Source organism: Clarias gariepinus, chromosome 6 (assembly GCF_024256425.1).
Source record: "Clarias gariepinus isolate MV-2021 ecotype Netherlands chromosome 6, CGAR_prim_01v2, whole genome shotgun sequence".
Classification (NCBI taxonomy): domain Eukaryota; kingdom Metazoa; phylum Chordata; class Actinopteri; order Siluriformes; family Clariidae; genus Clarias; species Clarias gariepinus.
In genome coordinates, this window is record NC_071105.1 from 17,974,187 (window position 1) to 18,096,082 (window position 121,896).

Genomic DNA, 121,896 nt, shown 5'->3' on the forward strand with positions numbered 1-121,896 from the left:
GCCAGCTCTATATTTATAGCTGCATCATGCTGGTCAATTTCTCAATGAGTGTGCTGATCTTTATTTAAATGACAAGTAATCCGAACTCATTGTATGTTCTAGTGCAGCTAATTACAACTCACAACCAATAATTTTCTTTTGATGAAGGACTTTCAGTCAGTAGTGTAAAGCTGGTTTACACCAACCGCCAAACTTACAAATAATATCCACAACACTGGAGTTATTGAATATTGACCATTCAAAACTGCGCTCATGCTCAGTCGCACATTTTTTTGTGTCAGGAGGCTAACATAAAAATATGTTTAAGAAGTTAGATATTGGACTTTTTTACACTTCTGTGTTATATGGAAGTGTAAGTAGTACGACTTCTGGACTTGGCAGCAAAAGCAGCATGCTTGTCCCCAAATGCACAAATAATCCAAGGCAACATCCAAATTTAATTAATTTCCCACCAAATTATTTGTGATGATACAATCTTGCGCTGTTTGTCAAAGTGAAGGAGAGCTCCTTTTGTTTTATGTGAATTGTCTTTGTTTTTTTGTTTATTGTTTATATTTTATATCCTATATAGCACATATATCTGTGGTCAGAATTTTAAATGATACGACTACTACTTAAACCTCACTAGTCACAACTTGCTAAGCAAGCAATCTAGTTTGTTCCAAACCTCCCATTCCTGCAATTACCCATTCCATTTTATTAATATATAGTGCTATAGAGTGCGATAGAGAGTTAATTCTGCAATATGATTGATTACAAAAATTCAGTCTCGTCTATGATTGGTTAGATGCTTTACTACAGATAAAATGGGGAGTTGATCAGTGTTTCTTCCTCAGCCCGAGACCCAGTGGATGAAAAATAAAGACAGGTTGGATGAGATTCACAGAGTTTTACAATCAGGAACAAAAGCAAAATTTCCCTCCCAGAAACTTGTCATATCACATAATGTTACACCATGTGGGTAACATTTATTTAAAAAAAAAAATAGAACATCAGATCAAATGCTTACATGGATAATATTTGCCTACTGAACAAATTATCAAAGATTTACACCACACCTCTCATACTGATAAAAAATTAATTCTGATCGATCCGAATAAGGTCAGACTATTCCAACTGAGCTGTTTCAATCATTTATTTTTATTCTGTTTGGTCTATTATTCCAATTATTAATGGAATATTAGAGTCTATATCAACTCACTTAATGATTATGAATGACTGAGAATAAATATATTAGGGAAAGGGTGGATTTTAGTATTTGATTAGAACAGCTTAATTCAGCATCACATGCAATGTTTAACTTTACTTAGCATTACATTCATTAATAAAGAATTGCATTTGTTGTTTACTTTAAATTAACAAGCAAATATTGCTGTTTTGGTTTGATTCTGCTAAAATATGCATGAAACATTGCGTTAATAATTACCAAATTTTCTATGATCTATTTCTACATTGCACTGTTGAGCTAGGTCTGGTATTCACTGGCAATGAAAAACACGAGTGCAATCTCTAATCAGTGGAATAGACGAGTCATGGTGTAATTATAAACTTCCCCAGTGCGAAAGGAAGCAGCTCTTGAATGCAGCACAACACTCCTGGTGTGCGAGAGCTAGGAGGAGGAGCTACAGCATGCACACAAGGTCATCCAAGACACCTGAAGGGTGGAAATGTCTGAGGACTCTTAAGTGATGAAAATCACAATTCGAAGTGCAGTAATTCTTTAAAGCCAGGGTTGTGAAGTATGGTCGCAAATCATCGGTGTGACAGGATCATTTGTAACGGGTACAAAAAAGGGGAAAAATGCCTTATTGACATGTATTGTGGCTGGTCAAGTGTCCCGGAGGCATCTCATCAAACTGTCCAACAGTAGGATATGCTCTGTTTCATTCTTTCCAAAAAAAAAAAAAAAATGCTAATTCCGCATTAAAGTGTACGCATCTAATTCATTTTATGCTTGTGGTAATTGTCCTTAGAATTACTTTTTAAATAAGATTACATTAGATTAAATTAGATCAGATTAGATTAGACTAGATTCAATTTATTGTCATTGTGCAAAGAACATACTGTATACAAAGCCAGTGAAATGCAGTTAGCATCCAACCAGAAGTGCATAAGTTACCTATTTACAACAAATAACAAAAGTGGTAAATGATGGTATGCATCCTTATGTACAAAAGGTGCAGTACTATATTCCCAAAAGTATTCACTCCCCTGGAACGGGTCAGCCCCAAACTGTTCCCACAAAGCTGGGAGGCTGAAATTGTCCAAAATGTCTTGGTATGCTGAAGCATTTAGAGTTCCTTTCACTGGAAGCGAAGAGGCTGAGCCCAATGACTGAAAAACAACCTCACACCAGTTTCAACATGACTGTGCACCAGTGCACAAAGCAAGGTCCATAAAGACATTGATGAGTGAGTTTGGTGTGGGAGAATTTGACTGGCCTGCACAGAACATCTTTGGGTTGAATTAGAGCAGAGACTGTGAGCCAGGCCTACATCAGTGTCTGACCTCACAAATGCACTTCTGGAAGGGTCAAAAATTCCCGTAAACACACTCCTAAACCCTGTGGGTGAGCCAAGATCATATTAAACACTATTTATTAGGAATTGGAGGTTACTCAAGTTTATATGCATTTAAAGTCTGGTGAGCGAATACTTTTGGCAATATAGTATATATACTGTAAAGTATAGCTGCAAACAATGTGCAGTGGACTATAGACATATCAAGAAGATAACATGCTCAAATAACAAATTGCATATGCACATATATAAATTACAGTATATACAGAATAAATATGGGTGGAATATCCATTAATGCAATGATAAACATAAGTTATAGAGGTGCAAAGATATATATTGAATGAAGCAGTGCAATATAAACCGAAAGTGACAGTGCAGTAATGTATTGGCTAACCTTCATAATTAGCTGTTCAGTGCGGTGACATCCACAAAGAAAATCTATTCAAAAGAACAGATGTCATTTCTTCTGTAAAATTTTGTTTCTTAAGTTGTTTTCTATCACCCAAGACAAATATGTCACCCCCTGTTTGAATTCATCCATTCATATTGAATGAAAATTTGCTCCTGGTCCCTAATCCTTAAGCTGGGCACAGGTAGGACTGAAGGACTAAAGATTAAATTGGGACATCTTCAGTAACAATTAAATCCGTAATATTAAAAACAAAGACATCTTTAGAACTAATTTACTAATAGTAGCATGCATAGTATAGTACTAATAGTCTAACTACGACTTCTTAAAGAGTCTCGAGTTTGTTTCTTCAGGGTACCTAAGGGCTAGTCCATGTACCCCCAGGGTCATGGTTAAGCAGGAATACAACCTGGATGGGACACACTTCTAACTTCGTGTTTTTTGAAATGAAACACAAAATCGGTGAACCTGTGAACCCTGAGTGTCAGTTTCGAGAGCTCAGGACCATGAGAACTGGGGACCATGAAATTGTGAGATGTTCCTTCACTATAGGGTGCGCAGGACCCTTTTGTTGGTATTGTTATTAAGGCTATATCACCTATGTCCCTGTTTTGGCGCTAACATTCCTAAGAGTGAAAAGTGATTAGGTTCAGATTTCTTCTTTCTTGCTATTTTAATATTAAATTGCTTGGATTTGCTCTTAGACCTCTGGGTCATGCTGGATAATGACCTATTATGGCATTTGATAATATATCTATATTGGGAGAATAAGTGTTATTAAATGACATGTTCTATTAAGGCTACCTGAAATTCTATTTATGAAAATGCAGAGAAACACGTTTGGACTGGATGAAATTGGATGGCAATCTGTCTGCCACATTTCATTTACGCTAGTTCGCCTCTCTGCAGCACTGCAAACTGAATTCCTCACTCAGCCTTACACAGACCATTGAGAGCATAGTCAAGGTTCATACATAGATACATAGTCTGACAAGATGAGTGTATGTTTGCATATGGTAAACCTCTTGTCAAAAGTATGTGAACACTTTTCAAAAAGTTCTTAAAAAATGAGCAGTGCATGTACATGCCCTCTAGGATTTTCTTCATAAAAATAGGGGCAAAATGTTGTAACAAAGAAAAAACAAATGATACATGTATATTTCTTCTGAAAAGAAATATCATATTGATTACAACAATTTAAAAACGTATTAACAATAAGTATTGCATTTAACCATGCTCTGTTTCTCTGAGCTTTAAAAATGGAGTTGCACATGTAAAATTCCTTTTTCATTTGTTATAATGTAAATTATTATTTTTTTTTTGTAAACTATGTAATGAGAAAATGGGTGGAAATAGCCTATATAAGCATTTTAAGATATTAAACCTAAAGATAGGGTCATATCGAAACATCTCTATATTTACACTTTTATTAAACCAAGCTATTTGTGTGTTGCAAGAAAGTATTCCCGAGAACACCTCACAAAATGGCACTCCTGAGCTTCATTAAGTGTAATTAGCGCAAAAAATGGCTTCTTATATTGTAGTCAAATAATAAAAAACATTTAGTAATGCACATCATCATCAGGGTTAATGGAAATACTAGGCTGATTTGGGGCTGTTTTATTTGTGGCTAGTGGTTCTGGGGATCTTGTGAAAATTTATGCCACCATGGATTTTGCTAATTGCAAGGATATTTGAGTACAAAACCTGGGTGCTCTAAGCTGGAAGGTCTTGGTACACATGCACATATGTTCAAAGACCTTCCAGCATAAAGCACCTAGGTTTTTCAGACTTCCCATGGTTAATTATTTGATGTTCACAGTTACGAATTTTTTGGTAATGCTTACATAATGAACAGAATATTTGGTTTATTCATTGTTATAAACTAATCAATATAAACCTTGGAAAATATAGGCTACAAAAAGAATGAAGTAGTCCTAATATAAAAAGATGACTGTGTCTATGTGGACGCATTCAGCAGCACTTATGGGCAATGACATTTATACACAACGTTAACAGAACAAAAATACAAGCCTCACTCTAGGGCCCAACAGGGACAATATAGTGGTCGTGGGATTTGAACCCGAGACATAACGAACTGTAATCCAATGCCTTAACCACTGAGCTCTATGATCCATTACAATTTTGTTGCTCTTTAATGCAACATTTCTGCCTTGTGAATTTTTAAATAACAACTGAAACATTATGGGTATGTGAAAAAAAAATACTTGAGTAATTGGAACTACGTTACAAGTACAAAACATATACAGAGATGGTATTTTGTGCCCATTCATTTTGCCCAGGGAAACAAATCAGCTATCCTGCAAATGCAGGACTGTCAAAAATATAATTAGGTTCCATGTCTACATGTCTAAAAACGTGGACACACCACTGACATGTGCAAGGTTAAAATTATCTGGTTTAAAAAAATCTTTATATCCTGCAATAGCGCACACCAGGCTTGAAAATTTCAGTGATTTTAGACCTTGATTACCTGGCTCATGTGCTACAGGCTGTTCGGGACCTGGGCACCTTTAGAAATGTAGAGCAGCTGCCTGAACTAGAGAGAAATCTTACATTAGTTAAGTTGAGACTTGGGATAAGACAAGCATTAACTTATTGTAATCTGCTATTAATACTTTAGCTCCAGAATACAGAAACAATAGTTCAATTTTGATGTGCCTCACAGTCTTTCGATCCCACTCGTCTAGTCATCTGTTCGACCAGTTCGCTTCTAACAAACTGACCAATTGGTGGCGAGGCTGTGGTTGGAGTGTTGTGCGAGTGAATGGGCATGATTTGGAAAGGACACTGAGTGGTATGGAGTGGTGGGTGCAGGATCCAAATGCGTCATCCAGTCTCTTCTGTGTGAAAGGGATCATTTCCGTCCACTTTACTCCCTCCAGCTGTGCCTTTCTACACTCTCTCTCATTCGCGCCTTCCTTCTTTCTATCTCTCTATATTTCTTCTCTCCTCGTTTATCTCTGTTCCTCATGCCCTCCCTCTTCCCCTCCTCCTTCTCCTCCTTCCTAAATCTGGTAATACTCTCATGCTCTCTCTCTCTCTCTCTCTCTCGCTCTCTCTCTCTGTCTCACACACACATTCTGTTTCTGTCTCTATCCCACCAGGCCATTTTTTGCACATTTCCCTCAGAAGCAATTACAGGCTGATGTGGGATTAGGGAAAGCACCCATTCGTTGGCCAATTACAGCCCAGGCCAGTTAGACAAGCATGTCATCCCCTTCCCTTCTCATTCTGCACATACACACATACAAGTACACACACACACACACACACACACACACACACACACACACACACACACACACACACATTTTGAGGCTATCTATGCATAACTATACTCAGATCAAAAGACTGTGTGAAAATCTTAGGAGCTTTAAATTCAATATTTAATTCAAGTTCATGGAAAGAATACAGTAGGCATAACAATCAGTATCAATACAAATGTAAGTAATTCTTGGCAGTTAAAAATATGAATAAATATGAATATCTGCATCGTTAAACAGACACATCTATGTATCTAAAACTAATATTTGCAAATAGCAACATATAACAAGTACAGTAAATTCCAGTTACTCTCATAGCAAAACCCTTTGCTCTGAAAGAAAGTATGGCATGTACGGTTTGGTGATTATAGTCCAGTAACATAGGTAACGTGACACCACAGTGGTTTCTAAGCCATTTGCTCTGGCAAAGGCAAGCCTCTTAAACTCCCAAGGTTCTAGTTTCAGTGGTCAGCTGCTGTTTTCTTCCATTGGATGGCCTGTAATGGCTTGTTTATGTTTCTGGAGGCAGTCAGTTGTGCCTCAGCTTTCTCATCCTCATCAATAAGATGTTGCATGTAGTATGAAGTTCCCAGTAAAACATGACCAGTGGTCTGCATGCTGAACAAAGTCCATCTTAGAGCCTCCCTGTGGGCACAGAGACAAGAAAATGCACCATCGTTGATTAGTTGTTGAGTGGAATGACTGTCTGTCCGTGTGTCTACCTACAAGTCTTTCTGTCTGTCTGCTTGTCTCTGTGTTGGTTGACTAAAATACTTTGCTGAATAAAATTCTCCTAGCAGCTGAAATCTATATCATTATTAACTCCTGTTCAGTAAACTGAAATGCTGTCTGTAAGATATTAGTTTGCTCATATTCATTGATACTTAAACTGTGCTGAAATGCTTTGTAGCAGAGCGTTTAAGCATTGTGATATCTTCCTAACATGACTACCAACTATATCATTGAATATGGTACTCCTGTGCAGCTGTGACCAAGAATAAATTTGCTCACCTGAACATTCTCTTGGCATGATAGCACTGCAGGTCATACGACAAAGAGTACATCCCATAGAGTGTCATCTGTACGTTCAGGCAGCCGATGAATTCCTTCGGGTGGTTTTTGTAAAAATCAAGAGTCAGTTTGGCGAGATCCTTCCTATGCTTCATCTTCCGTTCTGCAGCTTGACCCCCTAAGTGACCACTCTGTAAAAACATCACGGATTTTATAGAGGCATTTTGCATTAATATTTCAGAGGAGTGCTGTTTATCCTACAATCAAAAACAGTAAAGGATTTTGAGCTTGAAGGACCTTCAAAACCATCATAGGTTTCAACATAGTGACTGATGTGCAACGCATCAAAAAAAAAGCCCAAGGCAAGGTATGGAGTGAAAATACAGCACTGGATATGTGTTTGTGTTTAACTTTTGTAAGTATCTGTCAAAATGTGATGGATAATGCAAGAGCAGGGTCAAATCGTCCCCATGGCCCTCCTCTCCTCTTTCCCTCTAATCTTTTGGTCCGGTGCTCTGATAATTAATCTAATGTGCATTCAAATTATTACATTTAAAATAATGGGTGAGGGTAAATGCTGGACAACAGAGAGAGGAGGTAAAAGCATAAACTAATGTGCCAGGCTCAGCATGACAAGAACCAAGTAAACACAAAGGTTAATGGTATTTGGGAAACAGCAAATTATTACAGATATAATTAAGCGTGCATGTAAATTACCTGTTTGACAAACATTGTTTAAATTAGAGAGAGTAGTGGGCTGCCTAAATGGTGTTTATATTGAGACAGGCTAGCCAGTCTAGAGTTAAGGAAACGGAATTACTAGTTTATACCTGTGTTGCAGTGCCATAGTGAATGAAATAATTACACTGTGTTCATAGAATCAATCATCACCTAACAGATCATGTATTGACATAAACCCAATAGGATATTAAGATATTACTTGTGTGCTTCTTTATTAAAATAATGCTGTACATGTTCGTGTGTCAGCAACTAGAAATGCAAGAATAGTACCTACCTGAGGTGTCCATTTCTGTTCTTTCTCCAAGACCATTAGCACAGTGCTATCCTTAAGGGTCTGGAAAAAGTCCTCTGTGTCGACTCCTGTCCCATCCTCGTCCAGCACCAGGCCTGCCACGCAGGATACACAAAATGCATCCATCGTCTGAGGGGCAAAGTGCAAAAGAGACAAAGAATGTGACTCATTTCCTTGGCAAAGTTTAAAAAGATTTAAATATTATTTAATATTATAATTTTATATATATATTTTGGTACAGATTAAAATGTCAACATACTGTCATTAAGAAAGAAAAAGAGACACATACATACATACATACATACATACATATATATATATAATATATATATATATATATATATATATATATATATATATATATATATATATATACACTCACATACATTAGGAACACCTGTTCAATTTCTCATTAATGCAATTATCTAATCAATCAATCACTTGGCAATCACTTAGGGGTGTGGTCCTGGTCAAGACAATCTCCTGAACTCCAAACTGAATGTCAGAATGGGAAAGAAAGGTGATTTAAGCAATTTTGAGCGTGGCATGGTTGTTGGTGCCAGACGGGCCGGTCTGAGTATTTCACAATCTGCTTAGTTACTGGGATTTTTATGCACAACCATTTCTAGGGTTTACAAAGAATGGTGTGAAAAGGGAAAAACATCCAGTATGCGGCAGTCCTGTGGGCGAAAATGCCTTATTGATGCTAGAGGTCAGAGGAGAATGGGCCGACTGATTCAAGCTGATAGAAGAGCAACTTTGACTGAAATAACCACTCGTTACAACCTACTATATATGATAGCCACTTGCTGCAAGATAATGCACCATGTCACAAAGCTCGAATCATTTCAAATTGGTTTGTTGAACATGACAATGAGTTCACTGTACTAAAATGGCCCCTACAGTCACCAGATCTCAACCCAATAGAGCATCTTTGGGAAGTGGTGGAATGGGAGCTTCGTGCCCTGGATGTGCATCCCACAAATCTCCATCAACTGCAAGATGCTATCCTATCAATATGGGCCAACATTTATAAAGAATGCTTTCAGCACCTTGTTAAATCAATGCCACATAGAATTAAGACAGTTCTGTAGGTGAAAGGGGGTCAAACACTGTATTAGTATGGTGTTCCTAATAATCCTTTAGGTGAGTGTATGGACATTGGTTGATTAACCCCCCCCCCCCCAATCCTTCAGTCTTCCCCTCTTTCTCCTTTCCTCACCTTGTTCAGTAAGTCTGTCAGTCCATCTGCCATAATGCCTTTTTTGACAGAGCGGTCTGAGTTGGTGACCCGAAACGGTCTGGGGCGCGGGTTAAAACTAGGCAGAACAGATGCACTGGCTGCTACACATCTGGTAGATATACTGTGAACACATATACATGGAGCATACAGAAGTGTTTGCTTTTTAAAAAATGATAAGGCAGTACACATCTTTTATTAACTATAATAATGAACAGTGGAAATACTGTAATGATATTGGCAAGACACTCACTTGGAGAGAGAAGGTGAGAACAGATTGAGAGACTTTTTGGCGTAATCCATTCTATTCAACCAGCAGTGTCTGAGATTGGAAAAACGACAAAACCAAAATAACTAAGACAATAGAAAAAGGAGTGATGAACAAATAAAGAGAAAGATAGAAATAGATGTACAAATTTAACCAAAAAGAACATTTTAATCCTACTCTAGCTAGCAAAATTAACAGCTTACTATCCTCAAACAGCATTTCACATATCACTACAATCAGTACAACCAGTACTATAAGTAGTTTAAGGGTGATGGCTTAGAAATATAAGCTTTACTATTTTTTATCATCTGATTATTTTTAAACAACAGAAAAAAGTTAAACAATAAAATATGTTTTTTTTTTTAAATACAGGACACAATACCATTGTACTCATTTTAAGATATGTTCTAAAGTTCACCTTTGCTTTAACTTTTAATCATAAATACACATCACCAACTAAAATATGTACAATTGACTGAAAACTGTACGGTAATATAAGAAATATGTGCTTTTTCTTTATTGCCTCATGCCCAGCTCCCTGGATCCACTGAGATCCTAACAGGATAAATCAGTTACTTAAATATAAGTAAATTCAAATGTACAGACCACGTTTTACCTTAATGTACTTAGATCTAGGATCTTTTTCCTTCAGTATCACTCTTCTGAAATTTCTCTCTTGTGTTGGTCAGTCAGATCACTGCGTTCTCGAAATGTCAGTGCATTCTGTGTGCTTGCTCTCTTTCTAGTCCTGTGGTGTCGTTGCGTCATTCATTCTTTAACCTTTGCTCCAGTCTGACAGCAGGGAGGATATGGGTTACAGTTGTGTTAAGCAAGGCTTTGTCAAAACCTCCCACACTAAACATTTTATTATGAGGCATGACACAAGCGTCAGACTCACCTGTTACTTATTTCCTATGACATAAAGACAATTTGCTTCAAAGGCACTAAATTAACCCATTTGTTTCCCACTAGGGTAGATATTGCTGTGTCTTTAAAAATCAATATAAAGAATCAAGGTATAGATACATACACCAATCAGTCATAACATTAACACCATATAATATAAACACATTAACAGTGATAATCAATTATTTACCATTACTGTTCACAGGATCATGGGTATCCAAGGCTCAACCATGCCTCAGGCAGACTGGATCAATCCTACAAAAAGCCAATGTAGTACATATTGCTAAAAAACTTAATTGCTAGCAATGATTAAATAGCACCAGACACACAGGACCAGAACACATAGCCTGTCACACATGAGGCACAGCAGGCAAAGAGCTTAAGGCCTTTAAACTCCCTACAGTCCCTTTCTGGATTTTTTCAAAACTGTGAAATAACACATTTGTCTTAACAATATCAACCATTCAAAGAAGTTTTACAATGTAGAAAGGTATGTTCAAACATTTGATTGGAAGTTATATTATATTATATTATATTATATTATATTATATTATATTATATTATATTATATTATATTATATTATTGAATTTCACAAATTAAATGTTACAGAATGTAATAAACTTTCATAAAACTTAGATCAGTGCTCGTGGCATGTAGCACATAGCGTGAAAACAGAATGTAAGACTGTGCAAATGAATTTATAATTAAAAGTAGAACTAAATTTAGTTACCAGTCTACATCCAATGTTGATATAAATAGGTGAAAAAAGTAGACCGTAAACATAAACTTGAACTTTTTTTTATGTGTGTAAGATCAAAGTCCAGTTATGATGTCATTAGACAAAGAACATTAACACCATATCTCCTAATCCCTTATAAGGAGTCTCTTATCTGGCATGTTCTGTAAAGATAAATCCTGATTTGATCGCACTGTCATGTGACCACTCTCCCTTGCATTGACACAGACATATGATAATGTGGTCACATATTTCAGCTTCGTTTTAACACAACCCAATGTTGCATTATCTCAGAATAGAAACAGAAAAGACAAATTATAATTTTTTTGCCAAAACTCAGGTTCTTATGAAACTTATTCTTCAGTATTAGTGTCATACATGAAGCTAAGGTCTAAATGGCAGATCATATTACGGATAGACAGAGAAAGATCACTTTGGTTTTGACACAGGGTACCTTGTTATACCAGGGTATATACCCACATTAATGTTTCTTCATCTTCTTGCAGATGACATCGTAAGTCAGGGCCACTCTTGCTGATAGTTCAGTGCCTAAAGCAACACTTTGGCCTAGTAGAGTGTTTCTTTCTCAACATGCTCGCTACTGCCAGAACTTTTAGCACAGTCTGTAACCATGGAAAAAGAATCAATGTTATACTGTATGCATATTCACAGACACTGTTTTTGTAAAGTGTTTTTCTTTTTAAATAAATATGGCCTGTATATGCCCAGAATAGTTTAAATCTAAACTTGACCTACAGCAAAACCGATATAACTGCATGCAAAGACTTTTTAAAACAGGTTGTTTACTAATGGCTACATTTTATTGTAATACCAGCCATATTGGTCTTTAAATAAGATTTATCACCCTCAGTCTAACTGTAACTATTAAAATATATGAATCATTTTTAGGACTAAATAATAATAAAAACAATTACCTACATATTTCAGCCATTTTGGCCTTTAGGGTGTGGTGTGTCTGTGGTCAAACATCCCAAATAAAAATTTAAACCAGCTGAAATCAAATACACAGATAAAGTCATGTGATCAGAATGAGGTGATCGGGATTTAATAGCCAAACATCTATTGCAATAAAATGCACAATAAAAATATAATAAAGAAAAAACAAAGCTATTATGAAAATCATAAAGAAAATTTAGTTATTTAAAATATATGCAGCTGAAATTTGGAAAAAATATGAAAGTTTGAGTATGAAAGGGTATCTGGCGTAAAGGCTATGCCAAGTTGTATGTGGTTTGGATGGGCTCCTGTGGCAACCTCTTGGTGAGGGCAGCTGAAAGAACTGTAACAATAGAGAATTTATTCACGTAAACATCATCTATACTACTTTATTCTGTAGCCATGGAGCCTATGCAAGGAGACTTAGGGCACGAGGCGGGGTATACACAGGTATATCCACTGCAGGGTACACACACATACTGTAGTCAATTTGGGAACGCCAATTAGCCTAATGTCTTTGGACTGTGAGAGATAACTGGAGTACCCGAAGGAAATCCACCAAACACGGGGAGAACATGCAAACTCCATATACACAACTTGAAGCGGGAATCAAACCCAGAACCTGAAGGTGTAAAACAAAAGTAACTCACTATGCCGCCTAAAGGATTTATTTATATTAAATTACAGATATGGTATAAAAATCTACTTCTCAATTAAGTCCTGGTCTTTGAGTAGCTGTAAAAGGATAAATACAGTTAGGTTTCCCTCTGCAATTTTTAGCCTAACTAAAATATTTGTCTTTCTATTATTATTATTATTTTAATAACGGTTTTAGCCATCACTCTGAGTACAGTGGATGTATTAAATAAATAAGTATAGTATTTTAAGTTTCTAAGGAAAGAGAACATTTCTGAAAGAAGTGTTTCAATAACTGTGCAGAAAAAATGCTTCTGATGGTGTAAAACTTAAATCGAGTAGATGTCTAAGAATGGTTGAGGAAAAGTATACAGTATACTTTGTTTATTAATATAATGAGGGAAAAAAGCAAGCATTTGTTTTTTTTATATACAGGACTAAAAACATCTCTATAAGATGATTGTCACATGTGACCTTGTAAATTATGTAAAGCACAATAAAAATTAAGAGCATCAACAGGGACTTGATGAAAAGATAAATTAAAATAAGACAGAGTCACTTATTATTACTGTTGCATGACTCTCTATCTCTCTCCTTCACACTCACACACACAATACATTATGTTACAAATATCACTGTCATCAAAGAATAACCGCTGTATTATTGTATAACAATTCAGTTGTTTAACTGATATATTTATTCACCAAATAAATAACTTCCAGATAAACTCATGCAGAGAAACAGATCAAAAAAGGGAGCATTAGAAACATGTCAGCCCATGATAAAATTAAAAAATCAAATTACATGGAGCATGTTAAGCATTAGCAATCTTAAACATCTGGTGGCGTTTATGAGCATCACCAGAGATGGTGATTATGATGAGCTGCAGGTCAGACGATCCTCAATAACGTCTGGCATTGACCACGGACTCTGCGGCAAGATAACAACCACCTGCTTCAGCTCAAGTGGAACTAATGACACCGTGTGGAGAGTAAAAAGCACTTCAGCTCTGTCTATCCAAGAAATTTCAGCAGAGGCTGTGTGACCATTAAAAAATAAATTGTGCTTGCAGTTTAGCTTAAAATAAAAATAGTAAAAGAGGCAAGAAATGCACTCTGTTCATAGATTTTTTTTTGTGGTTTTGTGGGTAATCCTGACTGAGCAGGATATAATGAAATAAAAATAAAAGGATGAAATAAAAATAAAAAACAACAAGAAAATACAGTGACTGAAATCTGACACTTCATTTGCCATCTAATTCTAAAAAAAAAAAACAATTAATATATAACAGATATGTTTATAACATGTGGAAGTAATTCTGATATAAACCGAACAGTTTCCTCAAAATCCCAGTTAATGTGCCAAAAGTGAAGACTAAGATAGAACAGTGGAGGAGGTGACAGAAAACATTTAAGACATGAGAAACCACCTGCTCGGTAACTTGTTAACTGCCTTGATGGATTTAGTGTGCCTGATTTATTATACAGTATTTCTATCCTAGGGAACATTTTGCTTGGAGTGATATTTTTGGTTTATATATTTATATATTTATTTATTTATTTATTTGTTGTTGTTTTTTTTTTCTTGAGAGAAATAAATTTTAGGGCCAGAAAATTAATGCTAAACCTTGGCTTTATATCAGTTACAGTCTCCATGTGTTCAGGCTACAAAGTGGGAAATACTATATGGATGCATCCATGTTTATCTCTAGTTAGCAACAATCTAGCTAGCTAACATTAGTGATAATGATGAATTTACCATCTCAAAGCAGACATATAGACAGTGTTATAGATGTAACGTGAAAATGTCTGTATTTTAATTGGTCTAATATAAATTCCAATATATACACCTGTATTTATATATATATATATATATATATATATATATATATATATATATATATATATATATATATATAGCTGTAACATTATGACCACCCGCCTTATATTGTGTAGGTCCCCAACTCTTGGCACCAAAACAGCAATGACCTGTGTGTTCTGACAACTTTTGATTAGGACCAGCATTAACATTTTCATCAGTTTGAGTTACAATAGCTTGAAAACTGTATTAGACCACAAGGGCCAGCCTTCACTCCCCAAGTGCATCAGTGACCCATGTCTGCCCAAGTTCTGTTCACCAGTTTTCCTTATTTGGACCACTTTTGGTAGTTTCTGACCAGTGCAAACTGAAAACATCACACAAGGACTGCTGTTTTGGAATTGCTCTGACCCAGTCATCTAGCCCTTAGAATTTTAATCCATATCACAGTACCTACAGTTACAACATTTCATTATAATGGCACCTTAAAGTGGGTGCAGCAAGTGAACCTAAAATTTTAAAAAGTACTTGGAAATTGTGAAACTATTAGGCACTAAGTGAACCTGAAATTGATGTGTTGGTGGTAGATAAAAAGAGCAAGTACAACGATTTGAATAACTTTGAGAGCCAAATTGTGATGGATAGATGACTGGGTCAGGATAACCAAAATCAAAATCTCTTGTTAGATATTTCTAGTCTGCAGTAACCAAGACCTACCAAAAGTGTTCCGAAGAAGGAAAATAGGTGAACTGGCAACAGGGTCATGGGCAGTAGAGGCATAATGATGCACATGATGAAGTGAAGGCTGGCCTGTGTAGTCTAACGATGGGTCATTCATGAACGATTTCATCCTTTAACGTGACTCAGAAGAACAAGTGGTCTCAGAGTGATTTGTTCATTTTCTAGTAGGCGCGCGTGTGCAAATCATTACAAAACCTCCGTAGATTATTGTACAGGACAGTAAAATTGGTAGTTACCTTTAAATCTTTTGGTCTAAATTCTTCTTTCTTTCGTCACGTGACTCCCATAGACGCTATGCAGTGCATGACACAGGAAACAGAATTGAGAGGTTCTTCTAATGAGTCTTCTAGTCCGAGTCGTTCATTCTTTTGTCACGTGATTCCCATAGACGCTATGCAGTGTAATAGATTTAAAAGATCTTATATTAAAAAATATAAATCACCTATCACAGTTAGCTGGTCTTGCTTGTTGATAACAAAAGATGAAGATGTTTTCAGCAAATCTGATCTCTGACTTCCTATTCTGCCTTCAGTTAAAGCCATATTTCATTTACAAAAAGTAATTTTAAATTAAAGATGTGCTTTTTTTGTTTATAGTTGATGCAGTAAGCAGCCATGCTAATAACATTATATGTTGAACATCGGGAAGGGCATCTGAAGTTTAAGAAATTCTGAGGATTAATGGATCACAGGAAAAAATTTATCGAGAGCCACTGTTTGGCAATTTTGCAATTTAGGCTTTCTAACATATTCTTAGCTTGATTATAATGACATAATGTGGTTATAAGCCCCTCATTATAAAACCCCAACTTTTCAGGGAACTCTGAATTTAATCTACATTAGATTAAACCCCGACTGGTTAAGCAATTAGAATGTTTGGATCAGTTAACTTTCTAGGGTTCACATACTGAGTAAACTGTTAAATTACAAAAATACACTGCAATTACAAAATGCATCGAGTAATGCTGAACGAGGTGGTGCACACTCCGGACGGAGTGCCAATGAATCGCAGGGTACCAAGATACAAGCATACACTCACATGCTCATTCACACACTACGGGCAATTTGGGAACGCCTATTAACCTAACCATGTCTTTGTAAACTCACTCATCTCTCACATCGTGACAGATGATTAATATTATTATTGGTAGAATGTACTTGTTTTAAGCTGCAGCGTTTCTGAATATTTGATACAATACCCCAAAACATATTCATTAATGCTGAATCACACTTAACTCCATGCAATTTTTGTGGACACTCATATTTATGAGTTTAATTATTGAAATGTGGTCTTTCACAATACTACAACATATCATAGCACAGAGACAATATCCGTCCCTTCATTGTTGGCTTATCTGTCACACATCACGACCGAACCATTCTCAACCATTCAGTCTTTTCCATGCAGCATCTTTGTAATTAATACCATAAATTTGTCATGGGCAGACACAAGCACAGCCAAATTAACACAATTTATTATACAAGTATACACATAACAAACAAAGAGCTCTAAGTAACATGATTTTGTACTCTGCTGGTGTCCTCTCTTTGGCTGTTATACTACTCAGACAAACACAATGTTCAAACTTGGCTGATTAGACAAATACAATTCTAGAGATTTTTTTTTTTTTTTTTTTTTAAGGTTCCACAGACTTGCCAGGTGCAGGTGGTTTTTTATATATATATATATATATATATATATATATATATATATATATATATATATATATATATGATATCACCTGATTAGTCTACAATTCAAGTCCACAAAGACAACACTTATTTCCTTTTACCAATGCGTGCCATGAGTTCAGCATTGGCTGCAGCCTTGGCCCGCATGTCATGCTCTTTGGCCATGTCTATCAAGACACTTAAAATTGTTGTAGGCACATCAAGGGAAAGGGCAAAGCGCGAACCCTGCATCGCTCGTTTAGGACTTGATGAAATTGGACGCATGGTGCGCACTCCCCGTGGCTCAAGGCGCTGTTTTGGTGAGAGTTGAGCGCTCTCAATTCCGAAGCGACTCAGGACATCGACAAACATCTTATCGTGCTCCTCCACATTCTCATCTGTTACTGCATTGTAGTTCTGTCTCTGACTGTGAGAAGTGTAGGGCAGAAGAAGCAGGAGCAGCAGATAGAAACCCATCAATGTTGTACGCATTGTCACCTCTCAGCAGAACCAATCTAGACACACACCTTTAATGGTGGGATAAAATGAACATGGTGAGTCAGAGAGGATGAGCAAAAACACAGAAAGAGAAAAAAGAATTAAACATAGACAGAATGAAAAGGACATGATTTTTTTTTCAACTAATACTGTATATAACAGATTTGAAGATCTAAATTTTATGTAGAATAACTTATTTATATGACCTACTGTGAAAGACCTGTGCAATATAATACTCACTAAACCACAGGGTTCTTGTACCTTATACATCACTATACAATAACTGGCTTATTTATTACTGTACACACTGTATTTCTTTACTTATTTCTTTATTTATAGTCACAAGAAGCTTGAGAATGCTGCACAGATGAAGATCAGCATTTATATATTTTTATGTTAAAGAACTTTCTGGCACTTACTGCAACGAAAACCTTTATCTAGGAAATATAATAATGATGTAGTAGGTTGATACTACAACTATGTTATATTTCCTAACTATTGTTCTTTAAAGTAATATGTCATAAGTCATATGACTTTACCTGGTTTGGGGCATTTTAAAAATAATCAAATTTACTGGCTCTGAGCTTGGATCATAGATTTTATCATAATACTCTCACATGCAATAACAGCAGTTATTAATCTAAATATAAAGTCAATCATGATTAATATTTGTAAATAACATTTGCATAACAAAATCTCGCCTTAGCATTTAAGATGATAATTAACTACACAGATCATTGCTCCAGTAGCTCCATTATCTACTTACCCAGGATCTTACCTGACTTGTTGCAGCGCAGTGTAAACTTTCACCTTTCTAGTTTTGTATGAAGTTCTATAAGGCCGGTTTCCCCTCACTTTTACCACCTCTGCATCACTCTTCTCTTCGTTTAGGTTTCTTTTAGTCGGCTTCTTCTGCTTCTCTAAACCGCTTGCAAAAGCCAGACCTCTACTACAAAATGACAAATCTTCATGTTCTTCACCCTTTACCAGTCAACCCGCTCCCACCCTTATTCTCTCTCCTGCTGCCTACGTCTTTCCGCCCACCCCTGCATCACCCTATTCTTTACCCCCCCACACACACTTTGTTTATCAGTTCTATCTTTCCTCTTCATGCTTCTTACCCTCTTTTCATTTCCCTCTCCCTCATGCCCATCTCATCATTTGACTAAAAATACATATCAGAGTTATTAGAGGTATTCAGCATTGTTTCTTTGGTGCATTTAATAAAAGGCGCACGCTGCACTCCTCTCTTCTTGCTTAAACAGCACCCTGTAGTGTGCAGTTACCCAAACCTGCTGCATCCACTTAATACATAAACATCTCCTGACGTGTCCTTCTCTCAGCAGGATTATTCATAGGCTGCTTTTGAAATGTTGAAAGAATACGACTGGTATCACCTGAATCTTGCTAAATGGTTCTGGATAATTAGTATTATATTCACCTTATAAGCTTCGAACCTTTTTTATGACGCTGTCTGTCGATTCTTGGCTCTGAGTAAATGCAGTGTGTGACTATTATTTGTAAAAGAAGTACTGACGTCAGTTGGCCAGGATAAAAATATAGGCTTTGCCTCTCAGTAACAGTTCTTTGTTGTTCTTCCACTCTAATATCAAGTTAGGTATCAGACTAAAACAAAGTACAGACACTTTCTCTACCCTTTTCCCCTCAATCCTTGGACCTGTTGTTAAGGGGCTTCCCAATTACACACTGCTGCCATCACTGTTGTTCTGCGGAGATGGTTTCACTGTTACACCACAAGCACTAATGATGCTCTAAATTTTGTGAGCTGACTCTAAAAGCTTTTTCCAACTTATATGAGATCACACTGAAATCCCTGGTGAACCACAAAGCGGGATTTGAGGCTTATTTTTAAAAATATGGACATTCTTCTTTGTCTGAACAAACAAGGCACTGTAAGGATTGGTCATGTTCAAAGTCCTTAGCAGCAGTGCTGTCTTCATGACTACAGATGCTAAAGATACAAACACTAGTTAGAGTATTATTGTTTTTGTTTTCTTTGTTCTTTTTATTTTATTATTTAATTATTAGATTAATTATTAAAATTATTAGAATATTTGCATATAATGGGACTGTGACCCAAAAAGACAAAAAAAAGGTGCTTTTAGTTTTTTACTATAAAGTTAAGCTTTTAATGTCTGCCAAGGTAACAAATGTGAATATTTTGATTCTTAATGCATACAGATACAAATTTACACCTTTCTGTATCAGCAAAGACCCACGGTAAAAAAAAAAAAAAAAACTTTTTTTTTAAAGAAAACCTAGGTGTAGTTTTGCAGAAACTAAAAATTGGACTGTCGATGTATCAAGATTCTCAAAGAGGCATTTCCCTTAACAGCATTTCATAGACACAATTATATAGAGTGACTTAAAGAAATCCCTTCTAGGATCCATCAAAAACACATCATCATGCTAGTTAATTAGGTCAGGGTCTAAAAATACCACTGACCTAAAACCCTACAGGAGGAGGTTAGTACAACATGAAATTCATGTATGTGCTTGTGTGGCCTGCAATGGATTGACACCCCCTGAGGCGTGTACCGTACCTGTGAATGAGGAGTGAATGAGTGAATGAGTTATAATTCATAATCTTATATTAAATTTTTGGCACCATATGACAACAAGATAAAATCTCCATTTGTCTATATTAAAGGTATTTCCACATGCTAACTTTTTTATATATTAAATTTTTTAAAAATGACACACTTAATATTATACTATATTATAAAATATTATTATAAGAATAATATTTTGCTGGAGCGGCTTTTGATTTGATTACATTTGTGGCATCATTTCGATTTGTTTATGTGATGTCACAACATTTCTTTTAGTCCAGAGTCACATTCTTTCCTCCTGCAGATCTTGTATTGATGAGGGGAGATTCGCACCTCTGCATAAAGTCTTCTCAATCACAAATATTCTCAGTGAGGCTAAGGTCTGCATTGGTGGCCAATCCATTTGTTAAATAATCCTGACATTGGTTTTTTTTTTAATATGTCTGTGTCATGATGGACAAAACAATCCGTTTTTGGGGTCTTTCAAAACATTCAGGTTATGGGCACATAAGGTTGCTGAACCTAAATCTGATTGACTGAAGCAACCCCAGATACAGTAGGCATTAGTGGGCATCTTCACTTCATCCGCATCTTTTTGTACCCTGATGCACCCCTCACTCTGAAACAGAGTAAATCTGGACTCATCAGACCACATGACTTTTTTCCAATGCTCCACAGTCCATTCTTCATGCTCCCTAACAAATTTAAGCCTTTTTTCCGAATAGCCTCTCAGATAAGTGGTTTTCTTAAGGTTACACACCTATGTCCCAATCTCTTCTTTTTGCATTGTGCATGTGGAAATGCACTTTCACTACTAAACAAAGCCATCAGTTCTACTGTTTTTTATGATTTGAAGTGTGTAAGTGCATCTCCCTTTAAGCTCATTCAAAACTGTTTTCTAACCAACTTTCTTAGGGTTTTAACACTATCCCTCCTGGGTTAGTGGTAACACTTTTTTAGGCCAGTGTATTTTTACTTGGTATGATATTCACTTGTCCATTTTTGGCTTTGTACTCAAGCATCAGTGTTTTAAATCTGATTTGTGCTACAAGAAACCAAAGGAGAACCTTAGCAAAGTTTAATTTAGTAGTAAGTTTAATCTTCCTTATCCTGTAACTGGACACCAATATTTCCAAAACTGCAGATCATTTTGAACCAATCAATCTGGGCAAAAATGCCTTGTTGATGCCAGAGGTCAGAGAAGAATAGCCAGACTGGTTCAAGCTGATAGAAAAGCACAGTAACTTAAATAACATCTCATTACACACCAGGTATGCTAAAGAGATTATCTAAGTGCGCAACACGTTCACCTTGAAACAGATGGGCTACAGCAGCAGAAGACCACACCGGGTGCCACTCCTGTCAACTAACAACAGGAAACTGAGGCCACAATTTTCGTAGGCTGACCAAAATTGAACAATACAAGAAAAACATTGCCTGCTCTAATAAGTCTCGATTTCTGCTGTGATATTTGGATGGTAGGGTCAGAATTTGTTGTAAACAACATGAAAGCATGGATCCATCCTACCTGGTATAAGTGCTTCAGGTTGTGGTGTTGGTGGTGTAATGACGTGGGGGATATTTTCTTGGCACACTTTGGGCCCATTAGTGCCAATTGAGCATAATTTAAATGCCACAGCCTACTGTATATAAGTATTGTTGCTAACCATGTCCATCCCTTTATGATTATAGGATAACACTCCATGTTGGTTTCTTGAACTTCACGGTCGGTGTGCAGAGCAGGAAGCATTTTTCATATTTTTATTTGTGAAAAAAAATTAAAAAACATTTATCATTTTCTTTCTAAATCACAATTATGTGCCACCATGTTTTAGTCTATCACATAAAATCCTAATAAAATACATTTATGTGTTTGGTTGTTATGTGAGAAAATGTGGAAAGGTTTAAGGGGTATGAATACTTCTGCAAAGCGCTGTATCTTTTGGACCCACATGAGTGATAGTCAAGTGTCCACATACTTTTTGACATAGTGTATCACAGATGAGCTTGTGTATATTCGCTTCATTTAGAATGCACTCTAGATCCTGGAAAAGACACTTCCTAATGGCTTCAACTCTATCTTCAACTCGATAAAAAAAAAAAAAAAAAAAATTATCATACGTTGATGACAGTGTGCAGCCATGCGTGGTGTCTTAAGAGACATTCATGCTCAATGCTGATGATAAACTGAACTGATGGCAAACATGGTCACAAACAAAAACACAGTGTTTTGATGTGACTCAATGCTATTCATTGATATTTAATCAGCATAATGACATCAGCTCTATAAAAGTGACTGCGTGGGGTGGACACTGAGGAAATGCAATCCAGTATTGAATATAAATTCTGTTATTAAAAGATGTAATCAGTAATGTAAACATTTGGATTGCTTAAAAAGTGTGACCTCGTCTCATTGCTGTGTATTTATTTATTGCAAGTATCAATAGTGTGGGCAGGAGTGTGCAGATGTTTGTCAACAGACATGGATGGGCATCCGGCTACTTAATGGGTAAATACTTGTGCAACCTTTCTTGAACTTCATTATACATTCATAGACATGTCATGACAAAACACTGTCTTCAGACCGCACACAGCGTCTTTGATAAATAATGGCACCAGGTACACCTTAAGACCACCAAAAAACAATCCCTGCATTCTGCTCTTATTTTGTGCAGATCACAAATGGGACATCCACTGCACACATCGCAGTTACAAATGAAATGATGCCACAGGTTTACACCTGCACAGTAGTGACTGGGGAAACAAAGCACTAATAAGACAGCTAACATTTGTTTTAATATAACCAGTGTGGATAATCTTTGACTCACCCTCATATATCATCTCACACCCAAGTTAACCCTGTAATGCTTTTGATACACAACCAATTTTAATTATTATTAAATCATCTAATCAAATATAGTTTATGGGAGTATGGAACTGGAAACTAGATAAAACTGTGCCTGAGTAACGGTCAGGGAGGAGAGAATTGTCTGGATGCCGCTCTCCAATTAAAAATGTTCTTATAACTTTGTTAAACTTTATTTAAAACGGCACACAAAAATAACCCAACTTTTACATTGAAGTGTGTAGTTTAAAATATTTACAAAAGACACATTTGCTATAGCCAAAAACACTAGACTTCAGGCCAATTTTACCTTTGCTTTACCAAGGCTCATGTAATAATGGAGAGCAAGTTGGTAGGTTGGAGTTGAGCATTACTGCACTAAGCCATACTGTATTTGAGACTGCTATGGTGAAAAACAGATTGCATGACTACACATTGCTGCTATAAAGCTTTCCGTCGCACTACATTGCTCTCCCACACAATTCTGACCCAGTTACATTTTAAAGAATGAAGAAAATCCTGGTTGTATGAATATAATGTGTAAAAAGAAAATAAAGAGACATCTTTAAATCAGCCATACCTTGGTGTTTACAGTATTTTATTGGAATTCAGAATGGGAGCTTCTGTTATGTACAATAGAAGACAGAAACAAAACATCACGTTATTTCATAAATACCTCCGCTGTTTATGACGTTGGATTTAATTTTCCTGCACCTATCGTCCAAATGTATTCTGCTCCCTCCTGCCAACCTTCTCTGCCTCTATTTTACATTATTTTCTGAAGGAAAATGCATCACCAAACCCAAATCAGTTTCAGTGTAGTTGGTTCTTAAACAGACACTAATAGGTTGGAACAGTACTGAGTTGGGGAACAAGTCACACACTGTGGAACAAAAGGGATGAATTTTCATTGTACATACATGGGAGGAACGTAAGTAATGAAAGGTGTGGGTGGGGGCTGTTAGCAAAGTGGGGAGCAGAATATAAAACAAGGAAAGATAACAGGAATTCAGATGAAATTCAATAAGCATTTAAAGCCGAAGCCAGTACATAGCACTGCGCATTCTGTTGTAGTCAGGAAGCTGCTCAATTGGACCTGAAGGACAGAAAGAATCACACTGAGTCTTAAACAGTTCCCAAAAAAACAACAACAACGAGTGTTATATATCTAAGGGAAAAAAACAACAACAAAAAAAACAAACTCACCAACAGCAGCCACAGCAGGACACTTGTCATAGAGGTACTTGGTGCAAACATCACGCAACATCTTGGGTGTCACAGCCTAAAAACAACATTTATTCTATTATAATAATAATAATTACGGTAACAATTTTATTCCCTGTCAGGAGGGTAGGCTTACATCAATCTTGGCATCCCATTCAGCTAATGGGATGCGACGGCCATAGTTAAGGATGTGCCTGCCAATGTCATCACAGGTTGGTGTGGTACCTGTAATGTTAAGTAAAATATACACAATATTTCATCATTTTACAATTAATAAATATATAACCTTACAGAAGATTATATGTGCATGGCTGTAAAGAAAGCAACATTCTTCAGGGTGCTCCGTAATTTTTGTTTTTTAAAAACAAGGTTTTCACATTAAATCTTGGCTGTGTTTATTTTATTACTATTCATTGCTTTTTATACAAGTTTCTTTTACATAGATAAGTTTAATTAAATTATTTTCAGAGGCATCAAACTGGCCTTTAATGTTGTATTTACAATTTAACTTAAGTTGTGTGTGTGCATGCAACTATAACTGTGTGTCTTACCATTCAGCTGCCCTACTAAACTGGCCTTTAGAGCATTCTTTGCTCTGGCCACATCACTCTCAGTCGCTGTGGTGCACAAGTTCATCCTGTGGTTTAAAAAAAAAGAAGAAAAAAAAAGATAAGAGTAAAAGGGCAAAAATTTGCAAACTTGCCAAACCTACAAAGGTTCCTACAGACAAGAAAAATCTTATAGATTAAACAATATTTTTATTTGAAAGCTCCAATGTCTAATGGACTCAAAATGCAACAAACAGCTCAAATGTACCCCAAAAGATTCCACTGTGTTTGTTGTGCCTGCCAATGGCATTTTTTTAGCATTATATACAATAGCATTGCCACTAGGGAAAGTAGAGACATATGCGGATGTAATGACATGACTCTCCTTGAACATGGCACAAGCATTAACTTACCATGCATTCTGAGCCCAGTGCATCATGTCCTCGATCTTGTGTTTGTCTGTGACAAAATAGATCCCCATCAGTCCAGTGTCACTGTAGCTGGAGTGAAAAGTCTGGAAACTATGGCAAAGGTTGCCCTCTACAGCCAGGCTTGCCAAGCGGCTGCTCAGGTGCTACAAACACACAAATTTTACAGTTTAGTGCAAATATCATTAATATTCATCGACACCGGATTTAAAAGCCCCATAAGCACTAAGGTATATTAAAAGTATATTTAATGATAGTGATCTGGACAAATAGAATTAATTCAAATTGTAACCAAACATTCGTTACAAGCAACTTTACAAGATTGATACACTGCAACTAACCTTGCCTCCACCGAATGTGACATCATAGTTGCCGATGATGGAATTAGCAATCATGAGTGGCACAATGTCAGGACTGGCAGCCCCAGCTCCTTCTACTGCAATGGCAACGTGTGCCAGGGGGATGGCATCGTCACGCATTCGGACCTAAAGGGCACAAAAACAATGTACTAGCAAAGAATCAAATAATATAAATATATAAACTTTTTATACATTAAACTGAATTTCAATATCATGTTTTAAATGATTAAATACAGGAAGGATTCCAATTGACCACACACAACAATTTTTCCCCCACATGTATACAATTCTCACCTCACTGCCAGTGAAGCGGCAAGGGGACAGCAGAGGAACAGCATCGTCCGGATACTCAAAGGAAACACCACTTAAATGCTGCTTGGCCAGACTCACCAACTCCTCATGGTTTATACCTACAACAGAAAGCAAATCACTGATCATATACAGTATCACTATAGTTACATAACTATATTTCCATCCAGCTTTTGGCAGGTTTTAACTGATACTTTACTTCTACCCTATGTGAACCATTTTACTCAGCTTTTAACAAAGTTTTTTGGTGCTTTAATTACATATTTACTGTGTTTTTTTTTTGTCTTAAATATGAAAACATTGGATACTTGCATGCCAAGATGGTAGCAAAAATATGAATGTAGCCACATGTAATGCTCAACATACCAGCTGTATTACTCATGTATTGCTCAAGTTAATGAAGCTAGCAATACTGGTAGTCAAAATTTAGATTTGAATGACAGCTTGGTAAATCTTTTTGTCAGATGGGCCTCAAATAATTTAAAGCAGACAGGAGCCTGTGCTTATGACGGAATCACATTTTTTGAAAACCAAATTTCCAGTACTTTATGACTTCTGTTTCACCTATCCACGGAGAAGTGAAGTACTGTGTTCTGTGATCCTCACTGCAAAGCATCGTTATGAACAAAGTGTTAAGGAACCAGCTGTAATCTTGCAATCATCCTTTGGATATGGATGTGCCATTCAGTGCAAAGTTTACAGAATTGTTTTTTTTTTTTTTATTGGTTTTGAAGCCTGTTGGTTATCTAAGGTGGTGTAGTTGGATGTAACACCATCGTACCTTTACACATGCTTATACCCGCACACAGGCATGCACAGACATTACACACAACCCGTTGATTAAAAAAATAATTTCCAAAAATCCCATGACTTTTCCAAAACTTTGATTCGTTCATGATTTTTAAATTGCAGGATGTTCATAACTGTACAAACCCTTTTTGCCAAGATAGCCATCAAGAGTATAGACTCCATTAGAAGGATCAAATTTTAAAAAATTTATGGCATCATTTATGTTGGAAAATGTTAACATTTTTATTCAGTGATTTTACTGCAGTTGATAACCAGCTAAAGAACATAATAAACCCATGTTATTGTCTAGCCCTACTGCTGGATGTAATATCATCACTACACACAGAAATGTCTCTTTTATTATTGCCTAAGTTATTCTTATTTACAAAGAATAATGAGCTTTGGTAAAATATAGCTCTTAAAATGACCCAAATAACAAGCAGAGATTTGTACACTACCTCCTGCAGCTGCCAGCACCATGCGAGGAGCCTTGTAGTGACTGTTGACGTACTCCACCAGATCCTGACGTGTCAAAGTCCTTACAGATCAAGAGATTTAGTTAACTACACAACAAACACAATACTCTTGACTTTTGCCTGTGTGTTTGCATATACCTGGCATTCTGAGAGGGTCCCAGTATACTCCGGCTAAGGGGTGTGCCCTGAAATGCAGTGGCGTGGAGCAGATCCAGGCAGACATCCTGCAGACTGGTCTCCAGTTCCTCCAGCTCCTTGAGCACCACTCCTCTCTGCTGCTCTATCTCAGCCTCACTCAGAGATGCATTCTGCACCACCTCAGACAAGAGCTCCACAGCTACACACAACATTGGCAGTCAATGTGATAACAGAAAACATTACTCCAACATAATGCAAGGCTACTATCTAAATTAGTGCCAAAAACAAACATTCCTAGCCTGAATGCTAATATTCGGGAAACTTAATCAGGAGCATGATTTATGATCTTTCCTACCTTTTTGCAAGCTACACTGTTCTCTGTGGGCATATAAATAAATACAGCACTGCATGCATACACAGTTTAATCAGGCTACTTTTACATGATTTACATGTTTGTAAACTCTCATGTAGTCGTCTTTCAAACTCATAAAGTCATGTAAATGTCATGAAAAGGACATCTTTGAAATCTTTGAATGGTGAAACCGTTTTAAAGAAGGCCATACGTCCAATAATTATAATCTCCAGAGGTGGTTAGAATCCCACTGCATTTGCGCTCATGAACAATCGTAGTTGGGAAGTATAACATGTTCAGGAAAAAAAAAAATGGCCTGGTTTAATCACCAAAGGTACACAACCTCATACTGCCCATTGCACCACTTGCACATTACAGGAATTCAGCTGGGTGTTAATTCCACATCTCCTGTACAGTCCTAACCTTCGATTTTTACATGTTTGGACAATAACAGTTCCTAGGAGGCCCAAGTTTTAGCAGTGACAATGACGCAAAGCAGGCAATCATTGATCCAGCATACTAAAAAAAAACTTTCCACCTTAATAGTTTTCATGCACTAATAAAACGCTGGGATATATACAGAGTTTTATTAGTGCATGGCAACTACAAAGGTAACATAACTATCAAAGTAAATTCTTTATACGTAGTTTATTTATACAAGTTTAAGTAAGCTACATATAAAGAATTCTGGAATTCCGACATGTTGATAAGAAATTTTCTCCCAGTAGGGAAAATTCAAGGACACCCTGTAAATTAAAATCTGCATTCTCATTCCACCTTTTGGTAGGTCCTTAGAAAGAGTCTTCATGTAATAGGCAGTGTGTTCGCGAGAAGTGTATCCACTAAGATGAGCTCCCATTGACTCTACTGCTTGCTCAAGGGCAGCCTGGGGATGCTTCTTTGTGCCCTAAAATTGACAGAAACAATTATTGTGATAAAAAAAGCACGGTCAAGTTACTACATATAAAATTAAAAATATAACCTATTTGTACCTTGAAAGCTAAGTGTTCCAGGAAAAATCCAGCACCGTTATTCTTCTCAGACTCATATCGGCTACCGACATTGATCCACAAGCCAACCTAGGATATAAGCAAAGGTGTAAACACCAGTGTAGAATACGAACAGGATTTGACCATATTTTACAATTAAATGACTTTTACTGCACATTTTTGTATTTTTGCATTGTTTTTTTTGACTTATGTTCCTTAAAAGTAATCATTTCTGTATAGCAGCTAAAAAATAAAACATTTCTCACAGTGCAGGTGCCATGACCGGTCGTCTCAGATGCCACTCTCAGTCCATTCTCCAGCGTTGTCACCCGCGTCTCTGGAGCACTCAACAGGCTTTGGGCATAAGACACAGTTGCTTGTCCTCGTCTCAAAGAAAGCAGAACTGGCTATAGAGACAGAGAAAAACAAACACTTAAACATGATCGACATAATATCAGTACTGTCCTGAGACTGGTTAAACAGATAAGGAAAATTCTTACTATTCTGCTGGCCAGATTGAAATTGTATCAGTTGCAGTCTATAAGAAAACAATTCCCAGGGTATGTACACGTACTTTATACTTTGCCCTGGATAGAGTATTTAACATGTACAAACGCATGCACTGTTAATTTAAATGTTTAAAAACTCTGTATCTAAAGGGATATTCAGTTTTAATGCATAATATCATGGCTACAGATTAGGCTTCGCTGAAATTAGGCTTCGCTTGTGCGCTAGCGCTCCATGTCAGCTAGCCCGGTCGTGCGGTATGACCTTGTGAGCGGTCTGTATTGCACACACCTGACACTAGTCTTTAACCCAAACGCAAAAACACGGCTATTCATTTTGCAGACCCATAGCAGACTCACAATGGCGACACCGAAACCAGTATGAAACCAGCCGGCGGATTTGTTGACCTTCTAACGTTGCTAGCTAGCATTAGCTACACCGAGCCGCTAGCCACTGTGCTAACCAGTCCGGTGTTCTTCAGCTATCCGAATAATGTGTACACACACACACACACACACACACACACAATCGTACTCAAGAATATTTCGAAACAGTTAAAGCCCGCAGTTGGTGTTTGGTTGTTTTATTCTTTTTAATGTACTCTACAACTAAACTTGTTAGTATGGTTTTCAAAATAGTCGAGGACCAACGGATGTCATGTGAATGACAAACGTCTTGTTCACACGCCGTTAACCCGCTTTTAGCCTCCAACAGTTTATTGACAGCTCCTAAAATGTTTTCGAAAAACTGGACACATAATTTACTTACACTACGAGCTTTAGCCAGAGCTTGACCCACGGCTCCACCGAACCTGCACACGGACGCTGCCATCTTTTCCCTGTCGACGGACTGAGAAGACTGAAACGCGCGTGCTCGCGATACACGTCAAGGCCCTGACCTGACGTAAGCTGCAGTGTCACTCGGTACAAACATTCAAAACATTTTTACAATACATTTAAATAAACCTTTTGAACATGTTTTAGTTAATTATATTATTTTATTAATAATGTAAATGGCCCCACTTCTTAAATCTCTAAGTAGACATAATAAAAAGAACAACAGACGTCAACATTTCTGTAACATGATTGTTAATTTCAGAAGATGTGTCTCTTGGTAACTTCTCACATTTTTTTATATCTCATAACTATGCTCTTGTGTCCTTACACCTTGTTTAATACTTTATGGTATGTTGTCTTTCCTTTATGGTAATTCATGTGTATCCTTGTCCTTATCCTTCTCTTTTTTATTGTTTATTGCAGTAAAGAAAATTACAAAACAATTTTACCTATAATATAATAAAATAACTTCATAGATATCATGATTTGCAGCATCTGCAACACTACAATGTTGGCTGAGAAAAAAAAACATCTGCAGTATTGGTCTGCAAAAGCACAGATGACTGGCCAAGCTGGTAAACCACTTTTGCCAGCTGGAATGTTATTTATTAGCTTCAAGTTCCTTATCTTATTTAGAGCCCTTTAGATGCATGGGATCAGCTGGCACAAATTCTTTTAACTTTACCTGATGCAGCGTCTCATTTCTTCAACAGCAATGGTGGAAGACACCCTGTAGTCCTGGAAAAGATAGAGATTAAAGAGAGTTAATTACTTGAATTGGACACAAAAACTAGGAAAAATAGTGGTGAACCGTGACTGTCATTTTCATGGAAAAATATGGTCAGAAAAAATTATAATTTACAGTGATAGAACATTACTTGGACACACAAGACAACTTGCATATTAAAATACTGACAAAAGAAATTACTGCTAGGCAGCGTGTTGGCTTAGTGGTAAACACCGTCACCTTGCATCTCCAGGGTCCGAGTTTGATTCCCACCTCCGGTCTTTTTGCATGTTCTCCCTGCGCTTTGTAGGTTTCCTCCCACCGTCCATAAACATGCGGATCAAGCCAAATTGCCCATGGTGTGTGAATGTGTATGTAAATGTGTGTGTGCCCTGCAATGGATTGGCACATTTTCCAGGTTGCCCTAAATCTCCTGGGCTCCAGTTACTTACAGGGTCTGGTTGCCAGCTCAACACCTGATTGTATCTGACCACTTGGGGTGACAGACCTTGATCAAGGGTCCAACAGTGGCAGTCCAGTGCTGTGGGGTCTTGAACCTGGTACCTTCTGATTAGCAGTTCAACACCTTAACCATGGAACACCTACCCCCATAAATTTCTACTACTACTTAAATTAGAGAACACCTAATACATGAACAGAAATGATGTTTAGTGAGCAGAAGTTTCTGGAAATGGTAGCATCGACAAAGCTAGCATGAGGCTACAAGTAGAACGGTTTCTATTTAATAAATTTACATTTACAATTTATTTATATTTTATTGGTAATTTATATATATATATATATATAATTTATATGCATATATAATTTATATACATATATTATTTATATCTGGTTTTGTCTGTTTTGTCTTGTAAAGGTTTTGTCTGTACATTGTTCAGAACTCGCTCTTTCAATGATTTATTGATGTTTCATACACTGGAAGACCCGAAACCAGTCTAAGAATTTTTTTCCGCTGTATCCGTCTGACAGAATTTTACGAACATTTTTAAAATTTTAAAAATTTTAACTTAATGCCTAAAGCTAAATGCCTTTTTGCCTAAAGCTAAACCTGCGCCACAGTGACAAAACTTTTGAGTAGAAGTGAAGTTATGAGCAGTTACTGTATGTGCCAGATGGACGAAGCGCCTAAAATGTATTTCAGTCGGCTTGATGTGGTCTAGAGCGCCATCTCGCGGGGAGGCACTATGTCTATATAAATAAAAGAAAGGTTTTGTCTTTATAATACTTTGGTAAGAACTCGCTCTTTTTTAATGCTATCTTTGCATCTTTTTAGTGTTATACATTGGAGAGTTTAATAAGATACAATGACAGTATTTTTAAAAACTAGCCACCAATTCAGTGAAAACCAATACCATATAATGAATTTTAAGAAATAACTGTTAAAAATATGAGGTGTTCATCTTTGTTGCAGGCAGACACGTGGGCTTCAATCTGAAATAATAATATCACTGGTTACATTAAAGCTGATCATCTTGTTTTAAGCTTAAACCTTTTAACTATTTCTACCAACTCTTTTCCCATCAACGCTGGGTACTTCAGCTAGTGCACTGTACCGCACGTCTATAGTTTTGTAGACAACTGACCTCACACTCATATATAGGTCTTTCTAAAACTGTTGTCTTAAAGTTGGAAAAACAAAATTCCACAGATTGTGTTTGTGTGCTGACCCAGGCCAGTCATGATCTAGCATGAAAATTCCAGTAAGCACAACACAGGGTCCATAAAGACATGGTTTGCCAGGGTTGATGTAAAAGACCTTGAGTGGCCTGACCTCAACCAGGTCTCAGTGCATGACCTGCATGACTAATGCTCTTGTGGCAGAATGAACAAATCCCCAAATCCAAACCTAATCAAGACTTCCCAGAAAAGAAATGGTTATTATAACAGTTAAGAAAAACTACATCTAGAATGAGAAGTTTATTGAGCACATATGAATGTGATTGGTCAGGCAATAAGTGTAAGACAATAAATGTAACAGGTCTACAGTTCATGAAGTCTTCATGGGAAATATCTCATTAAAATTAACAAACCATTATCATAGCTTCTGTATGTCTATTTCTTGAATAGAAACAGTTCTTGCTTCCAAATGCAATATGAGGATTTCCTTTAGATGGCGCCATTTGCCAATTATTTTGACAACCCTACGCTCTGGAGTAGGTCTAGTAGGACAATTGACATGCTAACAAATTCTATTGTTGTTATATATTACAGTACTTTAAATATTTTAATACTGTGCATTCTAATTATCAATGTAATTCCCAATAGTACTAAAGTCAGAACTAAATCCATAGCCTAAATCTAGTAATTAAAAAAATAATAATGTTACTACTAGGTACTTTCCAAGAGACAAGAGAACCCCACTCTCACAGATACATGAGTAAGAGATAGTACATAAATAAAGTCAAGTCTCATATTCCATATTAGGATTTATGTTTGGGTTTATTCCTCAGAGACATGGATTTGCCAGATACATTCAGAATATGGACAACGAGTAAACAAAGCAAACTCCATGGGCTATTAAGGATCGTGTAAGGTAGCAAGTGATATTTATGCCAGAGGTCAGACGGTGAAGAAGTAGCAGAGTTTCACATGGAGGCGAACACAGGGACTGGACAGAACCTAGAGCCTGAAATGCCAGGGAAAGGTGGCTTAGACTGAATGTTGATCAGTAGACGAGAATGAAAGAATGTGAGGGGACGGCTACCTACAAAGTATGTTTTTTCTGTAAATTTTACATAAAAAAGGCTATATTCACCTTTTGTTTAAAATGGGCAGAAAAGATGAATAGCTTGTTAGGAGCCTCAGGCCCAGTCATTAGTGCTTTGCCTGTGTATTGTTTGCTTGTCTTTAAAATGTAAAATAACAGACAGCCAAATTTCCTATTGAGTCTGAGCTTCTCCTTTTTGAGTGATAGAATCATAATAAGGGGTTTGTTGACTTTATTTCTTACTACTCTACTCACCTGCTTTTGTAGCACAGGTGTTTCAACAGACAGACAGAGAGAGAGAGAGAGAGAGAGAGAGAGAGAGAGAGATTTTTGCATCATAGCCACCTTAAGACTTCAATCTCCTGCTAACTAAAAGCTAGTGTATTTGTTTTATGTATATGTGTGAAGTGTCATATGTCATATGTGGTTATAGCTAGTACATATTTAAGGCAGGTTCATGGCCTATTCATATGAGGAAGCTTGAAGAACTGATGATAAATCAGAAAAAAAAATGTTTAATAATAGTACTGAGTTGTCTGTTTTTCTGCTTAATGGTTACTGCTAATTATCAGTAGATGACTACGAGGAAATGTATGGCTTTGTGGATCTTAAGTCTGTGTGTGGATGTATATAGTTTTTACACCACAACATAATGTATGCACACTATGTAGCTATGGCTCTGTATGTACATGTTAGAGTGGATGTATGATGATAAGACTGTGTATTGGACCTTTGTATGAGAGCTTGAGAGAAACATCTCCAGTTTTCCTCCTACTCCACCTCCATCCTTGCATTCCAGGGAGCGAGAGAGAAACATAGAAAGTAAGACAGAGAGAAAGGGAGAGAGAGAGCCCTCTGTGTAAGGAAGGTCACTCCCCATGTCTTGTAATCACAGAGCCCTATTGTCTGAAATTGAATGTTTCAACAATCGTGATGTCATAGTTTGTCATTGCCAGAGCTGGGTTGTACTGGGGAATAAACTGGAGCTCTCTCTGTGTGTGTGTGTGTGTGTGTGTGTGTGTGTGTTCCTGCATGACCATTTAAATAGACAGAAACCACAAAAACATCAAAAACAGTTTGGCAACCTTATTTTCTGATTTCCACATTTGCCTTTCCTACATATTTTCCCTTTTTTTTTATTCAAGGAAGCACACCCACCCTCCTCTCTCTCTCTCAACATGATCTCTACCCCTTTTTCTATCCCTTTCTTTGTTTTCTATTGCATGAATAATGAGTAATCCAACCAGAGGTGGTTTGTAGGCCACACCTTTTAACCCTCTCCTCATTGGCCCTCATTTGAATATGATTTGCATTCAAATTTGAATGGCAGTTGAAGGGTTTGTGTGCTTCCCAGTTAATTTGACAAGGCATGCAAATAACAATTTTGCTTTTTTTTTAATAGGGCAGGTTTCTTTAGGCCCTGCAGTTTTTGGAGACCATGGGACTGCACTTGTTTCCAGACAAATAATATATGTGTGAGCGACAGCATGAATGGGTGTTTGTGCAAGCCTTATTTTCATAAAGTCACTGCCAAACTATGAGGTATGAGGGGCTGATGATAAAAGGCAGTAAAAGAGTAACGTGTGGATGTTGCCGAGGCAGAGAAAAACACTGTGAGCTGGGGCTTGTGTGACAGTAAATAACCACAGTCAGAATATCTCATTAGTACAAATCTCTAAATCTCTCCTTTATCATATGGATAGACATGGATATGGCTATATTATACATATATATATATTAAGTTACTCCTTTACTGCCTTTTATCAGTAAAAGAGAGAGAGAGAGAATTACATACATATATATATATATATATATATATATATATATATACAGTCATGTGAAAAAATTAGGACACCCTTTGAAAGCATGTGGTTTTTTGTAACATTTTTAATAAATGGTTATTTCATCTCCGTTTCAACAATACAGAGAGATTAAAGTAATCCAACTAAACAAAGAAAACTGAAGAAAAGTCTTTTCAAGATCTTCTGTAAATGTCATTCTACAAAAATGCCTATTCTAACTGAGGAAAAAGATAGGACACCCTCACATGTATTCCCTCTTAAATTGGCTCAGATCTCACACAGGTATATCACACCAGGTGCACATAATTAGTAGATCGTTACTCTGCATGTTGAATGAGGCTTGCCCTATTTAAACCTCAGACATTTAGTTTGGTGTGCTCCTGACTGTTGAAGTGAGAGTGAGCACCATGGTGAGAACAAAAGAGCTGTCAGAGGACTTCAGAAAAAAGATTGTAGCAGCCTATGAGTCTGGGAAGGGATTTAAAAAGATCTCAAAAGATTTTGAAATCAGCCATTCCACTGTCCGGAAGATAGTCTACAAGTGGAGGGCTTTCAAAACAACTGCCAACATGCCCAGGACTGGTCGCCCCAGCAAGTTCACCCCAAGAGCAGACCGCAAGATGCTAAAAGAGGTCTCCAAAAACCCTAAAGTGTCATCTCGAGAACTACAGCAGGCTCTGACTACTGTTGATGTAGAAGTACATGCCTCTACAATCAGAAAGAGACTGTACAAGTTTAACTTGCATGGGAGGTGTGCAAGGAGGAAACCTTTGCTTTCCAAGAGAAACATCGAGGCCAGACTGACATTTGCCAGAGATAAAGTTGACAAAGACCAGGACTTCTGGAATAATGTTCTTTGGACAGATGAGTCCAAAATTGAATTATTTGGACACAACAGCAGAGGACATGTTTGGCGTAAACCAAACACAGCATTCCAAGAAAAGAACCTCATACCAACTGTGAAGCATGGAGGTGGAAGTGTCATGGTTTGGGGCTGCTTTGCTGCAGCAGGACCTGGTCAGCTCACCATCATAGAATCCACGATGAATTCTACTGTGTATCAGAAGGTGCTTGAAGAACATGTGAGACCATCAGTTAGAAAATTAAAGCTGAAGCGGAACTGGACCATGCAACATGACAATGACCCAAAACATACTAGTAAATCAACCAAAGATTGGCTGAAAAAGAAGAAATGGAGAGTCCTGGAATGGCCAAGTCAAAGTCCAGATTTGAATCCCATTGAGATGCTGTGGGGTGACTTGAAAAGGGCTGTACGCGCAAGAAACCCCTCAAACATCTCACAGCTGAAAAAGTTCTGCATTGAGGAGTGGGGTAAAATTTCCTCAGACCGATGTCGAAGACTGGTAGATGGCTACAAGAACCGTCTCACTGCAGTTATTTCAGCCAAAGGAGGTAACACTCGCTATTAGGGGCAAGGGTGTCCTATCTTTTTCCTCAGTTAGAATAGGCATTTTTGTAGAATGACATTTACAGAAGATCTTGAAAAGACTTTTCTTCAGTTTTCTTTGTTTAGTTGGATTACTTTAATCTATCTGTATTGTTGAAACGGAGATGAAATAACCATTTATTAAAAATGTTACAAAAAACCACATGCTTTCAAAGGGTGTCCTAATTTTTTCACATGACTGTATATATATATATATATATATATATATATATATATATATATATACATACAAATACATATACAAATATATATATATGGGAAAAAATATGCACTGGTTGATTGATCATGGAGTGAATTCATGTGCATAGGAGGTGACTGTGTTTTATTTAAACACATAGTGCGAAAACACTGGTTTCAAAATTACATTTGAAAAAGATCAAGAAAACCCATGTTTTGCCAACCCAATTTACAGTAAGGTTTCCATGACAACTGAGTCAAACCTCAAAATCCAGCTAATTTAGACAACTAGAATCCAGTAAGTGCTTGATTTGTACACCCTCAGTTTAATGTCATTGTCTTCCTTTGTGTTCCCTTTAAAAGAAAATGATTCCATAGTAATCGCTCCTTGAGGAAATGCATATCTCTGCCACATACTTGTCTCTTATTTCTTGATAACACAATTGTCTTAAAATCTCCTAGCTTCTTAAAAACCCCTTACATGGTGTACTCCATAATATTAGTGTGTGCATGTGTATGTGTGTGAGTGTGCATGTGCATGTGAACTGAAAACAGAACTGGCAGCAGTTGACCAGCTACCGTTTCCAACCAACACACAACTGTGGTTTGTTAGTGTCACCAGGGTAATGAGACACAGATAAAGGAAACTTGAAGGTTTGTTCCAGCTGATTTTTTGCCACTTCTTTAAATCATTTGTTTGCTTTGCAGTATATTTGGCTTACATGGCTCATGTCACCTTGACAGACAGATAATCATCGTAAGATAGGAAAAGTGAGACTGTTAGATTAGGGTCTGCAAGATGCTGAAAGTGTTGCTCTCTTTATTCCCGTCATTCATGTCCACACTAATACAAGTCTTCAAGCAATATGTTGGAGATATTGTCAATGTGCATCCATAAAACCCTGACAGATACAGCACAAGAAGTGATCAGTAATGTAGTAGTGATCGTATGTCTTACATCTAGGTTAAGTCCAAACACAAGCTTCAGATTCCAGGTTTTTGTGTGGAGATAATGCCGATGCTCCCATGCTGTGTAGACCATGGAATGCTGAGATGCCTTCTACTAGCCTGGCTATTATCTTGTAGACTATTATTATTATCATCATCACCATCAGTTATGTGCTCTTTTCTTTGCCACCCACTGAGAGAAAGTGAGGAAGAGAGGGAGGAGAAAAAGGAATGGAAGGAAAGAGAGAGAGGGGAAACAGAGGCACAACAGAAGTGTTCTAAATTTAGTGCTGGCTGGGCTTTTTTCTCTCTGTCCTTATAAAGCACTGTGGAGGAATTGCTCTGTGTGTGTGTGTGTGTGTGTGTGTGTGTGTGTGTGTGTGTGTGTGTGTGTGTGTGTTTAAGTACTGTAAGTGGAGTATCCCCAGCCTCACTGGTCCTTGTCAAAGACGAAACGCAGCAACGGTCTGTTTGAACAAGCTTTACCTTTTGCTTCGGTTTGTTGCAGAGTAAAGCGAGGGTAGGGGTTTTTGTTTGAATATATAGAGCCAAAAAAGCAATATAAGGAGAGACAGACTAAAATAGGGAATGACCAAGAGTGGGGTTGGTGGGAACAAAAAAAAAGAAGAGAAAGTGCACAGGAGGAAGATAGAGAGAAAATGAAAGAGTGAACTGGATAAAAAGTGAGATATGTAGTTTTGGCATTGCAACAAGGAAGAGATGCTTTTGGCTCTTGTGAGCAGTTATGGTGTAACACAGCAACATGATTTTCCTTCAGGGGATTCTTTTGTTGTCTTTGTTTAGAAAAAGAAAACCTGCCAGGTTTACTCCTTAAACTGTTCTTTAACTTAGCCCACTTGGGTTGTCCTTGAACCTTGAAGGAAACAAAGCCAAGTTTAATCATGTGAACTGAAATTAGCTCTCAACAATTAGGTGTTTTTGTCAACAATTAGGCTAATATTGTTCAATGTACATGTTTTAAATGAATCCAGTAAAGACAGGAAGATGGAGACAATCTCATCACTGTTAATCAGGAATGCCACTATAATGTTTGGTTGTATGTATATTCTGCGGTGCTCACACAAATTGTGTCAGGATTGTACTGCGTGTTGTGTTTACTATGTTAGTTATATTGTGTTTTAGTGCTATTTTAATGCTGTTTTTGGAACTCTTTGTGTGTCCTATCTGGGTTTTTGTACTATTTTTGGTAGTATTGTTTTTGAACATCAATCCGCCGAGGGACAGAAAAAAATTTATCAGTTTGTCTAAATCTGACACCTTTACCTTCTAAACACAAATTAATGCTGTCTGTAAGCATAGATGTAAGAGAATGACACTATGCAAAGGATTTAAAAAAAACAATGGACTATACTGTCATGGGACAATCTTCCACAACATTGTGGCACAATTATCATGGAAAAGTTGATTGTTGTTTTGATTTTATTCCACAAGTACAGTTCTGATTTTGTTAATTAATAAGATGTCATACTTACATATTTGTTCATCCTGTTAATTCTACATTATGAAATTTAATGTTTTCGAAAAATCTGTGAAACAAGTTAGTTCCTGTTAGCATTTATCATTTTTAATTTAAGGTCACGCAGTTCCCTTAAGCATTTCCCTGCATATCGTACTGTGTATGACTGTGTATGTGACAAATAAATTTGAATTTGAAGTTTACATTATAACCGCTACAAATGTATCCTCACAGGCCGAACCTTTTAACTTTCTTGAGACGTTAATTAAACTGACAAAAATTTTAATAAGTTTAAAACTTTCTGTAAGTGAAAATATTCACACTGTTATGAATCATGCACACTGCAGTCAGGAATCTATCAATAAATCACACAGTTAAATGGAAATCTCCTTTCATATGGCATCACCATATCATCAGTTATACATATATATATTTTCTTAAATAATAGCAGATTTTAAAATATATTCATGATCAGTATTAGCATGATCAAGTAATTGCACCATGAAGATAGTGGTTTGACTGGTAGCATCAGGTGTTTTTGGTACTGTAGTAATTAGTGCATCCAGTTGGTGTTGTCTGTGTGCATACATACAAATGGTCAAGACAAACCAGCACATGTGATGAACTTTTCTGTGAATGCAGGCGTACAACTAACTGGCATTTAGAGATGACTTCAAACACATTGTGATGAGGTTCTTATCCGCAATAAAACATTTCTATGGTGCAACTATTTCAACTAAGGCCATATGGTGAATGATGATCCCACCAGGGTCGCTTGGAGCTCTCTGCAATTGTTCCCATAGCCATTCAATAGAAATTGACAGATTGACTTCTTGCCAACTTACAGAAGATGCATCTGTCTATGGGAACTGCGCACACAATCATTTACAAACACGTCACTTGCACATTACAGGAACTCGACAGGGAGTTATTGCCACATCTGCCATACAGTCCTGACCTGATGTTGGGGTCATTAAAGGACTTTCTGGGAGGCCAATGGTTCAGACATGAAGCAGGCAGTCCGATAAAGGCTCTGCTGTACTGAGAAAATTTTATACCTTGATCATACCCGAGCATTCGTTAAGCGCTATGATGAGTGCATGAGTATAGCAGGGGATTATAACCTTTAGATATAAAAGTTTTTTTACTTTCATAACTGTGTTCTGTTATTGTGCACAATCAAAAGTCCTGGTTTAACATGTATGTCCCTCATATTTAACATGCAGAAACATATTCTTGATTGCAAGTTACATGGACATTACAGCAGTTGTATGTTTATATTTGTGCGTTTGATAAGATGAGTAGGAAATCCTAACTCTGTGATGACTTTCAGTTTTCTTTCACAGTAAACTTGTTGTAACAATGACAGAAATAAACACCCACTTTCAGTATGTATGCAAGTGATGGAATGTTACCCTGAGTGATTCATAAGCACTAATTTTAAGTGAATTCCAAATGATGCCAAAGATAATTATTTAAAATTTAAACAATTTTCATCTACCCCAGTCTGTTGCACATTCACATTTTATCACATGCATGAATTTTAGATTTATAAAGGAACAAAAAAGCCTGTTAAACATAGCAGCTCATACGAAAGTGGTTCATAAGTAAAAATCGAAATTTTATTTCATAATTTCAAATCTAACTTTGCCCAAAAATTTATTCTGTTTATCCATGTGTGTTATGTTATCAGAATGTACACTAAATGTATACTTACCTGAAAGTACACTAAAACTACATGATTCTTTTTCCGTCAAAAGCAATAGTATGTATTGCAAGCACGACACCATTTCATTTTATCAGACACACACAGCTGCTTACCCCCAAAGCCACACATTCTTCCCATAGGACATGGTCATCTGAAACAAATTCGATGGAATTTTATCTTTTAATTTGCCAATATTTTTGAATTAACAGTAAATAAAATAAAAATATGTTTAATGTGTTTTGCTGACATTTAGACTTATTAAGTAAGTAAGCTGTCAGGATAACTTTTTAATACTGTTTAATACTATGTGATTATGCTTTTTAATACTTGATAGATAGATAGATAGATAGATAGATAGATAGATAGATAGATAGATAGATAGATAGATATTAACTTGACAAATGCTGGTGTGCAGCATTGTATTCTGCGTGAGTCCTGTGTAAACGTGGGAGTAAAGGCACCTGTCTGGCCTCATCTCATGGGCTCTGGAGGAAGTTTAATCGGGGGAGTGTGGATGAGGCCCTGCCTGCTCTGAGCACATGCTAACCACAGATAAGGTTCATGGGGTAGAGCAAAAAAAAAAAAAAAAAGAAGAAGAAGAAGAAGAAAATAAACCTGTGCTGAGCCCCAGCATGTGTGTGAAAAGTTTCTCTGACAACTCCAAAGTGTCTTTATCTAACTTGAGCTCTGAGCTGGAGTGAATATTGTGCATGTGCACTGTCTCGTAGGCTAAATCAGGGGGTCATTTACTTGAAATAAGAATTTTTCCTATCTACGTAACCGTAGACAGGAAAGATTTGAACATGGCATCTGTGACCTCTTTTTTTTCTAGCACAGTAAACTCTTTTAGTGTTGAATATCCACCAACTTTTGGTGGACTTATTGATGTGACCAATTTCTTTTCCACTCAGTCTCAGTTTCTGGTTACCTGAATGTACAATAAAACTGCTTGATTCTTTTTCTGTCAAAAGTAATAGTATGTAATCCAAGATCACAAGCACAACACCATTTCGTTTAACAATCAACTTTGAGTTTACGGAACCTTCATATTATGGTTATAAATCGTAATTTGATCCTTTCCTACAGTAAGTGTGTTTCTTCAGTGATCATACATAATGTGACTGAAAGCACATAATTGTCTATCTTATTTATTTATTTTAGCTGGACAGTTACAGAGAGGTGTGGAGGCTCAACTAATTTGCTTCATAATTCATTTATAATTAATGACTACAAGCTGTTTAACAAAGATGTTAAAAGAATTTTACGTGCAAGTCAATAATTGACAAATGTTATATCATATTTCCTTCCACAGTCCAAATTTGAATAGTTTGCGTTCCCAAATTTCCAGTAGCGTGTGTGTGTGCGTGTTCATGCTTGTGTGCCCTGCTATAGACATTCTGCTTAGTGTCCCAAGTCCTCTCGAATAGGTTTCCTTTAACCCTTTACAGGATAATTGGTATAGAGAATAAGTGAATAAGTATGTTATAGGATATTAAAATTTGCCAAAATTGAGTTAGTTATTCACATTTTCTTATACTGTGGCAAGATAATGTAAGGTGTTTTTTCAAAATTAAATGCAGTTTTTCAAAACCCTTTTTTATAAAAAAAATTAAGAGGCATAGTACAATTCTGCTTTATTGAGTACAAAAACTTTAAAGCTTGATATCTGAAAATACTCCAAGAGAATGACAACACTCCCCACAGTAAGAAACAGAAGTCCGGATCCACTAACAAACCTGATAGACACAAGCAAATGTCACAGCGGTGTTATCCCCAGTGCAGCAAAGCCACAAACTATTTCTGTTTGTTTTTGCAAAATTATGTCACTGACCACTATGTTATTCATGCAAGGAAACTGAACTGAGTCATTTGGGTTTTTGCATTTATTCATGTCTCATTATCGCTTCATCTATCTTTTCCCCCTTGTGTCACACACTCATATACGATTTTTGTTTTACTTAGAGTAATAAACTTAGCTGAGATTTGTGATCCATTCTGAATTGGATGAAAAGTAATTTTCGTTTAGATAAAACTAACTATGGTGCGGGTTTCCTTTTGCCTCTGGTTCCTGTTAAAGTTCTGTCTCATGTCGTCTCAGGGAGTTTTTTTTTTTTGCAACTGTCACCTCTGGCTTGCTCATTAGGGATCTAAATCTACATCAAGATTTCTGATGTACAACAAGATTTTCTGCTTCTGTTCACTGTCTGTTTTTAGATTAGACAGATATAGACAGAGATATAGATTGAAGTTTATATAAGCTGACATATCGTGACCAACAATACACACACAAACACATCTAAATTTCTTTTAAAGTGACACAGCATGTTGTTAATATTATCTACTTTCAAAATGCTTTTGCTATTACTCATTTTATCTTTTCAGATATAGTTATTACATCTCATTTGAGCCAGTCAGGAAGGAAGGGCAATAAAAAAATATAAAGCATAAAAGGAAAGAATATGTGGAGTATTACATACAGTATAAGGGGAATGTATACTGTATGTCTGTAAAAATGTTGTTAGAGTGGATGTCTCTGAGACTCTTCTCATGACCCAATCTAAACTTTATCTCACTAAGACAGCCAGTGACAACAGGCAGAGACAATAAAACGAGCTGGGTCAGTGGTGTAGTGTCGCCATCTTTGAGTGTTTCACTAAATATAGTGTCTATATTATCTTACAACACCATGCTGAGTGTCTCCAGACATTAGCCAGATTGGACCAAATCTAATCTGAAGGTCCTAGGACCTTGGATCAAATCAGCAAGATTTGATCTGCAATGACCAGGGATAAATTATAATAAAATACAGGGTTACTACAGGGTCAATATATAGCACTGACAAAATGCTTAGCAAAACCATGCATTAGGGATCATTCGGAAGTTACTAAAAAGAAAAAAATATCCTATTAAGTGGGATTAAATGAGGCTATTAGCTTCTAGACACTGAAATGGCTTTCTGCTAATAATAATCAGATATTAGGCACTGTGGCATTATGAAGTGAAAACGTGACTGTTTTTAGATAGCTTGCAAATATCAAGGCTAATATAGCAGATGAGCATGTGAATGTCAATGATTCAGCATAAAACTCTACTTGTGGTTTATCAACCTGGCACACATTTCAAGTCTGACTCCGCTTCTACTGTAAATGTGACAAGGAGAGCAGGAAAAGAGGCAAAATTGATTTGAGAGAAAACAGGAAGTAACATAACAGTCAGATTGTAGAAATAACAAAAGGAGAGTGCAATAAAATTAAATCATATCAATAAATATAGAGAAGTGGAAAGACCATAAGGCTGTGGGTTGTTAGGAGCTGGGAAGAAGAAATAACATAAGTAAGCTCTATTAAGAGGAAGAGACTTTAAATGCTACAGAGCACGCAGTAATATTGCTAAAAGTTCATTTGATTCTAACATAAGATCCTTAACATCTCAGCATTAGATCTAAACCCTGCAATTAGATTTAACCGTGACAAAAAACAAAAACAAAAAAAAGAGAGATCACCATGTTCCTTCCAAAGCTGCACGAACAGCCATAATTTCTTTTTGAGAACGCACAATAAATTGGCTGTTTATTTAAGCTAAGACTGTGGCTCCATTACACCACAGCAGCTTTACAAACACTTTCAATCTTATTTATCTTTGCTCGGCAGGTCATGCAGCTACCTCCAGCTCGCCTAGAAAAACCTGAACGACACATTTCCAGCGGAATAAAAGAGGCTCACATTCCTTACGGTCGTGATTCATAATGCTTAAAATATGAATTCACTAGACAAAGCTTTAATTGTTTGTAAAGAGCTGAGAGATTCAGAGTGATTAAAAACAGAAATGTGGGAAGTTGCCAGATTGGTTGTATATAAATGTGTTTTGCTATTTTCACAGTGCCTGGCAACCAAAAATGACAATGAAAATATTAATCTGCTGTTTATGTAAACCATGCTCATAAAAAGCCTCCGACTGAAAAGCTGGCAAAGGTAACAGAGTATGTTTCCTGGTAGAGAACAGCGCGTGCCTGGGGCGGCCGCTCATGTTAAAGCCTGATAACCAGCAGGGCCCCTTCCCCATGTCCTAACCAAATAACACACACACCCCACACACACATTCGGGGCATGCTGATACGATGCAAGACGAGGCTGCCTTTACTGCACATGGTGCAAGCCAAACCCCAGGCATTTTAGGTCATTTGTAATGTTCAACAACAAATTTGTGAAATAGTCACTCCTAATCAGATCTTTAAAAAAAAAAAACTCATTTTGTGCATTTTTATTTGTACTTGATACATATATAATCATTAGCACCTGATAACAAGGGTAACTAAAAATAGCATTGATCAGGAAATAGTAGGAAAAAATCTGTCTTAATTTATGCATTTAATGTACAATTGGTACTAAATAATACACTAACTGAAGTTTCATCGAGCAGCTTTGCACATTCCTAATTGCAGACTAAAGTATTCACAACAGACAGAAATGTATTTTTCCCCAAAACAAGCAGATGGGTGTAAAAACAAGAGAATGTAAGAACAATCAACTTCATTCCTAATTTTAGTATAAAGTCTTTATTTTTGCCCAAGGCTGTTCTTGGTATGGCTTCTTTGCAAATAGTGAAATGATGTGACAAAAAAATGGTTCATAGAGCAATTATGTGCCAGGTGCAAGCTGAGGCTCAAAAATCAACTTAAAATGTTTAGGTGCACATGTGAATTATTAGTATATGAAGAATGCCTAATTAACTATATACACATTTCTATTATTTGGCAACCAGACGCCTGAAACATTGTGTGTTTTTGCATGTCTGGTGTACTGAGAGACCAATTTATACAAAAAAAAAACAACAACTAAAAGTACCACAGATCACTTAAATATCTTAACATAAATACTGCAAAATCCTTTCAATTGTGACAATGCTGTACATAAAGAACACCCCTGTCAGAGAGATATTCAAAAAGACATTACAATTAGTTTTAACAGTTTTACAAAACTGATGTACTGTAGGTATCAGTGTCAGCTACCATACATGTTATAATCCAATGCTTATTGCATCATATAATGATTATCTCCATTCATCCACGATCCAAAAAAGGGGCACATTCAATGCTTCTCCTGAACTGGACACCTGTCTCCTGTCTCTCAGTTTTGCATTGTGGCATAAAGTCACATTCATCACCATGGACAAAAACCTGATCAAATTCTTCAATTAGCACCCTTCCGCTGAAATACCATATCACAAGTCTTTGGACTTAAACAAGTCTGAGGTCTGTAGACTGGGGTTTTTTTTGTTTGGAAGCAGGTGGTGGCTATATCACAGTTCACCCTGTATACAAATGCTAAAATGGTCATTTTCATCTAAAGAAAAATTCTGGTTTAAGGCCTCTTCAATATAAAAAAGGTAGTCCTAGGGGGTTGTCTTTTAGCTGGAGCAGTTTGTTGAAGGTCTCCATGTTGTTGTTAACTCCAGGTGTTCAGTTGCATATCCATTTTCCACCCCTCTGATATTTTGTTCTGCTGTTTATAACCTTAAAATTTGACTTTCCATTCTCTCAAATGCTTTTTTCTGGTGCCCTTAAGCAGCAATACCCCATTAACCCTTTTAAAGCCTCATTATATTCAGTGTATGACTGTACAGTCTTCCCTAACTTTGTTTTCCACTCTATACAATGAGGCACCTTACTTTGATTGATCTTAACAATAAACTGTAAGCACAAAAAGAAACATTAATACAATTAAGCTTATGCTATGAATATAATGAATAATAGTAATGACAGTAATAATAGTTAAGGATTTTTTTTAAAGCATCAGTGCTTCTGGAAGCTCTTTTAAAGTCACTGCACAGTTTCACTGTCTCCGGACTCGGCTGCCCGGAAGCAAATCCTGATGTGACGGTGCAATAGTTTTTATCCTCTTGTTTTATTTATTTTTTCCAGAGCTGACTTGACTCGTCTGGCCCTCACTGCATTCGCTCGGGTTGCAGATGCTGCTGTGGTGGGTACTGGATGAAGGCAGGGGTTGCAGCAGTGGGTGCATTGGTGAGGCTCTGGTGCAGTGAAGTGGTGCTGGAGGCTGGGCCAGTGATGTGACTGTTGGTGTAACCATAGCCCACAAAACCCGGGGAAGAGGCATAAGGGTAGTGCTCAAATGCTGCCGAGTTATACTGGGCATAGGCGGCTGTGTAGTCCACATATGGTGACGTGAGTGAGAAGGCCACTTGAGAAGGCAGAACGAGGCCGGGCTGCATAAAGGCTTGCGGGTATACATGCTGCTGCGCCAGCCTGCACACACACATACACACACACAAACACAGAGAAAGATAAGAACACAAAAAACAGACCACATGACATCATTCTTCTGACTCAGATCAAATTAGACGTAATAGCCATTTCCAATCTTTTTAGCTGTCTCTCCCATATTAATGATAAAACCATATGCTTATTGTACTTTTATAAATGAGATGGGGAAAGCATCAGTATTACCATTTAAGGTAATACATTAAACTTAATTAAGAAATAGAGCTTAATTAAGCTTGTTCTGCATCCCATCCTGATACTGCATAAATTCAACAGTCTTGGTAGCTTTAATAGGTTCTTAGCAAGAGAGGTGGGAGACAGATGCTTCTGGCAGCTTCTCTCAACCAACACCCACAAGTGTTTTAACAGCTGCTACTTTTTCATTCAGTCTCTATCTAGACACTTGCACTATACACTCTAACAATGGATCGATGCAATGTGTCAATGGCAGACAATGGTATTAAATGGGGAATTATTAACGTATTAAATAAGGAAAGTTTAGTATTAATCACAGGTCAGCTTTTGGCAGCACAACAGTAATTAACACTAGAGAAAGGACAGATGCAGCTCTTTCCCCTCACTCTTCTGTGCTTTTATTAACACATTAAGTCTGAAGATACCCGTGAGACCCGTGCACTGGAGAAAGTGTGCCTGTGTAAGGGTGGATTTATTATCACACACACACACACACACCTCTCTCAAAATATAGGGAGTTGTGGGAAGGTGTGGTGTGTGAGGGTCTCAAGGTGCCGCACCTGGAAACAAACAGAACAACCTCACAGGGGAAATGACAAGAAATGTCATCAGGGGACCCCTAAAGCAGGAACTAAAAAACATCTTGGTTCACAATGAAGACTCTTCTCCTGATAATTGGTGTTTGTATATGGTGATCATATATTTCCTAAAATATATTACTTGTCAATCTACGAGCATTTAATTAGCAAGCTAGAGGGATGGGTTTATTATCTAGTAACTACCTAAAAATGATAATGCATAATAAGTGTGCTTTTATATTATAGAACTGATGGAGAGTGGGATCATTAAAACTCAGTTCCTTCCAGAGTACAGAATGTTAGAGTTTTTTTTTTATAAAGTAAGATTAGGAATTGAATATATATCTGAAATATATGTTAAACAACGTAAAAAGTAACAAATGTATGCATAGGTAATGTACACTTTTAGACTGGCTTCTGTGGGTATACTGTAAATGAAATAGAGACTGTACACACCATAGTTCAACACAGGAAAGGGTGCGTGGGTGGAGAACATGTGCAAAACATCCAATAACCCCCCAACACACGCACACACACACACACACAATAGTAAATCACTTCAGTCAGCACTGCAAACCAAAAACCATGCGAAGTTCACAAAGAAAGAAAGACGTATCAGCAAAAGCTTTACTTTCAAACATGCGCACAGCACTTCAAACCATCACAGCACACTACACTGCACCCTCAAGCCATGACTGGCACCTTAAGGGTGTGGTCAGGGCAAGCAGCAGCCAATCTTGACCTCCACACTAGGCCCAGAGTAGCCAGGAGCTTGTGTCTCTTCTTCCCTCAGTAATGCACTTCATCAACTGGCCAGATAACAGAGTGTGAATGGAAGAATGCATGTTAGAGGAACATTTGATTATATAAGGAATTAGGTCAGAGGATACAAGAAAATGCAGCCTTTCACCCCCTTTGTCTCGCACACTTCACTAAATGAAATAAAAGAAAACTAACTATACTCAATAAAAGAGAAATGGTGGCATCATGATCTTCAACTACTGCCTACTTCACCAGCCGAACAAAATCAAACTATGCTCAGCTCACAAAGTCATGGACTGAGTAAAGTCACTAGCAGCTTTGTTTAAAGTCCAAAGACCAGGCTTAACTGATACAGCGGTCAAGGACACACATGCACCCATGCGCACATACATACACACACACCTCTTCAGTCAGTTGGCAGTTTCCAGGTTACATTTACACATTGGTCTCTTGCACAGTGCATTAATTGACTGGTGGAGGTCACTTTACTATTGAACTCCACATCATGAGGAAACGGTCAAGCATGACTTTTTTACTAAATAGCAGCCACGTGCAACTAAACTCAAACAATCCTGGGAACTAGCTCATTTTTTATTCTGCTTACACAATGAGTATTGATAGAAAACAACCCATACCAAAGATTTAACCTTAAGTTCGTAAGCGTACTTAAAATGCATTCATACATACCCGGTGCTGAAGCCGATATATTACCATTAGCAGACAAACTCATAACCTCCATGCTGAATGTGCACTGACAGCTTGAAGTGTTGTACTTTATCATCATGAGTATATATTCTCATTATAGAGAAAAAAAAAAGTGTGAACTTGTAGAGAGATGGTGACATTTCATAGAGCTACAAAGCAACAGCTCACACATCCTGCAACTGAAGCACCGGCAACTGGACTGAACCCATCTCCCTCACTTTCTGCTCATATCACCTAAAAATTTCCATTCTTCTCTTTACTCAACACACAACCCACTGACCCTCAACCCCTCCCTTTACTCCACATCCCCCTCACACACTCTCACTTCGGTGTCACTTTTCAGGGCCTCAGTCTAATCACTAAGCTGACAACATGACCGATTTCACCTGCTTAGAAAACGTCACACAATGCTGTCAAGACTGTCAGTGACTCTAGGACAATTTGAGATCTAAAAAATATGCACAAAACTAAATGACTTAGGTTGTGTGGCTGTTTGTTTGTTTTTAATGTTTACAATTTGTAACCAAGAACATGGTATGGAACATTAAGAGCAAAAAGTGTTTAAATAGAGAGGAAATGAGACTGATGAACCATAGGGCCATAGGGAAACAGCAGCCTCTAACAGTTATCCTAGCAATCCATTTCTAAGCAAAAGGAGACAAAGAGCTCCATGGGGGAAAGCGACAGGTGTGCAAGTGTGTATGAAAGGGTGGGTAGATGTGTATGAAGGGTGTAATTGAGGAAATATGAGATAGCACCTGTCATACAGGCAGAAATGCGGGTTCCCCCCTCCTTAACACTGCTCCACCTTGTTACCACAGCAACTAACTCCCTGGCAGATGGAACGTTTTAGGTCCTTCTCACATGAACATGTTAATAAGCGGGTAAAAATTTGTTCAAAACCAGTCTGTCACCATGGCAAACCAAACGGACTATTTGAAAACTATACCATTACCATTAGCGAGGCAATAAAGGTTTGTAGCAGTTGAAAGGTTGCTAAGAAACAAAGTTGGTGTTTCTTCTTATTACAGCTATAACTAGACAAATAAAACAGTGATAAAGCCAAGTTAAGGGCTTTGGCCAGAACAATGGTTTGAAAGTATGGAATAAACTCACGTGGCAGGTTTATTTAAATATGTAGGTCTTAAAGATTAAAACTAATTTATGCATCAAGGGAACGTGTACCCTGGCAGAAATAAAATCTCATAATAGACTTGGAGCATGCATGTTTTGTAACCCAAAGAATGCATGTGTGCCATCAACCAAAAGACTAAAATAAATACAGTCAGCAAACAGAAAATTTTAACACCATGTTTAGAAATGACTCACTAATATAAACTGTGCAGTCTCACTGACTATCTTTAATTAACTACTGCCAAAGACACAGAAACTGAAGTAACAATATTCAGGAACTTGCTATGACAAAAATTCTTACTGCCAGGAAAAAGACAGACTAGTGATGACAAAGAGCACAAGGAACTTGCTTGGTTTCCTTTGGATGTGCAGTTATTGTTAAGATCCATTGACAGTTGAAAGACAATAAATACATATTTGCTACAATATCACACTAGAACAGAACAGAAAGGCACATACATATCTGACTTACCCATACTGCCTTTGGATAAGTGCTGGATGAATTGGCTGCACACCAAGAGATATGCCTATAAAGCACAAGAAACAGTACATAATGTCCTTTTAAAGTAGTCTAAGGTTATTTTTTTATGAAAGTGTTCATCTAAGTTAAAAAAGAAAAATATGAAATAAAGGAAGAAAGTAATAAGTTCAGGGTTCTGTGTATCTGCCCAACCCACCTGACTGAAGACTGCGTGGTTTGGCTCCGAGGTAGGCCAGGTTGACATTGGCCTTCCGACCATCAATGATGGGATTTGGGTCTTTACAGGCCCGTTCTGCTGCTAATCTGTCAGTCATCGTCACCTATAGGACAGAGAGGTGTAATATAATAAAAAAAAAATAAGAAGAAAGATCTTAAAAACAGACACCTAAATCCAAAAATCTAAAATCCTGTGATGCATTATTAGCAAACATAATTTCTATTAACAAGCAGCGATGCCTTCAGTAAAGAGCCAAAAGAGAATATGCGATATTTGTATAGACACCTGAACAATACCTTGGATTTCAACACAACTGTGGCTTAAACATAAAAAAAGCACAGTACCAGTTTACATAATTAGTTATTACAGGTTAAAAAAAAGTATGCAAAGTTTGGCAGCATACAATCCTTTTTTCATCGTTTCGAAACAAAACAGGATCAACAAGTCGATCCAGTCAACAGGAAAAAATATGCTTTCAGGGAAAACAGGTTTTTTGTAAAGGGATCATCACCCAGACCACCATTAAAGGCACTATTATATGCTAAAGGCAGAAGCCCTCATCTCCCTGAGCCTGCCAAACCTGCACTGCCATACACTCAGCCACGAAGAGCCGTTGAAGCACTACAACACTACCCTTTTTGACCTCTATCCACCATGTGCTGTATTAAGAACACCAAGACTCTAACAGAAACAAAAGAGTGCCACATAAGCACAATGCCCCATGCTATTTTTTAATTAAGATATAGATGATTAGTCTAGTTTGGGATACATATGTCCATATTTGTCTGTGTGTGTTATTCAAGCACATGGCTTCTGTATGACCTTAAAATGCTTAAATGAGGTCCTCTCTAGCTACCTCACTACCTATCTGTAAGTCACTGTGGAACTGAATTTTAAATTATTTACTCTAATTATATATATATATATATATATATATATATATATATATATATATATATATATATATATAATATCTGGGTGTTTTAAAAGAGTTCCTCTTTGTCAGGTTCCCAGGGGAAGTTCTCTTTGTGCATCTGTTTGGGGGGAGGGGGGCAGATGTTAACCTCTGTATTGTACTAAACTCAGAACAGTACTTTTTTACTTTTTATATAAAAAGTCTTACATGGTGTATGTATTGTATGAGTTTTATAATGGATGTGTAGTGAACCTTTTAATATTATTTATGGTGCATGTATGTACTGTCATCAGTTTTTAGATAAAAGCTTAAATATGCATAATTGTTGATAAACACATAGGACATAATATATATAAAAGTTTCAACATTAAAATCTTTAGTACTGTTTTTCTGAGATTCAATATTTCAGTTTAATTCATGAAGCAAAAACAAGGTGGAATACAAAAGCCTAGTGAAGCGACATGAACTTCAAGGGAAGGACCTCCGAGGACTAGGAACCATAAAGAATAAGAACTATGCTTTTGAAAGCTCTCAGCTCCATCTTAGGCCAAAATAAACGGCCACTCTCTGACGGTCGTTAAGATCATGTAAACATTGCTAGGCGGCTGGGTGCTGCCGAGCTTCATTAATGTAGCATGAATAACTAGTAGGAGGAGAAGGAGGAGGCTTGGAAACCATCATTTAGAAACTTCACCATATAAAGCCCTTAGAGCTGCTGGCGCTCGCGCTGCCCAACTGAGGACAACAGCACTTCTGCTTTAAGCTTGACTAACCACTTGGGAAATTGTGGACTTCGAAAGAATTCAGCAAAACACACGTTTGGGGAATCTTTAAGTTGTATGCTTTTACTTTCTATTGGTAAAACGGAAAGGAGACGCGTATCTTCCCAAAACAAAACTCAATTCATGCGCGTTTACGCACACGTCAATTTGTCACGCTCACGTACCCAAAGTCCAGAAGAGTCTAACTGAAGTGCATTATGGATGCTGAGTTACAAACCACACAGATGCAAAACAACCAGGGAGAAGTCAAGGAATTTACACGGAGTTACTTACGAAGCCGTAGCCTCTCGACTTGCCCGTCTGTCTGTCCGTTATGACCACAGCCTCGTCTATCTCTCCGTACGCTTCGAAGTATTTTCTCAAAGACGCGTCGTTCGTGTGGTAGGGTAAACCCCCTACGAAAATCTTCGTGAAGGTGGTATCTTTCTGAATTGCCGTCGGATGCATAGCGTCTAGTGTGCTGCTCATAAACGGGTGCAGAAGCATTGGATACTCAGACTGTAACGGAAGCGTAAAAGCAGCGGGTTTCCCCCTCCAGTCGGAAATATAATCCTAGCAAGGTAAATAATAGAGTCTACATACAAGAAGGCTCGATTGTCCAGGCTTTCGATATTCGTTAGTCCTTAAACTTCATATGTCATACAAAGCATCGCAGTCGGTACTGAACGCGCTCCTGGTACACGACCGCCACGAGCACTCAACTGCGAGAAGCGCCCTCCCCTTCGCTTTCTTCCGGGCGTCGTTTATTTATACAGTCTTATCCAAACCACGCCCAGCGCTCATGTTAGCCAATGGCGTGAAGTGTCTTTTGTGAAAAAAACATATCAGAAAACTTTGTTCTGTCGCTCAGTCTCCTCCCCTGCGTCCGCCCTCGCTTAAACTTGCACCTGCTTTTGTCCTTGCGCCAAACAAAGAAAAACGGCCACTGTAGGCTAGACAACGTGCCCTCACTCAAAAGTGCTTTATTTCCCTAGTCGAATAAACTTTTTGGGGAAATTCGTTAGCATTTTATGAACTTGCCTAAAATGTGACTTGGTCATGTCACTGGTGCTGAGGTAAAAGTGAATGTTGTAAAACTGTAATTCTGAATTCTGTTACCCAATACTATACTGTGACTGTTGACTACATAAAACTAAAATTTAATCACCTTTTATTATAATGTTTTTTAAAAACCAAATCCCTATAAAAAGTAACCATGGCTGTAATTCCGATTGTGTGTGTTGGAACACGATCATACTGCCTGCGTCGGAAACCAACGATCCGCCAGTGACCTCCCCCCAGTCGGTTTCAGTGAAAGTACAGACCTCACTAGAGATTTAAAGATGATAGATATTCAGAATTTTTAAAGGTAATCATAAAGATTTATCCACGTTGACCCTAATAATGTGCACGGCACTGCGCCAGGATTATGATTTTCAGCTCGGTTAACCCAAATGCGTGGTCACAAAGGCCTTTCAGAACAGCATCAATCAGCCAAAGCTCTAGACAACAGAGAGAACAGGCCAGGGCTTGTATCACCATTGACACCCATTCACTTCTCCTCGTGTAACTGTGCCAGCTGTTTAACTATGTTGTGCAAATAGGTTCAAGGCATTATGAGGAGCATTCCTTTCTTACTTTACTAATAAAGTGCTGTTAGGAGTCACTTAAAAGGGGTCTGAAAACTCTTTGCAGGAAGAGATCCATCCAACTGTAAAATAAATGCAACAGCCACCCATCCCCTTCATAAAGTCAACCCAACCATTGATGTTAATTGTTTAAATCAGTACAGCAAGCTCCTGGCTATTTATTGGAGCATTTTCTTCCCTGGACCATCTACTGATAGAACCCATTAGCTGACATTACATAAAGGGGGGCCCAAAAAAAGATAAGTATACACACTTCAACAGTTGTGATCTATGTCCTACTTAAAATCTGGAATTGAATTATGGGAGCAATGTATAGTATTAGTGTTCCTCTAAAAATGTTACTAGATGTACCATCATTAATGATCTTCAGAGGAAAGGCATATATTTGTCATATTAAATTGTGTATACATTTCTTGGCCGCCTCTGTATAGGATTATGTGTTTTTTATTGGTGATGTCTGGACTGTGCATGTTAAATTAAAGAAACCAAGCAATTAATTGTAACAACTCAATTATAGTTATAGCAGCTTTGATACTGGTGGATCACCACCACTGCAACATAAATCTGTCTGCGACCAAGTGTACGCCCAGGGTCTCACTTTGAAACCTTACTTAAAAGTACTGAAATTCTAATTCTGAAACAATCACACACTGAATGCCTGGTCTCGGTAGTTTCCCCTCCCATAGCCTATTGAAGTCTCACTGCTAAGTGCCAAGACTCCAGCTGACAGTAAGGTGATTTTTCTAATTGCCACAGCAAGGTGGGAGTTCTCACACGTTCACACTCAAGTCATGCAGATCTTCTCACTCCAACCTTTTGTAGCCCCCACAACCAGCTCTTCATATCCTACTGATAAATTCCCAGTGTTTCTCTCCTGTTTTTTTCACCAACTCACCTGATGCACTCATTCACTTTGATCTGCGTGCTTTGATTCTACAACGCTGAAACACAAAAGCAGAGTAGTGAAGTGGTGCCTCCTAGTGGACATTAACCTTAAAGGCAGAGTTGATGTGCTTAAATTTTTTTTTTTTTTTTTTTTTTAAAGCAATACAAATCTGTATATTTCAGGCCATCATGATGGCTTATTTAAGCTGGAGCAACTTAGTAAGACATGGTTCAGTTTTAGTCGTCAATAATTGCAGTTCTGAGGTTGGAGGTTTTTAGGTAAACAGTAAAAACTTTTGCTTCAAACACAGTGGGATCAACATGCATTTTTTTTCAGGGCTGACTAGAAATAATTTTCTCAGTTAAAAATCCTCCCTAACAATGAAGATAGTGTAGAATTAAAAGTATAATGCTTTAGAAGCATGCACCCATCATGATACTGTCTCATCTCTTCACTTCCTACAGACCATGAGAACAAATGTCAAAATGTGGAGTCCTTGAGACATTTATTGATTTCACAGAATAATGAATCTACACCAATAAAGATCTACACCATGTTGTGACAGCAAAGAAGTGTTGGAAAAGTGTGGGGGTTTTGCTCTTTAAAGCAGTATAAAAAAAGAAAAGCTGCAGTTATGAAAGACAGCCAAAAACAACAAAAACAAATCAGATAACACAAGTTACACTAAAGCATGGTTACTCTCGTGCAGTGCAAAATCAATTTGCTGTCATCACCATCGTGTAGGAGTGCCTGGCCCTTTCTGATTGGTCCATACAATGTATGCAATGTCACGTCATTGGTCCAGATGTTAGCCATAAGACAGTCTCTCGAATTCTCCCATATTTACATGCTAACGCAGATCTTCTGAGATGTAACAGGATGACAGGATCTAAAGACAGGAGGGCAAGTGGTCAGTCATAAGGCATAACAGCATTCTTTTTCTTTTTAAATCATGTTTATTGTTTTTCCCCCTCCCACCCCAAAACTAAGTACATACTTCATTTTAACAACATAAAACAATTGTCATTTTTTTGTTTTAATCACCATCTTTGGTGTGCTGAAAATGGATCACAGAGGTTTCCTATTGTCCTAATTTTAATAAATAATCAACTATAATTCTAAATAAAATAAACATCTCGGTACAACTTTGTTTCAGATAAAAAAAAAAGTGCCAATAACTGCTGGTGTGGTCTCCAACAGTTTGTGCATTCTTAAAAGGTAAATCTAAAGCAAAAAATAAACCTAATACACTTGAGAAATGGCCATTCTATAGCATTTTATCAAGAATACAACATCCAGGCCCTGAGAAATACTCTCTCATCTCCTCCTCCTCAAAAATCCACCTTTTTTCCTTCACACAAAGCATAATCGGATGCTGAAGAAAACAAGTGTCAAAACAAGTGTCACAGAGACTAAACCACAAAGAAGCCCGGTGACAGACACCGTCGCCATGGTAATGGGAATTCCACTCTCACCATTTCTTGTTCCGAGGCTTGAGTTCCTCAGCAGCATTTCGCAGAAAGATGTAGTTCTTCTTCTGAGGGTTGTAGTACTCATGTCCCTATTAGAAGGAAACATTGTGGTAGCTGTAAGGAAACTAACAATGAAATATAATTTTACGCTTTACTTCCTGTGCAGAACACTGTATGCAGTCTGAAATAATGGCTTCCACAAGAGATCATCTAGGGGCCCATTTTAGATTAAGACTTTGTCCAGGTTCCCTGATCTAACACAAACTGTGGCTGGTAAATAGAAGAAAAAGAATGACATCCATACTAATATCATGGCTATGACTGTGATGTTTGTTAATAGACCATACCTTGGACCAATCATAGCTGGAACTATAGGCAAAAATGTTGCCATTGTGGTTAAAACAGCATGCTGTGATTGGCTGATCAAGTTGCTCAGAGGTTTTCAGCTTTGTGCGAGCGTCCTTATCCCAGAAACTGAAGCGGCCATCAGAGCCCACTGTGGCCAATGTGCCATGCACTGGATGGAAAGCAATGGCATTGACCTGTAATACCAGAAGCTGTTATTTGTATGTGACACAGTCTAAATCTAAGTTTAATGACTCAGTCTCAGTCCAAAGACCTACTGTATGTTAACTTAAAATGTTTTAATCAAGGTTGCAGAGAAAACAATCAAAATGCCATGATAATAAATATGAACAGCAGCAAATTAAAAATACATACAGCATAAATATCCTGGGGTGTGGTGGTGTTTGTTCCATTTGATCTATGGCACTTAAAGGTGAAATTATCCTTGGCGCTATGAAAACAGCACAAATATGTGATAACAGTTCATATATTTCATAAGGAAGTGAGTCAGAGTAGTAAATGCTGGACTGCACTTGTAAACTTACGGATTGGGTGGATTAATGTAATGAATAGCCACTCGCCCCTCGATACTGCCCAGTGCAAATCCAGTGGGTTTATTCTGCTTGTCCCTAAAGATTGCTACACAGCGGTGCTATAGAAAACAAAAGCAACAAGTGTCACGTTAACATTTGTCAAAACTAATTTAATAAGGTCGAAACTAATTTCACATCTGCTTGGTTAAGCTGTGGAGCAAGGAAGAAATTGCACCATTAATTACACAATTAAGACAGAGCAGAAAGCCTACTTATTTTATAACCTCAAAATAAGTAAAGCAATAACAACAAAAATATGAAAAGCTAATTCAAAGGGCCTGAAGTACCTAAAACAACATGCAAGTCCCTCAGCATATCTACACCCATATTTATTTTTTTTAATCAAAAATGTCTAGATATTCGTCATACCTTCTGCAACACTTAATTTATGTGCTTCTTAATTTTTACAAAACAAAGAAACCATGGTCCAACCTGATGTTTCAGAGGTGAATCTATACGCCGGAACTCAGACGGCTGATTCTCCAACTGGTACACGATTAGCCCTCGTTCTGCAGTGGCCACCACAGCCATAGGATACACCTGTGCAGGAAGACACGCAAAGCCAGAGTACCAGTATCAAACAAAGAGCTACAAAATTATTTCAGAAACCAGGTTTACATCAGCCCCGGTATAAATAAAGAGTTGTAATTAGCTTATTAAAAAGTAATGAAGAAATTTAATTAATTAAAATAAATTAAAAAGCTTTTAACAGCCCAAAAGTGAGAGAAGAAATAAGCAAGCCTAAGAAATCAAGAATGTGCCTTAAATATCACGTTAAATTGTATGTGTGTATACATTTAAACCAATGTCTAAACGTCTTTGGATAATTGCATAATACGTCTATAATAACAAAGTCGATTAATTCATCTAAAAACTAAAAAGGCAATATTGAAAATAACAACAAACTTACAAAGGGGCTTGCAAGATTCAATAAATTTTTATGAGAATCATTTAACTGCGGTGGCCTGTATTTGGTTATCATTGCAGCCATAATTGTATCATCTGTAATCATCATCTTACCACATCAGCACAGTAACATCTCTCCGGCATCTGCAAGGACATCATGGGGTTTGGAGAACGAGTATCCCAGAACTGTCAATCATGAAGAAAGCAACATCAGTTCTCTCAACAGTTTAACCAACAACAATCACAAAGCAAAGCAGCCAAATCAAACAGGTCATAGTCAACATAATATTCTGCAGTCACTATCTAATAAGAACCTTTATATTTCCTAAAGAGATCAAATGGGGGAATTGAAAAAAAACAAGGAAAAAAAAAAAAAAACGTTTCATTAGAACGAGTTTACATACTTTCAGTGTTTTGTCCCAACTGCCCGTCATGACACAGTTGTAGTTTGGGGCTTTTATCCAGTGGATGGTCCTGATTGGACCTTCATGCTAAATAAAACAAACAAGCAAAAAACATTAGAATTACATACTTATTACACACTTCATGGATACACTTAAAATAATAATAATAAAAAAAAAAAAAATGTAAAAGAAAGCATGACTAATCAGACCAGGGCTCCTTCTTCGATCACTCCATGGTCAAGTTCACCGATACGCATGGGCCAATTGGAGGCACTTTGGACATTGGATCCACTGATCAGAGTTTTGTTATAAGAATATTGTAATAAAGGTGCGTTTTTGGAACTAACTAATCACAAAGGTATTTCCTGTGCTAAATTCACCCTTTGCAATCTTTTAACCTGCATTTGTAAAACATAATACAAGAATTCTCAGCTCCAGTCCTGATGGTTAAATGCTCCATATTTGATACATACCCACTACAAAAATGTGCAAAAAGATATTGCAAGGGTGCATTCATCACTTAAGTAAGACTATGTGCTAGAAACAGGAAACCTTTAAAATGGAGGGCCTTTAAGACTAAAGCTGAGAAGGCCTGCACTTAAAGAAATGTACTTACTTGTGCTATCTGCATGGCCTGGTTGCTGTTCAGATCCCACATCTTGGCAGTTTTATCACAGGAGGCTGTGAAGACTTTACTTCCATCCTATTAAAAAGGGAAATGACATGTTACACATTGGCCTTGCACAATAGGGAGTATTATTGTGTACAAGATTTGCAATATTATAGTATTCCCATATTATGTGGGAATACTATTATTAAAAGCTATCCCGTAACCAAAAAATACTTGTTACATGTAGTGTCCTCTTGCATGCTATTTCCCATGTAGTTGACTAAACTATTAGTTTTACACAGATCCAAAGTAAAATCCATATACATTTCTTCTGCACTAAAAACTAACAGTAACAGTCAAAAGGTGTGGAAAGTCTGGACAAGGTTGGATTTATTTTCTACATTCTAAAACAATTCTGGATTTTTTTCACAAATATTAAAATATATGACATTAGGTAAGGAAGTAACAACTGTCTGTTATTTTAAAATACAGCTGTTTAAATGTCAGCTGTTCTGGAATAGCCCATCAAGAACAGTATTGTACAATCCATTTGCAAAAATCACCAAGCACCATTATGGAACTGGCTATCATAAAGACCATCCCAGGTAAAACCAAACGTACCTCTGCTGCAGAGAAGAACAGCATAGTTTAAACAAAACTGTTTATGGCATTTTTTAGATGCCTTCAGCATTGTTTTACAGTTTCGAAAGAGATCTGTCCAAACTTTTAGTATATCCATCTGGAAATTGTATTTTTTTTAGTCTTCAAAAATGTTGTCACAATAATATAATTCACTGTGCAACAGCAGTCTGAAGAAAAGGTTTAGAGGACATAATGCTCACTGAGCTCATTTTTTTAAAGCTTTACATCTTGGCAAACCTCATACAAGTGCAACCTAAAATATTTATAAATACATATTTTTTCCTTATGAGAAAACCATCAGAAAACAGGGTGTGTTCGTATTGATCAGTATGTTTACTTTTTTTTTCTATGGGAAAAACAAGTTTGACAGTGCACATTCAAGGATAGTAAAATATATGCATTCTTTACAGAAAAAAAAACTAATGACAATTTTACAATTACAAATGCAAGAGTAGCTCTTTTGCTGTCTGATAATGACTAAAAAGAGAAACTCATTGGTATATGAAATCTTACCCATGGTATAGGTAAGCTAAGGTTTACTGATATCTAAAAATAACCTTTTTTAAACCGCGGTTAATTTCTAACATAAGAAAAATGGATTACACAATCTTTTTTTTTTTACTTACGCTATATAATTAAATGCCAACATTGGTAGCAGTAGCCTTTATATTACATTGATTGTGGCTGTACAATTAGTAATTTAGTTCTGTTGACATTCATGTCTTACATCACTCCAACAGACATCCAGCACAGGGCCTGTGTGCATCTGCTGCGCTTTAGGGACTGTCTGGCCATTATCTTGCACCTCCCAGCATCTCACCTAACAAAAAGAGCATGAAGAAAAAGTGAATGCATTAGGCAGGTCTTATAATGTGTACTACAGACTTTATTATATTATTAACTTACATCATTAGCCCATGAGCCACCAATCAAAAAGTTTCCAGGCAACGTTGGAGGGCTAAAGGCCAAGCAGCTTATGCTGTCATCGGGTGGGGATGTCACTTCAACATCCTGCATGAAGAGATGAGGAAGGAAATTGTAAAAAACAAAAAAAAAACATACCCGTGCTAAATGATCTCAGATGCACAGTGGATTGGGTTGAGGTTAGATACCTTCATTGGGTTGTGGCTGTCTGTTGTGGTGCTGCCGAAAACACCTGTGTTTGCAGCTCCAAATCCAGAACTTGAACCAAACAAGCTCATTGTGATTTTTTTTTAGATCGATAGGTAGCTGGGGAAAAGCAAAAATGTTGTAACAAATGAGTAAAGATCTCCAAAACAAAAACAGCCTAAATGATAATATGCTCTCCCGCGAAATGACGTACACAAAAAAACCCGCCCTAGGCCGACTGTTAGTGTTCAAACCGATCACTAATTGGACGTGTATACTTTCTAAACCGCACTCTTAACCAATGAAAACTAAGGAGGTGGGTTCTGTAGGAATACAGGTAGGGGAAAATGATGCCACTGAGACAGCTAACACACAATTAGCATTTTGCAAATCACAGACACAGTTTTATTTATTTACCCTAGCCTAGCTTTATAATAGCCCGTATACTCGCTAATGTCAAAATCTGACGCAGAAAAGCAAAACTCTGCGCCAAACCCTTCGGTAGTAATATCAGGAAGGGAAATTTATATCGCGTGCACTGGCGATGTAGAGCGCGAGCTAGCTAACAGTCACACCAAACACATTTTCGCTAACTAGAAGTAAATTATTCTCCCACTCGCACCTGCTTTACTTTAATAAAACACCGAAGACAGAATAACGGATAGCATACGAATCAAAATTACTCTCTGAGTATTTTACCTTGCAAATACGGAAGGAAGCCCAAAAAACCAACACCGATTTAGGAGTTTTGACGCGCCATGAAAACGAGTGCGCTACACCAAACGTGTGGCGCACTTTAATGACGACACAGTAAACGCAGCCTTAGGCGTGACGTCAGTTTTTAAACGCAAAATAAATTTTTGTCTTATTGGGTACGATTTGAAAAAAGGTTAAGTACCCTGTAGTAATGGCAGCGTAGTTTCTTACCAGATTATTTATGAAGACCTTCGAAAGTGAGTGGATACCTGATGAGTGGACGTGGAAGTCTTTTAGTTCCAATTTTAAGACCAAGAATGATGTGCTAAGCTACAGAGACACACAAGTTGCAAAGCCACACCCCTAAGTTATGGGAAAGCGCACCGCAGATGCCATTTCTGCCTTGAATGCTGATGGAGAAGGTCAGAAAGAGTTGCATTAGATCTACAGATTGTTTATGGCAGGGTGCCCAAAGATGAATGCAGGAGGAAGTCAGCAGGGGCAGATAAGTATGTAAAGGTGGTGCAAGTTATGTTCAAGGACAGCCGTGAGATGTGCCGTAGGTACGGCTAAATGGTTTAAGGTGGAGGTGGGACTGCACAAGAGATTGGTTTTTAGCCCCTTCCTGTTCGCAATGATGTTGGACAGGTAAACGGATGGGGTTGGACAAGAGTCCCCATGGACTATGTGATTGTGATCAGCAGAGAGAGTATGAGTCTAGAGAGGTGGAGAGGTACACTGGAGAGAAGAGGCAAGAAGATCAGTAGGAGTAAGATGGAGTACATGTGTGTAAATAAGAGAGAGGGTGGGGAAAATGTGCAGTTGCAAAGATTATAGAATGGGAAGGTAGAGGAGTTTAATTACTTAGGGTTAAATGTCCAAAGCAATAGGGCGGGTGGTAGAGAAGTGAAGGAGAGTGCAGGCAGGTTGGAATGGGTGTAGAAGATTAGCAGAAGTAATCTTTGACAAAAAGGAATCATCAAGAATAAAAAAGAAAGTTTACAGAATGGTAGTGAAACCTGCAGTTTTGTACAGTTTGGACATGTTAATGTTTTTCTGCTTATGTTAATAAATAATTAGTAGGATGGAAGTCCCTAACATTTAACAATGCAGCACAGTACATACTGTTTGTTTCGACAACCAAATGAAACAACCTTTCTTTGGGTTAAATTGAGCTACTTTTACTGCATGCAAATTGACTGTGTTTACATTTGAAATCTTGCAGCTGTCGCATTTCTGTCAGCCCTCTTCACATTTATCAGAATGTAAACAATGAATTAGCAAATGAATGAGACAGCCAATTGTCATCATTTATGTTTCTGAACTACAATTGCTATATTTAATATGAAACAGATGCTTCCTGATTAGTGAATGCAGAATAAACCATCTCCACTTCTTATATAATGACTTGGCTTATTTACATGAATATTGCATTTGCACCTTTTATGTTAGACAATCAGCCCTGCAGTGTGTTCTTTATTTAATACTATACAGAGTCCCCAAAGGGATAAAAACCCAAGTGACTCATATACATTACATTCTGCTGGAAACTAAAAAAAAGCTCTTTGTAATACAATGCACGAAATGTTGGGTATGACAGTGACTAAAAAGAAGATAAATACAAGTAGTAAGGACCCAAGTTCTTTGGAAAGTTTGAAACTGAGAATGAGTGTGATCAATTCTCTGATATTTTAAGGCTGACAGAACTGTTATTATCACAGCTGAGGTACATGACATTTGTGATAATTGTTGTATTGGTTTGTCAGGTAGTTATGTTCCAATTTGCCAAAAAAACATCTATTTTCCACAAAACCTTTGGGCAAATATTCTGTGGACTGATAAGACAAAAGTTAAACTGTTTGGTAGGTGTTTGTCCCATTACTTCTGAAGTAATGCTAATACAGCGTTTCATAAAAAGAACATTATACCAACACTTAAACATGGTGGTGGTACAGTAAAGTGATGGTTTCCTCCGGGTACTCCAGTTTTCTTCCACAGTCCAAAGACATGCAGGTTAGGCTAATTTGTGTTCCCAAATTGCCCATGATGTGTGAATGAGTGTGCGAGTGTGTGTATCTGTTTGTGCACTGTGATGGATTGGCACCATGTACAGGGTGTACCCCGCCTTGTGCCCTAAGTATCCTGAGATAGGCTTCAGGCCCCCTATGACACTGAATACAGAATAAAAGTAGTATAGACGATGAGTGAGAGTGGGTGAGTGATTTATTGGTACTAACAGAACACAGCATGTAAAAGTAAATAACTGTCTGACTGCTATTTGTGATGCTCCTCAGAGTTGTATTAGTTGTCTCTATACAAAACTGACTATATTACTCCTGGACCAGGAGACAAGAGCTGAACATTGTCAGAACAGGGTGAAACTCTAATTAACTGATCTAATAAAAAAACACTATAGTTTAAATGCCAAAAAGACAGTTAAATTTAGTACTTAAATACAGTATAAAGCTGTTCTTTTACCGGTAGTTATTCCCTCTCAAACAATCAAAGAAAGTAGAATCATACAAATACTTTTATATAAAGGCATTCATTATTGATTTAGGGCAATAAACATAGACTATGGAATAATGTTCAGCAGCAACAAGCTTTTTAGAGACCATTTCAAGATAATTTGGTGCAAGCAAACATTTTAAACCCAAAGTAACTTTCTTTGATTTTTCTTAGTTAGTTAGTTGAAGTTTAATATTTAAGTCCTGGTGTGTGCTATGTATGGGACTGTAGGATCTCTATTAAAAAGCAGATTTCTAGTGTATTATACTGCATCCCTACTTACTGTATGTTTTATTCTTTAATTGGTGGACAGCAAGCTATTTTATGTAAAACATAAATTCCTCATTAATTTAATTGAACTGTTGTCCTTGTCCCATTAGATAAGCATGGTACAGTAGGTGTTTCGCCTGCCATGCGGAAGGCCCGGGTTCGATTCCCAGCCAGTGCCCAAACCCCAGCCACTGGATGCAGTGCCGGTCCCAAGCCCGGATAAAATGGGAGGGCTGTCCCAAGTTGCGGACTTGCCGGGAGCAGCCGAAAGACCAGCAACAACAGTTATACACTCTGGAGTAGTTTGACTCCCAACCGCATTATCTGGGTGTGCTTATCCAACTCTGAGAAGTTAGATTTGGTATGATTTCAGTTGGACTAACATGGTTACATTTATTAACTGGACTAAAAGTCGGACTAACATACTGTCATGTTAGGACACTAACGTAATAATTACAACAGAAAAAGATGGGTAGTCAAAAATGTCAAACTCGAATATTTCACTGGACTGCATTTCATTCACATTAAATTAACTATGGCATTGTTTCCACAATCTTATCCAGAATTGGATTAATTTTTGGCTGAGATCTTGTGTTGATGTTAGGAGAGTCATAAAAAATTCTCCAGCACATCCAAAAGACTTTAAATGGGTTTAAGACCAGAGTCTGAAAATTCAAGGGTCATTGTTGCAAAGCAGTTTTACAGAATCAAGAAATATGAGTATTAAAAAAACGTAAGTAAGCTATCCTCAGCAGCAGTTACAGGCCTCCATGCAATCCGAACTCCAAGCAGAAGCGCCAGTATGTGTCAGACATGTCCAGCGGGCAGAAGGAGTCAGGAGCAGTGGTAACTCAGGAGAGCAATGTATAGTTTAACAGAAAGAGAGCGAGATAGAGAAAACTGTTTACTCACAGTCACATTGTATACAGCGTAATGGACAGTATACATTCTGAGCTGGGTGCAGCCACTGACTCTGGCAAGGCTAGCTATGACAGCATAACAGCATAAAATGATTCTGATATGTCTATGCTATCAGGGAGGAAACAAATCCATTTATGTGATAACGAGGTCATTCAGTACATTTAGGCCAGCAGCTGATTTCTATTGCTGTTGTTTTTTAAAAAATACGTTGCTAGGCCTAGACCAGACAGATTGAAATCAACCCAGATCATTGTACAGTGTGTACTGTGCATGATGGTGTATTGAACCCATTGCTCTGGAATAGGGTCAGTCTGGATTCATCAGATCACATGACCCTTTTCCATTTGTGTGCTTCCTCACTGAGTGTGACAGTCAGGTGTCAACCATCTTTTGGCCATATTTTTTGCCATAGATGGTATGAAAAACTAATTCTGCAGTACACTAATTAAACTGCTGGCCTACTGTGACTGGACTTGACAGGAAGCCGGTTAGCATTTCTTGCTGCAGTGCTCAAAATACAGCTTGTTTTGCATTATACATTTTAGAAGGTTTTGTGTTTGTTAGGTTTGTTTCAGTGTGTAAAATGTGTGGTGTGTCAGTTATTAATAAATGAAGTATTATAATCCCTAGGTCTGTCACTGAGTTATGTATTTAAGTTTATTCAGGCCTGTAAGTGCAGGACCATGATAATTGTTTGTTGGTGGTAGCGCTATTACGTAGCCTGTTGACTCCTTGAATGAAAGATTTTAAGTGTCCAGGTAAATATTGATGTAAATCAAATAAATGCCACATACCTAGCCTTTTATTTAGCTTAATTGTGCAATTTCACCATCTCAGCAATTTTTACCTTTATTCTGTTAAAATGTCCTAGTGCTCTCTCTCCACCCGTTACAGATGTGTTTTTCACTTGACCACCACACGAGGGCGGACTAGGACTGTAATTCAAACCAGCGAGCATACCCCAGTCTGTAAGTATTGTAGATTTTGTAGCCTTTTTCAGGAAATTAGTTACTTCATTTAATAAATTGTTTGGATGCAAGTTTGGATTTATTTTCTACATTTTAGAACATTTCTTGATTTTTTTAAATGACATGAAATTAAATAACATATGGCATTAGGTAATTAAGTAAGAACAAAAACAACAGTCAGCTGTTAATTTAAAGTCGGCTGTTCTGGAATAGTTCTTGCATGAACAGTAGTGTCAAGTGCATTTGCAAAACCCATCAAGCATCATGATGAAACTGGCTCTAAGGAAGGGCATCCCAGTAAATCAAGACCAAAACTTACCTCTACTGCAGAGAAGTTCCTTTAGAGTTACAAGCCTCAAAAATCATCAATTAAGAGCATCTTATCTTAAAGCTGTTATGAAGGCTTTACAGAGCATAATTAGCAGACACATCTCAATATCAACCGTTCAAAGGAGATCATTGTATGTTTTGTTGCTTTAAGCATTGTTTTACAATGTAGAGAAAAATAAAAATCAGGAAAGACCAGACTTTTGAAAAGTAGAGTGCATTTATAGGTTTTTGGTCATTTTTGGCCTGTTTCTGGCAAAAAAGCACTACAGCTTAATTAGACACATGGTTTATGAGGGAAAATTATAATTAATTAAAAATGACCACATTTACCAAATATAATAATCTAAATTTGTCTTGGTGCTGGTGTTGTACTACAAAAAGAACAGTTAATCTTTTCAAATGGCAGAAGATTTATCTGGATACTAAGCTATGACTCATATTTTTAGGCAAAGCTGGATCTGAACAAAAACTTATTTGTAAGTCATCAAAATGGAGGTGTTAATTAGCGCACCTTCTGGTGTGTGTGTGTGTTTGTGTGTGTGTGTGTGCACGTGGTTAGGAAGAAGAAGACAATTTTTTCCAATATTCCCCCCTTTCCTGCAAGCAGCCTTGCTGAATCAGCAAAAAATGCAGCCTACAATCACATAAGCATATAAATTTTCTTTTACCCCAAATAATTTGCAGTTATTTTATCCTGTCATGATTCAGAATAATTGCTAGATTCTTTTTGGCACTAAAAACTATTCTAATGAAAATGCCTTAAATCAAGTTTTCTTTCTTCTTCCTTTCTACAATTTTTTATTACATAAGAACTGACAATAAGCTTTAAACTTATTTATTGGGCTTTCAGGCTCTCAGTATATTCGAACCACACTCAATGAGCAATATTTTTCTCTGCACAGCAGGTCAGACAAAACATCATCTTTATTTCCAGTTTTACATTGATTTTGTGGGCAAACAGTAATACTTGAATTAAGCAGTAATGTGTGTGGTTCATGAGAGATTAAAATGTGCAACTTAACATGACTCTTATTACACTCTTATCTTACAGCGTATCAGTGTCAGACTGTTTTGTTGTACATGATAATATCAGTGCATGACAGCATTAAACCAAAAAAATACATACATCCTGAATTTTTTATGTTCTTATTGCTTGCTGTACTTGTTTATGATTTATCCAGACTCTCTGTCTTCAGGTAAACATAGACAAAGAGAGAAAGTTTTTAAAACTTTTTTTTTAATGTAAAAAAAAATAATAAAATAAAGAAGAGCCAAAAAGGAAAACAAGACATTGCCATGTAAATGAGTTATTAATTTCTTTTAAAAATGGGACTCATCCTAAATTTCCCCATGCAAAGAAATTTTCATGTAGAGATTTGACTTTTCATTATAACATCTCAATCAAACACTTTCTACTTCTTAACTATCTGCTTGGGCAAAGCCATAATAAAGCAAGTAGTCTGGCACACCATTGGTCATGCACCACTCTGAGGTCAGGCTATAAATTAACACAATTTGCAATTAGCACCTGTGCTAATGGCTTTACTATGACTGGCAGTAAATCTTTCATGTGATGGGGAAAAGAGGCTGATCAATTGGATAAAAGGCCTGTGACCTAAACCTGCCAGACACATGGGCAGGATGGACACTAAGACAGCCTTCCCTACAGTGTGTTACAGTTGGTTAAGCTGGAGTAGATTCTGTGTGATGGTCTTGTGGTTGCTTATGTGCTTGTACTCATTGTGTCTCACTGCAGTGTTGATTTACACATTGGTGTATTTCTGTAAATTATGGCTTCTGAGGCAGGAAACAGCCTTCTCTATTAATTGGTACATACAGTGTGTCTACCAATAGCATAGAGAATTCTTTAATGATTTAAGGCAAGGCAGTATTCCTGCAGATCTGATTTGAAAGAAGTGTTAATGTGCTGTAATTCTAGGCCTTTAAAGCTCTCTAGTTCTGTTTATTGAATATGTCATGAAATATGCAAGACAAATAGGCTCAACTAAATAGTTCCTTATTTGTGGCAGTTAGTTGTTTAGTGTGTAAGGTAAACAGTATCAAAAAACCTCTCTAAAATATAGTCAATGAAACAAATAGGTTCCACTGCTTTAAGGTGCTCCAGAATTTTAGACCTGTTGAGAGAGACATTACCAGAGAGTGTAGGGAAAGTGTGTGTCAGCCTCATTAGTGTACATGTCTTTGGCTTAATTATTCATACAAAGGATAAGTGAACAAAAGGACAGAAATATTTCACAACATAGAGACATTTAGGAGACAGTAGCAAACAATACAAAGAGTTTTTCTCACTAAATTATTTAGTAAATACAATCCCTTTAAAATAAATATTTTATACTATGCAAAACTAAGAGATTCGCATAATTTATTCCTTTCTCTACATCCAATCTCTAGAAAGTATTTAAAAAATATACATTTACAATTCTTCACCTTGCCCATGCCAAAATCTATTGTTATCCACAATGGCAAAGTGTCTATCGTTTAGACGAGTAGATGACTCCCAGTGTTTGTTCTTTTTTACAATCAGTAACTCCAAGCGTTCTGTTGTCATGTCGTAAAAAGTGTTTTTCAGCGTTGTCCCTTCGGTTCTGGAAACAGAGGTTTAAGCTTCATGTTGATAAATATTAGTCAATCAACTGAAGAGCATATGGCTTCAACAAATGCTGCAGTTGATGCCTTTGTGTTTAAGAAGTATCTGAGAAGGACTTCCACAATCATGTTCATACATTCATTTAAAATAATAAAAACAAAAAAGAGAACTTTGTAATCAAATAAATAAAACAGAAAACACATTACTTCTTCTCAAGAGTGGGTTGTAACAAGATTTGACCAAAGACAGCGAATCACAGTGCCTATATCCTCTGAAGTCACTCTGCTTGCATATCTCCTCAGAGGAATATTTATGAAAGGTTGGGTTAAAACATTTGAGAAACCATGGATCTGATTATACAAGACAGTATGTCTTTTACATGACTTTAGTTGTTAACATACTCCTTCATAATTTTGTTTTCTCTCGCTCATTCTCATACATGCAAACCCATTTTGGATAAATACACATTCCTGCAACAATTACTAGTAGTACAACACAACTTTTACTGTTGGTGCATAAAACTAAGGCCAGTTTTGAGGAAGAATCTTAGAAAGAAATGACTCTTTTCACTAAATAGCTTCAGTAAATGCCTAATTCGACAATTTATGTTTGGAGGCTACTGGAGTTTGATGACTTTCAGCCATGTCAATCAACAATCCTCCTCAAACTGCATGTTTGACTAAATGCTTTTGTAATTCAGACTGCTTTCTGTTGCAAGCAGCAAAGTGGTCAAAAAGTTCTTATCACATCTGCTCAGTAATTATTCTGTCCATGTAAATCATGGCAACTTTTATAGTTTTACGGATATTTCAAATAATGTTAGTTCATGTATGGTCATTATTTTTTTATAATTCCAGTTGTTATAGGCTACATTTCCTGTTTTAATTATTTTCGCTTATTGTTTTTGAGTGTCCTCTGTCTCCCGGAATCATATGATTCTCCTGTCCCTTTAAACGTGCCTCCAAAGAGAACAGACTGTTTTGGCCCAGCATTCTTTGAGACAAGTCAAGGTGGTTTGCTCCTCTTTGGTGAGAACTGTTGCTGAGCCTGGGGCTTGTATTACCCAAGAGTCGTTCAGAAGGACTAGAACCTGGTCCATCATGAAGGTGGTCATCGTCATCTGTATCTGCATCAATGTACTTGCTGATTGATGCATCATGAAATGTGAAAACAGTTGGTACAAATGCCTCAGGGGTCTTGGGTGGAGTCTTGCTGCTGGCAGTAGTATAGACGGACACCTCTGGACTTATAATAGACCGATCAGAACTTTCTGAGATAGCAGCCGTGCCTCCTCCCTGAGTCGAACCTGCAGTAGGACCTGTGGTTTCTCCTGAGAAGAAGTTGACCTTGAGAGATCTTGTTTTCAGAGGGTTGCTGATGCGAAGGCCACGAGGGCTGTCAGAGAATAATGTTCGTCCAGGCTTGGGGGGACCAACAGGCTCCTTCATGGTCTCATACTCAAGGGTTGTCTCGAGTCCTGGATTGACACTGACTCGGCTAGTTTGATTTGAGATGGGACTATGTGAAAATCTTGAGCTTTCTATAAAGTCTGTAGCACAACTGATGAAGCTGTCAATACTTGACATGCTCCTCATATCCATCACACCCTCTGTCGTGTTGGGCCTTTGATTAACAGGAATGCTTCTCATTTCCAATTCATCTCTTCTCTTTGTAAATTTTGACAAATTACCTTGTTCCTTACTGTTCAAATTGGGCTGGGACTGGGTCTTGGCCATTTTGCTGTACATCTCCTCCAGCTTTTGTACATTAAGATGTTGTGGACTGCCTGGGCTGGTGGCTCTAACCGGAGATTCTGGCTCCTTCCCAGTGAAAGACTTATTGGAACTGGTTTCAGAGATGGTGCGTTTAGGTGTCCATTTCCAGCGGCTGGGTGAAGCGTTACAGTTGTCCTGCACTTTGTCTGTCTTTGCAATGTTTTCTTCTGTCTTCTCCATTACCACTACATCCATTAGCTCTGCATTTCGAACAAAAGCATCCTTTATATTCATAGACACGATGCTGCCATTTCTCTTGGCCCTTTCCAGAGCTTCTCTTCTTTTAATGGCTTTCTCTTGTCGTTTCTGTTCCTTGTAGAACTCAGAGAAGTTGTTTACAATTATAGGAATTGGTAGGGCGATGACTAGCACTCCTGCAATGCAACAAAGTCCCCCAACAATCTTTCCTAATAAAGTCTTGGGGTAGATATCTCCATACCCCACAGTTGTCATAGTAATGGTGGCCCACCAGAAGGAAGCCGGGATGCTCTTGAATTTTGTGTCTTCTTCATCTTTTTCTGCAAAGAAGACCAAACTAGAGAATATCATGATGCCCATGGCTAAGAAGAGGATTAGCAATCCCAGTTCGTTGTAACTGCGACGCAATGTGAAGCCTAGTGACTGTAGCCCAGTCGAGTGGCGAGCCAGTTTGAGGATTCTCAAAATACGCATAATCCGAAAGATCTGAACCACTCGACGAACATTCTGGAACTGCAGTACACTCTTGTTGGACTCAGTTAGGAAGATGGTTACATAGTAAGGAAGAATGGCAAGCAGGTCAATGATATTTAATGGGCCTTTGAAAAACTTCCATTTATTAGGTGAAGAGAGGAAGCGAAGAAGATATTCCATCGTAAACCAAGCGATACAGACTGCCTCTACATGGGCTAACTGAGGGTTGTCAGTTGCTTGCCCAAACTCGTCTATGTCCTGAAGCTCCGGGAGGGTGTTGAGAGACAAAGCGATGGTTGAGAGAACAATAAACAGGATTGAGATGATGGCCAGAACCTGTGAAAACACAAACACAGAACTTGTCAGTCTTTAAAAAAAAAAAAAACCATACTAAAATCATATAAAATGATAGAAATACTATGAACTGTGGCTCCATTGTTTATTCTGAGTGGTTGATGGTAACTGTTGAAATCTGTTACTTCCATTAAAAATGGAAAACCTTTTCGTAAAATTTTAAAGTCCAACTCAGTGACTGGAACAAATAAGGTCCTTAGTCTTTTAAGGTCTGATTTCTTCTGCTCCAGAAACGATAAAAAAGAAAAATTAAAATCAGCAATGAATCACTTATTTGTCACTACTGTTTGGCACATATCAATTCATAATTCTTTTATTGTTAACTTTTTATCATCATTAACTTTTTTTGTATATAACTATGGCAATCCAGAAAATTTAGACTATGAATGTGGAAAAGACATGAAAACATTATAAAAAGCAAAAATCGCAGAAACATTAGATCGATAGGTAATACCATTTTATACAATATAAGGCCCAAACAGGGTGTATGTCTGATTATTGACTAACCTATTCCAAAACCACAAAAGTTAATCCCACCCTTTGCTTTAATAACAGCCTCCACTCTTTGCACTGTGTTCAATTTGTTTTTAAAATGTGACTGTGAGGATTTGTTTTCATTAGCCCTTAAGGCCTGGCCAACCCAATTCATCCAAAATGTGTTCAGTGGGGTTGAAGTCATGGTTCTGTGCAGGCCACACTATAGCCTTGGTAAATCATGCAGGAAATGGTTTGGGTTGGTCATCTTACTTCCAGTGAAAGCTTTAATAACATGGTGACGGAACATTTTGGAAATGACCAACCTCTGAGGGTTATGGTAAATAAGTGTCCACTTACTTTGAGTCACATAGTACAGCACCTACTAATGTGCCTACAGGAATATGCTGACAGTGAAAACCCAATAAAAAAGCCTTATAAAAAAGAAAACCAAAGCTTGCATATTCTGAAATGTTGTTTCCTTGGTAACCAGCACACAGAGCATAAGTTGTGTGTGTGTTTCAGGCAAGAAAAAGTGCAGAGCTTTAAACGTGGCACTGGGATGATTGGAAGCGAGAGATGGAACTTGTTTGTGGTGAAAACAGCAGCCTGTGATTGTTAAGAGACACTGTCTCTTCAAAATCGAGCTGTGATACATGATCTCTCTGTTCTTCTCTTTGTCCTCCCTGTGTGACTTGAGGATGGTCTTGGTCTTATACTTGTTCTTTTTTTCCTCTGTCTTTCATATATGTTATGCTCCCACTCTCTTCCTTTCCCTCCTATGTTTTCTTTGTAGCCAGAGACAACTTGCTTTGGAGGCTTCGGGGGGAAGCTTCACAGAAATGTTATTATGGCTATACTTGACCTCTGAGTGGGCACGGTTTGATGCATGCAGTTGTGTCTTTTTGTGCTAGAACACAAAGTCACTGTATCAGTTCTTTAGTTTGTACATGATAGTCTGATGTAAGTGAACACCCATTGATTTAGATCTGTTTCGATAGTTCAGAGATGAACAGGAAGGACAAGAACTCTGTGAAATGCTACAACTCAGTATATCCTCTGCTTGAGAGTCTCCACCTAAACATTAATGGAAATAAAAATGGTTTTAGATTTTATTAGGGCCAACGCCACTGGAGACTCTGATATAGTGAAAAGTAATTTAATTGTCTGAGTTGAATCTTTTTATAGAATGTCTTTAAGATTTTTTGTATAAACACTGTAAACAGATCCAGCTATATAACATATACACCACAGGATGACTTTAGGAAAATATTGTTAGCTGTTTAGGTTTAGTTGTCTAGGCGCCTAGTCACGGTAAATTCCTTTCACAGCATTTAGTCCTCATTAGCGAGGTTAGAGGCTGTTTAATGCTTTTTCCAAAAAAAACTGTCTGAAAGTAATATTTAAAATATTTATAATATGATGCAAATATATTTTAAATATTAATAAAAAAAAACAGCCTTTAACCCACACAAGTTGTTTAGTCCAAATTAGTGTTAATTTCTCTTGGAAATGCTCTTCTTTTCACTATTGAACATAGCCGTGAGTTCTACTTCTTTTAGTTGTTTTCTTTGCTTTATGGATAATAATTGAATGCTTCTTCAATAACTACCTGGACTCCATATTAACATCAATTAACATCAGCTATTATAGCTGAACTGCCTCCCACCCTACACACTGTATAAATGCAGATCATTTACTGCTTTCTGTTTCACCCAAATGAGGATGGGTTCCCTGTTGAGTCTGGTTCCTCTCAAGGTTTCTTCCTATTACCATCTCAGGGAGTTTTTCCTTGCCACTGTCGCCCTCGGCTTGCTCACCAGGGACAAACTGACCATTTTGATTCATACAAATTCACATTTCATACAAACTTAAATAATTCTTTTGACTGTGTAAAGCTGCTTTGCGGCAATGAAAATTGCTAAAAGCGCTATACAAATAAAATTGAATTGAATTGAATTGAATTGAATTCTGAAACTTAGTAACAACTTTGCCGCAGCATAATTTATTCCTTATTATATACATATATAATTTTTAAAAATTATTATTATATATATATTTTTTTTTTTTTGAAAAAAGAAGCTACACACTGCATCAAATTGGGTTAAACAACTTGTTGCAAGATGAACCATATTAACCACTAGAGTAATTATCGAATGGAAGGCTCATAAAGTGGTGACTTTTTTTTTTTTTGGCCGGGTAGTGTATATTGCTGCAAGGCTAATACATTGTCAGTGCAAGGTGCAGATGTGGGGTGCTTGTGTGATTAGAATCAATAGCAAATATGTCTGTAGCCACAAAGAACAGTCAAGACAGCTATAAGGACAGATAAATAAATGCATTTCCTCTCCTCCAGGCTTTGCCAGAAATTGGGGGTGGGGGACAGGGGGGTAAAGAGCCATGTAAAGATAGATATACTATGGCATAGTGGGTGAGAGAAAGAGAATGATTGTGGTTTTAATAAATAAGTGGAAACATCATGGCTACCTAGGGTAAAGGACAACAGAGGATAAATATAATAGGATTGCATTACTATTTAAAGCTGTCTTGGACAAGAAGTTTCCTCAGAGGACGCGGCTGTCTCTGAGCCTCAGTTACTAGGCATAGGGTGTATTTTTCCTGTGTGTCTGTCTGTATACAGTACAATGTGTGCCTCTAAGTTCCTTTCACCTTCACAGCCCTCTTGTCCCTAGGGGTGAGTAGGGAATTCTCTACCCTCTCCCTGACATGCATATGCTGTTTAGTTTTTTAAAGAACCACAGATGGAAGGATCTAATCTTGTTACTTATGCTTCAGTTGTTGTCTGCCTAATGGTATGCATGCTCTCTTTCCCTCTCTTCTGCTCTTTCACTAGGTTCACTGATGTACGTAAATTTTAACCATGATTTAATGATTCTTTTAATTATATTCTGTGGGGAGCAAACCCAAAGCTTTTATGAGCAAAAACACTCTCATATATTTATATATTTATTCATGTTCTTTTCTTTCGGTCTCATCCTTTTATTCTTTCTTTACTCAACTGTAAAACAGGCATCAGCATTCACAAATGGCCTAGCTGTCTTTTTGTTCAGACAGAGGAAGAGAGAGATTTACAGACTGACAAAATGTGCTTTGGTGCAAAGGAGGATCTCACTGCAATGCTTTCATTAGTGAGAAAAAAGTGTAAACAGTACTTCTGCATCACTTTGAGACACTATATACAGTAAATACCACCAAGGAAAAAAAAAACTGTCCATGTCCACTCATTTTCTTACAAACCTAAATAACTTAGGCACAACAGGGTTGCGTTCTGTGGCCTCTACCCGGCATGGAACGCTATTAGTTTTAGATCTCTTTATTCATTATTTATTTAGCTAACAACAGTGAAGGCCAATGTAGTGCTCTGCTTGATTTACAGTAATTATTGGATATATGACAGAAGTGACCTTGATAATGAAGCCCTGTTACACTGTCTATTTTAGGGTAAGATTAGAAAGCCTGTTATGTGTCTATATAAAACTTTGACACAATAGAACACTGGCACTGCAGACTTATGGTAACACATACTGCTCGTACTCGCTGTACTGTGTCCTCTTCACACACCTGCATCCACCAGCTGAACACAGCTGATGAAGTTGATGGGATTGTTAGCACCACAACCATTGCAGATGACTGAGAGAATGTCCTGTTCTAATGGACCATTACTGTCATCACACACACACACACACACACACTTCTATCTCTGTGGACACAGTCAGTGGTGAGTAAGTGCACATAAACAGGATAATTCTTCTAAAGGTGTGACATGTGACAATGCGTCAGATGTGCCATTTCCATAGCCAGTTGTGTGTATGCGTATATATGTACAGTACATGTTGTGTGTTTAAAGCCATATGCAACAACAGAGGATGTTTTGTGTATTATAGTATTACAGTGTATAATTGTATAATTATAGGTTTCCTTACCAACTCTTTAAATCATGACTGTAGAGACAATATACCATATTGTCTCTAACTGAGAATGGGTGTGTGAAATGGGTGTGTGAATGTGTGTATGGTGTTGGAGCAAGGACTGGCATCACATCAAGGGTGTATTTTTGCCCAGTGATCAGTGTCTACTCTACTACTGTGGCCAGAATAAAAAACGATTACTAAAGATCAATGAATGAAATGAGACATAAAAACATTATGATAATGAATTTAATGTGCATGTATGTGAAGTTGGTCTCTTGGTAACTTAATGTTTTGGACAGTGTGAAAGCACCTAAGCATCTGTATGTTCTCATTAGGAGGTATTTTTGTCTCTTTCTCAATACTGCATGGCCTGTGACAAAATCCGTGGTAAAACTAATATAGGCTCTAATTTTACATATCTACTTTCCCCCAGAAATATTTTGGGGCACAAATGTATTACCACTTTCTCCTCTCCTCCTTTCCTCTCATCAGGGTTATGGTGCTTTCAAGACAAATCTCTAGGCATATTCAAGAGTTTATGGTTTGTCAGTAAATGTGTCTAGAAACTACCTTCTTAACATCTTGATATCACTGACCTTTTGTATTTTGTATATAAACATCTTTGATCTTTTAAGATATCTTAATATCCTAAATGTTATGACAGATATCAAAAGTTCTATGTCCAATAAGTGGGGGTATGATGCTAAGACTAATAAGCAACAAGGGTTGTTAAACTCTAATTACCTCAAAGAGAGATGAGTAGATTTGCAGCTTCTCAGTGAATAATTTGTTTACTACACACATGGTACAAGTTTAACTGAAACAGTGGATAACTGAATAATAACTCCTCATCTGATATCCCACAGTAAAATGACTCTGTGCATCTGTAATAAGCTGACTCAAACAGTGATTCAAACAAACATGATGAGAACTCGGTCGGAAGCAAATCCTGCAATGATTAGAAGAACACATTTATTTAGAAAGTGTATTAGTTTATGTGAGAAAATATTATTTATGTCCTTTATATATTTATGTTGTTGTATTTGTTACCGCTCCTTCCTCAATACAGTAGGTGTTTTTCAGCCCTACTTAAACTCACTGACCTCACTTCTGACTGGGCTGCAGACATATACCTTAAACCTCTGTTGTCACATCTCACACACTCAAAAGCTGTCATCCCCAAACCAGAGCCTGAACTACCAGTAATCTCAGCCACCCACGGTTGACTCAATCTCAAACAACAGCTTGATCTGGAATTTCTACTCTGCTGTAAAGAAAACTGATTTCATTTTACATTTAGCTTCCCATTACTGTCTTCAGTTTCTGGCACTAAACGACATCTGAAACCCTTAGCAGAATTTGGCTACCTTAATTGCCCTATTTTTTTGCTTGTGCTTTCTTTCACACTTTAATGAGAAACTGGAAGAGGTTATATGGCTTTTGTCTCTGAGATGGTGCCTTTGTCCCTGTCTCATCTCAACAGCTCCTTCTTCAACTTTTATGCATTTACAGTTACAGTTACATTCTGATTAACCTTCTTATCATTGCTTCTTATATATACTGCCCTTTTGGTCCCTTAGGAGACTTCCTTAAGGAAAAAACACTGCTTAAAAAGTGCCCTCCCACACACAAGAAGGAAATGTCCTGGACCTGATCTTCAGGCTCCAGCTATAGATATAAACTCTACACTACTCCACATCTCTGTTCATCACTTGATCTCCTTTCTCATCACCAACTCTTTCCATGCCTAAAAGCATATATAGGTTGTTCTCTCAATGCACAAAAACCTATACTCTTCCCTTCCTCCATATTATCCTGCACACTTTTACCTCATCCAGACCCTGTCTCTCTACCATTGGACATTTCTACCATTGGAGTTAGCCACAAACATCCATCCATCCATTCAGCCAACTAAATGCAGTTTGCATCTAACCAAAAGTGCATATATGGTCTATTTACAATAAATAACATTGTGGTAAATAAGGGGACCAGGTTCATATACTGTATATGTTTTTTCTTTTCCAATCCTTCAACCACGGATCCTTGATCCCTAATCAAGTGTATCTCTTACAAAAGAAACTTCAAGATCCTAGCCAATATGCCTTCAAAGCAACACATTCCACTAAAACTGCCCTTGTGGCTGCAACCTATCATCAGTCCTCAACCTTGAAGCAGTGTTTAACACAAGACTCTCTTCATCCCTATAAGTCTTGGAATTTGCATGTCTGGCAGAAATCTCATCTTGAATGGAAGATTATTAGTTGACAGTTAGTCACTGCAAAAATAAACTGCTGTTCATCACAGGTAATTCATCCTCATGTCAGGATCTTGTGACCTCCCTGGACCACTCTAAGGTCTTACCTTTGGTTCATTGAACACAACCTTGAGGTAACCGTGGACTAACAAATTTGACATTTTCACTGTTAATCTGATATGCTTACGCTAAATTCTCCTTTACAACAAGGAGGATTTGTCTAGTTCTATCCATACCTGCCTCTCAAGTGCTGCTTCTGTCTCTTGTCATTTTGAGATGGAACTACTGCAACTTGCTTCAGGCAGATATATAACTGGGCAGAAGTTGACCTCTGCCCCTGATTGTGAATGCAGTTTCATGACTTGTTTGTTTTGCTACACTCCTTCTTTTGGCCTCCTGTAGCTGTCCCATTAGATTGAAAACACTTAAGCTTGCTTACAAAGCCAAAAAATAGACCAGCACCAACCTTAAAGCATTTATCACACCCCATACCGCACCATGCTCTCTACAATCCTCTACCACTACATGTCCCACTATCATTTGGGGTACAGGGATGGTGTGAAACAACGTTTCACTAGATGTCCAAAAGTCAGATGACATCTAAAGACCTACCTGTAAAAAATGTGTTGTCAGTATGTTTTTCTTACTATATTACCTCCCAGTCTTGGAGTTATAGGATGCTTAGTCTTTGATGTAGTGGACCAGTAATCGTATATATTGATAGAGAAATCAGACTAACTATCTAATAACTATCCATGCTGAGAACTGGTCAGAAGCCTGCACAGACTAGAAGGATTTTTTTCCAGATACAGTACAGTGATTGCAAGTAAACATGCCACACATTTAAGGATGAGTGGGCATACTGTACAATGCTATAAGGTTTCGTACAGTAGGCGGCTGGGTGGACCAGGAAATAAATAATACCAGGAGAGCAAATAAGGGGAATGATCTGACTCAGAGATTTGTATTTTAAAATTGTTGGTAGAATTCTCATATAACTTTATATTAAAGCTCAGTATTTACCCTCTAAATCTAATTTCAGCTACTGTATTATCTGTATTGGGCTGTTGAGCTTGAAAATGTTGCTTCAATACATAGCTACTAATCCAACTGCAAATATTTAATAGTAATTAATTTATATTCCTTAACAATAAATTCAATAAAGTTATCACAAATATCTGTGGCTATTGGCTGCTTATTGTGCTCACATGATTGTTTGATTTCTTTCTTTCTTGCTTGACTCAATAATTACCTGTACTTCATTTATAGTCCAAAATCAGTGGTTATTTACATACATTTTTTAAACCCAATTCTCTCAGTCTTTGGACGAGGGCATATCAGGTGTTTTTACTACAGACGGACCCAATTTAAATATAATAAATATTATTACATATTACTAATTTTACGTTTTTGTGTGTATCAGAAGGATATAAGAATGTCTGTTCTTTTCCTGTAATCAGAGATGGCACTACAGTAGTGTATATGCTTTCATTCTACTCCATGAAGGATCAATTGACTGGCTCTTGTGCCTTATGTTATTATCACTGCCACTAAAAGGTGCTTAGGTGGCATAGCTTGTCTTTCTGCACATCTCTGACCACACTGCAGGGGCCTTATTATTATTATTATAATAGATTTTCACCATATAACATCAGTGTAAAATGATCCCAGCCTCAGTTGTGTTCCTTCAATGTGAGACTAATTGGATTTTTCAAAAATGTTTTTTTTATTTGTCTGGACACATTTTGGTCTGTCTGTGGATTTCGAGACTTCTACAGATCTGAAAAACACAGTGCAGGGTTCCCTTGCTGGCATAAAAGAGTGTGAACTCACTGCCGTGAAAAGATCACACTGTCCCGCCCACCATCTCCATGACAACCCTCTCACAGCTCACCAGGCTATGATGACGGGGAATGCTCTTCTGCCACTAGCCTGGCACTTACAGTACCTGCTTGTGACTCTTTCCACTGTTTTCCCTTTCGTTGTTTTCCTTTACTCCTTACTTATAGTCTTTCTTAGTCATTGGCTGATTCACTGTCCATTTATTTGTGTCTTACCTTTAATCTTTTTTTTTTGGGACTGATTCATTACTCCTAATCTTTACTCATGAGCCATTTTCCTGCACATCACAGCCACTTAAATGTCAAAAATTGAGTCTCTTCTTCTTTCATGCCTGCTTTTTTTTCACTGGCTTAAAATTTCTACTCTTTTTCATCTCCTTATTTTCCTTTTAAAGTAAATTATCTTTTGTAGTTAATTTTCCTGTCAATGCAATGATTAAAGTCCAGATCATTAGCAGACATTGCCTAATCCATCCATATATACTATGCTAGGGGCAGTGAGGGCAGTGAGGACTCCATGAAGAGACAGCAGTACAGTGGGCAGTGAGTACTCCATGAAGAGACAGCAGTACTTATTGGAATTATGTGTCTGCTCATTACAAAAAAATGGGGGAAAGGGGTAGTTCAGTGGTTAGGTTTAAATGCCAGCACCACCAGTTTGCCCTCGAGAGAAGGGCATCTGTCAAATGCCATAAATATAAATGTAGGAAAGCATGTGTTTGATCTCTGGATCGGCTGGTCTTATTTCTGAGAACGTACAGCTCTATTCCTATAGCACATTAAAGAAACACTTTTGTATGGGTGCTTGAAAGCTCACACCTCTGAACATATGAATCATAGCACATAACTTTGATTTTTGTACACCCCACAGGGTTTAGAGTCTCCAGTCCAAGAACAGCTATTTATGGTTTCTAGTTGTTATTTTCAGGTCTTTCAGTTCTGTTCAATACAGTTTCAGTGTTTTTTTTTTCCCAGCGTGTGCTTTCTTTTCCACTTAATTAAACACAACTATGAAAAATATGTGGGGATTTAATACAGAAATAACAACAAATAAGCAGCTACACCACTGCGCTACAGACAGCCCACCTAGCAGTCCACACAGGAGAATATCTCTAGTGCCAGATCTCCAAAACTCTTCCTTTTGAGACTATGTACAGTAGATCACTGTATGAGGTTGTAGCTAATTTAAAAGTAACTAAAATGAACCCTGAATTAGCTGCATTAATGCTGCTGCTGCCTTATGCCTTTAGTGACAATCCTCAGGATACATAGTCAAATTAAAAATTCGCCATCTGTTTTTCACATAGGCATGAAGTGTTAATTAGATGTTAAGTTAAATCTCAGGTGATCCCAGCATTTCAGACTGTCAAAAAAAAAAAAAAAAACAGAAATTTGTACCAGTCTGAAAATACCTGCACTACCATGCAATATATGCAGGTATACACAGTACCAGTATGCTGAATAGAAGTCCCAAATGGCCTTGAATGGTTTTAAATAGTTTTGACCAAAAAAAAAATCATACAAGTTTATTATATAAACATTTATATAATATACTCCAGTGACAGTGATTCCCATAATGTTATATGTTCCACCAATGTACACCTCCACTGAGCTTAATAATTAACATACAGGGGATTCCAGCAAGATCCAAAGCGCAATGTCTTTTGACTTATTTTGTTCTGTTAAAGAGGTGGAAAAAGAGAGAAAGGCTTTGCTGAGGTCAAATTGATCCCTCCATGTTGGTGTTTATCTTTCCTCTGCTTGCAAGGGCTTGGAAGCTACAGATGCACATGCACACTCTCAAGCCTAAATCCAGCAGGTTCACAAAATGTGCACTGTCTAGTAATGTTTGTATGCAGGTGGTTATCAATATGATGCATTTGTCTAGGCGTACATCATCAAATGTCAAAACACAGTAAGAGGAAGGCAACATTCGAAACTCTATGCATCAGCTAATGCAGAAATTATAATTATAATTTATTGCAATGCATTTTCTTGCCGTACTATAATGCCACAACATGAAATATCATATTAATAAAAAAAAGGCAGAAACATGTAAAAGGCATAATTTTTGGATTAACTTAAATGTGATGTACAAATATAGGCTGGTATGAGCTACTTAGAATAATACCTCCCAGTTTAGTTAATCATGATGCAAACTCTTCTAATTATACCCTGCTACTTTAAATATTTCATGTTACTCAATAAACCTAAGCATTAGTTTTCCTGTTGTTAAATGATACTATTGACTTGTAACCATAGCAGTTAAATGATTAATGTGATTGTTTACACGCTGGCATTTCGGGAATATTTTTTAGAAAAAAGATAGGGAAGACTAAACAATTTTTTAATCTAGCCTATTACATTAAGCATGCTCTTCAAGTGCAAAAATAGGAACTGCTATACTTCTATTTAGTTAGCTAGGCTAAAGACTTTGGTATTTTTTCAAATAGTTTGTAATAATAATAATAATAATAATACATTTTATTTTATTTAATGCACTTTATATTTGAAGCAAATCTCAAAGTGCTACAAATTAATTCAACCTAAAAGCTCTGATAAAAAGATAAGTTTTAGGAACAGATTTAAAAGCGTCAACAGTCTGTGGCGTCCTTAGATACATTTCACAGTTAGGTGCAGCTAAGCAAAAGGCCCTATCTCCCATAGTATGAAGTTTAGTCTTAGGAGGTTTCAAAAGATGTACTGATGGAGAGCGTAGGTTGCGTGTGGACATATGTGAGGTAATAAGTTCTTTGAGGTAGGGAGGGGCATTCCCATAAATACACTGGTGGGTAAGAAGGGAAACCTTGTAATCAATTCTAAATGAAACAGGGAGCCAGTGTAGAGATTTAAGAATGGGCATAATATGATTATATTTATGCCCTCTCATCAGGATCCTAGCAGCACTGTTCTGAATATACTGCAGCTTTTGAAGGGTTCTTCCAATAGTCCCAATGAGAAGTGCATTGCAGAAGTCCAACCTGGAGGAGACAAACACATGGACTAACTTTTCTGTATCAGCAAAAGTGAGTGCTGGACACAGTTTAGCAATATTCCTGAGGTGGAAATAAGATGTTTTACACAGATGTTTGACATGAGCCTCATATGTCAAATGAGAGTCCATTTTAACCCATGTCCATTTTATAACGGATGATGACAATGGGATATCTTGACCAGAAAAGGTAATACTGATGATGTTAGATGTCCTAACCTGGTGTGGGGTGCCTACTAAATTCATCCATGACTTTATCTCCTCCAAACAGATGGTCAAAGTGGATGATGGCAGAGTAGACGAGGAGGTTGAATTTATTCTGAGGTAGAGCTGAGTATCATCAGCATAGCAATGAAATTAAATACCATGCTGGCTGAAGATACAGCCCAGGGGAAGCATATACAATATAAACAAAATAGGACTGAGCACAGAGCCCTGAGGTACACCACAAGTGACATTGTGTGTAGCGGATTTAGCCTCTCCCAGGGCAACATGCTCCATTCTTTCAGTAAGATAGGATGAGAACCAGTTGTAAACAGAGTCAGAGAGTCCAACAGTGTGACGTAATCTGTAAAGAAGAATGTTGTGATCAACAGTATCGAAGGCCGAAGACAAGTCCAACAGGATGAGAAGCGATGGAAAACCAGCATCAGCCGACATCAGCAGGTCATTCGTGACTCTAACCAGAGCTGTTTCCACGCTGTGGCAGGGGTGAAAACCAGACTGGAATTTCTCAAACAAATTACTTTGTTTTAGATGAGACTGAAGCTGTGCAGCAATTGTATATTTTGTACATTTGTGTATATTTATATTTAACTCTGGCCGTATATGTTTTATTTGACCACCTCTAGCTTTGATTACAGAATGCACTGAGGTGGCCAATTCATGTGTAAAAACGATCCCTCATGGTCTCAGAACCATTATTTCACAATTCCTGGAAAATGCCTCTACCATTTGGGAAGAAAACATCCATTGATCAGATAACCTGGTCATTCAATACATTCAGATAGTAAGCTAACATTTTATTGCCACCTAAAATAACACTTAACGTTGCTGAGCCCGGACCTGACCAACTGAAGCAACCCTAGATGATAACACTACCTCCAGAGGCTTGTATAGTGGCCATTTTGCATAAAAGTTGCATCACTTTAAGGACTTCCCTTCCTACCCTGACGCACACATTCCTCTGGGACATCTGGACCAATCTGGTGTGATGCTGGCTTCGCACTACCAGGTTTAATGAGTTTGAGTTTTGTCTTTAAGTCTGTGTGTGCAGAGTCCACGTGTCCTCCCTGTGCTTGGTGGCTTTCATGCAAATTAGTCTGAAAATGTGACATTTCCAAATTGCCCTTAATGTATATGTATTTGATCAAATCCATCCAGGGTGTACCCCACCCTATGCCATGAGTTCCCTGGAATAGGCTTCAGGCCTTTATGACTCTGTATAAGATAAGTGGTATAGAGAATGAGTGAGTGAGAGAGTGTGTGGATGAATCATGACCTTTTTCTATTGCTCCAAAAGTCCCTCAATAATCCCTACCTTTTTTAGCCTCATTAATGTGTGTGTGAAAACTCTCTTACTTTCACTATTAAACATAGCTGTGATTTTTACTATAAATTTTAATGATGTAATGTAATGTATGTAATGCACCAAGAATTCATTATATCTTTGATCACAGTCATGCATAATTTTTTTCTAGCCACATTTTTTTCTGTGAAGTTGACAGTTCTGTGCTATCCGTCTAATTTTAGCAATTTTAATGTTTTCTTTGCTTAATGCAGACCAATAAGTTGACCTTTCTGAAAAGGTGACTTTTTTTAGCCAGGCCGTGTATCTGATGATCGGGGTGGACGCACATCACCCTCTGGACATTACACTTTCCAATTTCTGTCCATCTATATACATCCACCAAAATGACTGTGCAACCTGTTTAAAGTTACTGTCACTGAAAACAGCTATTAATTATTAATTTGCTTAAAGTGTGAAAATAGGTCATGGTGCCAGTGTCGGTCTCAGTCAGAAAACTGGCACAATACAATCTGCGTACATTTCATCCAAGAAGGTGCAAAATATGTGTACAGATGGTGTGATGAATGGCTGATCCATTGGAGTAGTTGCAAGAACTAGGGGCGGGACAAGTTGAAAGTACTAAAGATATCTGTAAATATCAACAGCAACTGTTTTTTTTTGTATACATAAATTCATAAATAAACATGTACTAGATTCATTAAAACCTTGTGGTTATCTCCCACTGAACATGACATGCACAAGTTAAAGCACATTATAAGGTCTGCAGAAAAGTATTAATCCACCCACTCTTCTTGACCTGTTTAACACCAGAAGGCGAGCCAAGAAAATCCCTGCTGAAACCTTGCATGCCAGTCACCGCCTATTAAGTCCTTCTCTCAGGCAGACAAGTCAGCCAGATAAAGATCAAAACAACCAGACACAGAAACTTGTGATACTTGTGAGACTGGTATGTTTTTTTAAACTACCATCTGTTCAGTATACTTCAAACCAGTACATAGTGCGTTGCACCTCATCTTTCTAATAAATGTGCTTCTGTTCACATTAGCAGGAAACAAGTCACTGAGATTGTTTGCAGTTTGTTTCTTGTGGGTGTGTAGCAACCGCTATCATTTTGGTTTGTTGACGTACGTTTTTATATTCTGATAGGATTCTGATTGTTGTAGCCAAAATGTATACAGCCTGCTTGCTGCCTGATTGTGTTTGCATATTTTGTTGGGTATGAAAAGGTTAAGGCTTTTTTCTAAATTTTAGGATTTGTGCACATAAACATGGGCCATTTTTAAAATCCATTAGTATGTTCTGAAAAAATTTCCCAAAAGTTTCCTATACACAATAAACCCTGAGACTGAGAGGGGCATGCTTGGTATGTGCACCGTGTGTCTGACCCATGACTTTTACATCATTACTTTGTTGCCATTTTCATTGTTTTGACAACATGTACATAAAACATTTTTTCCTGCAACCCAGTGTGACTTGTTCTGTGTTAGAGATGACGTCCACGGTTAAGAAATACACTGCCTGGTAAAGAAACAACTGAGGACAACACATTCAATATTGTACAGTAAAAAAAATAAACAGTAAAAAATATAGTTATGTCTAATAGTGAAAGAGCATTTCTATATGCACACTATGTAGTAAGAACTCATAAGTGGAACTAAACAGCTGTGTGGCCATAAGAAACTGCTTACTAGTGGTCCTAATCAGGAAAAAGGCTTTAATTTGTTAGGGAGCATAAAGATTGGACTTTGGTCTGCTGATTTCACCCTATTATGGAGTGATGGGTGCATCAGGGTAAGAAAGGTAGCACATGACACAATGCAATTTTTTTAGTTTACTGCCTACATGAAAAACAGCGTATATACAAACAGATGTTATGAAGCTTCTGGCGACACTTCTTGTAGCAGCTTCGGGACTCACACCTTAGAAGATGATAATTCACTCAAAACAGCCCATCTGTTCAATCAACAGTCAGATTCACATCACATCATGTGGGTGATGATTTTCTTATTAAAATTTATAATTGGATTAGTTTAAATGTTAACTTTTGAAAAATCATCTGAATTACCTACCAAACAGTGTATTAAATTCATCACAGTGAAACCGACAAGAACATACAGTATTATAATAGCCTAATGTACAGTATAGCCTAGTTAATCACCATAGCATAATTATTTATTTAAATTTCGAACTTTCACTGTATTTCACAGGCTGCATTTCCCCCCCAGGAAAGTTACAACAGATCTGGTTATAGTTAAATCTGTTTGCTTTACATTTTCTGAAGACGCAAAGTGCATGCTATGCCATTTAGTACTCTGTGTCCCAATGAAATTGTTAGTTGCCAGATATAAAAATATGGGTAGGTTAATTCAACTGATCTGTACTTTATGCATTAAAAAAATATAGCTAGCTACAGGTGTTTTTAGTTTTTGCATTCTTGTAGTTTATGCAGTTAATTGCATTACAAATAATACAAATACATAGATAAATAAATAATTTTAAATGAACAAAAATACAAAGCTTCATAATATTTTTTAAAAATACTTTTATATTTTCTTAATACTTTTCTAAATACTACAGTAAGAACAGATAAAGGCCTCAGAGTCATAAATCATTGGTGCATGTACTGTACCAAACAACATTCAACCCTCAGAGTATGCTTTGTCTTTGCTTATTAGCCATTATGTTGTATATTGAATGCTTTGTGTAATACATTCGTAATTCCTTATTAAAATGAGCAATATGCAGCCATTAAATAACCTGTATGGTGAAGAACACCTCAAAATCTAGCTCACGATACTATTTTATTCTCAAAGAGGATAAAATTCCAAAATCATACATGCTGCAGCTTTAAGTAACTATCCTAAACAGTAATCCTGGTCTCTTATTCCTCTTCATTATTAATCAGATTTTAACGATAAGCCTCACAAATCTATTTATGGCATGTATATATGAATGTTTAATATGATGCCACATATTTCTGTGGCAACAACCTTCTTGAATATTCCAGTCTCAAAGACAGAAGCAGTCTACATAATGGATGTGTTCCCCGTTGTGTGCTAGAAAGGGAAATTCTTAGTAACAGACATATGCACTGGGCTGCTCCAGTGATTCCGAGCTATAAAAAGATAGATACTGATATATTCATATGAATATCGAGCTAAGGGTTGTCATGACAATGCTCATAGACTGCATGCAAATGCTTAAAAAAAGATGTAGAAGTAATGCACAGCCAGGGATACCCATGATTTCTAATCCTTGAGTTCCTTTCACTCCCACTGAGGCTCCCTGGCATTTAAATTGATCAGCTGCTTTGTACCCTTCATAAGAATGTTAAAAAAAAAAATAAACACACATTATTTGAACTTTCCATTTATAGATCAGAATCACTGATTCTGGGAAATGGAATGTGCTATATAAATAAGCAGGAAATTAAACACTTTGGGAAAATAATCAATGCTGAGGCTGGTGTGATGTGTTACCACTCTGTTATAGCATCCTCAAATTACTGTTGAATAATGGCATGCCGAGAGTGTTTCACTCTTCTTACAACACAGCAATTTGCTGACTAGCACAGTTGCCAGTTTATTAATAAATGACACATCATGCTTTTTAACTGTTCATAGTTACATGCATTGTTGTGGAACATTTACAAGCCTAGGTCAGAACAGCAATGAAATTATTTCCCTCAACACAAAAAATGGTAGAAAACTGAATTGCACTGACAGTGAAGACTCCGTATCGAGCGCTCCATAACATATATATATATATATATATATATATATATATATATTCAAGAAGGTTGTTGCCATATATATATATATATATATATATATATATATATATATATATGAGAAATCTCATTAGAACAAGTGGAATTATTGTCAGAGATGCTGTTATATAAACGTATCAAATTGGCTACATACAAGACTGCAGATAGGGATTTTAGAGATTTTATCAGGAGGGACTGTGCAGTAACTGAAGGAAGGCTTTCTGTTCTCACGACAGGTACAGTAGAGTAGGGCCTAGAAAAGAAGAACCCTAGGAGGATTTTTTTTGTCTCATCCTGAGGCTGTGCCCTGGAGTGAATAATTAATTCTGAGCATACGAAGAAAACCTGAAGCTCAGCAGGACAAAATGGACCCATCACACAAAAACAATTTCTTTTTGCTTTCCTTCTGCTCACACATCATCATTGTCTGCTGTTTGCTTTACTCTGGCTGCTGGCGTTTCTTTTTCCCTCTCGACCTCACTCATCTCACTGAAGACTTTTACCCCAATAGCAAAATTGTACTCGGAAGTAAAACTGTATTTGTTCTCTATCTTGCTAAAGGTGTTTTTGTATAAAAAGTTTTTCCCTTTCCGTGTTCTCTAACCTTTCTTCAATTTTGTTCGTCTGTCTGACTTTTTTCCAGTAGCATGTTGTTATTGCAGTATAAAGAAGAGGCAAACAGCAGCGTTGATTTGCAAGTGGAACAAAACTGTAAATTGTAACAGTGTATGTGTGGAGTGTCTAGCAGCCAGGGTGTAATCTTTGTGCTCAGTAGAGAAAGCATGTTCTTTCCGAATGTTTATTCATTCATAGAAACATTGCATTAAAAGTGTGTGTGTTTTAAAATAAAAAGAAAAAAAACTAAAGAACTTGTTATATTACAAACTTATAAGTGGAAGAAAGATTTAAGTACTGTACGTCATATGGTCCCTAATAGTTAACTGAAAGCCCACTCCCACCCCCTATCCTACATACACATACGAACACTTTTACTCGTCAAACAGACGTCAGTGTGTGTGGGTGACACACAGCACGCTGCCCACATTCATTTAACTCAGTGTAAACACACACTCAGTTCGGCATGCTGGATCAGTCAGGATCTGCCATACATGGAAAGTGTGTTTCTCCACGGCTGTGCTGTTACTGCACACCGCTCTTTAATGATCCAGACTTACTAGGCTGGAAGGCCGTTTTTACTGTGGAGGTGATGGATGTAGTGTTTTCAATAGGGTGAATATTTAAGAAAATGCACCTTTGCACATTGCATGCATCAGTTGTCAATGTTTTACTTCTTCCTGTTCAAGTCTAAAACATATGAATATGTGCCCAAGCTCTGCCATGATTATATGTGATCATAAACAAAGGTTGTAGAAGATTTGTAAATAAGATTTTAAAATCAGTTGTGTGCTGGCTACACATTTTTTCTTTATGGCAGATCTCTTTATTCAGCTCTACCATATTCAGACCATCCATTTCCCAAAGTTTCTTACACTGAAAAAACAGAACATGGCCTCCTATTGACTGCATCGTAGCGTTAAAAACAGCCCAAAGCTCAAGATCTGATGAAGATTACAGGAGAAATCCTGAGGGTGTTTTAATGCAGCAGACAGAATTTAATCCTTATCCACAAAATTTGTTGAATGCATCCCTGATTACCAAAAAAGAGAGCACATTCTAAGATGATTATAGAACCAGATGACTTCCTCTAAATCTGTTCAACAATTGCAATCGTCTCTGACCTGCTTTCTTCAATAGCATTGCAACATTTAAACACCACTGAAGAAAGCAGCAGCATAAATCATAGCCTGCTTGTCCAAAAATAACTGATGCATAAACTTCTGAATCAGTACCTCTTATAAAGTTTAATCCTCTGTTGAATGAGTTTATTTTTAATTAATTGAGAGTGGAGAAACTGGGAAATGCTAATGCTAAACTGTACAAGCAGAACAGATGTGTGCCTACCATTTCAATATGAATATAACCTGTTTACATTAATTTCTAAGATGGGCTGCCCCAAAAGATGGATCAGCTGATGTCCAGACACTATAAAGCTAGCAGTTTTCAAGGCATTGATGTAGGATTCACTTTGCTTAACCCACAGGCTAAAGTGATGAAATCTATGTTATTGCAATTCAATTAAACAGTCGGTTGCAATAAAATTGAGATTGAATGCAGAATTACTCAAAGCTCAGTGAAGCATTTCCTTTTTAAGGCATACGATCGTGATCATTATGAAGATCTGAATAGCTCCCGCAGGGTTCCAAGGTTGTTTATAGCACAGAGCTATCATCTTCGTGATCTCTAATTGGGAATAATTACAATGCCTTTTGGAGGAGCTATTGCTGATGACACAAGAGCTTATTAGGGACTCTCTAGAACACCTACCCAGCTAAATTTGAACTAACCCAATTCCATCAGTTTTTTTCCCCACAGTGGCCCGAGAACACAGTTTCCTAAAGATCACCAAGCAATGGCCATGCACTCTCCTTTACTGCTCTACTTTTTAACGTTGCTCTACAGTTTAGAAAAATTACTTTTGGAAAATGACACTCCAGTGATGCCTAGCTGACATCCCTACAGCCAATTCATAAGAATAAATCAATATCTATAGATATGACAGAAGCCCTTGCTCAATCCAAACACTAGGGTTGGCTAAATGGTGTTTCCAAATTGCCTGTAGTGTGAGAGTAAGTGCTCATGTGCCCTGTAATGGTTTGGCACCCTGTCCAGAGTTTACACCACCTCATACCCCAAGTCCCTAGACTAGAGTAAACAAAATAAGCAGTATAGAGAGTAAATGACTAGGGTAGCAAATCAATTAAGAGAGTTAGTTAATAAAGCTGAGGTACATTAATACTAGGTTTATAAGTTTGTTGCATGATTAAAAGACCACAATTTTTTCCTTACAAACAAAGGAAATTTCTGCTATTTTCTTCTATTTCAAATCTGCAACAGCATTATTATCACAAACCATACAAGGGAATTCCTTAAGATTTGGGAGAGGCATGGTGAGAGACGAAATGAGATGAGATAGAAACTGGCTAGATATGGAGGGGAAAATGGTTAGGACATAAAGGACAAAGTGTGGAAAGTAAAGTAGAGGTTGAAAGTATGTATGTTGATGAAGACTTGTGCCTCTGGCTACAGGCAGTGCCTCTTTGCTCTGTCTTTCTCATTATATCCCTTGTGTCTCTCTAGAGAGGTTGCCTAACTTGGTACAACCTCTGTGTGACAACTGTGGTAATGCTGGCCCACTTAACAATAACCCAAGGCAACATTCTCTCAAAATGTCTCTGCCCACTTTATAAATGTTTTAGAAGGTTGTGGGAAACAGTTCTCTAAAAGCCCAAAAGTGGGTGTTTCTCTGTGTTCCTGAGGGGACATTATTCCACTGGGTTCCACTAATGCCAAGATATGTGACAGTCTGCATAGACTTAATGAAGGACATTCTTAAGAAACCACTCATGGTGGTTCATTATCTACTTGTTTTGCATTTCCTGCATGATAATGTGCTCTGCATTATACTATGCATTATCTACAGTTCATCATAGTTGAATACAGGAAATAATAATTAGAGAAAAGGGTTCAAATGTACCGAATGCTTTTAGATTTGTATACAGTGAACTTACGAACTGACATACTGATTTATGATCATTTAATGGTTGTGTTTTGGTATAAAATATAAACCATAGTAGCCTCTGATGATGGAGCTAATGAGCTATGTCAATTTGTTCAACCTTCTAAATGCATTATCTTTTTTTTTTTTAAACTGTTGAATTCCTACTTGAATATGAATACCAGTCAGATGCTTTGTATCATAAAGCCTGATTTTAAATAGAACTCATTCTCATTCAGAATTCATTCTTGTGATGACCCAGAAAAATGTCTCGCCTCATTCTTTGTCATGTCACTCATCTTGGTTGTATACAAAATATTTGTAGTTATACAAAATACTACTGTCATATATGGCATATACACCCAGACGTTTTTGCTTTTGATAAAATGATTATAGTATTATAGTATGTTTGTATTTATGTGTAGATTCATGTATGACACTCAGGAGCTTATACTGACACTTTTAGCCAGAACAGTAAAAATAATCAATCACCAGATAACCTTGCTCTTGCCATAGATTCTTAATTATTTCTAGTATTACATATATTAATATGTAATTATAAGCACAGTATGTCCCTGACTTACAAACAGACCACAGATCTATGAACATTCGTGTAAACAAATCACGGAATTTCTTCACTAAAATAGACACTGCAGTGCACCAAATACCAATATTTACAAATATATACAATATTTTCAGTGTGTAAGTCAATGTATAAATATAACAATATGTCCAAAGTCCTGTATATTGCATATGTCTGTGTTAAAACGTGGCTGGTTTTAATTAATCAGTCTGGGAGCATGATGATAAAAAATGGCTGTCCTGTAAAGCTGCCCCGACGCTGAATGATCCTAATCCTCAACAAGACTTAGTTCAATACAGCTCTAAGGCAAAATGGCGTGCGCAGAAAACACCATGTAGCGCTGTCTGCCCCCTGTCGTTTTCCCGGGTTGCCTTTAAAAAGGGTCAGTTGACCCCACTACATCACCGCGATTCCCCTCGCGATTTAAAGGCGTAGTCCAGCGAGAGTATATGGATGTGGCATGTGGAACCAAAATACCATTTGGTGTTTTTGTTTTCATGCTATACACTTTTTATATTTGTATCACAGGTGTATAAGACTCACTTTGTCTGACTTATGAATGAATCCAACTTCGGGGGGTTTACTGTACATGTTTTGGTATATGCAGTACCGATCAACTATAACATTACACTGTGCACACTGGGGATCATGGGTGGCCAAGGCTCGCCCATGTGCGAACCAAAAGCCAGCCTTCCAAAAAAAAGACAATGCAACACAAATTGTCAAAAAAATGTACTGCTGGGCACAAGAAAAAGGCACCAGAACACACAAAGAGTCCAAAGCTGCCAACCCGGCCTCCAAACTCCCCAGATCCCAAACTGATTCTGCGTTCCCATGGTAAGCACCGAACAAACAAGTCCGATCCACGAAGGCCAGACACCACAGCACACCACAAAATGTCCTGCTGAGCCATGCCCAGAGGGACCAGAGCCAACCTGGTGGCATAAGGGGTAGTTTAAAAACGTTTATGTTATTACATTGATCCGACCCAGTGCCATGTCTGTATTATTTCTCATGGAGACATGGACACAGCTGTGACAGTAATCTACAAAACCAGACTCTCAGACTCTCTCTTTCTCCCTCTCTTATCTCTCCCGAAAACCTACCATCTCTTGGTCTCTCTTGGAGGTATAACATCAAAGTACTACTAGTGTCTTTCATATGCTATGCCCATTAATCTGAGCAGCTACCTCTGGGAAATCAGTCGATTGTGAGGTGCCCTGATGCAGTGTGGCCAAATGATTCAGCTCCTGTCAGTACAAATCACTTACACCGCAACCTCACATTTGCTGTGTAAGTGTGAGACACAAATGTGTTACTTTATGAGGCATATTCAGAAGTCTGTGGGGAAAATGTGTCACTGTGGAGCCAGACACCCACACAGGTACCACATCTTTCAAGCTGTATTGTCATCCTTAGATATTCTCCGTCTTAATTTCTTTCACATCTCCTCCCCCATTTGTTTTATTTTCCTCACAACAAAACAATATTTATTCTCTCACAGCATAGCTTTTCTCTAAATCTCACTCTATACTGTGGTATTCTGGCAGATTCTAAGGAAAACACCAGCTTTTTATATTTTAAATGTAAACAAGGCCACTGACTTCAAGTGAATATTGTCTGGTTTAATAATGTTCAAGCCATTATGTAACTTCCTCAGGTATTTGATTTCCTGCAGATGCCTGTAGTTGCCATTCCTATAAATATTAAATGGGGCATTGATGCCCCTTTTTTGATGTCAATTTTTGTTTCAAGTACCCACAAACAGAAAATTCCATTCCAAATCATGGAGTGGGGAGAATATTACACCTCAGGGATTTTATTTATTTATTTTTTTTTGTTTGTAAAATACATTTTATAGGCGCGCGGCACAGTAGTGTATTGGTTAGCACCTACCTGGGGTAGGCTTTAGCCTCCCTCGCGACCCTGAATACAGAATAAAACAATGACGATGAGACATTTTATAGGCGCTATATGTAATGTTACAGAAAAGGTGAAAAAAACCCATTATTTTGCATTAAAAAATAAGCTATATTTTTTCAGCTCACTTTGTGAACACCACACATTTAGCCTTCCCAGAAGTGAACATACAGGCACATAACAGGATTCAAATGCCAACAATTAATCCTTAATCGTAATGAGCCAGACAGCTTGGTCCCATGTGGGGTTGCCTGAATTAAAAAAAGAGGTTGCATGAGAAAATCCCATTGATTTAATACAATTATTTGACATATTTTGAAATATACTATTAGTGTTCTAATATTTTGAAATGTAACTGGGATTCACATTTAGATAAACCACACATTCAGATAAATTAATAGGGTAAATGTTAATAGTATCATATCACATGACACACAGCATTTTCTTCCACTTAACCCATCTGCATTGTCTCAAGTCACATAATTAGGTGCTATTCTAGATCATTATTACGTTCTAATAATTACCAGGCTTCTTATTACAGTTAAATTTTAAAAACATCTCATACCATAGGGGCTATTTTGGGCACCAGTCTACCTGCATAATTATTTTGGATTTCAAGCACATTAAATGTAAAGTCTGAGGTTTTTTTTATTACTATTTTAAATGCAGACCATGACAAAATTGTAAAAGTGGAAATTGTGTTTAATGGCATTATACATTAAATTTCTAAACATTTTCCAGTTTGATTTGGAAATCTGACAGACAGTAATGTTTTGGCTTTGACATGCTATGTAGTAAATGCTGTCTATAAATAAATATGTGCTTATCTGAGAACAATGGTTTGCATGCAATTGCATGGGTGATGTTTTACCCATGGTCAGATATGTGTAAAAACCTACAGAATTTACAATTTAAAAAAATCTTGTTTTATTGACAGATAATTTTAAGCAATGATCCCCCCCCCTTAATAAGAAGTACTGTATTAGAAACAACTGACCAAATTCAAGTTGTTTTCACATGCTAAGATGGCATTATTTTGCAGTGTATAACCTGAGCTGCCAATGGACATAATGAAGTCATGAATAATCAGTTAGTGGTGGTTTTTTTCAGTGTCTGGGGAAACAATCAATACAGCCTCAGATTTCCTATTGTTAAGCTAAGTAGCAGGTAGTCAAGCAGTTCCGAAGAAGGCAATCTGTGTGAGGATTCAGTGTGAATATAAATATGTATAAGTATATGTGAATGTAAATAATCAGCATAGCAATATACCTGCAGATCATGCCACCAGATGATACTGCCATTGTGTAAACACACTAAAAAACACATAGCATCTTTTTCACTAAAGAATACCACCAACAAGCAAAGTGTGAAGATGTCTTACCCAAACTTCTGTGTGTCAGAAAGATTAGATCAGAACCAGGACCACACCAACAAGGTCAAAATTTTTCTAAAGTTGGTTTAAAAATATGTCATGAGATACTATGTTAAGTGTAATATGTTTAGCAGAAAATTCAGTCACTGATAACGTACAACCCTGACAAAGTCTGTTTCAGTACTTTAATTTGTCCTAAAATGTATCTTTTTCAAACTGGTGTAGTAGGCTTTGTGTACTTTGAGCTGAGCTTCCAGTGCACACTCAAGTACGTTACCATGAAAAGACCAGTAAAATAAGATTGGTACTGTTGGTTGTTGGTAAGCTATGGAAAAGAATTTACCTGCTACGTTTTTGTAAAACTTTTTATAGTTCATCTGCTCACTTCTGCCTCTGCAGGTACCAGGCTCTGTAGGTCCAAGGTCCAGGCACTCTGTTTAGGCTAAACTATAGTTCTATATTCTATTGTTTACATCGGCTAACAGTGCAATCTTTTTCTCGTGCTTACCTACGCTATCTCCTTTCAGGTGTGTCATCGTGACCATTGTTACCACTGTAATCTTAGATGCCTGGTGTTCTCTGTGTGAATAAGGTTGGATATTAACATAAAGCAAATGCTTGCTGAGGGTTCTCTCTCTGTTTGTTTGCCCAAAGCTGAAGCCAAAGAGGCTTTCCCCATCTGCATAGCAACAGGGGCTTTTTATCACATGCTCATCTGTGTTTGCACTGAAGCTAACACCATGCACTGGTTGTGTAATTGGGTACACAGTGTGCTGTGATGCCACTGATGACAGTGCCTCATGATTTTCCAAACAAGAATCTCATGACAGTCCTGGATTTGCAGAGTGCTTTTTTCTTTTTTTCTTTTTTAGAAAAACTGCTAGCCATTTTTCCGAATTTTTAGAATTTGCATATATATTCGTAACCGACAATTAGACAGATTGCAAGATCTAAATCCGTTTCATTGTTAAAACTGGATTTTTGTGATGGTTGATTGACCAAACCACGAAAGCTTCAATGCTTTGCATTACAGTTTGTCTTCCAGCCTTTGTCTCAGTCGCACTCTTCATTAGCAGCTAGAGCCATTTCACCCTTCGACAACCATAACTCAGATTAAATGATTTCATTTGGTGCATAATGATCTGCCAGATGCCTGAAATGACTAGGTGATTGTTCATGTCTATATCTCCTGGCTCCACTCATTCATCCAGCTGATATTATTATATTGTCCATATTTATCAGAACTGTTTTCCTTGTTAAAAAGGAGGTGAAAATAAGATGACTCACAATCTGCATCATGTAATTACTGACTGATCAATGTTATGCAAAACAGAATGATCAACCAAGTGACTCATGCTTCTTGCAGCCATTCTGACAACATCAATATAAAGAAAGATTAATTCTGGTCGAAAAATATTTAACTAAGGTCATGTTTTTTAATATGACTTATCAAAGAGTGCCCTAAGTAATGCCATAATTGCCTAATTAAAGAAACACCCTACATATAAAGGTGTTCCCTCTGCCTCGGTTAAAATCTGGCCAGCAAAATGTAACATCCTTAGTGCAGGATAGCCTGGATATAGGAGATGCTGGTTCATGACCTGGCTCCTGGGCGTCCCTCCCCAAAATGTGCATTTATTAAACAGGGAAGTACAATGTGTATCTGTCAGGCACAGCAGGACACTTAGCAGGGCTATAGGATTTAAACATAGGAAAGATATGGCAGACTTCACAAATTGTTGAAAACCTACTGTGAAGTGATACAGGGGAAGCTCAAAAACACTGGTACAGTTACTGAAAGAATTTGAGTTGTGCATAAAAGAAATACATCTGTACTATATCAGTAAAACATTGGAATGTGATCTTTATCAGTCAAAGATGAATGCTATATTCATCACTCACATTTTTGTTAAATAGAGGATTGATAAATATGCCAAAAAAAAGAATATTTAAAGTACACTTAATAAAGTACTTAAAGTGTTTTTTCTTCTGTAGACCCAGATGTCCCAGAACACAACACAGTGGGACGCTTATTAGAAGACAGCTTTTACTTTTGCCATGTTGACGCATCTTTTAATTAGGTATCCGCTTGTTGTTACAGTGACATAAGCATATAAAAATCTGGTTAATTCTAATGTGGTGCTTTGGATTTGTGTGGGACACAGACTCATCACAAGATAGCAGTGAATGTCTTGATCACTGCAGTGATTCAGATTTAGTGCTGGTGCATTCTGCTAGACCACTGCCCCAGGCTCCCTTCCTGTTAAGTGCTGATATTGGCTTGGGAGAATGTGAAATACTTGAATGTGCAATATTTGAATCAACCACTCCAGGGCATATTGGATGGTTGATAAGTTCTCCTTTTGCTCTGGTACACTTGCTATTTAATTCCAGGTTTTATGTGGAGTGTAGAAAGCATGAACTAAAAAGAAAAAACAGTGCTGGTTAACAATGATGTCACTGTGTGGTTGTGTCTGTTGAGATGCTTTTTAAATTTACTACAAATGATGTTTCATTAATCTGGAGTATGATCTTTGTAACTCAGTTAGTGATGTCATTACATAGGATAGGCTTTAGGAGTTTAAACCAAAAACATTTAAGATATACATTGGTACAATGTACAATGTAAATTTTAGCTGCAGAACCAGCATGCTAAGATAAATGTAGATAGTTGGGTAGATATGTAGACATAGATACTGAAATGTCATTCATATCTAGCTGTGTTAAATGCTGGCTTCTTAACATTTAACCTAGCACCCAGTAATATTAGGATATAAATAGTGCAAGAGGACATTTATAATTATTTATATACGTATGAATTTTGAAAAATCCTCACAATTCTAATGAAGTTAAAAATACAGACATAGGGCCAATAATATGTTACGAATATAATTTTAAGTGATTCAAAATGGCATATAAAAAAGATTGTGTTTAGGGAAATTGTTGATGAATAAAGTACTCCCTGAATAGCTATCTTAACCAACAAAACCGGTGTAGTTTTATTTTTTATATTTAAAATTGTACATTACACCAATTGTACACCATCAACAGCAATAAACAGCTTTTACATAGACACAAGTGTCACTACACACAAGTTACTTGTTCTTGTTAATAATGTTGTTTCTGTCCACTTTCTTATGCAAGCATGCCTCATAGTTTGCCTTAAGAATGATGGAACAGATCATACCTCAGTGAGGTACTTGTATTCAACTAAACTGTTGTATTGTTTCTTCCTTTTTTTTGCCTTGCCTCTGCATTTCTTTATATTTCTGAAGTTTTACTCACCACAAGCCCTTTCCACTCCAGGTCGACTATTACCTTTCTCATTTCTCAGCAGCTGACTGATGATTACAGTTATGGTTGACAGCTCCATTGTAAATAATAAATGAAATCCACAGACTGGTGGCCATCATACTAACAAGTCCCAGTTCAGAGGCTTTTCTCCACTTTGTTAAACAGTGTGTTTTTTTTTTACATTAACCACTGACCTGGAAACAGTTTCAAAGCTAAAATGAATGGCAAGTTACTTGATATTGGCAAGCATCTACAAGCTTTCCACATTACCTCTACTGCAATTAGGAAGAGAAATGATCTTAAGTCAGGGAAGATACTGCACTGCCTGTTTGCTGTTTAACTGAGAGAAATAAATCCCTCTCATTACAAACATAATATAATGGCAGAACCTTATTACCACACAGAGCCCTGAACTCAACCCCACTAAACACATTTGCGTTGAACTGGAATGGTTACACCAATGCCTGACCTGACTAATGCTTTTTAAGGCTTTGACTAATGCAAAGCCCTAAAGCAAAAAATCCCAAATCAGCAATATCAAAATAAAAAACGAAATAAAAATCTCATGAAACACCTTCCAATAGAGGAGTAGAGGTTATTACCAGCAAAGAGGGACTAAATCTGGATTTGGATGTTCGAGAAAGCACATATAAGTGTTATGATCAGGTGTCCGCAGTCTTTTTTAGTATAGATATTTCCTGGACCAATCTGGACACTCCTATACTATCAGAACACTTGCACTGAACAAAATGGAGATTATATACAAAACTAAACAATCAACAATTTCAATAAGCAATGGATAATAAAATGTTTTAAACCATATTCATCTATGTATTTCCTTATTAGAAAAAAAAAATCTCATGGCAGAGGGAGTGTATTTACTTTAAACCGGTTCTGTGTCCCGTTTAGGTGATACGCTAATAAAGGTCACACATCTCCCTGGCAACCTGAACTGGCTGGCAGGCTGTAATATTCTAATACTGCTTTGCAGGGAGTCAAATGTGTTAATTACATCAAACAGAACTTACATTTCTCAGCATGGACTCTCAACACACCTTTAATTGTAATCTGACTTTAAGGTAAAAAAATAAATCACCCATCAACAATGATTTTAGAAGGCTTAGAGTTAGAGGCAAAAGTCGAAATTCTTTTAATTTTGTGCTCTTCTTCTTAGGAACAGCATCACATTTTGTAATTAAGCTTCCTTTTTAGACATAAAAGTAATACTGTGTGTAGACCACATAAACCAAAAACCTTAAAACCTTATGAAAGTGCCCTAGAAGGCAATTAATGCATTATCTAAAGTTAAGGCAACAAGTCATCACAACCAGAAGACCATACAGTACAATCTGTACTGTTAATGGAAGCTACCACAAAGCATTCCTCCTCCCACTGGTACATTGGCTTACTTAATAAGACATGAGAAATAAACACAAGCTGCTTCATCAACCATCTAAATATAATTGTACATTCCAGCTGATGCAGCAATTCACACTATTGCGTGGCAGTTCTTGTAAGTTGTTAGATTTGTTAAACTGCTCATTGCACATCTGTAACTATGGCATGCTAGTCATTGATCAAACATACAGTCATGCGCACAATCTATAATAAAAATCGGTAGCGGGTCTTAATACTAGATAGATACAACCCCAGACCAACAACAACATATAATTTTTTTGATTCCACAGAATTTAAGAGCATAAGTTGGAAGCAGGTGCTTTTAATCAACAGCCCTTGATTAACTGATCATCCACGGGCGTGCAAACCTCTAGAAAAGCAGAAGTTTTGCTGGTTGGTGTTTGTTAACACAATGCCAAGTGTCAAAGATACAATAGCAATAGTCTTAGAGAAGCAACTGTTTCTGCACATCTGTCTAGAAAAGGTTATTAAAAGCATTAAAGACAGTTGCCAATCTTCCCAGGAGTCGACATCCCGGCACATTCACCTTAAGGTCAGAACATGTAATGTGAGGTCAACCAACCTAATCTAAATTTGGTCATGCAACAGGAAAATGATGCAAAGCACACCAGAAAATCTTCATATGAATGGTTGGGGGGAAAAAAGTATTAAGTTTTTAGAATGGTTTTGCGAAATCCATACCTAAACCCAATCAAAATTGACCTTAAGAGAGCTGTCCATAAGCGAATGCCCCAAAAACTTGATGAACTGAAGCAATATTGTTAAGAACAATTGTCCATAACAATGTGAGCGACTGACACACTATTGGTGAAATGAACTTCCTCTAGATGTCCGTACAGCTAAGACTTTAACTATCTTTAAACAACGACTCAAGACGCATCTGTTTCTCCAGTACTTGAACTAACCCCCCTCAAAAAAATCAACAACAAAAAAAAAAAACTCTTCCCAGTTGTGTTGGACTAATGGCACTTAGTTATTAACCTAGTTAACCCAGTGTAAGTATGTATCCAATGATGTAAACTTTAAAGCACTTTTTGTAAGTCGCTATTATAAGTCGGATAAGAGCGTCTGCCAAATGCCTAAATGTAAATGTTAAAATCATACAGGAAACGAATATGTCAAGTTATTGCTATTAGTTATTGCTATATAGTATTTTCCATGTTTTTGAACATGGAAAATGAAATAAATAAAGGCTTGTTGAACGTTATATGTTATATTTGCCTAATACTAAAACCCATCACAATCAGATAACTTTTAAAAATTGTTTTTAAGCCCAAAATTTTTAATTAAAAGTGGGGCGACTAACTTTTACACATGAATATGTCAGGCTTAAAAAAAATTTGTTTATTGGAAAAAAATATCTCGTCTTTCCATGCCCCTTTAGTCTGGTATTGTGTTCCAAATGTATGGAGAGAGATAAAAATAGCCTTCTCCCACTCATGTTCAGAGGAATAAGATGAATGATTAGAAAACCTGTCAGAGAAGCCTTGCTGCTGCTGGGTGTGGGAATCATATCTGATTGTGAATAGCGTAGACTTTGAGTGTTTATGTTCATTGCCTAACCATCTATAAAAGAAAGGAACTCAACTCTCTCTTTCTGCTGACTTTGTGTCTTCATAGGTCTTTCCATAAGGTGATGTATGGAGAATGAATTAGAGGGGCGGTAGATAGGCTGTCCTATAGATTTATATTGCATGTTGTAGGAACTGAGAAACACACACACACACACACACACACACACACACACAATTATTCTTCTCACCAATCTTTCAGGTTGCCTCACTCATGTAATTCCATCTATTAATCTTTCAAGTATGTGAGTATCTGTGTGTTGGTGTTTGTTTGATGTGCGCTAGTCTTCAAGCTACTGATTATGGCCTTTCTTGGCTTAGTCCTGGACTGTTTAATCCCCTGAACTCCCAGCTTTGTACTTCATCAAAATAATTATTGACTGACTAGAATGACTAGTTATGAGAAATAAGAAGAGGTCTGGAGCTGCCAGTGCGTCTTGAGAGTTTAAGAAGTTAACGCACATACTATATATACTCCTCCAGAAACAGTGTTAACATTTTGAAGAGTTGCATATTCAATCTTTTCAGCCCCACCTTTTCTATATTAAAACATAATTTGTTGTTTAACGGAAAAGGGGACTGATTTTTCAAACTCAGCTCAGTTCAAATATCAAATATCTGAATCTGAAATTTAATTTCTAATAATGTACCAAGGCTTGGTGCATAACTCAAAGAATCGGCTTTCATTGAGTCTCTAAATGCTTCTTTTCCTCAAGTGAGCATTGCAGTGGTTTTAGGTTCCAGTATTTGACTTTTAGAGGACAGAGTGTGCCTATCTTCCACCAGTCTATGAGTGGAAAAGTATAGGTCGTTTCTGGTATAAAATGGCACTTGGTTTTAGAAGCTGTGAAAGAGTTGACTGTGGTTGAAATCAAAACCTTTAATGGACATGTCACTAAACAATAGATGCATTTCTGCTGAGTCATATCTGTTTGTGTATATTTGTACAGATGTATGTGTATATGTGTGTACATATTGGCAATCATTTATAAAAACTTAATCCTCATCCTCTATTAATGTACAAGTCAACTATTTAGGGTTGGAATTGAAATAAATACAACCTTTTATTCTTTTGTTGTGTCTCAATTTACAACAATTAAGATACAAAAGGATAATCCATGGGATTGATTGTTCTAACCTTTTTTGTGCTTATGTCCTCTGTGTATATACATATTGTCCACATGCAGTCTCTACATGGAATTAGTTTTAAACAAAAACAAAAAAAGCTCACAAAATGATTGTCAACCTCTAAAGCACAGCAATTAAAATATAATGTTACGGTACATGATCACTATCTGCTTCCAGCAGTACTCACATCACAGGCATACAAAACATTATAAAGCAGTCCATTTATATTATATGCACAAATAACCTCAAATATATATTTTTAGGAATACATAAACACAGTTTCCTTCTGCGTCCTTGAATAATGTGCCCCAAATTTGCACAAATTGGAAATAACATGCTACAAAGTACAGCGATCACATCACCTTTTTGATGGTGAAAAATCACACCCGTAGACAATTCTGTCTCCTGTATGTATTTTGGGAGGCGATAACTCTACAGTAATGCCAAAAGGTTGACAGTGAGAGTTATAGATAGTCCATATTGCACCTTTCCTGGCCTCGGCACAAAGTCGAGCGTAATTAATGTACCATTAAATATTCATCTGCACTGAAAAATGAATGTAGAAGAGTCTGTGGATGGGGCAAGAGCAATTTTAGTCCTGCTGGCCCACAATTAAGCACAGCGAAACAAGCAAGCTGTTGCTTTAGTGCTATTAAACCTACTGACACTTTTATTGCTGCATGTCCACTACGCTGAGAGGAAGGCACGAGACTCTGGGCTTGCTTGTCAACATAAGCAATGAAATCAATGGCATCACTTTGGCACCAGGCTCTCAATCTCTCTCTTTCTCACCCACACCCACACCCCTCCCCCCTCCCCACACACTTGCTCTCTAATTCTGTTTAATCAGTTATATGGATTTGTTCGTTGAAAAAAATAAACCCAAGCTTCAGATATAGAACATTTAATAAATTTTCTGTTACAGGAAACTAAGCCACCAAATAAGTGAATTTTATACATTTTATGACATATCTGTGCAACTGTTGTTTTCCATTCAATGAAATCTACTTTCTGTACAATATACCCTGCACTGATTTGCCATGTGGAAGTCAGGTGCAAAGATCATCCTAGAGAAACACTCTTTCACCCTGAGGGATGACGGCATATAGAGAGGTAAGAATAACCTGTGATATCACATCCATCTCACTCACAGCGATTGCTTAGATTATGGCTTACCAGGGTGTTTGATGAAACAGATAATACAGGTAATGCAAAAACATGGCTAATATAAAGTACATTGATCTAGTTAGAGATGGTCTGGAATCCCCATATTTAGCACCATGAAGTCAAATATCTCCCAAGCATCGGAAACAGTTAAAAAAAAAATCTAAATTAGCCTTGTAAGTATATAAATATCCAGACTATTACTGGATGACCCAGATGCAACACTTATAATATGTCACTGTATTTTATGTTTATTTTAGCACAGACATTCCCAATGTATAACTGCCTAAATAAGAGTCTTTAAATTCTGTAGTGCTTAATGTAATTTTTAAAAAGGTTGACAGAGTATAAACTGGTTAATACAATAAGTAATGTTGATGTTGGCAAAAAAGCAAACATTGCACTTTGGTCTCTGGTGAAATAAGTTCTGTTTCAGCTCCTCCTCTGTTCCAGACTATGTCTAGAAAACTGTCTGTGAGACAAACACTTGAGAAAAATATGTGACTGAAAAAACCCACAGCTCTCACAGCCAGATGCCCCCATGGTAAAAAAAAAAATTCTCAACTTGCACTGTCATTAGACACATCTTCAAATAACAAATCAGCCCTATGCTAATATGCAGTTAAGTGATTCAGGACTTTATATAAAGTAAATCTAATAGTAAGAATCATGCATTTTGTCTCATACTCCTTCTGTCACCACATCCACATATTATACCATTCTTGAGAGCAAATGTGTAACACTTAGATTTGCTGATTCGCCTTATAATGGATAGCCCTTTTAAGCTAATTGCAAAGTGATGCATGTCCCTAAGTGTGCTACTCATTGGCTAGCACTTGACCTAAGTATGCACTGCTAATTACACTTGACCGTCATTTTCAGTGCACAGTAAATAATTACAGTTGTCCCACATAACCGACTTGGAGTAGAAGTATAACTAAACTAAGAGGCATATTTCATTTATAAAAACTTTCAAACACTATCATGTTATACACTCACTCATCTTCAATACCACTTTATCCTGTATTTATGGTCACAGTGACCTAAAGGCTATCCCAGGAGACTTAGGGCACGAGGTGTGGTACACCCTGGACAGGGTGTCAATCCATCGCAGGGCACACACACATAGTCAAACTCCCATTCACACACTACAGGCAATTTGGGAACACCAATTAGCCTTATCTGCAGGTCTTTGGAAGGAAACCCACCAAGCACGGGGAAACCATGCAAATTCCATGTACACAAAGACGAGAATCGAGCCTGGCCGGGAATCGAACCCGGACCCTGGAGGTTCAAGGCGACAGTGATAACCACTACACCACCGTGCGTATACACTTACTACACTATTGTATTATACGTACATGTTCACAGAAGTGTGGGTAGGTCAGGTATCTACTCCAATTTAAACTCCCTGTCACGAGATCATAAAAGTGAAACGTTTAAAAGCATTAGCAGCTTAACTAAATGTCCTATCCAACAATAGCAAACACATCTTCTTTGTTAGAGCAAGTGCTATGAACACCTCTGAAGCTCCATTAGATTGATTCCAGAGGCCACTCAGGGATACTCTGGTGCATTGCTTTGAATTCATCAGCATGCCATTAGTCGGACGTATAAAATGATATCAAAACACTCATTTAGGACACAGAAGAGTTAAAGACACTGACTAGTCGACACAAACATCATAAGAGCTCTTACAAAATGATTACATGCTACTGCAAGGCCTTGGACACAATTATGGTGATTTATTTTACTTAACAGTCTCAGTTAATAAAGGATATCTCATACAGAGCCTAAAACTGGCTAAACACAAGATTCTCAGCTCCTTCTGACCCACATATTTTCTCACATATTCCCTGTGTGCAAACACTTGATACAACTCACCAGATAATTAGCAAGCAGCTGATAAATGTATTTGGGTTATATGTGAAAGGATAACTTGATTCTATGTAGCAGGACTGAACAGCAAAGAAAACAGCATGCAGCACATCGGTTTTACTCAACCTGCACATACCTTTGCTGCTAAGGAAGAGCTGGGCTTCTCCAAAAGATCCCAAAGTTTCTTGCGCTTCTCTGTGCAGCATGTGTTGTCAAACTCCTCACCCTCACGCTCGCGCATAGTCTCAGCTTCACGTTTCAGCTCCTCATTCATCTGCTCCTTCTTTTGGTGATAACGTGCCTGGCAGCACGACTCCAAGTAGATCTCATCAATACCCCAGAAGTCAAGCTCTTGGCTGAACGAGAGTGCGCACATCTCCTCCATCATGTGCAGCTTACCCGTGCGGTAGAAGTTCAGAATAGACGTGAATGCACCTGGATGCCTATCGAAAAAGTATTCGTTGTCCTCCAGGCTGTAGTCATCACACACCTCCATAATGGCCTCATGTGTGTTGCAGTCTCGCAGCTTGCCAAGGCGTGTGCGTGGCAGCCGATCCAGTGTCCTCCACAGGACCTCATGCAAGAGACCTCCAACATTCAGACGCACACGGCGTAAGTTCGCTTTGCTCCGGATGATCTCCACTGGCTCAGGCGGCACAGTGGAGGTAGACCTGGACCCAGTCTTAATCATTTCCTGTCTCCTTAGTGATCCCTCCTCACCCAAAAGAGTAACTGTTGGAAGGGTCTGAGAGAACTACCGCCTAAATCTGCTTCTCTTCTCCTTCATTCTTCCAGCTGCAAAAAAAGAGGGGTGTGAAACTGACTTAGATTCAGAACTGAACGAGATGAACAAGGAAACAGCTCGCAGACCATGTTTATTATCCGCTAATGAGAACGTCTGGCTCGATGATAATCCGCCTCTCTGTAGACTGCAGTGAACTTGCCTTCGAAGCGATCGCTGTCCAGTGCTGAAACCAGAGAAACCGTCTTACTCTCGGTAACACGCCTGCACTTTTTCTTGTATTAAACCAGTTTCTAAAAATTCTCTCTAAAGTGTTAATGTGTTCCAGCTTGACATTTAAAGGTGTTCCCCTGTCTCACTCATCTCCCCTAAAGCGATCATGGCCCTATACTGGCTTAGATAAGCAGGTTATGTTTATAATTCACCAGAGATTAACCACTCGGCGATTTGGAAACGGAAAGCTTCTCGATGGTTCAGAGATCTAGATAAACACTTTATTTTAGGCTACTGAGATAACTTCTATGATATGTACAGTGGATATTTACAATGTGAAACAGAATTAACGCACAATCGTATATATGAAGAGAATTTGTTTAGAACACGCACAATGTATAAAATTGCTTTGCTTTTCAATTTTTTTGTGTGCAAATAAATTGCACTGAAAAAAACACTACCTATGGTTTAAAAAAGGCATAAAGTGTATGAATATTCTAACGTCCCAGTAACAACAGACACGGATTATGTTGCATGTGGTTGAGAGTAAAGTGTTGCTTTTATATTTTTGTATGATACTATATAAAATAATCAGAACAAGATCACCCACATACCCTTAATAATACAGTATAATAACAAATAATAATAATAAAGAAAAGATTGTTGTGAGATGAGACAGTGCCAGGCAAGGCGACTCACTCGGGCAGATTGAAGGCGGGAACGGAAAAGCTTCAGTCCGTCGTCAGGCAGGAGAAGGAGTCTGTTCTCTCTCTCTCTCTCTCTCTCTCTCTCTCTCAATTATTCTTCAGCTTTTCCCTATGTTTCCGGAGCATCGCCTTCTCCACGGCATGCTCGAGCACATAAAATGCTTTCTCTGACCCGCTGCTCCATGTGGACTTGTTTCTCATAAACGCTGATCATCAACAAGTTGCGATACGAAGCCCATGTCCGCGCGAGCTCTTTTTTCCCACCTGCTAATCAAGACTGCGCGCGCGCGACAGCAAGCAGCTTCCGCTCCGTTACATCTGCAGAGGGCGGAGGGCTACAGCAACACAAACTCTCTCTCTCTCTCTCTCTCTCTCCGCCTGTTTTTCCACGGCTCTTCTATTGTTTCCTCACTTCTTCTTTTGGCTCCTGGCTCCTTAATAGAGCAGCTGAAATATTGCTATGGACCTCTTTCCTGTCTCTGACCTGTGTTTGTTCTGTAGCATCCGTTTGGGCCCCTGTCTAATTTGGCCCCTAACAATAAATACTCAGCTTCTTGCCCCTATTCCACCATCTTTCTCTTTTAACATGTTGTGGGGATTTAAATAAGGGGTAAGCCAGCTATTTCCCTTTAAAAATGAAACAAATATGTATAGGTGAGCTGGGTAATTGGTACAGGTAATTTGTTATCAGATAAGACGGTGCTCCCTGCATCTGTATTGGATTTGAAGTTTCTTCTTTGGCTGAAGCATACCAACACCATAGCCACCGAAATCCACTTCAAGCACCAGAGCTTCAGGGTCGTGCAGCTCAATGTGTTTCACCATCTTTCTCTTTCTTCAAGGAGTCATTGCAGTAGTTACAAATAATTTTTCCCCCTTTTTTACAGTAATATTTAATATCAAATTATACTTCTTGTTGCTGAGTGACATCATCAACAGTATGTCTCTTTATACGTTTATAATTATGTAAGTATCACTCATTCATTAATTTTTTTATACCGCTTATCCTGTGTAGGGTTACGATGGGGGCCTGGAGCCTCTAAGAAACCAAAGTAAAAACTCTCTGTGTCTCTCTCACTCACATACAGAATGTGTTGAAATTTGGGTAAACAGTTTTTAAGTGGGCCACTTCCTACCTAGATATTATAATTATTTTTTGCTTCCTCATTTGGCTGATGGTTTTTCTTCCAAACAAATTATAACTGAGCACTTGAGGCTCAAGATCCTTTACAAACAAACAAAAAGCTTACGAAAACCTACAGCAGTTTTACTCAATCTGGAATCTGGGTCATAAGTCAGGGTCCACAAAAATAAAAAATAAAAATTCAAAGGCAATATTACACTAATAAATAGTTTAAAGTAATCAGGGTAATTATAGCAAATGTTTCTTTAATTATGCTTAAGAAGATATTGAAGATTGTAAAGTATGATTTTAATCAGCCTTGGCAAGACTTTCCTTGCAAGAAACATTTTAATTTCAGTCAAAACACTTTAATAAAGGTTTATATACTGTACAGTGAGTCAAGAACCATGACAGAGCTTGAGACAGTAAATCAAGGGATCCTCATGTTCTGTTCTTATTTAGTACAGCTTTAGGATTAGTGCCTACAATTAGAACATGTATTAGAAGCCCTCTGGCCTGTAATCAAACATTTATGCTGCAAATATGGTTAAAACTAGACACTATATTTATAAATACAGAGTGCCACAAAAAAGGTTTCACATTATTTGAAGTGAGTGAAGCATAGTGATGTTAGGAAAAATTTTTTAAAGCATTTTATTGATGTCTAAAACTGGATCAACAGTATCAGTAACAGTAAGATACTTTGTTAATATACAAAGAATTTACTATATATATATATATATATATATATATATATACACACACACACACACACACACACACACAATTATGTACAGTCATATGCAAACACCATTAAAAATGTGAAATAAATATGTATAGGTGAGCCAGGTAATTGGTACAGGTAGTTTGTTATCAGATAAAACGGTGCTCCCTGCATCTGTATCGGATTTGAAGCTCCTTGTTAGGCTGTAGCATACCAAAACCATAGCGACTGACATCCACTTCAGGCACCTGAGCTTCAGGGTCGTGCAGCTTAATGTCCAGATGGAACAGAACCAGAAACACAAACCTGGACAGCACAGAAAGACAGAACGACACATTTAGCCTTATGAAAATTGAAATGTTGTAGAATGGCAATTTCCTCAAATAGTCTTTACAAGTTTTACAGCTGGACTGGCCCTTTTACAACATGTTAATTAATGATCTCTCTCTCTCTCTCTCGCTTTCATACACACTGACACACTCTGTTTGTGTGTGTGTGTGTGTGTGTGTGTGTATACTTTAATCTCTGTGACCCTCTGGGCTCAGATGCTGTAGGTGAGCTGAAGGGTATTTGACTTCTTTTGAAGAACACTTATGTCTCAGAGGACACTTACTGTCTGATGGACTGGATGGCAAATGGTTTTCCCACACACGCATTCGTCCCTGCTCCCCAAGGCATGGTGTAATACTTCAGCCTCCTCCCACCTTTAAAGAAGTCTATTTTTGCTGTTCCATCTGCCATTAGAAACCTGTCATACTTGAATTTCTGTAAAAAATAGAAGAGAGGAGACACAGATTAATGACATGATTTGCAGACACACAAATGTTGTCTCACTTATCTGTTAGAGATCAGCATGTGACCAAATTCATTTAATCAGGACTGTTAATCAGGTTACCACAGCACTGTCATTACATTTACCATTGGCTGAGATTTTCCAAAGTGATAGCTTTGTTAGGTTAATAGCAGCCATGACGCTGTCATGTGACTAGGCTTTTCCACCAATTAGCTTCTTTCTATTCTCACTGCCCCCTAAGCCTACAGATGACACATGTTCTGGGTTAAACCTTTCCAAACAGTAATCCATGGTAAGTGTGAAGTCTAAACTCTGTGTCTGAACATGTTTGTTTGTGTGTGAGAAAGAAACGACATTATCCTTCCTAGGATGGACTCACAGCCCTATTGATGACTTGGATGATACAATGATGATGATGTATATCAAGAAAGAGCCAGGAAAGATATAAAGTATGAGCACAGCCTCTGTAATTCTAAATCACAAACTGATGATAACAATATCTAGTCCTGTAGTCACTGTTAATAAAGGGGTTTGTGCAGTGCTGTTTTGTGAATGTATTATTTTTTTCAATTATAGTGTTACTGGTACAGGTATATTTGTAAATCACAGGATGTGTTTTAGTTTGTGTTCATACGTTTGACTGTTTATGTACCTCAGGTTCAAGATGTATTTGAGGGTCCATCTGTGGACTAATAAAAGGAAACAGACAAACACGGTCACCCTTCCTCAGATCGTATTCTTGTCCGTCTGCCATACGCAGTGTCTTGTTCTGCAGGACCTCTCGCGTGATGAAAGGGGCAGCAGTCAGGCGAAGAGTCTCTTCCAGAACGCTGTCTAAAATTAACATTTGAAAATCAATATCATAAATTAACTACAACAACAAAAAATAAAAAACTGTATATCCTGCATAGTTAAACTTAAACACACCTACCCAATAACACTGAGGGTACACTTGTTGAGTCAACTATTTTTCAGTCTTTGCCTGATTCAACCCTTGGTCTAACATGAGTCAGACAGTGAAGACTCTTTTGCAGTATTCTTTTCTGAGCAGGCTAAATCTGTACCTTAGGTTAATCTCCTGGAGACAAATTAGAGCTGTGTAGCGTGGGCGATATGACGATGCGCTATCGTCACTGTTTGAAAGGCGTCACATTTCTTAGTGTATCATTGCGTCCTTCTTGCGGTAATTTTAGAAACTGAGTACACCAATTCAGAATACAATGGTAGAAACTGCTACACCAATCACATGTTAAGACCCACTAGATTTGTAAACCGTTTTCTTTAAGAATAAACTATAAAATATATTATAAGATATGCATTTCTTTATGCAGAACAGGCCAAGCAGACAAACACTAACAAAATTTTTCTAAAGACAAGAGAAACTTACCAAACACAGGTGTCTTTTGCTGGGGGTCAAGTGTGTTGGTTCCAGGCACTCTGACAATTTTAAACTCATTTTTCACTTCCCTCATGGCCTCTGAGTGGGTCAGTAGGAAAGCCAGGAGCCAGAAAGCAGCAGGGCCAACATTACCCTGAAGAAAGGGAACAATATGTAACATTACAGCTCTTCCCCTGACTTTATCAGTATATAACTATCTGTAACATTTTATTTTATTACTTTATCCTGGACTAACTCCTCCTCAACCAGTGGGACACTGAGGAGCTGGGGTATATTACGTAAGACTGGCGACAATTTGAATCAGTCTTTGTATTAACAGTGGAAGCTCACAGCTGATAAGCACAGTATGCCTTATATTAGCTAGTGCAATAAGTGAAGCCAAGAAAAGAGTGTGTCCTCGGACAATTGAGATGATCTACAGTAGTGTTCAAATCTGGTTATCCTCACAGCACCAATGTCAAAACGCTTACTATAAAAGGAGGTCCACTGTGAGCAAATGAAGGACAGAATATTAAAATTATGAAACATAACTATGGCAGCAATTTACTTTGAAATAATAGACCATGATCTCAGAATGTATTAAATCTGACTTTAAAAGTTTGATTGAGTACAAGTTATAATTGTTCCTGTTATAATTATATATTACAACTATAACTATAAATGAAAATGTTTAAATGACAATGGTTTTATATACAAACTGAAAAACATTAAATCATGTGGAACAAACAGTGGTTGGAAAATCCATTTCAGAAATAGGATAAAAACAATCATTTTAAAATGTATTTATTAACTGTTAGTTGTAGATTATAGAATAAATGACAGAAACCCATATTGCACTGATGAAAGACAAATGGGCCGAACCAGAATAGCAGAAGTGAATGGATATTATAAGTTTTAAAATATATAGCGGTATTGCTAAATACTGATTTAATTTCATAACTTGCATGAGCAGAGTGACATATCACTTGAAATCAACTAAAGGAAATTGAAGAAATATTGTTCAACAGTGCTCTCCTCTGGCTAGTTGGACAACCTGTCAAATAATCTCCTGTTCAGATTTATATAGCTCATATCCACTAACTCTCACAGGATGAATCTCTTTAGTTCCCACTGGACATATAACTACACAGATTCATCTTTCTTGATTTCTCTGAAAGACATTCTGTGAGAGAAATGGGCTACATAAATCTTTATGTCTTTAGACACCTGAGAAAGAAGGGAAGAACAAATTATTGTGAATGGGATCATAACAGCTTGACGTTTAAAGTACTTGACAAATCTGTTTCACTTGCCAAAGTTAATTCTACTGCTTCTTGCTTTCAGTGGTTTGCTGGCAGTAGTCATACTAGTAGAATTCCAGCACTTTTTATTATTTCTGCACCATTCAGTCTGCAATGCACTTAGGTTTCTTTAGTCTTGTCATCATTCCCGTGTAGTTCAGTCAAGAAGCAGTGTGTGATTGATGAACTCTGATGAATCATTTCTCTGTCATCAACTCTGACAGCCTTACTGACGTTACAGTGGCTTATATTATACTGCTTTTCTCATGAATGCAAGTGAAATGAGAAGAATTCTCCACAGCAGTCAGGAAAACAAAGGGCTTACACAAACAAAAGGCCTGTACAAATCCTTAATATAACTCAGGCATCACCTGGGCTATATATACACAGTATAATTTTAGTTCAGGCTAATAATAAACATAGCACAATACTTGACCTTAAAGTTAGTGGGTGCATTGATAAATTCTAAACATTTACCATTTAACTATTTGAGATTAATTTAAAAACATATTCTACATTTGGTTTCTTATCGGAAACTGGCAAAGGGAAGAGCTTCGACCGTGAATTGTATATAGCCAGTATATACAGTACAACCAGCAATATTCTTGAGGCCCGGACTATACAAGTTACTGAGCTGTGAGGGTTAAATATCCAGATCATATTGTTACGTTTAGGGTTTAGACCGAGATTAGGATTAACCACTGACCTGCGTGGCCCAAAGCTGTAGCAGCATGGCCTTTCTCTGTGTCTCCTCATCAGCGCCCTCTGTCTGCAAGTGTTGTCTGTAACTCTGAAGCCACGAACTGGAGTCCTGCCTCAATCCAGCTTGTGCCAGCAACTTCCATAACCTCTGCTTAGCTGAGCCAGAAGTCTGCTTCTCCCCTAGGAAAAGAAAGAGAAAAAGAGAGGTACAGAGAGTGACGTAAGTGAGAAACTTAATTGGTTAATGTCATTTCGAAAACAAAGTAGGCGTACATGTGAATGAATGACAAACAACTGATTCACAGTTTGGCAGGGAAACAGCAGTTTGTTAGTGGTGTGCCTGATGTATTGCACATCTACACACTTTGATGAAAGGTAAGTATGGTAAAAGAACACATGAAAGTCTGGTTTGAAAAAAGATTATAACAGCGATATACTGTACTGTCAGTTTAGAGTGGGTGGAAATGTTGAGGGTTAGAAAACGCTTAAGTGGTTTAATTGTTTTCTTATAACAGAGTGAAGATCGGACATGACTAGAGTGACCAAGATTTAAATCATATAGGCTGTTCAGTAACAGGAAATAAAGACAAGAAAGTATACAAAGTCTAGGGCAGTGGTGATCTAGTGGTTAAGGCTACTGACTAGAAAGTCATTCAAAATTCCCAGCACTTAATTCCCAGCACTGCCAAGCTGCCACGTTCAGGTCCCACCCTTACTCTCATTTATATGAATAGAAGCACCCTTCAAATGAATAAATGTTAATTTAATAAGATCATTGTAAGAATTAAACTGAATAGTCTTTCAAACATTGCTTTGCTTTCCTTGAAAGGGTGCCACTGCTGGTGTCATATAACAGTGCAGGATGTTGCGTAATGAGTTCATACAGAATCCATAGAAACAAAACAAAAACAGCTCCATTTTATCATCATCATCCCAAGAGTTTGTAAAACTAGGTGACACTCCTTGACACAACTCTTCATAGCGTTTATCACGTATTTATGACGTAACATTATTATGCGTCATACAGATTGTCATGCCAGCATTAGACAACAAGAAGTTATGTTGAACCTTTGACAGTTTTAAGAGTAACCCCAGGAAACCTTTATATTATTTTATTAAACATGTTTCTATTTACATTTACCATCCTAAAACAAACAAACAAAAACTAATTTACAGAACATTATGTATAACTGAATAATCAAACAATTTTAGCATAAAGGCATGTAAAGATAACAGATGGAGTTTAGTTTTACTAACCAGACTTTAGAGTGTTGCGAGCCATCTTCATCAAGAGGGCATCAAATTTGTGGTACTCTGTATAAACGCTGGCAGCATCAGCACTATTGTTGTTTTGTTCTCCTCCAAAGATTGTCAGATACCCAGCTCTAAAAGAAAGAGAAAAAACAAAAACATTTCAAACAATGTATATTTTGAAAAAAGCATTTACAGAGTTCCATAAATGCACTGCTTATATGGTTTCTAGTCTGCAGAATATTCTAATAAGTGCTGTACTTTTTCGATAGCAAAACACAAAAAAAGTACAGCACTTATTAGAATATTCTACTATAAAACACTAAATAGTTACACAGTTATGTGTAACTATTTAGTGCTTTATAGTGAGTTAGCATTTTTTCCTCTAACAATGTAGTCACAATCCTTCGCTGATGAAGGCAGCAATGACTTCACTGTTTGTTCTTCTGTCTTGCAGTTTACTTTAAATTAGTATACATGTTGCATGGAATTTAAAGCAGACCTTAACAGCACAACTAAATAAACTAACAAAAAAACCTAATAGGCTTCACAATGGGGAGTATAGCAAATCACTCCTAAGTGTCCTTCTCCTGTCTTATATCTTGTTTCTTTTACAACTCATCCCACATTCGTCATGTCTCCTATTTATAAACAGTATAATGCGGAAAAAATCTGTGTGCATAAACTGTTTATTGGAGGTGGCCTTATGTCTTCCGCTATTAGCACTTTAGTATTATCCCCTAACATGGGCTTTACCTAAACATCAGGCTGTAGCAGAAGTTGAAGAGCCCGTCTTGTTTCCAGTCGGACTGGTTTAGGGCACCGGTTTCCAGTGTTAGCAGCGTTCGCAGGTGGTTCTCCATGACGTGGTTTAAGCTTAATAGGCTCTTTCCATGAAAATGCCTGCACACAGCAAAGTGTTCAAGACTTGATAAATGTGCACAACAAAATCTAAAACATAAAACCCTTAAGCTTACACTCCTTGATTTGTATTTTTGGCCTCAACCATAGATAGTTTTTGTTTTTCCTGCAACCCTAATAAGCAAAACACACACAATACAACATTTTAGGAAATTACCTAGTATTACAAGAGGTCATAATCTACAATGTTCATGGTGCCAACTATTCCAAAAAAACTACCTGTAATGTAATAGATGTGTGTTCAGATTTAATGTTTGTTGCCTGTGATTAAAAAACACACCTGGGTGAAAACCAATGGTAAAACCATTTTGAAAGATGGTATTCACTATGGGCCACACCTTCAGCACATGCGTACAAATACCACAACAAAGGGAGGGTCACAAACCAATTACAATAAACATATAAAAATAAATGATTCCTGTTTCACCAGGAAACTGTTCCTCAATAAGTATGGTTATATTATATAACCACTTACATGTTTGACGAGTCTGAAAGACTGTGTTATTCATATTAATTGAGATGGAAATACCAGTTATATGTTATAGCCCACTGGTATTCACAGTTCAAAGCTTTAGACAATTGTGCATGAAGAAATCATATATGCTCATGTGAATTTTTGTCATACAAGGTGTTATTGCAGCACAAAACAAAGAAACGTCTTTTCATTTACACCCAATTCTATTATTCTTATTCTAAGTTTTGTAGATCTTTTATCAATGCCATAGCCATTATTTCATATTAATTTTTGCAATTAATTGTAACATCTATAATATGTGCCCGATGCCCTAAACTTGTTTTCTGATGAAGTGACCAACAATACAAACAAGTTTAATGTATACTAGTTGCTTAGCATTCAGGCAGCAGTTGTAGGTGTTTAAGGCTTGGAAAAACATCCCTTCAATTGTCTGGTTGTTGTCCCAGCTTCAGATAAAAATAATTTACAATTGAGCCACATTGATCCACAGTGAGAGTTAAATAAAAGCTTTGGATTAAACAAGCATGCTTTAAATGCATCATTTGTTGGGTGTGATTTAAACACAGGTAGACACATATTACACAAAGCCCACAATTACATCAGATTACAACATTATAACACTCCCAAAAACACACTTCTGACTGTGGGAAAATTGGGGGAAAAGTCGGAAAGTAAGAGTGATCGCTCGATATACTGTATGTGGAGAGATGGCAAGAGAGAGAGAGAGAGAGAGAGAGAGAAAGAGAGAAATTTTATAAGTAGAAACTTGTGAATCACAAAAATGTCTGGGTCACATATAATAAGGCTGTATAACATGCATGTTACAGAAGTGTATTTTAAGCTTCCAATAAAATATTCTGTGTACCAGACAGCATAACTTTGTGATTTTGTTGATAACATACTGGTCAAATTGCAAAAACAGTCTATAAACTTATAACAGTTTCAATATGCAACTGATTATGAGAGAAAGGGGCATTTTATGAAACCATTTAAACTGTGTAAGATAAAGAAAAACATGAAACTATATCAAACAGTGACTAAAAGTAAAACAGGAATTAATGCAATGTGTCTAAGGCTGTACCTTATCATTATGGCCTTTTCTTTGTCAGGTTTGTAATTTGGAAGCCTCAAATTAAAAATCCGTTCCATCAGCACCTGAGCATATCGAGTAAAGTCTAGAGATGTTACGTCCTCAAATACAGCATCGTAGGAATTGGGATCCAATAAGACAGTAACATAACGTCCAGCCACACGAACCTGGAAAATCACAGTAACCCACAATGAAATTGAGAAAAGCTGGTTTGCAAGAACAGCCAATACAAAGCAGTACAGCAGTGTATTTAAGTTGTTTATTAAAATGTAAATAAAAAGGTAAAGATGCTGAAAGGATGAGAGACAAATAGGTCAGATTGTGCAAGAATACATGCTTAGAGGTTTGTGCATTACCGTAAATATGTCTCCATGTTTTTCTTTCATTCTTGTTAAAAATTTGGCAGCATCCTTTCCAAAATCCAGCGCATGTCCCAACCATGGAATAGCTCCTTTGTCCAAAGGTGGTTCTCTATTGGAGCTGAAATCAGAAACATTTCACGTGTGAAGTTGGTGATTTTTTTTATTTTATTTTATTAATGCAATGAAAGCCAAACCCTTGTTTCATATTAAATCATGTTTCCAGCATATCATGATTCATTGAACAGTTTAATTTCTTATTACACAATGTATTAGTAAGACCTTTGTCAGACATAAACACTGGCAAACATAGAGTTTATCAGATGTTTTTCATCCCTTAAGTGTCTTAATATTTCTTTTGGCTGCTGTGATGGTATCCTCCTTTAAGTGGTATTAAAATAGCATATGAATTCTTGTTAGTACAAAAGGTACCTGTTTGGAACAAAATTTATTTGGTTTATTGCACCATGGTGGTTTTTACTCTAAGGATTATAATAGTTTAACCTAAATAGGTAGGATTATATATATATAAACAAAAAAAATATAGATAAGGGTTGTGCATCAGGAGTTTCGTCCACTGTATTGAGAATTCGGGGATAATTCAACACATATTTATGTTATATATTAAGCTCATTTGAAAATATATACTGTTAAATCTCAGTGAATGTGAAAATTAAATAAATATCTTGCGGAATTATCCTTGTATACACACACACACACACACTGTATTTCTTTGCAAAGACGTTAGGATAAAAACAATTCAGCACTCACCGCGTTCTGCTGGAAAAGAAATATAACAACAGGATCCCGCTGAGTAGCAGTAGGATCGTCCAAAACATGACGGCTAACCGGCTAATCTACAAACGACAGGCAGGTACGGTATGAATGAGAAGTCTAACTGCTGCTGGAAACTTCGCAGTCACATATATACAGCCGCGCACCGGAAGATGTGTCACAGGCGCCTTGTTTTTGTTTGTGCTCATGAAAAGAAAGGGGTGTGCACTGTTCACTCGCCAATATTATCCGAATAATTTCGATATTGACGTATGTTTAAATGAATAGAGCACAGAAGCTACCAAAACAAACACAAACTTGTAAGAATGTGAAAACCTATTCAAGCCCACGCACTAAAAACGTGTAAATCAGGTCTCTTCCAGTCAGAGGAGTGAGCTGCCTTTGTACAGGGTCGATTCAGGTGTATTGGGACTAAAGGTTGGGGTTGTCACTTCTTACAGTACCTACCAAAAAAAAAAAATTAAAATTAAAAATGACTCAAGAGCAAGGAGGGTTCCCATGTGAGGCCTGTTTCCCACAGAGACCTGTTTTAATTAATTTTATTTATTTGCTTATTTATTAAGAATTTGGGACTTTCTTGTTGATTGTCATGACAATTTCTGGATTGCTTGGGTGACAGTTATGCAATATAGATTTACAAAATGTAGCTTTATATAAAATAGAAAAACAGTAAAGAACATAAATAATGTTCTTTACAATGTGATACATTTTCCAGAACACAAGAACTTTGAGAGTGTGCTGTGGTGTCTGGTTATTGGCGGATCCTTTGGGTGCTGTGGGTTGCAGATTGACGCCTCTGTGGAACCGGACTTGTTTGTCCAGCGCATTCCATGGATGCTCAGTAGAATTGAGATCTGGGGAATTCGTTATAGGTGATCGATGTATACCTTCGAAGATTTTTGTTTTGACATTGTAAGCAGTGTTGGAAGAAGTCCATTAAATGCATTTGGATGAGCCTGTGCCCTATAACCTTGGATTCTTGTCCTTGGGTGATCCTTGTGTCGTGCATTCTGAGATGTATTTTCTGAGGTAAAGATTAGTGCAGCCTTCATGTTAGCTAAAAAAAAGGCAGTTTAGGTTTTGCACTATTATGGGCAAAGAAATTGTTCTGTCAGAAAATTCCAGGTCAGTGGTTTCGGAAATACTCTAACCAGTCTGTCTGGCACCAACAACTATGTCAAAGTTAAACTCATTGAAAACAAATTTTCACTCATTTGGGTTTTTGATGTAAATATTAACTGAAGCTCTTTACGGATTAAATATTAGATTACTTATAAATCTATCCATCAAGAGAGTCTGAAATGAAGTTCAAAGTGCATGGGTGGGACAAATAATGGTGATCAGTTACTGTTAAAGTTGCTAAAGTTGGCAAGATTGCAGATAACTGAAAGTCAAAACACTTTTATGCCATTGGAGTGGGAAGCTTCACATCTTCTATAAAATGTGACATAAGAGGTATGGTAAACATTTAACTGGAACATTAAACAGAAAATATTAAAATAGGAAAATTACATGAATTGTTTTTTTTATATATATGTTTTTACATTTTTTTATTAGTTTTTTAGTTATATCACTGTCATGGCTAATATATTATATTACATATACACTGCCTGGTCATATACTGTAATAATTACTGCAGTGATTGACAGAAAACTTAAACTCAAGAACTGTTCAACACATCATTAAAATCTGAAAGAT

At 37.3% G+C, this 121,896-nt stretch overlaps 7 protein-coding genes across 12 annotated transcripts; all 7 read right to left on the reverse strand.

Moving 5' to 3' along the window:
- Positions 1–6,332: 6,332 nt before the first annotated feature.
- On the reverse strand, positions 6,333–10,501 carry cidec (cell death inducing DFFA like effector c). The gene is made up of 6 exons (XM_053499179.1): positions 10,384–10,501; positions 9,753–9,821; positions 9,482–9,623; positions 8,242–8,388; positions 7,227–7,417; positions 6,333–6,860 (listed from the first exon to the last, which is right to left on the reverse strand). Exons 2-6 carry the CDS (start codon positions 9,800–9,802, stop codon positions 6,677–6,679), a joined length of 714 nt encoding a protein of 237 aa, XP_053355154.1. The 5' UTR covers positions 9,803–9,821; positions 10,384–10,501; the 3' UTR covers positions 6,333–6,676.
- Positions 10,502–17,340: 6,839 nt separating this feature from the next.
- On the reverse strand, positions 17,341–18,582 carry LOC128526189 (urocortin-3-like). Its single transcript, XM_053497805.1, has 2 exons — positions 18,509–18,582; positions 17,341–17,759 (listed from the first exon to the last, which is right to left on the reverse strand). The coding sequence occupies exon 2, from the start codon at positions 17,722–17,724 to the stop codon at positions 17,341–17,343; it is 384 nt and encodes a 127-aa protein (XP_053353780.1). The 5' UTR covers positions 17,725–17,759; positions 18,509–18,582.
- A 5,147-nt stretch (positions 18,583–23,729) lies between these two features.
- On the reverse strand, positions 23,730–30,167 carry LOC128527232 (cytochrome b-c1 complex subunit 1, mitochondrial). The gene is made up of 13 exons (XM_053499617.1): positions 30,036–30,167; positions 29,027–29,167; positions 28,764–28,850; positions 28,549–28,678; positions 27,420–27,618; positions 27,264–27,343; positions 26,002–26,117; positions 25,690–25,833; positions 25,334–25,494; positions 24,924–25,009; positions 24,509–24,597; positions 24,355–24,430; positions 23,730–24,244 (listed from the first exon to the last, which is right to left on the reverse strand). The coding sequence occupies exons 1-13, from the start codon at positions 30,096–30,098 to the stop codon at positions 24,180–24,182; spliced, it is 1,437 nt and encodes a 478-aa protein (XP_053355592.1). The 5' UTR covers positions 30,099–30,167; the 3' UTR covers positions 23,730–24,179.
- Positions 30,168–45,383: 15,216 nt separating this feature from the next.
- On the reverse strand, positions 45,384–53,903 carry rbm38 (RNA binding motif protein 38). 4 transcript variants are annotated; one of them, XR_008360806.1, is made up of 6 exons: positions 53,462–53,903; positions 51,470–51,593; positions 51,265–51,319; positions 48,894–49,000; positions 48,112–48,173; positions 47,170–47,403 (listed from the first exon to the last, which is right to left on the reverse strand). XR_008360806.1 is itself a non-coding variant. In XM_053498409.1 (4 exons), exons 1-4 carry the CDS (start codon positions 53,672–53,674, stop codon positions 47,082–47,084), a joined length of 714 nt encoding a protein of 237 aa, XP_053354384.1. In that variant the 5' UTR covers positions 53,675–53,903; the 3' UTR covers positions 45,384–47,081. The 4 variants fall into 4 exon arrangements, 2 of the variants coding, with proteins under 2 accessions (XP_053354384.1, XP_053354385.1); XR_008360807.1 differs by lacking the exon at positions 48,112–48,173 and having other exon boundaries at positions 47,265–47,403; XM_053498409.1 differs by lacking the exons at positions 48,112–48,173; positions 48,894–49,000 and having other exon boundaries at positions 45,384–47,403.
- Positions 53,904–56,190: 2,287 nt separating this feature from the next.
- rae1 (ribonucleic acid export 1) lies at positions 56,191–62,574 on the reverse strand. 2 transcript variants are annotated; one of them, XM_053499656.1, is made up of 13 exons: positions 62,484–62,574; positions 61,787–61,904; positions 61,581–61,685; positions 61,402–61,494; positions 60,039–60,125; positions 59,423–59,509; positions 59,133–59,204; positions 58,545–58,652; positions 58,065–58,171; positions 57,895–57,970; positions 57,522–57,716; positions 57,178–57,263; positions 56,191–56,591 (listed from the first exon to the last, which is right to left on the reverse strand). In XM_053499656.1, coding segments are annotated over exons 2-13 (1,107 nt in total). In that variant the 5' UTR covers positions 61,877–61,904; positions 62,484–62,574; the 3' UTR covers positions 56,191–56,590. The 2 variants fall into 2 exon arrangements, with proteins under 2 accessions (XP_053355631.1, XP_053355630.1); XM_053499655.1 differs by lacking the exon at positions 56,191–56,591 and having other exon boundaries at positions 57,174–57,263.
- Positions 62,575–68,561: 5,987 nt separating this feature from the next.
- Positions 68,562–109,353, reverse strand: LOC128526042 (potassium voltage-gated channel subfamily B member 1-like). Of its 2 annotated transcripts, none has more exons than XM_053497580.1 (3): positions 109,279–109,353; positions 107,761–108,592; positions 68,562–72,868 (listed from the first exon to the last, which is right to left on the reverse strand). In XM_053497580.1, the coding sequence occupies exons 2-3, from the start codon at positions 108,313–108,315 to the stop codon at positions 70,967–70,969; spliced, it is 2,457 nt and encodes an 818-aa protein (XP_053353555.1). In that variant the 5' UTR covers positions 108,316–108,592; positions 109,279–109,353; the 3' UTR covers positions 68,562–70,966. The 2 variants fall into 2 exon arrangements, with proteins under 2 accessions (XP_053353555.1, XP_053353556.1); XM_053497581.1 differs by having other exon boundaries at positions 107,761–108,419; positions 109,279–109,321.
- A 1,464-nt stretch (positions 109,354–110,817) lies between these two features.
- On the reverse strand, positions 110,818–120,248 carry LOC128526115 (prostacyclin synthase-like). Its single transcript, XM_053497701.1, has 10 exons — positions 120,175–120,248; positions 119,401–119,524; positions 119,036–119,211; positions 117,315–117,461; positions 116,565–116,692; positions 115,312–115,487; positions 113,314–113,458; positions 112,579–112,760; positions 111,747–111,898; positions 110,818–111,439 (listed from the first exon to the last, which is right to left on the reverse strand). Exons 1-10 carry the CDS (start codon positions 120,240–120,242, stop codon positions 111,283–111,285), a joined length of 1,455 nt encoding a protein of 484 aa, XP_053353676.1. The 5' UTR covers positions 120,243–120,248; the 3' UTR covers positions 110,818–111,282.
- Positions 120,249–121,896: the final 1,648 nt, after the last annotated feature.

What these genes read in the sequence shown, in the direction of transcription:
- cidec (XM_053499179.1), bottom strand. Translation starts at nt 9,802, where the DNA reads ATGGATTACGCCAAAAAGTCTCTCAATCTGTTCTCACCTTCTCTCTCC. An exon ending in TTCTCACCTTCTCTCTCCAA is followed by an intron (nt 9,624 to 9,752) that starts GTGAGTGTCTTG and finishes ATGTGTTCACAG; the next exon opens with TATATCTACCAGATGTGTAG. An exon ending in TGACAGACTTACTGAACAAG is followed by an intron (nt 8,389 to 9,481) that starts GTGAGGAAAGGA and finishes TTTGCCCCTCAG; the next exon opens with ACGATGGATGCATTTTGTGT.
- LOC128526189 (XM_053497805.1), bottom strand. Translation starts at nt 17,724, where the DNA reads ATGCGTACAACATTGATGGGTTTCTATCTGCTGCTCCTGCTTCTTCTG.
- LOC128527232 (XM_053499617.1), bottom strand. Translation starts at nt 30,098, where the DNA reads ATGGCAGCGTCCGTGTGCAGGTTCGGTGGAGCCGTGGGTCAAGCTCTG. An exon ending in CCGGTCATGGCACCTGCACT is followed by an intron (nt 28,851 to 29,026) that starts GTGAGAAATGTT and finishes CTTATATCCTAG; the next exon opens with GTTGGCTTGTGGATCAATGT. An exon ending in TGGAACACTTAGCTTTCAAG is followed by an intron (nt 28,679 to 28,763) that starts GTACAAATAGGT and finishes TGTCAATTTTAG; the next exon opens with GGCACAAAGAAGCATCCCCA.
- rbm38 (XM_053498409.1), bottom strand. Translation starts at nt 53,674, where the DNA reads ATGCTTCTGCACCCGTTTATGAGCAGCACACTAGACGCTATGCATCCG. An exon ending in ACCACGCAGTCTTCAGTCAG is followed by an intron (nt 51,320 to 51,469) that starts GTGGGTTGGGCA and finishes TGTGCTTTATAG; the next exon opens with GCATATCTCTTGGTGTGCAG. An exon ending in CTTATCCAAAGGCAGTATGG is followed by an intron (nt 47,404 to 51,264) that starts GTAAGTCAGATA and finishes GTGTGTGTGCAG; the next exon opens with GCTGGCGCAGCAGCATGTAT.
- rae1 (XM_053499655.1), bottom strand. Translation starts at nt 61,876, where the DNA reads ATGAGCTTGTTTGGTTCAAGTTCTGGATTTGGAGCTGCAAACACAGGT. An exon ending in AGGCCATGCAGATAGCACAA is followed by an intron (nt 59,510 to 60,038) that starts GTAAGTACATTT and finishes TGTTTTATTTAG; the next exon opens with CATGAAGGTCCAATCAGGAC. An exon ending in GTTGGGACAAAACACTGAAA is followed by an intron (nt 59,205 to 59,422) that starts GTATGTAAACTC and finishes CATGATTGACAG; the next exon opens with TTCTGGGATACTCGTTCTCC.
- LOC128526042 (XM_053497580.1), bottom strand. Translation starts at nt 108,315, where the DNA reads ATGATTAAGACTGGGTCCAGGTCTACCTCCACTGTGCCGCCTGAGCCA. An exon ending in GCTCTTCCTTAGCAGCAAAG is followed by an intron (nt 72,869 to 107,760) that starts GTATGTGCAGGT and finishes GTGTTTTCACAG; the next exon opens with GTTCTGGCCATCATCTCAAT.
- LOC128526115 (XM_053497701.1), bottom strand. Translation starts at nt 120,242, where the DNA reads ATGTTTTGGACGATCCTACTGCTACTCAGCGGGATCCTGTTGTTATAT. An exon ending in AACATGGAGACATATTTACG is followed by an intron (nt 119,212 to 119,400) that starts GTAATGCACAAA and finishes GTGATTTTCCAG; the next exon opens with GTTCGTGTGGCTGGACGTTA. An exon ending in GCCATCCAGTCCATCAGACA is followed by an intron (nt 111,440 to 111,746) that starts GTAAGTGTCCTC and finishes TGTGCTGTCCAG; the next exon opens with GTTTGTGTTTCTGGTTCTGT.